This window comes from Saimiri boliviensis, chromosome 13, assembly GCF_048565385.1.
Source record: "Saimiri boliviensis isolate mSaiBol1 chromosome 13, mSaiBol1.pri, whole genome shotgun sequence".
In the NCBI taxonomy this organism is placed as follows: Eukaryota; Metazoa; Chordata; class Mammalia; order Primates; family Cebidae; genus Saimiri; species Saimiri boliviensis.
The window spans coordinates 26496240-26640418 of NC_133461.1; positions in this window are offsets into that span (position 1 = coordinate 26496240).

Sequence of the window (144179 nt, forward strand, 5' to 3'; positions counted from 1 at the left end):
ATGTTCACTCACTGTCAATAGACACTGAGTAGTATCCTGGAGCTGGATCAGGAATCCAGCTAGTGGAGGCAGTGCAGCTGAGTTGCTCTGCTACTTTCTTAATTTGGGCTGAGTCACTTCCACTCCATCTAGATACATGAGATTCATAGCGTTCCTGCCAGCACACACAGTCTTCTCACCTGTAGGCTAGCAGTGTATGCCAGATGCTGACTCATTCTCTCTCCAATAGACTAATCAGCATTGACAATTAGCAATTATACTGCATTAAGCTCCCAACTTTGTTCTTCAAAGCTGTGGGTAGCTCTAATCTCATTTGCAGTTATGAAGTGGGGCTTTACTATAGGCATCACTCTTGACTTTGACAGAATATTTGTCAGTGACACCTACACACCAAGAACAGGACAAGGTCACCAGAAAGTATCCCTGGACAAGCTTAGTCTACAGAGGGAGAAGAAGTCATGCTCATAAATTGAAACAAGGTAAACATATGTTATCTGGTGAAAGGAAAGAATTCTGTTTCTCAGCTTCCTCTCTTTGGATTTTATAATTAACCACTTCTAGGGCCACCTGACTTTGTCATTTCCAAAGAATAAATGCAAACCAAGTCTCCAAATTATGCTGGCTGCACAATCTCTAAAAAAAAAAGCAATTTCATGCATCTCTATAGAGAATGTTCTGTAGAATAAAATAAAGACAGCAAGAAAATTTCCCCATTTTTTTCAAGACAACAGGTGTTTAAGGAGTGCATTTAAGGAATAGGAAGGATCTTTTTCCACATACGCTAAAAATGGGCTCAAGAGGTTCTGAGGAGCTTAAATACTTCTAGTGATGCTTTTTCACATGTTTAATGTCCTTAGGGACCAGGAGTTTATCAAGTTCAAAGCTGTACTCCCAAGACCAACATAATGTCAAGAACATAGTAACATTCAATGTTTTTATTATATGATTGAGCAAAACTTTAAAATAAGTTGTAAGATGCTTTCACAGACATTTGAAGAGCTAAGAGAAAGCTCCGAAGCCAGATGAAATCCCAGATCTAAAGATACCTGCAAAGGCAAGTGCCAGAGTCCCCTTACAGGGAAGAACAAGAGGAGAAAGATCTACAACCTCTTTCTAGCAGCTGTGGATGCTTAAGAACAATACTTGTTAGAGTGTGACCAGAAATCACATGAGCACTTCAGATGTGGAGGTTCATAATGTCCCTCTTCTTTTCAGGGTTTTCTATGGTGTTTTGTAGTATGCAATGCTGTGCAGCATACTAGGGTGGCTAGACTTTGCCTGATGAAGAGGCTGGAGCCAAGTGAAATTTGATGTTCTTTCCTAAAAGGAAACATGGGATCTTCATGATCTGGACATCTCTATGGCAGCTTAGAACACTGTATAGCTTGCAAATAACTTTCAAGGACAAATCTCACTAGCTCATCATAAAAACCCTAAATAGTAGGGAAGGTATTATTCTCACTTTACAGTTAAGGAAACCGAAATCAAAAGAGATTAAGATACTCTCCCAGAAGTAGCCAAAGCCAGAAATTTAATCCAGATCTGCTTAAAGACAGCGTAAATTTTTTCTTATAATATACCCTAATGGGAGACACACAGCAGCTGGCTTTCCAGATGAGGCCACTTCCAACAAAGTGGGCTGACTTCTTTTTCTTCTTTTCTTCGCTTGGCTGAAGTTATTTTACCTCAGCCAAAGAAGCAGACTCATAGAGTGCCACAAGCTATTTGTGGTAAAGTCATCTACATCAGAGACTGATAAGGACTCTGAATATAAGAGCAACAAGAAACATAAAGTTCTCTGGGGCCAGGCTCCATATTTTACAGGTGAGAAAACTGTAGCCTAATGAACCCATGGGAGATAAGGATAAAGACTGCACCAACGTCAGAGGTCAACTGAGATGGTGACTGACAGCCCAGTGTACGTTCTATAGCCCAACACAATCTTCTAATCTAAAAGCAAACAGCACATGCTACCAGGAGGGAAATAAGGTAGAGCATTTTATTATAGACTCTAGATTATGATTCTCTATTATTTTTACTAGGATTGTCAGTCTGAGTTGCCATAACTGCATTATAATCTCTTTTAGGACAGAGCCTAAGTAGAATGCCTCATTCACTTACCCCAGAAATTGCTGGTGTAAATGCAAATTCCTAGTGAGACCTTCACAAGTAAATCAAAACCTTCTTCACACATGGCTAGGGTTAAGGAGAATGCTAACAAAATATTCATTCATTAAAAATTCAAGTACAGCAAAGCAATATTAATCTTTAAATGTATTTTTCAAAGTGCTGCCAAAAGTAATATTGAAAATAAAGTCACCGTTGAGCAAAATTAGAGCTTGCAAAGCCATTTTTCTAATCTTGAAAATTCTAATTGATGTAAACCCAAAAGAACTGCAGCTCAGCAAGGTTTAACTATACTTAAACTCTCAGAAATTACACTGCGCCATAGAGTTTGACTTCCTTAAACTCTTTCCAGGTTTCACAGGCAGTAAGTAATGGGCAGGTCTTTTGTTTGGTTGTTTTCATTTTCTGTGACTCTTCCATTTTCTATTGAACCAAACTTTTTCTTTCTTGAAAACACCTATGTATATTTGGTACCACCAATTAGCAGCTTCAAGAATGGAATGGAATTGAGGAGGAATGGCCTGAGAAGAAGGAAAGCATTTCATGTATCAACACTCATTACAAACCTAAGGGATAAATATTTCCTCATTGGTAAAATAAGGGGGGTGGCCCTGCATACTCTAAGGCATCATACAGTTCTCAGGTTTCAAAGGCTATGATTGAAAGTAAACATTGACTCAATCAAGTGATATCATTCATTAGGCTTAATAAGAAATACTAAGCAGAATCAGCAGCTGAGCTCACTACAGAATTTGTTTTTAAGGCGCATAAACCTCCACACTGTCAGATAATCTTAATTTGTTTCAGGGCTGCCTGGCTACCAAGCTCCAAAATGAAATCTTATTTCATTTATAGCAGCAGATACAATTGTCTGCATTCACTCATTTGCTGTCAGAGCTTGATAATTTCTTGTTCTTAGGCTGCAGCAACAGTTCTTTTTGATATTTTGCACACACCTCACTAGATGCGAAATCTTCAGAGAAAAGAGGAAAAAGACAATAGACTAAAGAAAAGGAAATGGAGCACATACTCTCTCCAAAAAGATATAGAATTAGTATAAAATTTAGTGATTTTTATATCACCATGTAAAGAATGACTTATATATTGATCTTACTCTGTTGTTGCATTGATTAGGATCAAAGCCTGCCTTGCTGCAGTGGAACCAAGTTCTGTAAACACAGGTTTCAGTCATCAGCTATATTAATTTACAGGAAAATACAATGGCTAGGGGAAAAATGCACATACCTATTTTTAATAGAACCAAGCTTAACAGAATTCCTGATCCTATCAAAGTTCTCATAGAAATTAGTCATGTAATGAAAATAACTAGCACTTGAATAACATTTGCTCTGTGCTGAGCCCTGTTCTAAGTCCTCCATACATATTAAATCTCACAACAACCCAATGACATAAATGTAATTTTTATCTCCATTTTACTTATGGCAAAAATTTAGACACAGAATTGTAGGGGCCAGGCGTAGTAGCTCATGCCCATAATCCCAATACTTTGGGAGGCCGAGGCGGGTGGTGGCACAGGCCTGTAATCTCAGGGATGCTGAAGCAGGAGAATTGCTTGAACGTAGGAGAGGCTGGTGGAGGTTGCAGTGAGCCAAGATTGCATCACTGCACTGTAGCCTGGGTGACAGAGGGAGATTCCGTCTCAAAAAAAAAAAAATTTTTTTTTAGAAACTGTGTTGGGTTGAATAGTACCCCTCTTCAAATTCCCAAATTCATATCTACCCAGAACCTGTGAAAGTAACTTTATTTGGAAGTAGGGTATTTGCAGGCGTAATCAAGTTAAGATGAAGTCATACTTGACTGTCGTGGGCCCTAAATCCAGTAGGACTACTGTCTTTATAAAAAGGGGAAAATTTTGAAACAGACACAGAGCACCAGGTAAAGACAGAGACAGCGGTTGAAGTGATGTGTCTACAAACCAAGCAACACTAGAGATTGTGGGCAATCAGCTGCAGTTGGAAGAAAGGCCTGGAACAGATCCTTCTCGAGCACCTTCAGACAGGGGAACATGGCCCTGCTGTCTTCTTACTTTTAACTTCAGGCCTCCAGAATGATGAGAGGATAAATTTCTATTGTTTTAAGCTACTCAGTTTATGATAATTTGTTAAGGCAACCACAGAAAACGAATAAAAGGATGTTTTCTAGCATTTATTCGGCTCTCATCAGAACTCAAGACAGTCTGGCTCCACAGTTCACGAGCCTAATCAGCATTCTTCACCATGTCCTGTAAGTCACAGTACTGGCAGTGGATGGAAAAATGGGTAGAGACTATTGTAATTCTGTAAGATCTCCTTATTTGATGTCCTCAGAGGTGGTTAAGATTAATTAAAGTAAACCCAAGTGATATAACAACTACCACTACTACCTTAGCCTCTCTTAGTATGCACGAAGTTCTTCATCTATGATATGGTGTGTTAGCACTCACTCCCTTGATTTGTTGAGGATTATTGAGTTAATAGTGCTTATGAGACAGGATGCCATGTATTAAATGCTTAATAACTGTTATTGATTGTCATTATAATTGCTATCATTTTCATAATCACCACTATTAAAAATAATAAATCCCACCTGCTTCAATAGATAGTAGAGATTTTTCTCAGAGCTGGGATCACATCTTGTTTCTGCTACCTTTTTTTTCTTTTTCATCTGTGTAGCCTTGAACAAGCTACTCAACTTTTCTGAGTCTTTTTACTGGACATTGGAATATTAATGTATGTCCAATTTAGGAGTCACTATGAAAGTTAGAAATTATTTGTATAAGCCAGACACGGTGGCTCACACCTGTAATCCTAGCACTTTGGGACGCTGAGGCAGGCTTGAATTCAGGAGTTCGAAAGTAGTGTGGGCAACATGGTGAAACCTGTCTCTACAAAAAATACAAACATTATCCTGAAGTGGTGGTGTGCACCTATAGTCCCAGCTATTCAGGAGTTTGACGTGGAAGAAGCCCTTGAGCCTGGAAGGACGAGGCTGCAATAAGCCTAGATCACACCACCGCACTCCACCCTGGGCAACAGAAATAGACACTGTCTCAAACAAACAAAAATTTTAAAAATAAATAATGCGTACAAGTATTCAACTTAGTGTTAAGAATAGAGTAAGCAGAAGCTCACAATGAATGGGAGTTATTTTACTGTTATTATAAGATACTTCATTGCACAGCAATGTTTTCAGTCAAGAAATGCGTTCATTTCTCTAACCTGGATCATTCTAACTGCAGCTTAGGCATTTTCCCTTCTTTTCTACCTTCAGTGATACTGAAGGAGATTACATCTCTGGTTTTTGAAGAGAAAAATTTTCCTAATCCCTACCTTGAATCAACATCACAGGTAAAGGTGAACATTTCTACAAAACATGCATTTTTCTCTGCATATTTGAACCTGCCTTTAAGCAAGACAAAACTGAACTTTTAAAAACCATCTTCGTGAAGGTGAACATTGAAATATCTTCTGAGAGATAATGAGATGGATGGACTAATGAGAAATCTCTTTCCGGTGCCTCATGAAATATGGGTTTAATATTATTTTTTCATTTTGTATAGCATTTCCACCATTCCATCCACTTACCTTCCTATTCCAGTTTGTCTTTATGGATTAGTTCTTTTATTTATTTTTAATTTTACATATACATTTGGATAAATGGCTATGTAGGTGGTGAGATGAACAGTTAATGAGAGGAGTTGTTGCTGATAACCAAGAGTAATAAAACCTTTAATCTCTGTCAGGGATATAAGGTAATTTTTCTGTAGGAGTGACATTATAATGAACACCAAACTAGGATTTCCATTATACCTTTTTCTCCCCACAACACTCTCTCTCCCCACATTCTGTGCTGCTATGCAAATGCCTAAGTCAATTCTGCAGGAAAACAGTCTTCTCTAACTCTATCTTGTATTGTAAAGAATGTCCTACACACAAAACTGTGTCATAGGCAGTGAGGGAAGTCTTGATGATCCTCAATCTCTGGAAATTCTTAAAGGCCCTCCCCAGTGGGTATGCTGGCAGGCTTCCAGCTCAGGCAGCCAAGTGGAAAATAACAGAAATAGGATATTAAAGAAACAGAAAGAGAAAATGAAACTTTTAGTTATTTGTGGTCTTCACCAAATATTTCTAGGCCATTCCTTTTCTGGGCTCATAATAGAACTGTACTTTCTTTTTCTTTTCTTTTTTTTTTTTTTTTTTCTGAGATGGAGTCTTGCTCTGTCACCCAGCTTGGAGTGCAGTGGCACAATTTTAGCTCACTGCAACCTCCACCTTCCAGGTGCAAGCAGTTCTCCTGCCTCAGTCTCCCAAGTAGCTGGGATTACAGGCACCCGCCACCATACCCAGCTAATTTTTGTACTTTCAGTAGAGACGAGGTTTCACCATGTTCACCAGGCTGGTCTCAAACCCCTGACCTTGTGATCTGCATGCCTCAGCCTCCCAAAGTACGTAATTACAGGCGTGAGCCACCACTCCCAACCAGAGCTATACTTTCTAAGCAGTTGTGTGAGGCCATCTGAGGACCTCCGACTGGCAGGAGGTCATGAGTTCCATTTCCAGGTTAAAACATTTAATTTGAATGTGAGACCTTCAGGAACTCTCTTTTTTCCCTCCTTCATGGCCACCAGCATGGGAGACAGCACAGGGAATAACTAGGTAAAGAAGCCATTAGTACTATAAATTTTCTGTACAAGATTCTAGGTCCCAGAGCACGGCCAAAATAGAGTCCCAAAGGACACCTACTATGAGCCTGTGCTATAGGACACAAGTAAATCTCCATCAATCTTAATCACTGAGATTTGGGAATTGTTTGATATGAAGCATAATAATCCAGTCCATCCTTTTTCTACAGGGAATAATAACAAAATTAAATGTTGATTCCTCTAAGAACTAAGATTGAAACTACCACTCCATCCAGTAATACCATTACTGGGTATATACTCAAAGGAAAACAAATTGTACTACATGACAAAACTAAAAGTTTAAAAACCAAATAAATTTTACCACATGTACAACTTATTTTCCTTTGAGTACATACCCAGTAATGTTCAAAGGACATATGCACTTATATGTTCATTGCAGCACTATTGACAGTATCAAAAACATGGAATCAACCTGGTGTCCAACTACAATGGATTGGATAAAGAAAATGAGGTACATACACACCCATGGAATACTATGCAGCCATAAAAAGAGTGAAAGCATGTCCTTGGCTGAAACACGGATAGAGTTAGAGGCCATTATCCTAACTGAACTAATGCAGAAGCAGAAAAGCAAATACTTTATGTTCTCATGCATAAGTGAGAGCTAAACATGGGTACACACGAACATAAATATGAGAACAGTAGACATTAGGAACTGATAGGGGAGAGAGGGAGGCGAGAAAAGGCTGAAAAACTACCTATTGAGTACAATGCTGACTATGTGCATGCCAGGTGCAGTCATTTTCTACTCTCAGGATCATGTGATATATATTTGTAACAAACCTGCAAATATACTCCCTGATTATACAATAAAAGTTGGGGGGGGGAAAGTAAATGCTGGCATTTTGAAAAACAGAAAAGAAGTTCTCTCAGCAGGACTTAGAGTTTGGAGAAGGCTTTAATACACCCCTCTCTCATTTTCTTACATTTATAAGCATGGTCTGTCACCCGCCCCCACTTCTTTGATGTGGAAAGTATTGTTTTATAATTTTATAAAAGGGCTAGAGAAGAGCAGAAATAATTCCTTTAACTCTCTTTCTTATCATCTTGCTAACCCCAAGCACCTCCCAATTAGAAAGCAGGAGAATATGTGCCTTCATATCACACACACAGCTGTGGGCTGCCTTCTGATCTTTATTCTCGCCTTCCCTCCTGTTGGAAGTTGAGGTCTCTGGAAACAGACACCATAATGGAATTTTGCAGCAGATATTTGTTAAAGATCAACAGCTAGGGATGGAAGGGGATAAAATCAGAATTGAACAAAAGGAAAAGGTGAAGCTTAAGGCAGGTTCCACAAAGTATCAACACTGGCATCTGGGAGCCCTGGAGCATGTATTGTTCACAAGAATGATTGGCATCAGGCAGAGATTGCCAGGCCTTATACCCTGTCTCACTTCCTCACAAGAAGTTGTGCCCTGAGGCAAAATGGCTCTCAGATTCTAAGGCCAGTCCTGACCGTGCTGAGATTTGGAGGACTTCCCAAGGTAAGCAATGAGTCCCTCCTGGAAGCAGACATCTGGGCAAAGCATCTCCATGTCTACTACCTCCCCCATAAAAAACTCTCTTTCCATTTCCCAGAAAAAAAGGTGTGGATGAAAAATTAAATCCTGTTTCTCTGAGTCATGAGATAATCAATGATTTCATTATTACATATGGGAACTCTGAGGTAATCTGGCTCTAAAATGTCTCTCAAGTAGCCTCTAAACTGGTTGTCCTGGTTCCAGTTTCTGCCCACTTAAGCCCAGCTTACAAACTACAATTAGATTAATTTTCACAAAATGCCTCTGTCATATCACTTTCATGCTCAAAAACCTTCATCACTTCCATTTGCCAAGTTCCTTAAGCTTGCTCTCCAGATGCATGGGTCTCCGCCACAGGGAGTTTCTCTTCTCACTATCCCCAGAGGTTCTCCTCCCCAGCCAAATATTCTCATAGCTCCTAAGGGTGGTTTTGGGTTCATCATATATACTGCTTCTACCTGGAAACCTGGTCCATCATTGCCCTTATTCAAAATCTTTTACGACTCTTAATTTCCAACTCAGTTTTATCTTTTAAAATTATTATCGTTTTCTTAGAGACAGAGTCTCTCTATGTTGCCCAGGCTGGTGTCCAATTCCTGGCCTCAAACAATCCTCCCACCTCAGCCTCCCAAAGTGCTGGGATTACAGGCATGAGCCATCATGACCAGCCTCTCAATAATATCTTTTTCTAAGAAGTTTTTTCTGACCATCCTACTGAGGGTCTTCTGCCTTCTCTTAACGCACATAAGAGTTTCCCTATGACCCTGCTTTGTTGATTTTGTTTTGCATAGGATTCTACATTTGGGGGTCAGAGGATAAGCCCCTCTCAATATCCCTCCTGGTCTTTCACAGTGATTCGAGAATGATGCAGAAGAAGGAGCCAGGGACCAATTATAGGGAAATGTGGTTGCTGCTTTGACTAACTAATCTCAGTTTCTTTGTCTGTAAAAAAAAGGGAGGATGAATTCAATTTTCCCATCAGTCATTTTCGGCTAAGTATTCTAAGATGGATTTCAGGCAAGATATGGACAGTCATATATATATATATATATATATATATATATATATATATCAGCCTCAAGGCAGACTGAAACTCTTTTCTACAGTGTTTGTGAGAAATGGATAAAGAAACAGGCATTATCTAGCTTAGCCATGAAGCCACTAAGAGAAAGCACTGTCTCATGTTGGGTTTTGGTAGATCAAGCACTCATTTCTGCTCGTAAAGAAACTGCTTCAAGAGAATCCCAAGTACAGAAAGAGAAGGAGAAGAGAAACAAGATGTCATAGTTATCCTTCCTCTGAGACTCTGAAAAACAAAACAGTCTCAGACCACAGTGTCAATTCAGTCAACTATTTACTAAAATCCACTTGGTGATCATCAAAACTTTTGATCATCAAAAGCTTTGAGCAGTATATCAAAGAAATCATCAGTCTCCTGCCTTAAAATGCTTTACAATCTAGTTTGGCAGGCAAAAGTGACCATATGGGACAATGACTACAAGCACACATTGTTTTACTATGCTTCTCTGTTGCACTTCCAAGATACTGTGTTTTTTATAAATTGAAGCTTTGTGGTAACCCTATGCTGAGCAAGTTTACCGACGTCATTTTTCCAGCAGCATGTGCTCACTTCATGTCTCTGGGTCACATTTTGGTCATGTTTTAACTATTTCAAATTTTGTCATTATTACCATGTCTGGTCATCTGTGATCAGTGATCTTTGATATTACTATTGTAACTGCTTCGAGGCACTACAAACTTCACCCATACAGGATGGTGAACTTAATTGATACAAGTATATACTGTATATATTCTGAATGCTCCTCCAACCAGTCCTTCCCCATCCCTCTCCCTGATCTTTGGCCTCCCAATCAATTAATAGACGATATTGAAACCAAGCCAATCAATAATCCTTCAATGGCCTTTAAGTGTTCAAGTGAAAGGGGGAGTCAAACATCTCTCATTTTAAATCAAAAGCTAAAAATGATTATGCTTCGTGAGAAAGGCACATCACAAGCCAAAGTAGGCTGAAAACTTAGCCTCCTGTCCCAATCAGTTAATCAAGTTGTGAATACAAAAGAAAAGTTTTCGAAGGAAATTAAATGTGCTACTCCAATCAACACACAAATGATAAGGAATCGAGATAGCCTTATCGCTGACAAGGACAAAGTTTTAGTGGTCTATACAGATCAAACCAGCCACAACATTCCCTTAATCCAAAGCCTAATCCAGATCTAGGCTCTAGCACTCTTTAATTCTATGAAGGTGGTAGAGAGGTGGTAAAGTGGCAGAAGAAAAGGCTGAAGCTAGCAGAGGCTGATTTATGAGGTTTCAGAATTGAAGCTATCTCCATAATATAAACGTGCAAGGTGAAGCAGCAAGCACTGATGTAGAAGCTACAGTAAGTTATCCAGAAGATCTAGCTACAATAATTAATAAAGATGGCTACACTAAACAACACATTTTCAACATACATGAAACAGATGGCGTCTAGAGCTTTCAAAGCAAGAGAAGAGAAGTCAATGCCTGTCTTCAAAGCTTCCATAAACAAGCTAATTCTCTTTTAAGGGCTAGTGCTGCTACTGACTTTAAGTTAAAACCAATACTCATTTACCATTCCAAAGATCCTAGGGCCCTCTGCCTGTGCTCTATAAATGGAACAAAAAGTCTAGATGGCAGCACATTGGTTTACAGCATGGTTTACTGAATATTTAAGCCTACTGTTGAGACCTACTACTCATAAAAAAAAAGATTCCTTTCAAAATATCACTGTCCATTGAAAATGTACCTAGTCACCTAAGAGCTGTGATGTAGCTGTACATAGAGATTAATGTTCCCATGCCTGCTAAAACAATATCCATTCTGTAGCCTATGGACTGGGGACTAATTTTGACTTCCTAGTTTTATTATTTAAGAAGTACATCTCATATAGCTATAGCTGCCATAGATAGTAATTGCTTCGATGGATCTGGAAAAAGTAAATTGAAAACCTTCTGGAAAGAATTCAGCATTCTAAACGCCATTAAAAACATTTGAAATTCATGGGAGGAGGTCAAAATATCAACATTATCAGGACTCGATTTCAACCTTAATGGATGATTTTGAGAGATTCAAGACTTAAGTGCCAAAACAATCCTAAGCAAAAAGAACAAAGCTGGAGGCATCAAGCTCTCTCATGTCAAACTATACTACAAGGCTACAGTAACCAAAACAGCATGGTACTGGTATCAAAACCAATATATAGACCAATGGAACAGAACAGATGCCTCAGAAATAAAGCTACATATCTACAACCATCTGATCTTTGACAAACCTGACAAAAACAAGTAATGGTGAAAGGATTCCCTATTTGTAAACAGTGTTGGGAAAACTGGCTAGCTGTATGCAGAAAACTGAAACTGGACCCCTTCCTTACACCTTATACAAAAATTAACATAAGATGGGTTAAAGACTTAAGCATAAGACCTAACATCATAAAAACCCTAGAAGAAAACCTAGGCAATACCACTCAGGACATAGGCATGGGCAAAGACTTCATGACTAAAACACCAAAAGCAATGGCAACAAAAGCCAAAATAGACAAATGGGATCTAATTAAACTAAAGAGCTTCTGCACAGCAAAAGAAACCATCATTAGAGTGACAAGCAACCTGCAGAATGGGAGAAAATTTTTGCCATCTATTCATCTGGCAAAGGTCTAATATCCAGAATCTACAAAGAACTTTAAACAAATTTACAAGAAAAAAAAATCAAAAAGTGCACAAAGGTTATGAACAGACACTTCTCAAGAATAGACAATTATGCAGCCAACAAACATTTTTAAAAAATCATCACTGGTCATTAGAGAAATGCAAATCAAAATCACAATGACATATCATGTAATGCCAGTTAGTATGGTGATCATTAAAAAGTCAGGACAAAACAGATGCTGAAAAGGATATGGAGAAACAGAAACACTTTTACGCAGTGGGTGGGAGTGTAAATTAGTCCAACCATTGTGGAAGACAGTATGGTGATTCCTCAAGGATCTAGAATGAGAAATATCATTTGACCCAGCAATACCGTTACTGGGTATATACCCAAATGATTATCAATCATTCTACTATAAAGATAGATGCACATGTCTGTTTATAGCAGCACTGTTCACAATAACAAAGGCTTGGAACCAACCCAAATGCCCATCAATGATAGACAGAATAAAGAAAATGTGGACCTATACATCATGGAATACTGTGCAGCCATAAAAAGGATGAGTTCATGTCCTTTGCAGGGACATGGATGAAGCTGGAAACCATCATTCTCAGCCAACTAACACAGGTACAGAAAACCAAACACCACATGTTCTCACTCATAAGTGGGAGTTGAACCATGAGAACACATGGAGACAGGGATCACACACTGGGGCCTGTCAGGGGTGGGGGACTAGGGAAGGGATACATTAGGAGAAAAACCTAACATAATGATGGGTTGATAGGTGCAACAAACCACTGTGGCATTTGTATACCTATATAACAAACCTGCGTGTTCTGCACATGTATCTCAGAACTTAAAATATAATAATAAAAAAAAAAGTTGAGGAAGTAATGTGGATATGGCAGAAATAGCAAGACTACAATTAGAAGTATTACCTACAGATGTGACTGAAATGTTGCAATCTCATGATAAAACTTGAAAGGATGAGGAGTAGCTTCTTATGGATGAGCAAAAGATGTGGCCTCTTGAGATAGAATTTACTCCTGGTAAAGCTGCTGTGAACATTGTTGAAAAGACTACAAAGGATTTAGAATATCATATAAACTTAGGTGATAAAGCAGGGCTTGAAAGAATTGATTCCAATTTCAAAAGAAGTTCTACTGTGGATAAAATGCTATCAAACAGCCCTTGTATGCTACAGGCAAATTTTTTTTTGCGAAAGAAAGAGCCAATCAATGTGGAGCGCTTCATTGTTGTCTTATTTTAAGAAGTCACTTCAGCCAACCCTGTCTTAGCAACCACTGCCCTGATCAGTCACCAGCTGTTAACAATAAGGCAAAAGCCAGCAAAAGATTATGACTTGCTGAAGGCTCAAACAAAACTTTTTAGTAACAAAGTGTTTTTTTTTTTTAATTAGGATACATACATCAGTTTTTTAAGACACAATGCTATTGCACACATATACTAGGAAACCAAAAAAAAATTGTGTGACTTACTGTATTAGTCCAGTTTCATTCGGCTGATAAAAAAATACCCAAGACTGGGCAATTTGCAAAAGAAAGAGGTTTAACTGGGCTCAGAGTTACACGTGGCTGGGGAGGCCTCACAATCACGGTGGAAGGCAAGGAGGAAGAAGTCACATCTTACACGGATGACAGCAGGCAAAGAGAGCTTGTGCAGGGAGGCTCCCATTTTTAAAACCATCAGATCTCGTGAGACTTATTCACTATCAGGAGAACAGCATGGTAAAAACCTTCCCTCATGATTCAATAACCTCCCACCCAGTCCTTCCCACAACACGTGGGAATTCAAGATGAGATTTGGGTAGACACAGCCAAACCATATCACTTATTTTATTCCAATATTTGCTATTTTATGGTAGTCTGGAACCAAACAATATCTCTGAGGTATGCCTGTGTAAGGCAGCATGGAATTAAGTTCTGCATTATGAGAATTTCCTAAATTTGACCATAATCTTCAGCTGTATCTAATGAATGTCTTTCAGTGTTAACAAATACTTCCAAGCTTCATTTGCAAAAGTGTGAATAATGATAGTATCTACCAGATATGGTATGGGAGGGTCAAGTAAAATAATGTAATTAAACTGCAGTGTGGCACATTGCGAGAGTCTAATAAGTGTTTATTGTTATCATCACCATCATCATTATCATCATAATCACCATTACAGTTTTATATGCCAGTTAGGGTTCTGACCCATCAGCTAAAGTAGTCAGATAGGGTTTCCTAAGAGAGGCTGAACTAAGTTTGATCTTAAAAATGGGAATTGGAGCTAGGCACAGTGGCTCATGCCTGTAGTCCCAGCTACTCTAGAAGTTGAGGCGAGACCATCACTTGAGCCCAGGAGTTGGAGATCAGCCTGGATAACATAACGTGATCTTATCTCTTTTAAATAAAAAGGAAAAAAAGGGAGGTGGAGACAGATAGGTTGGAGATTGGAAGAGATATGAGAACTGTGGCAATAATTTTACAACTGAAATCAAAAAATACATAAGGGATATAAATAGACATGACCAACTGAGAAGTCTGTGCAGAAACAGCCTTTGATAATGGCCTTTTGAAAGGTGGGTGACCCATGTTCTATATAATCTATATACTCTCTTTTGATAGTGGTATCTGGTGGACAGTTTAAATATTTACCTCACTTTGCACTTCACCATAGAATAGATAAAAATCCTGAAAAGGTATGGAATATCCTGGGAGCCACTGTCCTACTGGACTTTAGAATTCTATGCCAAAATTTTGGCAAAGTGAAATGTTGCCTCTTCTACTGGAGACTTGTAAGGAATTGTTCTATAAAGCCTGGTAGTTCTGCAAAGGAGTATATTGTTGAATATGTATGTTTGATAGCATTAGCAATAACTAAGCATTATTAGGCTAACCTAACCTGTCTTTTTCATAATGACCTTCTTCCCTGAAAGTGTTGTCATATGGCTAGTGGCTAAACTTTAAAGAAAAATAATAGAACAATTAATTTTAGAGTCTGCAGATTTCAAGCAATAAACATGAATTAGGCTTCATTTGGGCCACTGGGTAAATTTTTTTTTCATTATATAGTCAATTTACTTACTTTGAGGAAGCCATGTTTGTTTGTTAAAAAAAAAAAAAAAAAAAAAAAACCCGGCCAGGTGCAGTGGCTTACGCCTGCAATCCCAACACTTTGAGAGGCTGAGGTGGGCAGATCACGAGGTCAGGAGTTCAAGACCAGCCTGACCAATATGGTGAAACCCCATCTCTACTAAAAATACAAAAATTAGTCAGGTGTGGTGGTATGCACCTGTGATCCCAACTACTCAGGAGTTTGAGGCAGGAGAATCGCTTGAACCTGGGAGGTGGAGGTTGCAGTGAGCTGAGATCACACTGCTGTACTCCAGCCTGGGTGACAGAGCTATACTCCAACTCAAAAAAAAAAAAAAAGAAAAAAGAAAAAGAAAAAGAAAAACCTTTCATTAGGGTTTTGGCTTTCACCAACTTGTCTTAATCAAAATGCTTATTATTTGTGTCTTGCCATTAAGGATAATCTAGTTATTCCATAGACAGTAATTGCATGTTAAAAAAAAAAGTGGGGGGAGAGAAAACATTTAGTTACTACTGCATAATTCTACTGTTTCTTCAAAGTAAAAGCAGAAATATTTGCAATTCAAATCCTTGAAGTCATTCCAGGACAAGGGCTAATGGCAGTTAAATGAAATATTCTCTGCCAACGACATTCTACAAATTTAAGTTCTTTACTTTGAATGTTGAATGATATTAACTACGTTTTCCCCATTGTCACTGGAGAGAGGAAAAGTAACTTCGTAAACATTTAATTTCCTTTTCTTTTATCAAATATGTATTGAAACCCTACCGTGTGCCAGGAATTGTTCTAGGCTGTAAGGATGTCTCCAAGAGCAAGACAAAGTTCTTGCTGTCATTGACCTTAAATTCTAAGTGAAGGAGTCAGCTAACCAGCATATAAGTATGTATTGGATGGTAATACATTCTATGAAAGTACATAAACATGATATAAAAGGGAAATGAGAGAGAGTTGCATGGATGAGAACAATTTCTATTTTATACTGTGTGGTCAGGGAATATCCGTCAGATGAAGAAATATTTGACCAGATATAATAAGCTATGTAGATACCAGGAGAGACAGACAAAAAAAAAAAAAAACACCCTCCAACAATCACATATGCTTACACATGCCTGTAAATCAACAGCTTGGGTAAAAAGATTTAGAAGGGTTTTTCACTCATGAAAATTCTCCAAACTTGTAGTGCTAACCAGAACATGGGTCTCTGTCTTTGAAATGTTAATAAATGGTTGCCTGCTTAATTTCGACTAGAAGGAGAGACTGTAAATCTGAGAGGTTGCTGTACATCATGCATATTGCAGAAATTAGCAGGCTCGAACTGCCCAGAAGGCTGAACAAAAGTGGGATTTATACTCCTCCCTCACTGATCTTTCACACATGAATCAAATGATATATTCCCAAAGAAGAATTAAAAACTGACACGCTCTGTGCCAGCATGCAGATAAGGTTGGGACCTGTGTATATTGAGGGCTACACTCGGATCTCTTGTGTCCCTCTGCCATATGGAGATTAATCTGGCTCAAGCCCTGCTGATAGTTGGAATTAATAATCATCCTTACACAATACCAGCCGGTCACCACAGAAACGTGCTCCTGAATGGAGCTAGAGTCATCAAGCACAACACAACCATCACCTGCTCCCATTCTCCCTTTTGTTAACCTTAAAATTAAACACAGTCACAAACCACTTATGGAGAGAACAGATTTCCACAGCTCTTAGGAATCCCAGAGGCAGCTACCACAAGGCTCCAAGACCCAACCCAGGCCCTACTCTTTCTTGTTGACGGCAATTTAAAGCAAAAAGTTCAAAGTACACATCTACCTAGATATTCTGCCTCCAGCAAATTTGAATTTGCTAACTAATAGGAAATGGAGACCCATAAAAGAAGTAAATAATAAAAATCAACTACTTGGTAGAGACAGAATATGGGGAAATTTTAAAGATACAGCAGAACCCAGCAATAAATTATAGCACAAAACAAAAGCAAATCCTGAACTAGGACTGATATTTCCTCCCTTTGAGAGTCCGAGTAAATTCTCCACCCTCTCTGTGCCTCTGTTATCTCGGCTGAAAATGGGGTTAATGGTAACCCCTTACTATGAGGCCTATAATTTATAATGCATACTAGCTCAGTGAATATACATGTCTGTACAGAGAATTACTGTACATACTACAAGCAGTCTTTTACCCTAATTAAGAGTACATTTACTAGCATTTAATAGGAAAGGACTGTCACAACGCTTTTGTTTTTTAACTATTCTGATTCACACTGGAGGTTTTTCAGTTAGCATACTAATTGATAGAAATAGTTTTTTCATTGGAGAAATTAGTGGATTGTATTTAGCATAATGGGTGTTATTCATGGATTTTCATTGATTACAATTAGTGTTAAAATATAGATTGGCTGACATACTGAAAATACACTTTCCACCACTCCATGAACAAGGTATAAAGTCCTAGAATTCTTTTGCTCGTAGAAGTAGTGTCCTGAGCTTGATTCCTAGATAATTGTGTATCCAATTGTTGGCTCTGAGGATTTAATCAGCCATGTCTGACTAGATGGTGAGCCAATTCCTGCTGTAGAGCATTGTCACATTTGCTCTAAGGAACCTTTTATGCAACTACCAGTATAATGTCCCCAGAGCACAGTGATCTCACAGAACAAGTTATGACTATTATTTTATGCCTGCACATTAATAAATGTCTGTAGTGTTTCCATTATGTGTTTAACATGACACAAGAATTTGTTATATATTTTTGACATTTCATCACAAATATCTTTTCAACTTTTCACATTTGTTAGTATACGGTTCAGTTATATAAAAATTTCACGTATATAAAACACTTTTTCTAAGGACATACCCATTTCTAGGCGTTCCTTTCTGCTAGGTTGTTACTGTAACTTTGAACCTAAGTGATTCACATTGTTGGGAGGCAATTTTCCATTGGTGTGTTACATGTATGTATATGTTGCATGTATAAGCACTACTGAGTAGCTTCGTTCTGGACTATCTTTTTAAGGATGTTTGTATAGCAAACAACTTGAGTAGACAGAGATAGAATCTCCCTCTGTAGCAAAGAGCAGGTTCATTTACTGAGCAGTTTATAATGTCTCTCTCTAGTGCAGTTTAGGCAGAATTATTGTGCATTATAAAAGACTTGGCTCCCAAAACCCTGGGGTTCCTCTCCTATAATGCAACCTATTGGTATGTAAGAGTCACCTGGCCTTCATGGTGTTTCCCTGTGGGAACTGGGGCTCAGAGAAACAGAGCAAAATGATAATAATCTGGCTCTGGCTATTGCTGTGAATAGTAAGATGTTCTCTATCTTTCATCTGAGTCTTGTGTCTTCTGCCAGTATGTATGAAACTTTGGCACACTAACTTGTTAACTTGCAAATAGGGTAAAATCTCAGGATGTTCACAGTTTTGACACATATCAATTCTGAATTAATGTTATTTCAAGTAAACAGTCATGATGAATACCATGATGTCCAAAAATGAGCAGGAAAACTCTGGAGAACTCAAGAATTCTCAATCTAGATAGAATGGAGACTATAACTTACATTCTTCCTTAGACAGGGGCAAGACCCAAAGCTGACAAGTCTCGGTATAAGATTTGATTGCAAAGGAAGAGTGAGAATATTTAACAGAACCAATTCTTTTATATGTCTTTAAGAGGATTCGATGCATCTGTTTGTATGAAAATAATTGGAATTTCAAACACAAAAAATTCTTTCTAGTCATTAAAGAAATAACCTCTGAAAATCTATTCAACATTACTTTCTCCTATTTTTGGAAAACTAATTTTTGCCTGAAATATTTGACCTTTCTTTTTTATTACATCTTATAATGCAAGTAATACATGGTCATGATAAAAATTATAGAAAATTATGTGAAATTGTGAAATATTAAAAAGAAACTCATTGGAATTCCACTTATGGAATAGCAGTGTAAAGAGCCCTCGCATCTCTCCCCCAATTAAAATAACCGTAACAGGTGAAAATTATTTTAAAAGCTCTTGAAATCATTCTAAATTGGTTATGACAATTGAACTGTAAATTAGGATAATAAGTAAACATTTACAGACAAAATCTATTAAATCTGGCTAATAATAGCTGCAGTCTGCAGTATTTGTGCCACAAACTCTCTCTCTCTCTCTCTCCCTCTTCAGCTCAACATAACAGAAGCTCCATTCCGGTTGAGTGTGACCCAGAAGATGAGGCTCCAGATCACTTCAGCTCTTAACCAAGGGGTACAATACCTCCCAGAAGAAGCACACCATCAACATTTCTCACCACCCCTCCAACTCCAACTACCTCCAGGTTTCAGAGGCTAAGTTCCTGGCAAGTGTGGCTGAGAGGTTGGGGATCCCTTCTTCCACCCAGCCACCATTCATTCATACAGTAGAAGGTTTACAACAGGCTCAGAAGACAATCCTCAAAATGAGGCCCTGATTGCCTCATTTTAGCTCATTCATAGAGTTGAAGTTTAATTCATTAGAGGCAAACAAAACAGACTAGAGGCTAGTGGCCTCACCCAACACCCTCCTTCTAAAACAGGGTGTCCCAAGAAGCAAGTCACAGTCCTTACCTCTATCTAAGGAGTGGCTCAGAGATTTCAATCAGGGAACAGTCCATAAGAATAAAGAGGTTTAAATATCTCCCCGCTAAAAAAATGGAGTTTATTTAGAAAAGGGTATAGGGAAGTTAAAACCTAAGGATGCTTTCAAGAAAAAACTGGATTTTGGTGGTATAAAATTAAGAAGTTGACAGCTTCATGAGAACAATAACCTAATGCATAGACCAGTTTAACAGAGAGAATCAGGGAAAGAGACAGCTAAGAAGAGAACTCCTGGGATAGGAACAAATCTCAAAGACTGGCATTTTTTAAAAACCAAGACCTAAAAAGGTGCCTGAATTTAGCTGGATAAGACTGTGGAGCAGTTTACGACACAGAGCATTGTGGAAGATAATAGAGAAAATTTTCAAAAATTAGCAGAACCCAATAGCCAGGTGTCACACTGATAGAGGTAGAGGAATTAAGAGAATTATCAGGGAAAGTGTCAGTTAAAGAGAGACCTGTTAAAACAACTATCATCCAAAGGTCACTGAATGCTCATGGCTATGCCTTCCAAAAGGTGACATCAGAGGTTTCACAGAATGAAGGAAATATACTTCACTAAAATATTCCAGCCAACCCACTAAAATATAAGTGAACAAAAACAAAAAGAAGCTCCAAGTAGAAAGAGATCAGTATTACAATATACTACCTAAAATGTCCAGTTTTCAACAAAAATGAGTTTTCAACACCATGGAGTGGTGTTGACTCTAGAGAACTATTAAGGTGTTACCCATACTTAGGAAAAAAATAGGCAATAAAAACAGACTTTAAGAGGGCCCAGATGATGAACTTAGCAAACATAGACTTTAAAGCATTTACAATCAATATGTTCAATGAACTAAAAGAAACCATATTTAAAGAAGTATGATGATAATTCTTCACTAAATAGAAAAGAAAGCACTACAAAGATAAAAATTACATAAGAAAAATACAGCCAAATGGAAATGCTAGAGTTTAAAAGTACAGCAACTGAATAAAAATACTTGTTAAATGGACTCAGAAGTAGATCTGAATTAGAAGAAGAAAATAACTGAGAACATGAAGATAGACTGATAGATATTATGCAATCTGAAGAACAGATTAGAATAAAGGAAAATAAATGGAGCTTAAGAAAAAGGTGGAACACCATTGTGTGCACTAACATAGAAGCACTGGCAGTACTAGAAGGAGATGGTGGAGAGAAAGGAGTAGAAAACATTTTCAAAGAAATAATGCCTACGATTAATCCATGCATCCAAAAGTTCAACTCCAAGCAAGCAAAATGCCAACAGATCCACTCTGTGACGCATCATGATAAAATGCTGAAAGCCAGAGAGAAAAATTTTGAAAGTTGCAGTAAAAAGCTATTCCTACCATACAAAGCATCTCAGTACATTTAACAATTAATTTGTCATTGAAGACAATGGAGGCTAGAAGCACTGGGATGACAACTTAGGTGCTGAAGGAAACAAAATAATACCCTCTTATCCAAGAATAATCCAGCAAAATGATCTTTCAAAAATAAAAGTGAAATGAAGATATGTCAGTTAAACACAGAGGAAAGGTATTTTTTTGTTGTTTTATTGTTTCGTTTTTATCAGACTTTCCTTATGAGAAACACTGGGCCAGGCATAGTGGCTCACTCCTATAATCCCAGCACTTTGGGAGGCTGAAACGGGCAGATCGCTTGAGGTCAGGAGTGCAAGACCAGCCTTGCCAACATGACGAAACTCTGTCTCTACTAAAAAAAATACAAAAATTAGCAGGATGTGGTGGCAGTCACCTGTAATCCCAGCTACTCAGGAGGCTGAAGCAGGAGAATCGCTTGAACTCAAAGGAAGCGGAAACTGCAGTGAGCCAAGATCACACCACTGCACTCCAGCCTGGGCGACAGAGTGAGACTCTAAATATATATATACTGAGCGAGTTTTTCAGGTTGCAAATAAGTAACCATTGGTAGTAATTCAAATATACACACAAAACAAGAGGATGGGTAAAGATAATAAGGTAACTATAAAAGATATTTAGGAACACAGTATACATACTTCCTTGTAATCTGAGTTAGTATTATTATTATTATTATTCATTTAGTAGTGCGTTTCCAAAAAATAGTAATTGTTGGCCTGGTGTAGTGGCTCATGTCTGTAATCCCAGCACTTTGGGAAGTTGAAGCAAGTGGATCACTTGAGGCCAGGAGTTCAAGATCAGCTTGGCCAACATGGTGAAACCCTGTATCTACTAAAACTACAAAAATTATCCAGGTGTGATCCTCTGTGTGTGTGTGTAGCTCCATCTACTCAGGAGTCTGAGGCAAAAGAATCACTTGAACCCAGGGGCCAGAGGTTCAAGTGAGCCAAGATCATGCCACTGCACTCCAGCCTGGGCAACAGAGACTTTGTCTCAATAATAATAATAAACAATGGTGATCAGAGGTTTAAATAATTTATAGATTAAAAAAACATATTCAGCAGCTTAGCAGAGTAACAAAATGCAGTACTGCTCCTAAGAAGATTTGAAACTAGTAAAAATTATCCTAATGTTTGAGGAAATTAGTGTCTGGACACTATCCCCTTTTACATCATTTAAACCCTCTATGAGTTTGTGTTGTTTTGGGGGCGTTGTTTTTTGTACTTTTGTGTGTGTGCTTTTTGAGATTTTTAATTCTGTTGCAATATTAAGTCTACTAAATACTAGGAAACAACCAAACAAGACCTTGGATAAAGGGATATTAGCCAACAGGCACTGTGGTTGGTCAATGGGATGCCATGGGTAAAATATTGGCCTGGAGTGTAGGAAGCCTTGTTGAAGTTTTAAGTTCTAACTCTGTTCCTAATTCACTGTGCCTTTTTCTAAGCATGTAGTCAGGTTGCAAGGAGAATAACCTAATCAGACTAGCAAAAGCAAAGTCATGGGATATGTTATTGAAAACAAGTGAGTGACAGCATTGCCCCAAATTTAAGCATAGCCAGGCTGCATGTGACCTGAAACTGAAAACAAGAAAGTTAGGAACTGAGTCATGGGTGTTCTCCTTTTATGTTACTCTTGCTCTTTGTTACTAACTAGTTTATATGCCCCTCCCTATATATGCTAAGCTCCCGTCTCTGCAGCCCCGCATCATCTACTTCTGTGTTCGCTTGCATGTATCTCACACGGAATGGCGTTGACTCCAGCCCTGACTCTAATTGTCCTTTTGGTCTAAGAAATAACTGACCACCTTTTCTACGTTTTTAAATTCAAATTCAGGACAGAAAGAATTGCAATGGTTTGGTCCAACTTATAGACTTACTCTTCTTGAAAGTATCTCTTATGGAAAAAAATCACATAAAGTTGCTCTGCTGAGGGTTGCAAGTAGGACCAGCTAAATTCAGAGAGGATAAGGGTGTATCTCAAAGTCAGTTACACTGCTCTTAGGTCAGTCACTACTCTCTCGTGCCTGTAATACTCATCTATAAAATCTGTCTTTGTGGCTCCTCCAGTTCTGAAACTGTCTTTGCAAAAATTATGACAGGAGGAGAAGCTGAGCCTAGCTGACTCTATCCTGCTTCTCGCCTCACAGGCTGGCTGTCTTCCTTCATTCGTGGGTGTAGGCCCACCATGCTATGGGTGGAATTTAGTTATAGTTTAACTTTGAAGCAAGGATGATACTAGCCCCTCCCTAAACCTGACCCCCTCCTTCTTTGGGTACTGAATCCACCCTTGAAAGACTCATGAAAGGCCAAGAGGCTAGCATTATGGGAGGTACGTGAATTCTTTTTTTTTTTTTTTTTTTTTTTTTTTAATTTATTTATTTTTTTTTTTCTGTGTGTTTTTGCCTCCACATGATCCTATTCCTGAAATGCTCCTTCCAAGTCTCTACTTTTCCAAGAATTTGGAATGCTATTTCTTTTTTTTTTTTTTTTTTTTCTTCTTTTTTTTTTATTGCATTTTAGGTTTTGGGGTACATGTGATGAACATGCAAGATTGTTGCATAGGTACACACATGGCAGTGTGCTTTGCTGCCTTCCGTCCCCTCACCTGTATCTGTCATTTCTCCCCATGCTATCTCTTCCCACCTCCCCACCCCCGCCCCTCCCCCATTTCCCCCCAACAGACCCCAGTGTGTAGTGCTCCCCTCCCTGTGTCCATGTGTTCTCATTGTTCAACACCCGCCTATGAGCGAGAATATACGGTGTTTGATTTTCTGCTCTTGTGTCAGTTTGCTGAGAATGATGGTTTCCAGGTTCATCCATGTCCCTATAAAGGACGTGAACTCATCGTTTTTGATGGCTGCATAATATTGGATCTGGGAAGAATTAGTCTCTAGAATGCAAAGGTCAGATAATCATCTCAAAAGACCAATCTTAGATTTTACAATAGTGGTATTATCTATAGGAGCAACTGAGGAAGTCACAAATGTTGTGATCTCTGACCACTTGATTCCTGAGCAGTAAGGGATTCACTACCCAGAAGATGGGTAGTGAATTCTGCTAAGATGTTAAACAATAACCAGTCATTGTTCCTTAGCTTGCTTTTCTAGAATCCCTTACTGCTCAGGAATCAAGTGGTCAGAGATCACAACATTTGTGACTTCCTCAGTTGCTCCTATAGATAATACCACTATTGTAAAATCTAAGATTGGTCTTTTGAGATGATTATCTGACCTTTGCATTCTAGAGACTAATTCTTCCCAGATCCATAACTCATGATTGAACCAGTCAGTCCTGTGGCCCTGCACCCAGAGGCTGACTGAGCATGTGAGGACTGTTTTCATACCCCTATGATTTTAACCCCAAACAATCAATTAGCACCCATTTCCTAGCTCCCTGTCTGGCAAATTATCGATAGAAACCGTAGCCTCTGATTCTCAGGGAGGCTGATTTGAGTAGTTTATTCCAACCTTCTCCTTGGCTAGCCCTGTGATTATTAGTATCTTTCTCTACTTCAATGCTACTGTCTCTGTGAATTGGTTTTTTCTGTGCAGCAGGCAAGAAGAATTACTGGGCAATTCCAGTTCAACTAGAATAGGCTATTTCCTAAGGGATGTGTTAATTGCTACGTTTGCAAAACCTTTCTTAATTCATGGGTGTTCTACACACACACTGGTATTTTTATTGCATGGCATAGGACAGTATTATTTTATAGGAGATTGACAGAAGTAGGTTATCATATGCATTTATTCCCTCTCACCCCCAACCCTCACCAGCATACCTGATACTTTCAGTGTGTCAGGAAAAAAGAGAATTTTACATTATCTTTGGTTCATTTTCTAAGAACCAGGATTTAGCCTTAGCATCTGACTTGAGGATTTCACCAATTACATTCTGAAAGAGATTTCCACAATTTTTTTCCACATGGAGATGCTTATGCATATCTGACATTAATTAAAGGACTAATTCAATTGCAATTCTAGGAAAAATAAGCCACTCTTTAAAAATTCAACCGCATTCTCTCTACTTTGCAATTTGTGTATTGCAAATAGTACCATTTCTATAAATAACATGAAAACAACGGTGTGAGCAATTTGAGCCCTTAATTGGATGAATATATCTGAGGCTAAATGACAGAACTTCTGTTATCAAGTTGCTACTTATGTTTTAATGCAGAATTTCTAGCAGATGTCCTCACCTGGGGCTGAGGTGGAAGAGGCAGATATAGAGTCAAGGATGAATCAAAAAAGAAAGTTAAAGTGGGTTTAAGCAATAAGATAAATACATGTATTGGCTGTATTCACAAGAACTTTAGGTACTGTGGGAAACCCAATCTTGCACACCCATGACCCACTGCAATCCTTGATTTCAAGTTTTAGAACTCTTGACTCACTAAATAAATGGTGGTCAAGAAACACCTTTACTATAAATCTAAGGGATAGCCAATGAACTTCTAAAGAGATTTCTAGTGGGTGAACTTATAGCTTGATTACATAATATTTAATTCAGAATCTTATTAGAAACTCACTCTTCAATTTTTTTTGTTGTTTTACCACAATTACATTGTTAGTTCTTCATCAAAACAGATTGGGCTATATTTTTCTTCTGAATCCTCTTAGAGTCCTTAATATACTACTAGCCAGATGTATAGTAGAAACTCAGTAAGTGCTTATTCTTTTGGATTAAGTGGAACATATGGTCCTTTAGGATCTAAAGCAGCCATTTCATTTTTACCTGGAGGTTACTTTCATTTTACTTAGCAAATGGAGCAGGAAAAAATTATATATATGCAAACTCAGCATGCTCATAAAACATAGATAGTAAGATGTCAGAATGTTACCTTCTTAGAGATCATCTGCTATACAACTGAGAACTGAGGGGTGTGGCTATCTGGTCAAGACACACAACTAATCAGGATCTTAGACCTTTCTCTGTTCTCATCATTCCAACAGCTACATAATTTTTTTAAAAGACCTTGACCATGCTCTATAATCATTTTCCATCAATGTGTCTACTTCCTTTAGTACTGGTGAGTACTCCTTTTTTCAAAGGGTATACTTTCAGCAGATGCTCAGAAGGACTTGAATGTCTCCATTCTTAGGCCTCAGAAGTGGACCTCAGGAAACAGAATCTCTCTGATATTTTCCTTCCCTCCTCTTACCTGCTCCAAGGCAGGATTCTATACTTCCTCAGGTTTCTGATTGCGGATCTTAGATCCTCATTCCAGAAAGGATTCTGCCCCACACCCTAGGGGAAGGAATGCTGATGTCAGGAAGCTTCTGTAAAACCCAGGACTGGGTTCAGAGAGCTTCTGCATAGCTGAACACGTGGAGGTTTCTGAAGGGTGACGCACCCAGTGAGGGCATGGAAGCCCTGTACTTCTTTTCCAGTACCTTACCTTGCACAGCTCTTCATCTGTATCATTTGCAATATCCTTTATAATAAACCCAGTAAACATTAGTAAGTATTTCCCTGAATTCTTTTAACTGCTCCAGCAAATTAGTCAAACCCCAAGTGGGAATCACAAGAACCCCAACTTGAGGCCCATCAGTCAGAAGTTTTGGAGGTTGAGATTTGGAACTGATACGGGACAGGGGCAGTTTCGAAGGACTGAACCTTCACCTTGTGGGATCTGATGCTATCTCTGGCTAGATAGTGATGAAATTGAATTAGAGGACACCCAGCTGGTGTCTGCTGCTTGTTGTTGGGGAAAATCCCCCACATTTGGTCACAGGCGTCTTCTGTGTTGATTGTCACTGTGGTGTAAGAGTAGAGAAGAAACAGTTTTTTCCTGAAATGCCATTTATACCAAACCATTCTACTACTTCTAATACAATGGCTCCTCCTTTATATTTGAATCAGTAGTTCTCATTGCCTTTTTTCTAACTGAACAAGCCTAATAATTTTGAAATATAGCCATTATTAATATTCACTAGAATGAATTATCAGTGGTAGTGAAGGAATGAGTAAACCTAGAGAATCACTGCTTTAATAAAGTTTCCATTACATGGAGTTAAGGATCTATCCAGGATCATATAACAGTCATAGAAATTTCAATCCCACATCAACCAAATAAATACTAATAGGCAAGGGCAGGAGGCTTCCATCAACAAGAAAATGCATTTATAGAGGAAGCCAGAGAGGCTGGAAATGACAAAGCCATTAGGTAAAAGCTTGGCAACCTTAGTCTTTCCAGAGGTTAGGGATTTCTAAAATGGTTCATTTTTCATCACAGGTTTTATGAAGCCTTTAGAGAGGAAAAGATGCCTAGTCATGGCAGTTTTTGTAGCTCTGAGGGGATGAGGCTTTTTTTAAATAGAAACTGGTCCCTTTTTGCCCCTCTGATGCATTATAAAATTCGTACGCTGTGTGACACCCCTCTCTGTCCAGGTTTGACACTGTGTTCTTAAGAGGCATTAATTTCATTCTGCTTTCAGGCTTCAATTAGTGGATCATACTGTTGACTCATCAGAGGAACATGTCTTTACACAGAGTTAAAAATAGTGGAAAGCTGAGCACACATCTTGATTACACATTGTCTAGGGATCCCAGTTTGCCATCCTGCCATTAAGAGACCCTCTCCCAAGTAAAGGTAAATGGACTGTGGAGTTTGGGAGCAAGCAAATGGGTTAGGACAGGATTACAGACACTAAACGGAATGGAAACTACAGAACAAAATTTGCACATATTTCAGCTGAAGGTCAAAGAGAAAGAAAACACGTCCTCTTTGTGTGATATGTAACTTAATTTGGTCTCACAATGCCGGCATTTGTCTCGTGTTGTGATTAGCGTTTTTTCCCTCGAACTCATGCAAAAGCAAGAGTAACACTTTTATTTAATATGTTCTTAAAATTGAATTTTACAACCAGCTCTTAAAGTAGAATATGTTATAAATGTGGGGAATAATTGTCCCTAAACAACAATAAACATTTTAGCACCAGGTCATCAGGGTGTGGTGCTCTGTATTCCAGTTGAATTACCAATATGGAAAAGCTGTTCAATAATCTGCATGTAGGCTCATTGACTTGATTCACTAAATCTGAACATTGTCACTGTCATTATTGACATGTAATTCTCGGAAAGAAGGGCTCCAAGAACCTTCACAAACGAAACTGATGCGCTTTGCAGCTTTAATGTAGAAATAAACACAGGTCATTCCCAAGTCAATGGCCTATCTAAATATGTGCAAGAAAAAACTTTCTGAGAGCTCTGTTTGCAACCGCATCTGAAAGATGCGGTCCTCTGAGAAAGTATTTCCACTCACCGCTGGCTCTAGATCAGCTCTGTTCCCCAGATGGTCCAGATCCTTGTATTGAGTGCTGCCCCCATACAAAGATCTGTATCCAAGCTGTACATACAGACTGGACTCAGGAATTGTATCCAGAATATGTGTTGGACGTATCCCTATTCATTTTTCTTTACCTCACTTTTTCCCTGAAATGATTTCCCTTGGACTAAGCCTTCCCTACTCATGAACTTAGAATTATGCTATTAACAGTATTCATTTCCCAGCCTGCTCTTTCCCATCACTAGCTTCAGGTACCCCCAGATATCATTGCTGATCTCAACCTGGTATGCCATTTTTAGAGCTACTACATTCCTTTACTCCTCTGTGTGTACTCTATCTTGTGCTTGGAAATGTAAGAATCCAGAAAAATGTACTACTTGATAAATACTCACTGAAGGAAAGAACAAAAGAATGTATGGATGAATACCAAGAACACTGGCTTTGAAGTCAGGAGACCTAGATTTAAGTCTTAGCTTAACCACACTCTAGTTTCACGAACTTGGACTATGCTCAATTCTGTGAACCTGTTTCCTTACTACAAAATTGAGGATGAGGACCTCCTCTGCCTACCTCAACAGTTTTATGAATCTAATAATAGTCTTTGTAAACTATAAAGTGCTACAGAAATACTTCACTGTTATTCTTGGAAAGATTTCACATTTAGACATTCATTTAATTAATATTCATTGGGTGCTTCTTTGAGTAAGATTCTATAAAACCAAAGGTAAATGACAGCTGATCTCAACCTCTTAAAAGATTTAGTCTACTTAAGAGGCCAATATGAAAACAAGAAATCACAGTAAGGTATTTTGCTTAGGGGTGTCTGAAAATGTAAGAATATTTTAAAACAGAGAAAAGTTTTGTCATTCTGAGCCTGGAATAATGTGCTGTTCTATTTGGTACATGACTCCCTCTTTTTCCTCCCATACTTTCTCCTTCAATCCGTCTACACTCACACCTGGAAAATGTAGACCTATCTTTTTAACACTCAGCCCAGACACTACCTCTGAGGGTTTAAAGTCCCAGTAACACATGATATGGAATGGTGGCAGTGAAGGCTAAAAATGTGATTACACAATGCCAGAGGTGCCTACCAGCATGGGGCATAATATAACCAAGACATTGTCAGTGTGCAGATGATAGAGTTAACATATTCATTCAATCAACAAAAAAAGTTAAGGCATTTGCTACATGCCAGGTTCTGTGCTAAACTCATAGAAGCTTCCATTTTGTTGAAAGATGTCAGATTATTAAGTGAACAAACTAGAATATATTTTTGTTCAGAATTACACCAAATGAGATATGAAAGAGTTATGTTTAAAATTTATAACATGTGTACCTACTGTTTAGGAACTTTCTGTCAATGTGGAATGCATAACCTGAAGAGTTATTCCATGGGATTAGAATCCAATCGAATTCAGAAATACAAACAGTTACAATGTAGCTGAATTACCATAGTCAGAGAATCAACAGATACTGATTTACATTCTGTTATGTGCTAGATACAGTGCTAGGCACAGGGATGTGAGAGTAGGAGGTAAAGACCAAAACACACTCCTTACCATCATGGAGCTTACAGTATAACACAGTAAAGCCCAGATTTAGAGTTTAAGGACTTAACAAGTCTTTCATGAATACTTGCATCTTCTATCATTATCACTCCATAACGTAAAGAATGCTTTAACATAAAAATTAGAGAGGAGATCATATCAAAAAATATTTAAATGACTGAACAGTTTTATGTAAAACTGTTCACACTGTTCTTATTTTTCTAATTTTCCCAATGGTCTGAAGAACTTTGTCACCAACTGATATTAGCTTCTGTACTTTGGGGTGAAAAACCTTTAGCAAATATGAGGTTTTCTGGATTCCTGCTCTCAAGAATCAAGTCAGTCTGGATGAAAGAGGAAAAGGCAAAATTATTTTGTCCTATTATTATTAATGTATTGGTATCAGAAAAAAAATTGACAATGTTAAATTTATTTCAGACCTAGCATACTCCCTCCACCTCCCTTTCTGCATCTTTGTTCACCTCCCATCAAACCTCTGGTGCTCTCCAGCTGCTGTAATCCCCATCCCAAAAGTAGTCCTTGTTATCAAATGACTTATTTTACCCTTCCCAAGTCAAAACTCATTCCCTCTGTGCAACAGAACTCAATTCTTTCAAGAAAAGCAATAAGGTTGAAACAACCCTCCCAGATGTGTTTGCATTTGCAAAATAACTTTTATTGCTTTTTTCTAATTATAAAAGTAATTCATGTTTAATGTAGAAAATATAAAAAATATAAGGCAGTATTAAGAAAAAAAAATTTCAAAGCCTGTAGGGCATTTGCATTTCTAAGAGAAAATGTTTGTTGACAGATGTATTTAGTCAGTGTAGCTCTAAGGAAGGCCTGCAATATTAGCAAGGGATTCTGATAGGAAGTTTGAGAAAAGCAAAGTGAGGCAGAACCAGACCTTATCCACAAGTAACTTGTAGTGTAGTATCCAAATTATTCCATTTTTAATGAATTAAAGGTCACAAATGCTGTACACTTTAAATGGAGACTGAAACCCTACCTTTGTTGAATTCTATTTTAAAGCATTAGAAATGAAAGTTCAGCTTTAAAGCTGAGCTTATTGGAGGATGCTTTTAACACGGGTGCTGAGCTTCCTCTACAGTATCTGTCTTCCTTACAACAAATGAAATAGGTAGAGAAAGAAAAGGGGTAATTACAAATTGTATTTTCCTGGGAGAAATAGCTTATTTTTGTCTTATATTAACCTTCATTCTGGATCTTTCAAAAGAATGTGAAGTCATCTAATGAGGTCCAATTTTCCCTCTTTCGATTCCTTCTGTCTCCTATTGTTTTATAACAGTAAATATCATTCTTTCTGAGCTTCAGTTCTATGAGTTTTGACAACTGCATAGAGTTGTATAAGTGCCAAAACAATCAGAATACAAAACAGTTCCATCAATGAGATGGGATATCTCCCTTGACCTTGACCCCCTTTGTGGCAGGAACTAGAGTGGCTCATTTCACTCAGCCTTCAGTCTGTGGATGGCTAAGTGTTTAACAGCTCAGTGAAGGGTCAGGATGACAGCCTCCTGAACCTACCCTTTTTAACACCTGAGTTCTTGTTTGGATTCACGGAAGAATAGGTCACATGAACTGCTGTAAAGATGATGAATTCAAAATCGATTGAGTAGTGAAAGTGGCTCTCTCCGTGGAAGGGGAGCTGGAAAGGGAATGGTGTAGGAAGAAGGTTATATTTCTCTGAAACCCAGCCACCTATAGCTGGGCTCCCCTCCGAAACCACAAGGTCCCTGATGTTCAGTTGCTTCTCTGTTTACTGCTTAGCCCCAGGCTCAGCAGATGGTGCTGCTCTTTTTTCTTTCTTATTTTTTTCTGCCAGCTGATCTTGGTTTTTTGGGGGGACAGGATACAGGGTGGAGCAGGCCAAAAAGACAATCATTTGGGTGGAAAAATGGGGTCAGTTGCTTTCACTTAGGGCCAAGGTTGCAAGTTTGAGGGTGAAATTTAGCCTTGAAACCAGCTGTTATATATATATATATATATATATATATATATATATATATATATATATATATTTTAATTGCACTCTAGGTTCTGGGGTACATGTGCAGATCATGCAGGATTGTTGCATAGGTACATACATGGCAATGTGGTTTGCTGCCTCCATTCCCCCTGTCACCTATATCTGGCATTTCTCCCCATGTTATCCCTTTCCAACCTCCCCAATATCCACTGTCCCTCCCCATTCCCCCCCAACAGACCCGTGTGTGATGCTCCCCTCCCCATGTCCATGTGTTCTCATTGTCAAACACCCACCTATGAGTGAGGACAGGCAGTGTTTGATTTTCTGTTCCTGTGTCAGTTTGCTGAGAATGATGGTTTCCAGATTCATCCATGTCCCTACAAAGGACATGAATTCATCCTTTTTTATGGCTGCATAGTATTCCATTGTGTATATGTGCCATATTTCCGTTATCCAGTCTATCATCAATGGCCAGTTGGTTGGTTCCAGGTCTTCGCTATTGTAAACAGTGCCACAATGAACATATGCATGCATGTATCTTTATAACAGAATAATTTATAATCCTTTGGAAATATATACCCAGTAATGGGATTGCTGGGTCAAATGGAATTTCTACTTCTAGGTCCTTGAGGAATCCCACACTGTCTTCCACAATGGTTGAACTAATTTACACTCCCACCAACAGTGTAAAAGTGTTCCTTTTCTTCCACATCCTCTCCAGCATCTGTTGTCTCCAGATTTTTTAATGATTGCCATTCTAACTGGCATGAGATGGTATCTCAATGTGGTTTTGATTTGCATTTCTCTATAATAACCAGTGATAATGAGCAATTTTTCATATGCTTGTTGGCCTTATAAATGTCTTCTTTTGAAAAGTGTCTGTTCATATCCTTTGCCCACTTTTGAATGGGTTCATTTGTTTTTTTCTTGTCAATCTGTTTTAGTTCTTTGTAGATTCTGGATATTAGCCCTTTGTCAGATGGGTAGATTGCAAAAATTTTTTGCCCATTTTGCTGTTTGCCAGTTCACTCTAATGATGGTTACTTTTGCTGTACAGAAGCTCTGGAGTTTAATTAGCTCCCATTTGTCTATTTTTGGATTTTGTTGCCAATGCTTTTAGTGTTTTAGTCATGAAGTCCTTGCCTATGCCCAAGTCCTGAATGGTTTTGCCTAGGTTTTCTTCTAGAGTTTTTATGGTGTTATGCCTTATGCTTAAGTCTTTAATCCATCTGGAGTTAATTTTAGTGTTAGATGTCAGGAAGGGGTCCAGTTTCTGCTTTCTGCACAAGGCTTGCCAGTTTTCTCAACATCATTTATTAAATAAGGAATCCTTTCCACATTGCTTGTTTATGTCAGGCTTGCCAAAGATCAGATGGTTGTAGATGTGTGGCATTACTTCCAAGGCCTCTGTTCTGTTCCATTGGTCTATATCTCTGTTTTGGTACCAGTACCATGCTGTTTTGATTACTGTAGCCTTGTACTTGTAGTATAGTTTGATACCTTTTGCCTCCAGCTTTGTTCTTTTTGCTTAGGATTGTCTTGGCTATGCAAGGTCTCTCTTGGTTCCATATGAAGTTTAAGGTGGTTTTTTCCATTTCTGTGAAGAGGGTCATAGGTAGCTTGATGGGGATAGCTTTGAATCTATACATTACTTTGGGCAGTATGGCCATTTTCACGATATTGATTCTTCCTAACCATGAGCATGGAATGTTTTTCCATCTGCTTGTGTCCTCTCTTATTTCCTTGAGCAGTGGTTTGTAGTTCTCCTTGAAGAGGTCCTTTACATCCTTTGTTAGTTGTATTCCTATGCATTTTATTCTCTTTGTAGCAATTGTGAATGGCAGTTCATTCTTGATTTGGCTCTCTTTTAGTCTGTTATTGGTGTATAGGAATGCTTGTGATTTTGGCACATTGATTTTGTATCCTGAGACTTTGCTAAAGTTGCTTATCAGTTTAAGGAGATTTAGAGCTAAGACGATGGGGTCTTCTAAATATACAATCACGTCATCTGTAAATAGAGACAGTTTGACTTCCTCCTTTCCTAATTGAATACCCTTTATTTCTTTTTCTTGCCCGATTGCTCTGGCTAGAACTTCCAATACTATATTGTTCTTTATCATCAACACCATTCCCTTTCACCTGCTACCTTTTTCAAGCAAACTTCCCCACCCCCACCCCACTGCAACCTTTCACAACCTCTAATCTGTTCTCCATTCCTGTAGTTTTGCCTTTATAGGGTGTTATATAAATGACCCTGGCTTCTTTCACCCAACATAACACATTCAAGATTCATCCATGTTGTTGAATATATATACAGGCTTGTTACTCACAGAAACTTTCAATCAACTCAGCAAAAACCACGATACAGGTGAGATTGTCTAGGATACATCTATGGCAACCACAAACCACAATACAGGAGAAATTGTCTAGGATACATCTATGGAGGAGCCTCTCATCTAATTGAGTGAATCCCTGTGACATACTTGAAAGACAAGGTACTTGAGAATTTTATACCAACAGAATACTGCCAGTTTGAATCAAAAGGGACAGAGAGAGGACAAAATTTTTTTAAAAAAGGTTGTCAACTACCTTCTTGGAATTGCAACATTCAGGAAACAAGCTGACAAAACAACTCAGTGGAAAATACATGCTGCCCTTCATATAAAATAAAGAATGACTCTAAGGGTGCGGCTTTGAGCCCAAGGGGCAGAGTGTTAAACCACAGAGGCTTAATTAAAGGCCTTGAAACCTAATGGAGTTTGCCCAGTGTTATTTCAAAATACCTAAGAACAACGTCTCCTTATTCCCTTCAGTTTTCTACCTTTTTGAAAGGAAATGTCTGGAACTGCTACTCTATGCCTGCCTTCCTCTGCCATTGTATTTTGGAAGCAGATAACTTCTTTTTTTAATATTATATAAGTCCATGTCTCACCATTTCCTGATTTAGATCATGAGATTTGGGACTCTGAGATGATGAGATTTAAATGAAAGTATGAACTTTGAGTTCATGCTGTAATGGGACTTTTGGGAACCTTGAAATGGGATGAATGTATTTGATATGTGGGATGGCTGTGAATCTTTGAGAGTCAGAGAAAAGACTATACAGGCAGAATAGTAGTCTCCTAAAGATACCACATCTCAGAATCTGTGAGTTAGTTATTTTACCCAGCAAAAAGGACTTTGCAGATATTAATAAGTTAAGGGGAGATTATTGAAATGGGGAGATTATCCTGGTGAACTCAATTTAATCACAAAGGTCCTTATAAGAGGAAGGCAGGAAAGGCAGAGCCAGGGGAGATGTTAACATGGAAATAGAAGTCAGAGGCGTGTAGCATGAACCAAGAAACATAGCAGCTTCTAAAAAGCTGGAGAAGACAGGAAACAGAGCCTGCAGAAGAAATGTAGCTCTCACAGGCATGGTTAGGCTTTTTCTCCCATCTTCTTGTTTCCTAACTTATAAAAGTATTTGCCTGTATTTTCTTCTGGTGGCATGTATGGTTTTATTCTTTTTAATACTACTACCACTGTATCATTTGGAACTTCTCTGTATGGATGAAGTAAGAAAAAGATCTTTCTCAAATGTCTTACTAATTATCCCAACATTTTGTATTAGAGGGTCTACATTTTCTCCATTGGTTTGAGATGTCACATTTATTAAACATAAAAAAATTATATGCATTTTGTCTGTTTCTAGAATGTTGATTCTGTACCCTTTGCTTTTCATCTGTTCATGAACTAAAATCATGTCATTTTAATTATAGAGGTTTTATAATAGGTTTTAATATTTGATATGGCTAGCACCTACATATTATTTTTCTATTTCATTGTTTCTATAACTACTCTTGGATGCTTATTATTCCATTTTAACTTTATAAATAACTTATCTCCATTAAAAAAAAACCTGACTGTGTTAACATTTTACTTTAACTTGACATTATTATAATGTTTATTCTTCCAGTCCCAGGACATTTTTATTCATATATTATTCTTCATTTTGTATCAATTTGTACTAATTTAAACTATCTATGAATATTCAAAGAATACTGACACCTACAAGAATGGCTAACCCTATGATAAAGGGAAAAAGCATCTTTCTCCTTGGCATAGTGTGGCAGGCTCACCAAGTTATAGGAAAATCCTTTTTTTCTTCCTACTTTCATCTGTGTCTTCAAGGGATAAATGCCTTAACATTTATGTTATTCAATTAGTGCTAGGGTCTGTCTACTTTCAAAATATCAATGCTCATCCAATAGTAGTCCAAGAATGGCAAAATGTCTTTGTTAAATAAGAGACCTCATCAAGTCTCCATTAATTCACATGTTTCCAAGTGTAAGCAAACTGTTCTCTCTTTCCCAACAGTGAGAGGCTCTCTGTTTTTCCTAAGGCCGTTTTTTCTATATCTTCTCAGCACCTCCCTTTTCTGGTTTCTCTCCAAAGACACCAAAGTAGTGTTTGTCAGACAATCTGCACCACTACTCCATGTAATAACAGTTCTTGAGATTCTGGGATTGACATTTTGGCATACAGTGTTATAGGGCCATGTCAACATACTAAGATTTTACTAACTACAAACCCCAACATCTATGCTTTGTTTTCTGCCTCATTGGAGACACCCCCACCTACAGTTTTCATCACTATAGTAATCAAGGCTCAGACTCATGCTTCCTCCTTTTTCCTTATGCCTCCTGACTAAGCCTGTGGCTCCTCATGTGGCCCTGTGTGGCAGGGTACACGTTCTAATCTTGAGAACTGTGAGTAATAAGCTCTTCTTCTAAAGGCAGTTGTCTCTGGTCTGCCATCTTACTGTACCTGATTAAAACAAATCTTTTTTAAAAATGAGAATCTATGCTTCCCCTCTGCTCTGGGAGCTCTCTGCCGTTCATCTCAGATATCGTCCACCATTGCCTTTGCTTGAAGATTTAACGGCAGTGGAATTATTTGTTCTCATAATGATGTTGATATATCTTTAGTTGTTGTTCTGTTTTTGATTTTGCTCTTGCTATTTATAGTCCCTGTGTATTGCCACTAACTCTTGATCTCAGGTGCTGCCACAGTCATCCAAAAGGGAAATCCCCTTTTGTAAACAACTACAGAATTTGTATGCCCCATAATAATAAGGTTATTTTAGTATTATCTTAGAGTCCCAATCTTTCCTGTGTAGATAAGTGCCTCTAAGAAAACTGAGCTAATCAATTCCGTTCTACCTAGTGTTTTATGACTACCTTCTGTTCTGTTCCCACAGTCAAGCCTAGTTGCTTAGTCTGAACTGTCATGCCTAATAACTTAGTTCAGGTGGCTTTTTTCTTCATGGAGGATCAGTTGTACACAGCATCCACCTGCAGTCTAGCTTTTATGACCACTACTCTACTCTCCCTTGCCCACTAAACTTAGTTGTCACTATATGAAGCCTAATTATTAATAAGGCTCAAGTTATCTTTCAATGAGTTATGGAAGTTTACATGTAAGTGGACTAGGTTAAGCACTACTAGAAATAGAAGTTTACTGATTCCATGAAGCAGCCTATCCTAGCCTCAGCCCTTAGCCAACTGGAACCTACAACTCACAGCCATTCATTGTGTACAATGCTTTTTATATATTCATGTTATAATTCCTTTGAACTAATCATAACAGATATCTGTATCGTGGAAATTATGTGGGATCAAATTATTCTACTAAAAATGGGCAAAAGTGTCTCTAGGTTTCATAAATTATTATGCTAAAACCAAAATTGCTTAAGGCTAAAGGTGAACTTTTCATTTCTGTTTCCAGTTAAAGGTCATGACTTTAGAATCAGCTAGAGGTTATGAAACATGAACAGCTGGCTGTAGAGATTGTGTCAAAGAAAATAATATGCTTTTTTCTAGATCCCGACTTATGACACCAGAATGAAATGCTCCTGGCAGGAACAGAGTTTATCTCATGGGACCTGAGAAGAATATGTTTTCTAGGAGTGCCAACAGGATAAAGAGAGATTTCAACTGAAACTTGAGAAAGGAGGGGGGAAATGCCCAGCTTGCACTATAGAACACTGCCCTTGGAGGTTATTAGTTATAAATTAGTGGGAGGGGGAGAAAGAAGCAATGGAGAAGATGCCAAGTAATTTATAAAAGGAAATAACAGAGAACAGAATCATAGGGTAAATCTGACATCCTCAGAGTGACTATAGCAATGAAAGAATGAACTTGAGACATTTAACCCAATGAAATCCATACAACATCATAAATATCATTGAGACTTGGCAGGATTGTTGACAAATGATGGTAGAAGGAGAAAATATCCAGCTTGAAGGGAAAAGATACTGCATAGAGAAGAAGTATTGGGGAAAAGGGCAACTCTGTATTTCAAGAATGTCTACACCTAAATGGAAGCTCAGGAAGCTAGATCAGAATATCACATTGTCAAACATTTGGATGAGGATGCAGGATGCTAAATAGACATGGTACTGTAACAGTGCTAATCAGAGACAGGAGTTGTCCATAGCATAAGAAGAAGAATGCCATCATGGGTTCAAGAAACATGACTGTCACCTACTAGCAACTTATTCTTTCAGGAGGTCAAACATATCACGAGATGTTTCAATCAGGATAAACAGAGGCAGGAGGAATAGTGAGAAAAAAGGTTAGGGGGTTGTGGGGATGTGAAAATTAAAGAGAAAAGGCAAACTTACAGAGTGATTCTTCCTTCATTATATTCTACCCAAAGCCATATCTCTGAATCCACCCAATACCTCAGCTCGGCTGTCCACGTTGCCAGTCTGCTAGCCTTGATTCTGGGCCATATTCTAAACACTGCTTTCAGTTTGGCACTTCATCAATATCAATCTACCCCTATTCTCTCCAGCCTAATAAAATAGAGTTTATTTTTCAATAAAATCACACTCTCAGCTTCAAATAGTGACTCAAGAACCCAAGTCACTTCAGTCTGTATTTTGCAGTCTAGCATCTTCAAGGTCACACTGGTATCATCGAGTCCAATCTTGTCTAACCCACGTCCCACAGGGCCACATGTGGCCCAGGATGGCTTTGAATAAAGCCCAACACAAATTCATAAACGTTCTTAAAACATTTTGAGACTTTTTGTGTGTACACGTGTATGTTTTTTAAGTTCATTGGCTATTGTTAGTGTATTTTATGTATTTTAAAGAAGAAGACAATTCTACTTCTTTCAATATGGCCCAGGGAAGTCAGAAGACTAGGGACTTCTGAATTCTAGTCAGTAAATGATGAAAACAGAGTTTGGGGTAGCCCAGACTTACTTCACCATCTAGGCTTGAAATAACATGCAACTCTTTTGCTTATAATCCATTGGCAAAATCTAGTGACACAGCCTCGTCTAGATGCAAAGGATAGAGGGATTGTAGATTCTGACTTGGCAACTTCTTCCCAGCAACAGTTCTATCAATGGAAGGGGAACAAATATTTGATGGTCAGCAACTTACTCTGTATCACTAGAGAAGTCCACATGGAGCCATGAATTATTGACATCACTTTGGCCTCTATACTTTTGAGTGAAGAAGGAGTCAGTGACGGATGCCAACTGTGTATAAAATGAAGGATCCTTTTAAAAAGAAAAAAACATTTAAATAAATATTGAACTCTAATAAAGATACACATGGTAATATAATTGAGAAGAAGTGTAGTAAATTGTATTTTACTTCAAAATACATCAAAATCAAGATAAACGGATGTATAAAGACAGGAATTGGCAGATGGTTAGATATGCAGTTAATATAATAAAATGTTGATGATACAGGTAGTGAATTTATGGGCATTTACTCTAAAATTCTATAAACTTTTCAGTAGACTGGACATTTTTTACCATATGTTGAAAGAGAAAGAATATGGTCTGACCAGACACTACCAAAATACAACCTGAGGTTTAGAGGTGTATTTATACATGTACAATTATTTAGAGATATATTTACATATATAAATTACCTGTGTATAATTTACATATGTACAGATAATTCCCCTTATAAGTTTTATCACCCCCCAAAACTTTGTGGGGGTGCCCTTCTTTAGAGTAACTCATTTTTTTCTTCATAGAGGTTTTATGTTTTGCTTTTCTCCAAAATCAAATTGGTGGTAAGGGAGAGAGAACAGAAATGTTATATACACAGGGATGTATATAAGCCCAGAAACCTTTAATGATTTTTCATGAACTGCCTCAGAATGTGTGAAGCGAGGCATGCTTACACATGAATGCAAGACCAGGGTTTCATGTCCCTTGGTCTTCCACAGAGAAACTCACACTTTTCAAGCACAGGCTAGAAATGAGCAAAATGTAATTCTCCTGCTTTAACAACTACTTTCTTCTTACCATTTCTTAATATTATTATGCTAAGTCAATAGCCCCTCATGGCCACAAATAGTGGCTCCCACCAATAATCCCAGCACACTGGGATGCTAAAGGAAGAGAATCACTTGAGGCCAGGAGTCCAAGCCCAACCAGGAACATAATGAGAGTCTGTCTCTATGAAAAAAAAAACTGTTTTAAATATCAGCTGGGCTTGGTGGCACATGCCTGTGATCCCAACTATTCAGGATGATTGAGGATCCTCCCTACAGGAGGATTGGTTGAGTCCAGGAGTCGGAGGTTGCCATGAGCTATGATCAGGCCACTGCACTCCTTCCTGGGAAACAGAGCAATACCTCATCTCTAAATAATAATAATAATAATACTCCATTACACCACACACACACACACACACACACACACACACACACACACACGTGCACATTTCTGTAGGCACTTGTTCTAGGAAAAGGATTCCTCATCTTCATTAGATCATCAAAAAGCATTCATAATATAAAGTTTGCAAATTCCTATTATGAATGAACCTTTGTATGGTAACACTTGGCTCTATATAAATAATGTATCAGAGATTAGTTGTGATGGGACCACAGAGGGTACTGAGAGGCCAGAATCATGAAGGCCAGCAGCCTAAGTATGTAGAGGAATGAAAAGAGTTTAAGAGGAGAGATAAAAGTGCTGTCCTTAGCCTGGCCAAGATGGTGAAACCCCGTCACTATTAAAAATACAAAATATAATTAGCTGGGTGTCACGGTGGGCACCTGTAATCCCAGCTACTTAGGAGACTGACGCGGGAGAATTGCTTGAACCCATAGGGTGGAGGTTGCAGTGAGCTGAGATTGCACCACTGCACTCTAGCCTGGGCGATAAAGCAAGACTCCATCTCAAAAGAAAGTGCTGGCCTTACTCCTCAGTTTTGCCTGGAGTTAGTCCTATATCCATACAAAGGCAATCTAACTTGACTCAGATCCTCTACTTTGGAGCAAAATTACCAACAATTCCTTGTGTACCAGGACAAAAAGGAGAAAGAAGAGCTACTTTAAAACTGCAGCTGTTTCGTCTTCCTCAGTATATGTGTGTGCCTGAGGCAGGTGGTTGCAGGTTCTGGTGAGAGAGGCAGCAGCAGCTGTGAAGAGAACTGCTGTTTTTGGAGAAAACCCCCTATGGGGTCTGGTCCAGGTAAACCAGTAGGCAGACTTCCTTTTCTGGTTCAGTTAACCACTGAGAAGTTTGAAAGCTGGTGGCTGAGAAAGTAAAGTGAAAACTGCTTCAAGTAATAATAGAAAAAGTTCTTTCTTCATTTGGAAAGTGAAATCTTTACAGACTATGTTAATTTAGGAAGTCACTTTTTTCCTTTATTATTATGGATTTAGACTGCAGTTTCTTAGAATTACTGCTTGGAGTGTTCTTGGTGCATATATTATGCGTGTGGGTGTTATTCAAAGACTTCTTTCTGAAGACTTGGTCTTGAGGCTGGAAGATGGAAGAAAGAAGCTGTGATGTATTAAACTCACACTGGGAGAAGTACTTACCCAAACACAATTGGACTTTTAATTTCAAAGCCCATAAAAGGTATCATTAGAGGTCTTCGGTGACCTCTATGTGAAGATATTAGACCCTAGAAAATGTTCTGCCATGAATTGCTATCATCAAAAAATAGTGGAAGAAATGACTGAGCAGAAGACCAATCTAAAGCATAAAAATGCTTTCTTGAAGGATATGAGATTAACAGTGAAACATTAAAAACAAACAAACAAACAAACAAAACAAGGTGGGGGCTATCACTTTGAGGATGAATTGCAACTGACCTGAGTCTACCCATGAAGAAAAGTGGTCAGATTTAGAAAGGAAAAGAAAGAAAGGATACTTGGTTGAGTTTGAATTTTTTTTTTTATGATCTGAACTTTCATTTAATTTCTTATATCTTAAAAAAAAAATCAGGTCTTTGTTCGTGTGCTCTAGAAAGAAGGAAAACTTCAATTTCAACCTCTGCTCTAAAGTTTGCTGAGTTCATTGGAATCCTGTGGAGTTTTGCATTTCTTCACATGCAGGGACTTCTATCTTGCAACAAGTTGACAGTCACCCACTCAGCCAGTCCTCTCCTCACACTCAAGGCTGTGTCAGCATCCTCACTTGTGAAGCAAGCTGACTTTTGGAGTTCTTCCTGATAAGAAGAAGCTGCTGTACTGAGATTAGGAGCATCAGAAAATGAAGATGAGAGACACAGGGCTGTGTACAATGGCTCACATCTGTAATCCCATCACTGTAGGAGGCCAAGGTGAGCAGCTGCTTGGGAGGCTGAGGTAGGAGGATCACTTGAGTGCAGGAGGCAGAGGTTGCAATGAGCCTAGACTGTTCTACTTCACTCCATCCTGGGCAACAGAGCAAGACCCTCCATGCTCTCTCTCTGCTTTCCCTCTTATTTTTCTCTTATTTTTTTAGTGTAAGTATATCCCATGCAATGTTTGGGGCATGCTTACACTAAAAAGCATTTGTTTTTTTATCTGAAATTCACACGCTTAACTGGGCATTCTGCACTTTATCTGGAAGCCCTAACATGAGAAAACTCCTATTTTTTTTTGCTTTTTGACTTTGAAATCAGTCCTATGCATCATCTAACTTCAACTTCCCACCATAATGTTTAATATGTTCAAAATATGTTTACACTATTAATGACATGTAATGCACACACACAGCAGCCAAATGTTGGTGTTGCTAAGGATAAGTTAAGAATAAAAGAATGAACAGCAGAGATCCCTGAGGTGAGGCCAAGGTGGGAAGGTCGGCACCTGCTGCACACTCCTCCGCTGAGGCCACGCAATCTTTTAGGACAGTAGTGACCATAGTCTGAGTGAGTACCCACAGAAAAGCAAACAGAACTCTACAGCAAATCCCAAGCCACAGCCAGGGATCAGGTAACAGCAGATGAGCAAAAGAGAACCTCAAAAGGGAATAAATTCTAGCTCCTGCTATTGTGTGGCTGAAGCCACCAGGCACCAAGCAACTCAGCCAAACTCATCATTTTAATTGATAATGTTGCTTCTTTTCTACTTTAAGAGAAAAGTTTTCATACGTCCCAAATGTTGCTGACAAAGTGTTCTTTCCATTCAATGGAAGTTTTTCTCTAGCTTAATACTGTAGACCTGAGTTGTTCAATACAATAGCTACTAGCCACAGGTGATTATTGAGTACTCAAAAGGCAGCCAGTCAGAACTGAGATATGCTGTAAGTGTAAAATATACATTAGGATTTCAAAGACTTAGCGTGATAAAACAAAGGTAAAATAACTCCATAATTTTATATTGATCAAATGCTGAAAAAATAGAATTTTAGATATGTTGCTTTAAGTAATGTATTATTAAAATTAATTTCACCTATTCTTACATTTTTCACATGGCTACGTGTACATTTATAATTTAAAATTATATTTGTGGCTCACAAATGTCTTTCCATTGGACAAAGCTATTGTAGGCTCTATCTGTAGACTGTCAGAATGGGATAGAAATAATCTCAAAAATGATCTAGTTTAATTCTGTAATTTAGCTGGTAAGAAAAGTGAGACCCAGAAAGGTGATGTGCCTGGTCAAGCACCCAGCTAGTTAATGACACAAGACTAGAACTGGAGTCACGACATTTCAGTGTGTTCTGAGTTTCTACACTACTTCTCCAGTATTTAGCGCAGTCACAAGTGGCAAAACGACATTTCAGTCAATGAAGGACCACATATATGATGGTGGCTACATAAGATTATAATGGAGCCATAACATTCCTATCACCTAGTGATGCTGTAGCCATTGTAATGTTCTAGCACAATTACTTAATAAGTTTAATGTAGCCTAAATGTACAGTGTTTATAGTCTACAGTACTATTCAGTAATGTCCTAGGTTTGCACAGTCACTCACCACTCACTTATTTACCCAGAACAACTTCCGGTCCTGCAAGCTCCATTATGGCAAATGCACCATACAGGTATATAATTTTTAAAAATTTGTATACTGTATTATTACTGTACCTTTTCTTTGTTTAGATATGTTTATATATCTAAGGGTAGGAACCCACAGAAAAGCAAACAGAACTCTACAGCAGAGCTCAGGCCACAGCTGTGGGGGGATGAGGTGACAGCAGAAAAGCAAAAGAGACCCTCAGAAGGGAGTAAATTCTAGTTCCTGCTATTGCATGGCTGAAGCCACCAGGCGCCAGGCAGCTCAGACAAACTCATCATTTTAATTGATAATGTAGCTTCTTTTCTACTGTTTAGATACATAAATACTCACCAATATGTTACAATTGTCTGCAGTATTCAGTACAGTGACTTGCTGTACACTTTTGTATATAGCCTAGGTGTGAAGTAGGCTCTGTCATCTATATGCTCTATGATGTGCACACAATGCCAAAATCACCTAAGGATGCATTTCTCAGAACATATCTCTGTCGTTAAGCAAAGCATGACTATATTTCAATTTGTTAAAATTATACATGTGCAAGAAAAATTCTAAAGTTTGGAAGGATCTTGAAACATCAAAGCAATTATCCTGCATTATCTAAGTTTAACATAATAAGAGATTTACTTTGTCTCGTCCAAAAGAAAGTACTATAAGTGACAGAGTTTAAAATAAAACAAATTGTGCTTAAGAATGTACTTAGTGGCCGGGCGCGGTGGCTCAAGCCTGTAATCCCAGCACTTTGGGAGGCCGAGGCGGGTGGATCACGAGGTCAAGATATCGAGACCATCCTGGTCAACATGGTGAAACCCCGTCTCCACTAAAAATACAAAAAATTAGCTGGACATGGTGGTGCGTGCCTGTAATCCCAGCTACTCAGGAGGCTGAGGCAGGAGAATTGCCTGAACCCGGGAGGCGGAGGTTGCGGTGAGCCGAGATCGCGCCATTGCACTCCAGCCTGGGTAACAAGAGCGAAACTCCATCTCAAAAAAAAAAAAAAAAAAAAAAAAAAAGAATGTACTTAGTGGCAAGGCACAGCGGCTCATGCCTATAATCCCAGCACTTTGGGAGGCCAAGGTGGGAGGATTGCTTGAGCCCAGGAGTTTGAGACTACCCTGAGCAATATAGCAAGACCTCATCTCTACAAATAATAAATTTAAAAAGTTGCCTGGTATGGTGGTGTGTGCCTGTGGTCCCAGCTACCTAGAAGGCTGAGATGGGAGAATCGCTTAGGCCCAGGTGGTCAAGCCTGCAGTGAGCTATGATAAAGTCACTGCACTCCAGCATTGGCAACAGAGAAAAATTTCATCTCAAAAAAAAAAAAAAAAGTAATCACTTTATTGTGAATAAAACTGCCTTATAAAAATACAAAAACATCACAAGTAGTGCTTGAACTACATGTTAAAATAGCTTTCATATGTGGCCTTACGTTAAAGGTAAATAAAGCTGGAACTAAATACAAATATACAAAGTCTGGTAGAGTCTGAGACAGCATTTCTCCTTAATTCATAGCCCACACCCTGTAATTGTGATCATTTCAAAACCGCCAAGCTCTCCTCCTCTCTCAATCTATACATTTCCCTCACCCTTCATGTACTATTAAACTAAGAAATTATCAGATATCATATCATATGTAATAGCATCATAGGTGTCCTAAATCTTTTCTCACGGAATTTCATGAAATTATCCAGGTAGAAATCAAGCCATGTTTTCCTTTAAGGCAGATTCTAAGCAGTAAAAAAATAAATAATGAATAATTATGGAAGTCCAAAAACAAGCCACATTAAATGTTTCATTGTCTGTATACTCACTTGGATACCCTCCTCTGTCCACCCTCCATGTCCAATTTTTTCAGTGGGGTCTTCAGCCATGTGAATTAACACATGGACTTACAATACATCAAGCACTGTTCTATGTGCCGGGAATACTGAACCATTCTGGTACCGTCCATCCCCTCAGGAAATAACCTTCTTTCTTGTTTTTTGGGATGGAGTCTTGCTCCATCGCCCAGGATGGAGTGCAGTGGAGCAACCTCAGCTCACTGCAACCTTTATCTCCTGGGTTCAAGCAATTCTCCTGCCTCAGCCTCCCAAGTGGCTGGGATTACAGGCACTTGCCACCACGCCCAGCTAATTTTTGTATTTTTAGTAGCGATGGGGATTTCACCATGTTGGCTTAGCTAGTCTTGAACTCCTGACCTCTAGCAATCTGCCCGCCTCGGCCTCTCAAAGGGCTGGGATTACAGGAGTGAGCCACTGCACCTGGACCAGAAGTTAACCTGCTATGGCTGCTCACCTGATTTCCTTAACACTGAAATGCAGTGCTGGAGCTTCCTTCCTTTCTTGCTTTGGCTTCATGCCCCTGACACTCATTCTTTGATTGACCCTACTCTCTGGGTCTTGCATGTGTTTCTTCCAAATGAATGGGTTCTGATCTACTTGGCCCATAGTCCGGTCACCATTCTGTGATCACCTTAGGGTCACTGGCACTCATAAATTACAGGAGGATGAAGGACGTTCTTCCATGTCCCACATTAGAAGACCTCTAAAATCGAGGCCTAGTCTTCTCCTTGTTGCTGAGTTAGAGGGGCCTCTGTCCACTGTTACAAACCAAGCCTTCCAACATCTGTGATCTCTACCCGGGCACAGGGACACCAGCTTTCTTTTTCTGCAGGCCTCTTCAACATCCCCTTCCTCCTTCTTTGAGTACTAGGACTTTTCTTACCTTCTCTGCTTTTATCTTAGCCAATCCCCATCTTCCTAGAAACCACAATGCAGATTTCGTGTTCACTGCTGCCGTGGACATGATTTTAGCTGGTACTTAATAATTTCTTTGCACCGTAGTGCATTCTTCCACAGCTGGCATTTAAGCACAGATTCTCATACCTTCTGTGTCAAGGAGTGAGATTTTGGAGAAATATGAATGTAATCAGAGTACATCATTTTTGATAACACAGGTATTACCCAATTACAAACTCAGGGTTTTTAGAGGTTTCATTTCAAATCAATATCTTCTCCTTAATTAAAATGATCCCATAAGCATTTTCCCATTTAAAAGAGTAACATGAAATATTAATTACTTATATTGGAAGTAAACAACTGAAAGCTAATAAATTTACAAATTCAATTACCACAAAAACTATCAAATGTCTTTTTGTTTAATTGCAATGGATTTCCCTTTAGACATCATACTGAAATTAATAGAACATTCTGGTAATCAATAAACATTGATTAATTGATCAATCAGCAGAACATGGTTAGATTCTTCAACCTCCAGATGTTATTATTTATGCCCAAGCAGTGCCAGAGGAAGTACCTAGCAAACAGATATGAGAGACACAAGACCAGGATAGATGGAGGACATTGGACATTATCCAAAGTTCAGTGTGGGGTGATGTGGCTTTTGCATATATATAGAGCATGTCACCCTTGAAGAGTAAGCATTATGCCACTCATTAATATATTATCAAGGTCTCTTCATAAGGGAAAGAAACACAGTCATCCTTCATGGATGAGCTATTACATTTATTCCTGAGGATTTATTAAAAATTAATGTTCTATCACTTTACGTTTTTGGTACCTGTCAGCACCTAAAAATGCGGTGATATAATTTGGCCCAAAATATTTTTAAAAAGGTACTGTATATGTAAATATATCAAAATAAACATGACCCTCCCCCTCTCCCACGGTAAAGCCTCCTTTTTTGGTCCATCCTTCTGCGTTCCCTCCAACTTTCTGTTTACCATTGGAACATGTTTTATGTCACATGTGAGATCCACAAGCCCTTCGAAAGCAAGATCTATTGTTTGAGGCTGGAAGGTATTAATGTCATCAAACAAATAGTCTACACCGTAAGTTTACAAAATATTTATTATTTAAAAGGAAATATGGGCATAATTACTTATTTAATATTGTCTCTTCCCTGGGATTATAAACTTGGCGAGAGCAGGGATCGGACCTCTACTGCCTAGTACCATTCCTGAGCATGCACTTGTGCAGACCAATATTTATAAGAATATATATTTTTGTTTTATTGAGGTATAAGTAACAAATACAATTTGTATATATTTAAGGTGCAAAATTTGCTATTTTGATATAGGTATGTATTGTAAAATAATCGCCAAGTGAATTAATGTATCCATCACCTCACATTGTTATCATTTTCTCTTTTTATGGTAAGAATACCTAAGATTTACTCTTACAGCAAATTTCAAGTATACATTATAATTCTGTTAGCTATAGTCACATTACTGTATATTACATCCCCAGCATTTATTTATCCTGTATAACTGAAACTTTGTGCCTTTTCAGCAACATTTTTCCCTTCTTATAGACCCTGGCAACCACCATTCTACTCTCTACTTTAGTAAATTTAGCTTATTTAGATTCCACATATAAGTGAGATTATACAAAATTTGTCATCCTGTTTCTTACTTATTTCACTAAGAATAATGTCCTCCAAGTTTATCCATGTTGTCATAAATGGCAAGATTTCCTTCTTCTATTATTGCTAACAAATATTTCACTGTGTGTGTATATATATCTGTGTGTACAGATGATACGGTTTAAATATGTGTTCCTTCAATATCGCATATTGAAATATGGTCTCCAGTGTTGGAGGTGGGGCCTGGTGGTAAGAGTTTATATTATAGAGGCAGATCCCTCATGAATGTCTTGGGCTGTCTCTTTGGTGATAAGTGAGCTCTTTGCTCTGAGTTCACATGATATCTTGTTGTTTAAAAATATTTGGTACCAGCCGGGCACGGTGGCTCATGCCTGTAATCTCAGCACTTTGGGAGGCTGAGGCAGGCAGATCGCCTGAGGTCAAGAGTCCAAGACCAGCCTGGCCAACATGGTGAAACCCCATCTCTATTAAAAATACAAAAATTAGTGGTGGTGCATGCCTGTAATCCCAGCTACTTGGGAGGCTGAGGCAGGAAATTCACTTGAACCTGGGAGATGGAGGTTGCAGTAAGCTGAGATTGTGCCACTGCACTCCAGCTTGGGCAAAAAGAGTGAGACTTTGCCTTGAAAAAAAAAAAAAAAAAATATATATATATATATATATATATATATATATATATATATATATATTTCTATATATATATATAGATTTTACTCCTAAGGGAGTAAAATCTCCCTGAGGCCTCCCCAGAAGCCCAGCAGATGCTAGCACCATGCTTGTACGGCTGCAAAAATGTAAGCTAAACTTCTTTTCTTTATAAATTACCTGACCGCAGGTATCCCTTTTTAGCAACACAAAAACAACCTAACATAATATGTGTGTGTGTGTGCGTGTGTGTGTGCATGCACGCACGCATGTGTGGAAACATATACCAACACATACCACATTTTCTATATCTATTTATCCATCATCAAATTCCATCAGATTCTCATGAGAACCCTTTGCAGTAGGTAAATTTAGAAGCTCTTATAAGCAACCTTCACTTAAGCAATTGCATAAGTGATGCTTTCAGCTTCAAGTCATAGGAAATCTCAATTCAAAATAGTATAAGCAATGTAAAATTGCTTTTCTCACCTGTCAAGCAGTCCAGAGGTATGGTAAGCTCCAAGACTGGCTGACTGCAATGCACAATGCCATCAAATTATCTCATTTTTTAGGACATTATCTCATGCTGCCATGCTCTATGTGTCAGCTTTGCCATCAGGCTGGCTCTAATCAGGGTCTTGCAGTGGCTGCGCCCAGTCTCAGGTCTCATATCTAGACAGGACAGTTTAGGAGACCATTGTTGAAATAGAAAGGCCAAGATGAGCAGAAGCAGCAGGGGTGACTTTATCAGTAGAGAGTAAATAATTAATACATCACCGAACTCATCAGTTCCTATACCTAAAGGGGTCTCAGAGAGTAATGCAGCCTGCCTCCGTTAGTTTGGGCTGCTATAACAAAAATACTATAAACTAGTTTAAATTATGAAATTCATTTCTCACAGTTATGGAGGCTAGGAAGGCCAAGATTAAGGTGCTGGCTGATTCATTTCCTGGCGAAAGCCCTCATCCTGGTTTGTAGATAGCCTCCTTCTTGCTGTACCTTCACATGGATGAGAGAAAGAGCTCCCTTTCCTTCGTCTTTTCATAAGGACACTAATCCCATAATGGGGGCTCTACCCCTATGATTTCCTTCCTCAGAAGCCTGACCCCTGAAGGCCCACCACATTGAGAATTAAGGCTCCAACTTCTCAATTTTAGAAGGGACCCAAACATTTAGTCCACGGCACCATCCAACATGGCTACCTGCCATCATTAGGATTCTCAAATAAGACTAAAGCCTTTACATCACCTCTTACATCAAATACCATGAGACTTCAGGGAACTCATAAGCATCACTCCCTCGAGAAAAGTGAGAGACCTCTGAACTATCTCAGAGGGTAAGACAAACTGATTACAGGGCTGTGCCAGCTTTATGAGACTATAGCCCAGGAAGGAGAAAGCCACCTCCAGGGAAAGCAACACTGGACAGGGGCTGCTGCAGAGGATGGAATTGCAAAAGCCATAGTTACATGGCTGCTGGATGACAAGGTTGAGCAAGAGGAAGAGGCAGGAGGGGCAGGCTGTACCTAAAGACTTATGCTTGTCAGGGGTTTGCCAAGACCATCTGCTGATACTTGATTACCAGCAAGACCATCTTAGACAGATCTCTGCTGTCTTTATTGCATTGGGGAAGTCAATGCTGGTCAGCTGAGGAAAGCAGCTATTAGATATGTTGATTCTATGGAAGAGAAGAAATTATTGGACCTTCCACAGTTGCTTTTATTTCCTTTAAAACTAGGCAAAACCAATATGGTCAGAGGAAGTACACTATTTCATGGAGTCAAAAGTGGCAGTTATGTTCTATTTTACACAACTGTGAAAATGCTATAGGTCAAAAGGACAGATCCCATGGCCAAGCACAAAAAAAATATTTATTTTCTAATGATGAGAAATTAAAATTTTTAGCATCTACTACCATCTGTGTTTGTGCCAATGCTGGAAAATTGACAAGCCATTTTCAGGAGCCAGCAACCTAAGTATTTACTGGGCAGCCACTGAAGGCTTACACTGTAATAGGGTCTGTGGGAGACACACAAAAAAGTGAGCAGTCTATCCTCAGCCCTCATAAAAGAAACCCAAATTTGAGTCATTGAAAGCAATTTCAAAACAGCCACTATAAAGCAATGGAAGAGAGTATCAAATTACAGGGTACTAACCATTAGTCGTGTGAGATTTTAATATAGGCTGGTGTGATCAGGAATGGCTTCCTATAAAGGCAGGAATTAAAGAATGAGTATGGATAGAATCAGGAAACATCTTATGTTCTGGCTACTTCTCTTTCTCTAACATTCTTTCTTTTTATCTAATGGAAGCCTTAGTGAGTTCAGAGCCATGTCCATTTCTGAAACAGGAATATCTTAAAATTCCAAAAACTAAGGTTCTCATGATGAGTAAAAAAAAAATGTTACAAGAAGAAGTTAACAGAAACAGGCCTATCATCAGCTCACAAATGAATGCACAACTTTATTCTCTAAACCTTGTAAAGAATAAGGCACTTAAGAATGCAGACAAAGGGAAACAATGCTATATACTTCCTTCAGCTTGCAAAGACTCAGCCAACTCTGCTGCAAATTATTTGGTCTGTTTAATAAGCACACCACGTGCAAATGTACTAAACACATAAATACAGCAAAGTCATAATCACTAGGTTCAATGTCAAGCACCATTTAAATCCACTGATTAAATCAATTTGATGATAGTAAACCTTTTTTTATTAGGAGTGCTGTCTGAAGGAGAAAGCAAAACTTAGAGGGAAACTGCACTGTTACTCTTCCCTTGAAGGAAATGAGTAATTCCATTAATGGTTTGACACACTTCTTTGAAAAGGACTCAATGCATTCTAACATTTTCTCATTTAGAGTAAAACAGGCTTTCCCTTTTTGTTGTTTTCATTCTGTAGAGTCAGAGTACTGAGTTTTCCTGTGGATGAACTGAGGTTCCTGAACAAAGTCTGGATGTTTAGAGCAGTAGTCATTCTTCCATGGTGCGAGCGCCCCTGCTGGATACCCATTCTATACTAATGAAGAAACTTCAGAGGCCTGGGTGCTGCCTAGGAAGTTCCTGATGCCATCCTGTGAGATTCTGGGACAACATGGGGCTACCTCAATTTTTTCCTCTTATGTACGCAACCCCTTGGCTTCAGCAAAGCCACATTCCCTGCCAACTTGCAAGTGAGGCATGAGTACCTTTGCAGAGTGTCAGCTCTGAGGCAACATCACTCATGCCCTCCAGAGGCATTAGTAACATGTAGGTACTGAGAAGAATTCAGAAAAAAACATGACAACATATTCAATTAGATTTTTATTATTCCTGGGTTTTCAATCATTGAAGAGAGGTAAGACATAGGTACATGAGAAAGTATGCTGTACAAGGGGCTACATGGTTACTTTCAAAGTCAGAATGCAAGCTAGTATTCAAATAAGAGAATAATCAAAGTGAGTTGAAGACAGTATGGAAGATTTTATGAAGAAATAAAATCTGATCTGAACCTTAAGCAATAAGTAGGATTTTGACTCAGAAAAGAGAATTAGAAAAATAAAAGGCAGGAGATTTGATGTTTCTTTGTTTGATCTTGTTATATGGGTACATGTTATTTAAGCAAATTCTGTATGCTCTGCATTGTGATTTTGGTTTTTCCACTTCTCCCACTGTCAGTAGGTCTGTGTTGACATTGTCACTTACTGAGTGATGTTATAAAGAGCATTTATTAAGAACTTACTGTTTGTGGGCTCTATGCTAGTCCCTATAAGTGGCAAAACAGGCAAAGCTCACTCCTATCTGAAGTTTAAAATGCAGAGAATTTTATTAAGCAATACAAACTCATTTTTGTACCTGGATGTCTTGTTCTTAGCTTGAAGTATTGTCAAAGTAATTGTCTTTTTTTTAAAAAAAAAAATAACTTATTGTGTTACATTGTTTTATTACAAAAGCAATAAAAACAAGACTTAATGCCACAGAAAGGATTTCCTTGATGCTGATCTTGTCTCACTACTGAAAATGCATAGAAAAGCTGAACAAAATTTTTAGATTTTCATACAGTAACATTTACTTCCTTGGATGTACATTTCTATGAATATTACTACGTGGATATATTTTTGTAGTAAATATAACTATAATAAGGAAATGGAATGGTTTCATCACACAAAGGGAGAGGAAACATATTCATTCTGTCCTTTTGTGTGATGGTTAATATTGTCAACTTGACTGGATTGAAGGATGTAAAGTGTTGTTCCCAGGTGTGTCTGTGAGGGTGTTGCCAAAGGAGATTAACATTTGACTCAGTAGACTGGGAGAGGTAGACACACCTTCAATGGGGTGGGCACCATCTAATCAGCTGCCAGTGCAGCTAGAATAAAGTGGGCAGAAGAACATGGAAGGACTAGACTTGCTGTCTTCATCTTTATCTCCTGTTGGATGCTTCCTGCACTCAAACATCAGACTCCAAGTTCTTCAGCTTTTGGACTCTTGGACTTAACACCAGTTATCTGCCAGGGGCTCTCGTGCTTTTGGCCACAGACTGAAGTTAACTTCCCTCGTTTTGAGGTTTGGGGACTAGGACTGGCTTCCATCCTCCTCAGCTTGAAGATCAGCCTATGGTAGGACTTCACCTTGTGATCGTGTGAGCCAATACTCCTTCATAAACTCCCCTTCATATATACATCTATCCTATTAATTCTGTCCCTCTAGAGAACCCTAATATACCTTGCAGTAAATACTTCCTCATCCCAACCCCTGGGGAACAATGATCTTTTCTATGCCTCTGTAATTTTTTCTTTTCCAGAATGTCATATAAGTAGAAACATATAATATACAACCTTTTGGGACTGCTTATTTTGCTCAGGATAATGCATTTGAGATTATCCATGTTGTATATATTTATAGCTCATTACTTTTTATGGTAAAGAGTATTCTATTATATAGCTGAGCCACACCCGGTTAATCCTTCACTCACTGTGGGACATTTGGGTTGTTCCTCATTTTTGAGGATTGTGAATGATGCTGCTCAAAGCTTTGTGTATCCTTTCTGACTAAACATAGATTTTCCATTCCTCTAGAGTGAATAAGAATGGGATTGTAAGATCACTGGTTAAATGTATGCTTAATTTTATAAGAAATTATTAAGTCATTTTGCAAAATAGCTGTACTATTTTGCATTCCTAAAAGCAGCAATATATGAAAGTTCCAGTTGTTCTACATCCTTGTAAGCACTTGGTATTGTCTTTTAAAAAAATCCATTTGCATAGATGCACCACAGCATTAATGACACAGACCATGTTTTCTTGTATTTATTTGCCTTCTGAATATCTTCTTTGGTGAAATTTCTCTTCATATCTCTTGCTCAACTTTGTATTGGGTTGTTTGGTTTCTTACTGTTGGGTTTTGAAAGTTCTGTATACATACTAGATAGAAATTCTTGATCAGGTATATAATTGCAAATATTTTCTCCCAGTCTGTAGGCTGTCTTTTCATTCTCCTAACCATGTCTTTTTCAGAGCACAAGTTTTTCATTTTGGTAAATTCTAATTCATCTGTTTTTCAATGGACCATGCTTTTGGTCTTATTTCTAAGGACTTTTTGCTTAACTCAACGCTGCAAGTCTTTCTCTTAGTTTTATTCTAAGAAATTGATAGTGTTCAAGAACAGAAAACCAAACACTGCATGTTCTCACTCATAAGTGGGTTTTGAACAATGAGAATGCACGGACACAGAGAAGTGAACATCACATACTGGGGCCTGGGGGATGGGGGGCTAGGGGAGGAATAGCAGTGGGTGGGGAGATTGGGGAGGGGTAGCATTACGAGAAATACCTAATATAGATGATGGGTGATGGATGCAGCTAACCACCACAATGGCACGTGTATACCTATGTAACTAACCTGCGTGATCTGCACCTGTACCCCAGAACTTAAAGCGTAATAAGTAAATTAATTAATTTTAAGAAAAGAACTTGATAGTGTTAAATTTTACATTTCAGTCTATGATCCATTTTCAGTTGATTTTTGTGTAACATGGAAATTTCCTATTTAGTTTTTGCTTGTAGATGTCCAATAGTTCCAGTACTGCTTATTTAAAAGATGACTGTCTCCATTTAATTACTGTTTTTCATTTATCAAAAGTTAATTGAACTTGCATGCATAGGTTTATTTCTGGACTTTCTCTTCTGTTCTATTTCTCTGTGTGCTTGTACTTTCACCACTATCATCCTGTATTATTACTATAACTTTATAATGAATCTCAATATCTGAGCATGTGTATTTTCCAATCTTATTCTTTGTAAAATTCCTTTTGACTATTCTAGCTTATTTGACTTTCCATATAAAGTTTAGAACCATCTTTATTTGTCTATGAAATGTATACTCCTGGGAGTTTGATTTAACATTTGTTACAGTTATAAATCAATTTGGGGCAAAAAAAAAAAAAAAACCAAAACCAAAAAAACCCCTCATTACTATATTGAGACTTCCAATGTGTGAACATGAAATATCTCTCCATTTATCTAGGCCATTATTTATTTATTTCAGCATTATTTAGTTATTTTCAGCATGAAAATTCTGTGCATATTTTGTTAAATTATTGCCCCAATATTTCACATTTTAAAGCTATTATTAATTGTACCATTGTTTTTGTTTTAGTTTCCAACTTTTTATTGCTATAATATAGACATATAGTTCATATTTGTATGTTGATCTTATATCCTGAAGCATTGCTATAATCACTTATCCCATAATTATTTGTAGCTTCCAAAGTATTTTTTATACAGGCAATCATGTTGTATATGAATAGGAATAGTTTTACTTATTTCATTTAAATCTATATAACTTGTATTACTTTTCTTGATTTATTGCATTGACTAGGATTTTAAACATAGTAAGAGTGATGGGAGCAGACACTTTTGCCTTTTTCCCATCTTAAGGGGAAAGTAGCATTTTTTTCCTATTAAGTAGGACAGTAGCTGTAAACTTTTGTAAAGGATCTTTTTTACATTGAGGAAAGTTATAGTAAACAAAAGTAAAAGTGAGTCCCATAGAGGAATAAGATATTTACAATGTATACAGCCAACAAATAATTAATATTGAAAAGTATAAAGCATTCATGCAATTCAAATAGGAAGAAAAGCTGACAACTTAGGTAAAGGCCATTCAAAAATCTTACATAGGAGGGACAGTCAATGAAGATATGAAAAGATGTTAAGTCTCATTAGTTTCAAAGTTAGGCAAGATTTTATGTTATGTTTAAGTTTTTATGTTGTTGAAAGTATCTTCTTTATAATTAGTTTTGTAAAAGAAAGACAGCTTATTAAAGAAGTCATCTAAAAATAAAGGCATTGTTTTGATGTTTCATAGTTTTGAAGACATTATGTTTGAGTTTTATAATTTTAGTTGTGCGTAAATTTTTAAAGAAGCCCCATTCATGAAATTGTATTAGCTCCTATACCAGTTATGATTTATTATTTCATAATTTTTAAGCATATTTCATGAAACATGAAAAACTTTTCAAAAAAAATGTTTCATAGCACATGAGGAGTAAAACATGAACACCAAGAGACTCTTGGTCTCTTTACATTGGTTGAAAGTAAAATCTTGACACAAGAAATCTGTCTACTATAATTATACCAAATCAACTTTCTGTTTTACTTTGTCTCAATCTTACTATTTATCAGGCACATCCTCTGTTTAGCTCTCTGAGTCATAGTCTGTAACCTTGACATTTCTTATCAACCAAGAGAAGCAATTTACAACATAGATTTTTCACCAGCAAAATATACTTAAGTCTAACTAATTTACTTCAGAGTTTCCTTTTAATTAACATGGATTCATTTAAACAGAGTCATTTTTTTCTTACTTCACTTAATGCATGAAAGAGGGGGGCTCATTTCACATTACTTATCAAGTTAGAATGAATTGTAGCAATAGGTATTGTTTTATGCCCGAAGGCAAACAAACAGAAAAATTTAAGTTTGATATTCTCAAGTATTGGCAATTATATGGGGGAAATGAGTACTTTTCATGTGTCAGTATAAAAGTACTACTCCACGTGGAAATAATTCCTTCACTTTCCATTCTTACTATCTTAGAAAATTGTAGGCAGCTACAGAAGAGAGGAAAGACCCTGGACTAGCAGGCCTAAATTCCCACTCTGGACTCTTGATTCTTAGAAATTGTATGAACATAGGCATGAAAAAGTCCAATTCAGAATTAGAAAGGTAAATACATCGGTGGAAAAATAATGTAATGTTTTTTACATTATTAACTACTTGAATTAGTTATATTGTTGTCTCCATATTAAAAATAACACATGCTACTTTTTGGAGACTTTACCAATTGTTAGTCATTATTCTTCATGTCTTTCATGCTTTTAGAAATGTAATTCTTCCAAATATTTATGGACTAGACACTACATTACCCATGGTACAGCTAACGACTGAGGCTCATAGAAGAACCTGGTCACAATAGTGACCAAGCCACGACTGAACCAGGGGCACTTCAATCCCAAAGCTGTTGTTGTCTTCAATACGTCATCCTGTTTCCGTTACTATGACAATTGAAATTTGGTCTAACCATACACTCAAGACTCAGTGAAGCCAATTTCTCTAGGGCAGCAAGGATGAACATGATAATTCCAAAGCTAAGTTCAAATCTTTCACATCCATTTTCTCTTTCAGATCCAAGTTGTCAGTAGCAACAGCAGGTTGTGCAGTAAAAGAAATGTGGAACAAAGCCTCAACTGTCTCTCTTTCCTTGCTTCTTGATTGCTAGTTAACTAACTAGCTAGGAAATGACTTCTTTGTAGCTTCAAAGAGAACTCTGTAATTGCCCTTTGACCTCCCATGGCATATTCCCAATGAAAGCTCTGATCATTTCATTCCTATTTGCAAATATAATCATCCACTGTTTAATGTAAATTCATTTTACCCTTTTTCAGGATTACCTTCCACTAGCTTTAGATTAATTTAAACCATTTTCTTCAAGCAAGAAGCAAACATTAATATCCAACATACACCACAGCACTCATTCCTTCACTTGACCAGTATGCATCCTTTTGAGGAGTTTTGGGAAATCAAGGCTCAGAAAGGTGCCAGAAGATCTTGTGTGGTTTTCCTTAGCATCCAGCTCAGAGACTGTCCTCAGAAAATGGTCATGACACAGAAATGCACTTTGGCCAATACTTGCTTTGTAACCCACGAATTTGAAATTCAAATCTAAAAATTGAAAACAGCCCCTGGTGGGTTGGGTAGAGAAATAAGGAAGGCTTCTTTGCAGTAGTTACGTTTCCAGGCAGGTTTTAGTTTATTTGTTTTAATTTCCAGAGAGCTCCTGCCACTGATGGGCCAGGGCCTGCTGCTGGATCCAGGGTCCCCTGGCTGCCGATTCACACAAGTGCAGTTTCCTGCCACCTGACCCTTCAGGCAGCAAACTGATGTCCAGTTGATTTAACACCAAAAGCTGCAGGAATTTTTTCTTAGGAGATCAGTTAGGATTGTTAACCTGTGTTGATGCATCTGCTCAAGTTGCCCTGGCTCATTCTACTTGAAGCAAAGGAATCCTCTTTTATGTATACATTTAGGTGTGAAGCGCAGTCCCAGTGGAGTGTTACAGCCGGTGGTTATAAGGACAAAAGTGCTTTCATCACTTTAAAATATAAAGAGTATTTTTTCCTTTAATTACTTCAAACAATTAAATTACCCTTTAAACAGCCAACTTAATGGTATAAGGTGATAGGTTGGAGGGAGTGAAGGTGTAGGTACAGCTCTTACAGCATTTAAAAAGAATATATAATTAATATTTTATTGACCTCAATATACGAAACTTATCTAATCACTTTCAAACATATGAAATTTAAAACAACATACTTCAAAATAACTTACAATGTTAGACCAGGCTACCCAAATCATCACCAGAGGATGTATTATAGTGTTTTCCTTCAAGGACTTAGGGTAGAGGAGCAGCTCCCAAAATTGCATCTGGACAAAAGATGTGGCTTATGCTCTTTTACCTTTAAGCTTGTACCTGACAGACTTTTGGAAGAGGAATATTTATGCCTGTTGAACATAGGTTTCTTGTCGTGTGCTATGGTTTTTGTTTGTTTCTTGTGGAATGAATCACATTGGCTTAAATGAATGCCCAGGAGAAAATCATGTATCTGTTCCTCCCTGTCTCTAGCCCTGATGCTAACATCGGCCTGAGGTTGGGATTGCATAAAAGTCAAAATACTTAGCTCACAGTGAGCTTTCAATAAATAGCAAATGAATGATAAAGTGAAGGATTGGTAGAGCGATGAAGAGTGGTTAAAATCAGCACATTTCTTCCAGATAGAAATTTATCTTCTTTAGCCATAAGAATAGATACTGTTTCTCTTGGAAGACAGAGAAAATGTACTCATTTTGCTTAGTCTTAGCAAGATTCTATTTTCAATTATTTATATATATCAGAACAATGCCATACCTTTATTTGATAGTCAATGAATACGTGAATGACTAAAGCTTTCACAAAGCCTTAAGGCAAAGCAATGAAAGATGCCTAACTTACAGCCACCACTATCACAGGGAGGCATGAAATGAGGCAAAATGTACAAGTCTACCAAATTCAGCTTACCATGTAGTCATTGTTAATTCAACAAAGGCTTATTAAATCCTATTTACTGAGTAATATTCAAAGTGCCTGGGATACATCGGTGAAGATGATAGCTACTAGCATAGAGTTTGCATTTTAGTTAGCAAGAGATAAAAATATATGATAAACATAATAAATAAGTTATGTAGCATATTAGACAGTGATGTGTGCTATTAAAAAAAAAAAGGAATGCAGCAAAACAAGGAAGAATTGAGCAATTGGAGGTGGTGACGGCAATTTTAAAAAGAGTGGCTTGGTAGGCTACATTGAAATGTGACATTTGAGCAATGAATTACAGAAAGTGGGGATCGGTGTGGTGGCTCACACCTGTAATCCCAGCACTTTGGGAAGCCAAGGCAGGCGGACCACCAGAGGCCAGGAGTTTGAGACTAGCCTGGCCAACATGGTGAAACCCTGTCTCTATTAAAAACATACAAATTAGCCAGTCGTGATGGCAGGTAACTATAATCCCAGCTACTTGGGAGGCTGAGGCAGGAGAATCACTTGAACCCGGGAGATAGAGGTTGCAGTGAGCTGATATCACACCACTGCACTCCAGCCTGGGCTGGAGTTATTTCCATACCAACAACTGAGTGCAGGAGGGATATTAAGGTGGATTTATTTCTGGAAGACGCAGGAGTTTTCAATGGGCAACTTTGGCTAAAGGACCCACAATCAGATCTGCGAAAACTTTCTTAAAAGTTCATTGCAATCAAACACTTTTCCTCTTTAAACTTTTGTCCTTCCCTTTCTCCTTCACAGGCCCTGCACTGCAATCTGAAGGTTCTCCCAACATCAACAATCTTCCTTCCCATTGTTCTTCATTGACATTTTCCCAAGTAAATCTTCTGTACTTCTAATCACATCTCTATCGGTGCTTCTCAGAGGGCCAGAACTGATTCAGTGAAGCTGAACGAATGGATTGGAAAGATTAGAGAGAACAAGCAGCATGGAATTAAACTCAAGGAGTGAAGACTTGTCGGTATTAGTAGTTACAAGGTCTAGGATATGACCATGGAGAGAGAGGCTGCTGTATAGTGTAGGACACAATTATTGGAGGAAAGGAATCCAAGAAACTGAGGGCCAGGGTGTTGGAAGAATCATTTTTATGTGTTCTAACATTGAAAATAATATAGAAAGCCAGGAGCTAAAAAAAAAAAAAAATCAAAAAATTGATGGGAGAATCATATAAAATCAGAAGATAAAACCAATATGAAAAGTAGAGGAATGACGTAATCTCATGACATAATATTTCAAGCTAAAGTGTGTGGGAAGTAGGGAGAGAAGAAAAGAGAGCGGTCTTGAGGCACTATGATGACTTATCTTCTCGGGTCCACAAGCGGTTGGTTTCAAAGGCAAGAATTTTCCAGCGCCTTGCCTCCATCCACCTCCCCACCCAAGAAACTAGAGTTGTTTATCTAACTTTCCCATGTGCGGGCTAGGTTAAATTTCAGGTATGCTTCTTTGTTTAAAAAGGACGGCCAAAAGCCCTGGAAGGAGGGGCTCTGCTGTGGGCCAGACAGCCAATCCAGCAACAGAGTCAAAGATCCGTCACTCCAGAGGAACTTTGAAAGACCTCCTCTTGCTGGACAAGAACTTGAATGGGGCGGTAATAACTTCAAAGTTAAAACTCCACTGCACCTTACCTGTCCATGGATTTTCCTTCTCTCGGATCCCCTCCCACATTAGTGTGGGAGCTCTCTCTACTTCTCTCTCTCTCTCTCTCTCTCTCTCTCTCTCTCTCTCTCTCTCTCTCTCTCTCTCTCCCTCTGCCTAATAAATCGCTCTCTGCAAAACTCTTTGGGTCTGATACTTACTTGAATGAGCTCACAGTGCCATCAGGGCCCTCTCCCAATTCTTGGGTGAGTGAGACCCCAAGAACCTCAGGCACATCCCACTGGGGAAGGGAGCTGAGCCCCGTCCCATCCCGCAACCCAGTTACAGTCTGATGTGGCAGTATCAGTCTGTAGCAAAGAGGTCGCCTACCCATTTCGGTCCTAATTGTAGGAGGGTGGGGAGAAGAAACAAAACCAGCCACATCTTGAGAAGGTTTTAAGAAAAAATGTGTCCTTGGGCACAGGCCAGTGCTATTAGCATAGTGGTATTCAGTAGGGGGTAATTTTTAAACCACTCGGCCTTCCCTCCACCAGGACATCTGGCAAAATAGGGTGAAAGAGCTACTGGCATCTAGTGGATATAGGTCCAGGATACTGTGGAATATCTCACAAAGCACAGGACAGCCTCCTACAACAAAGAATTATCTGACCCAAAATATCAATAGTATCGAGGTTGAGAAACCTCTGTAGAAAAATAAGGTAAAAGAAATTTCAGAGTGGAAGCTGAGGGGATGGGATTTTTGCCAGTCATGATTTTGAGTTCCAGAAGGCACAGTGGAAGCACCCTTCACGCCCTACCGGTCAACCCCATGTCCTTATATTTGCTCATAAGTCCTAAGAGAAGTTAGTAACATCCTGGATGAAGAATCCATCACCTTTTCTTTCCTGAGTGATAACTCTCCCCGCAACACCAACCACCCACATACACATCATGACCAACACATGCCTGCTAGCCATTTCTTCACCTCAGGGCTCTGATAAATTAGTGGTTGGGTTAACTACTATTTCTAGATGGATATGTTAAACCTACTGGATAATAATGAATCTGAACAAAGGCTTTCAATGTTTTAAGAAGGCATTACCACTGAGATTTCAGATGCAGAGGCAGAACTACTGTTAGACTTTCAAAATCATACCACCCAGGTGGCCAATTCTGTTTCAGAGTCTTTAAAAATGATAGAAATTTTTATTAATGTGGTTACTTCCTCATGGTTGAAAGATTCCGCAAAGACAAATCCCAGAAGACAATACTGAGATACACAATGAGAAGTGTTGTAACATCTATATCACTCTCCCCTTTTATTCCTATTCGCTATTTACTCAGATTAGAAGCTGTTGCTACCATGGTTTGGCTTGAGCTTTCCCTTTGCCACCTTTGAACTAATTGTGTTCCTTACCTCACAACATACTCTGCTACCAATTTCCCTGCCTACCTCCCTTCCCCCTTCTCCACCAGCTGGGTTAGATTCACCAGTGCCTTCATCACACTACATTCTTCTTACACTTAACTATTTTTTCCTTGTTGGCAATTTTTGGTTTACTTACTTTTTGCCCCACAATAGACTCTGAGCGCCATAGAAGCAGGAATTATAGGTTTGCCCATCTTCATATATGCAGAATTGTTATAGTGCCTGGCACTTAAATACTTGCTAAAATAGTGAACATATGAGTGGACACATGAGTGAGGGTATAACTTTAGCTCCCTAAAAGATATTTGGGGCTCAAACAGCACTGCCCTTTTGTGAATAATTCTGAACCATGGGAGTTACAAATTTATATTGTTTTTTCTCCTATTCTTTACTATTATATAATCAATTCTCGCCGCTAACCACCATGCCTATTTCTACCCATGCTTCCTACAGTTTTGCTATCCTGCTTATTTCTATGCTACTGTGGGATAGGAAACTCTAGGTAATGAAAGATGTGGCAAAGCTAAATATTAGTAAGCCAGCATTGAGAGCATAAAAATACTGTGTGTGTGTGTGTGTGTGTGTGTGTGTGTGTGTAGGATCTTTAGGGTCAGTAATTTTTACAAGTTATTTTTTGTCTCTCAGAAGTCTTTTTCTCCTCCCACATGTTACTGAACTATATGCTAAATAGTGCAGTCCTGAGATAAAGGAAAGGTTATCACATTCACATCATGTTGGTTGTAGGTTGAAGTGCTATTGTCCTGTACCAGTAATGTCACCTTAAAGGTGAGGATGGTCTCTAAATTCTGCTTCATACTCATAGTGCTTCATACATTCCTTTTGTATGATTTAAGTCTCCAATGAAAACCCTTGTCTGCAAGTATTTTATAGCATCACTTCTAGTTAGTCACAAAAATGTAATATATGGGGGGAAAAATCCTTGATGTCTTATATCTTACTTTTTTTTCTTGTCTTTGTTATTATTTTTTTTACCATAAAGCAAGATAAATAATAAGAATACAACTTTAAAGGGAAAGAATCTAGTTCTACCTCCAGTTCCAGCTCTATCATTTAGCTAGGTAAACAGAAGTAAAGGGGAAAAAAAACTCTCAACTTTTGAGATTCAGCTTCCTCATTTACAAAAAAAAAAAAAGATAATTTAATGCTTAATTCCCAGGAGTTAGATGAGAATGAAATGTCTAATACGGGAGAAAATGTTTTGTAAGCTATGAAGAGCTCTAAACATTGCTCTGGTAAATCTAGAGGAAAGAACAAAGAGATCAGGCAGTTATCTAGGTGCAGAGGAAAAGGGGGAAAGGAATAACAGATGTGTAGGGAATAGGAAGAAACAGAAGATATGTTTCCTAAACTCAAAGACTGTACAGTCTATTTACAGTGGTAAGATTTTTATACAAGCGACAATTAGTGAACATTACCAAACAATATATGTCACCAACTGAGAAATTATGGGGTATGGAATATTAACTGCTTTAGGACTTAAAGAAGACATGTGTGAACTGAGTAAGTTAAGAAAGTCACCTTAGAAATCAACTCTTTATTTTTTAAATCTTGCAACTGTAAAAAAATTTCTACTTCCAACTCCATCATTTTAGAGATGAAGAATCAAAGAGTCCATCTTATTCCCTTCAAGAAGAATCCTATCCTCAAGAGTTAAAGGATTTGATCAATATCTGGCAGCTAGCTAGGCATGCCCCTTATAATCTAGGACCCTTTCCACCACCCTCCCCTTGGAGGAGAGAAGGAACACAATATACCTTTAAGAAGATGTCATGATAAGCCAGCGTCTTAACCCAGGAGGTCCACCTAAGGTACCAAGACAAACTGGAAGGCTAAGGCTGGAATCCCACAGGTGGGGGAATAATTCCAAAGGCTAAGGAGCTTTCTGGTTAAGAGTATTATACTTCTCACAGAGACTTCTGGGGTCACCAAGTGTCCCTAACCTCTTAGAAAAACACAAGAGAGAAAATCCGCTGCAGCTTTCTGATACGGTAAGAACAACATATTTAGTAGTTCTTCCTGGTGAGCAGCACGTAATATCAAACATATGAAATACAGATATCACATCAAATATGATGATCAGTCAGATTTTAGACACATAAGTTAAAGAGGAATTGTGGGGTTTTTTGTTTTTGTTTTTGTTTCTGAGACGGAGTCTCACTCTGTTGCCCAGGCTGGAGTGCAGTGGTACAAACTCTGCTCACTGCAACATCCACCTCCCTGGTTCAAGCAGTTCCCCTGCCTCAGCCTCCTGAGAAGCTGAAACTACAAGTATGTGGCACCATGCTCAGCTAATTTTTGTATTTTTAGTAGAGACGGGGTTTCACTATGTTGGCCAGGCTGGTCTTGAACTCCTGACCTCAAGTGATCCACCTGTCTCGGCCTCCCAAACTGCTGAGATTACAGGCACGAGCCACTGCACCAGGCCTTGGAAATTCATTTTGATTCAGTAAGTTCTCTCTGAAGGCCAAGCACTATATTAAAAACTGAAAATACAAATAGGCAAACTTGTCTCTGTTGGAAAGAAATTCACTCTCTAGGAGGGGTGACAAATAAAAAAAGTAAACAGTTTTAATAACATGCACTAAGTGCTGCAGTAGAGAGAAGCAGAGGAAGCAAGAGGAACCTCAGACCTAATCCAAGTTTTTCCCTCAGTTTAGGTTTTAACCCCTTACCCCAACGTAGTGAGGTGTGGGGTCCAGAATATACTTCACAGAGAGCAGGGTGTCTGAGCTGTGAAATCAAAGAATGGTCTGTAAAACTAAATTGCGAGGTGCACAGTGATGTAATGAGAACACTAGGCTGATCAGTATTATTTCTCTAGACCTCAGTACTGGGAACTTAAGGTATCCTTTTTCCCTTTCCCAGGGTTGGAATCCCTGAAGAAATAAGGCACAGATAAGTGGATGAATTAAAACACCATCATTATTGATAAAGCTGATGTAACAACTTGGCTTTGGATTTGTGGTTAAAGGTGACTTGCTACTCGAAAGGCTCCTCACTTTCTATGGGAAAAAGTAATAATAATAAGGGCAAAGAGGGAGGCTGAGAGTGATCTTTCCTTACTTTTCTCTCCTGGAGCATGCAGAATCAGTGCACATTTCAAAAGTGTTCATTCAGTGAACGGAAACCACGCGAACATTTTGTCTAGTTATTGAGCTTTCTGATAAGAAAGAATGGCCATATGTTCTAGTAATGCATGTATTAACTGCCTTGCTGCAAGGAATCAAAAGCAAGATATGGTTCCATAGGAGCTGCCACAGGTCATTTCCTTTGAAAACTCAAATTTGGCCTAATAATGGTTCTTTATGAAATGACCAGAAGTCTTGGTCTTGTTTACATTTGGCAGTCCCAGCACTTTTGGCTCAGACTCTATTTCTTATTTTTTTTTTTTGGTACTGTAACTTCAAAGGTGGTTTTTCTTCCTCCTTCCCTGCTTCTCTCCCTCCTTTCCTCCCTCCCTTTCTTTCTATGTATCTTTCAGACCACACTGTTCCGTTCCTGCTCAATGTGTCAGAAAAAGAGCTGTCACTCATTCACAAAAACCATAGGTTTGACATGACCCTACCCATAGTCTCACATAGTGTGTAGGTTGAAAGGAACTTGTGATGAATTTTAATGTAGAACCAATGCCATTGTTTTACTCAATGAGATGGTCCCCTGCACTGAATCTCTTACACCTCAGGAAAAGGTGATCTTTCCTCATCCTCCTCTACCTAAGTCTTCAAATGTGTGATGCACTACATGGGGCAAGACATTTCCCCCTGATTTCTTCACAGCAATCACTTTGTGCTCTGAAGCATGAGATTCAATTATCCATATCATTGTCTTTGCCTGAACGGCTACAACCATTATTAATGATTATAAAATTACCTACTTCTTAACATAAATTCAGTCACAGTTATGCAGTTTCAATCATGAATCACCAGATACATTAAAATATATACATTTTTCTAAGTTTCTAGGGAATAAATGCCTCTTAACAAAATTTTCATTCTATTTAAGACAAATTTCAAAAAAAATGTGAAAATGAAGTGACTCTAAATAGCCTAACAATTATTCCAATTAGGAAAATGTTTCCAGGAGAAAATAAGATGACTCTAAATGAACCATACATTTATTTTCTCAAATGTATATTTGATCTATGTCTCTAGGGTGATATGTGTGTATTTTTAAATTATGCTTTTTTGAACTTGAAATGGATCTTTGCATTTACCAGGTGGAAATAGTTCCTTCAGGCAGAGGTCATGAGACATCACAACTGAGCCAGCATACCAAGAACTGCATATTCCTACTGGAGTGTTAGTGAAATTGCAGGCAAAAATCTGAGTATCTCTGCGAAGTCTTCCTATTAAGCCCCAGAAAAGAAACTTTCCTGCTGAAAGCTCTTACAGATCAATGCCACTTTGTACCTTCTCTCCACAGTATTCTGGAACTGCAAAACACAGTTACATAGACTTTAAATTTTGGAAATAGAATTTTTAGTTTTCATTTTGTTTTTCAGTATACATCTCTACAAAATAAAGGGTCTTTGTTTTTTTTTAACTTGACCACAATATTATTATCACATAGAATAAAATTAGTAAGAATTCCTTAATACCATCAAATATCTTGTAATTGTTTACATTTCTAATTGTATCCTAAATATCAATTTTGGCTAATAGTTGCTTGATTTGATCAAGATAAAAATAAGATCAAGTCATTGATTAGTATAATTTTTAAGTATCTCTCTAAAAAAAAAAAACCACAGGTACAATTAACACATTTACTGATTGTAAATACACAGGTCAATAAGTTTAGTAACTTTACATTATCTCTTTTAATCTATAGGTATCCCCCATCTCTCTTTTTTCTTAATATGCTGAAGAAACTGACTCAGTCATTTGTTCCACAGAGATTTCTAGACTCTTTATTTTACTGAGTTCTTCCTCCATATATTTTTTATGTTTTTAAATCACTATTTACTAGTTTTCAAAATAAGTTTTTAATTTATAAATTCATATAAATTTACTTCTACAGATTTTATAAAAATAACTGCAGTTTTAATTCACTTACTAATTATTTCCTCTTTATTGGTAGTTGGTACAAAGTAGTATGAATTACCTTTAGCTAGAACATTTTATTGATGTTCGTGTGTATTTCAAGATGCATTCTTTTGTAATGTTAGCAGCTGTTAACCATGAATGCCTTTTTATTAATTCATTAGGGATTGAAAAGAGTAATATTCTAAATCTATTAATTTTTCCTCATTTCTTAGCAAAAAAACTGTCATAAAGAATTATTCTTCCATTCTGTGATTTAGTTAGCCAACAGTACAGTCTATATAAGAATGCCAGGTAAAAATGTTGAACCAATTTCCTTTTTTTTTTTTTTTTTGTAATGGATGAGAGACTGCTAAGTTGCCCAGGCTGGCCTCGAACACCTGGTCTTCCCTTCTCATGCACCAGGACAACTGGCCTGAGCTACCACAGCTCCCAAACATTTTCCCTTTATACAAGTTTTCAAAGTAATTAGTTGGTTTCCTAGCATCTTCCAATAGTGAACAATTATCTTGTTGTTGTGTGTATTACCATGTACTTGTGAATTTAAATATATTCACATGTCTTAATCTATTGAGATTGTCATCATTATTGTTTCTCAAGTGTCCTATTAGTAGCTAATGGTATCTTCTTCCTGCTCTGAGTCCTTCTGACTCAACAGGGAATGATGAAGATATTCTTTTTCCAGACCTACAATTGGCCCTGAGAATCTAAACATTCCTAAGTTTCACTTCCATGTGCACATTTATGTACTGAATGGCCCTTCATTCTGACTAACCACTGTGGTGTCTGATTGACACCTTTATTCTCTTTCTCTAGTACATTTCTTGTGTTTTCATTTTCTGGATAGAATATAACAGGTGTTATCTTCAAAGTCAGGTTAAAAGTTCTTCAGTCGCATTTTATTGATTCATTCACTAAACATTGACAAAAATGTGGCAATCAGGGTTTGATTTAGAGAAGCAGAAACTCTATGACTAATATAAGGGACTTATGAAAACTATGTTTTATGCTACCATGGGAGTTAGTGTGAAGTCTATGCAAGGCTGTCACCTCTTAGTTTAGTTTTGAATTAAAGTCACCATAGACTAACCAGGTCAGTAATCAGAAAGAAAGTTGGGGAGAATAAACTTAAACTAGAGCTCATGAGTTCAGTCAAACTGGTATCCATGCGGATCACCTGGAACTTATATCATATCTCTCTGCCCCTCACTGTAGTAATGTGGATGATTGGATGATTTTCAGAACATCTTGATGCCTTTCAGTTGGGTTCTCATATGCACCTAGCCCAGAACTCTGAGGAGCTTAAGGATATGTGCCAGGAGCTGGACAAGTTGCAAGCCTGGGTGATACGCCAAATGCATAAGGTGAGCCAGCAGATGAGCAGCAAAACTCATGAGCTGCCAAACTCACGAGCTGCCATCATTTCCAGTGTCTTATACCAACCTTCAAGGCCCAAAAGTGGGTGCTGCTTCATGTCCACTTTCCAAATATTGAACACATTTCTCTTGTGACCAAATCTAAACTAGTAATGGACAAGGAAGGGAATTGTCGATGAAGTTTCAGCTCAGCTAGCTTGAAAGCATGCATAGCCACGAGAAAGAATCCACTCCTTACTAGTTTGGCATCCACACGCTCCTCTTTCATCGCACTTAACTTCCAAATAAAAAAACTAGGAAAATCATGCTTTACCTAATTTTTTGTAACCATCCCTCAGAAAACTGAAAATATGTCATTACTTTCCCCAAAAGAGGATACCAAGTCCTTTGTTCATTTGTGAGTAATGTTCATTCCTTGTCTGATTCTGACATATTACCTACCCAACTTTGATGTGCTATAACTAAAATAGGGAGATTGCAAAATATAGAATATAGGATATATGGAATATAGAAATATAAAAATATATTTATATCAAAACAAGAAAGATATATTCATAGCTATTTTCATCCTCATTGCTGTAACTGCTCACAAGGTTAAGTATGGTTTTTAGGATCTTCTTCTACTTCTCATTTCATATTCCCTCTGTCCTCAGCAGCCCTGAGTCACTTGTAATTTCTTGCTTGGTAGGGTGATTGAAACTCTCATTCCTTAAGGGCCTGGGTTGTTAGGAGTCCTGCCCATACTGGATTGTAGTAATTTTTAATTGATTTTGATTAGAGGATATGAGAGAACTAAGAGACATTGCAGAGAATTTCCTGCATTTGGACATGTTCCTTATTATCAGCATTGTGTAGTAATTACAACATTTGTCCTTATGTTCAGATAAATCACCACAGCTAGTATGGCAACCTGCTTTGTTATCGATTCACTGGCATATGGAGACCAAGGTGTTTAGGTGATATTCTTAGCCTCCAGTTTATTGGAGACATTATGTGTCTTTTGCTGCAAGCATTTCTCCCTTGGGAATTAAGACTTCAACACTAATAGAGCCCAATGCAGTGGGGAAGAGAAAAAAATATGCTTGTTGATTCAAAGATATGAGAGTGAGAGGAGCCACTGCTATCGCTTTCCCTTAGTTCCAGATCAATTAATTTTGGCTACGGGAGAAACAGGACCATATATTAACGCTGATTTAGAGCCAAATTATATACTGGAGGATGTTAACTTCATCCCTGGATGGTGTTTTCACCAACTTGCACCATAACTGAGTTTTCAGAAGGCCCTTCTACCATTCTGTTAGGCCTGCTGCTTCAGGGAGATGGAGAATATGGTAAGTGATGAATTCTGCAAGCATGAGTTCTTTGTGGACTTTATATGATGTGAAATGAGTTCCTGTACTAGAAGCAATACTCTGGAATACAATTTTATGAATGGGATATTCTGTAAATCTGTGGATTGTTTGAGCAGAAACATTGAGGGCACAGAAGAAAAATTTGTATGTAAAGTGCATTTTCCAGTAAGAACAAATTACTGCCTATTGGTTTTGGAAATTGCATAATGTAATCTATCTCCCTCCAGGAGAAGGGTACCATATTAGGGGCTTAGCGTGGGTCTCTGCTGTTGGCAGGTTGAGCACTCAGCAAAGACTGTAACCAAATCAGCTTAGACTAATGAAAGCGCATGCATAACCTTCCCCTCTGCCATGCTGGCCAGTTTATTCATCAGCCCATTAGGTAATAACAGAGAGAGTTAGGGAGATAGAGTAACTGATGTCCATAGAATAGTTTATCTTGTCTACTCAATTAGTACTAACAACTTGCTCTGCTAAAGCTGCTCTTTTGTGAACATTTACACAAGACACACATATCTTTATAAATTCTGCTAATTTGGAAACATGCATCAACATAACTGTTACTCAGGCTTTCGTGTCACCAATTCCAATTCCAATCCCAATTTCCAATTTCTTTTAAATCTCTGATCATCTAACCAACCACAATTTGATACGTTGTATGAATCAGTGTAGATTCATACCTCTGGCAATATCTCCTTCTAGGCAAAATCTAGGTGCACCGGTTGATGTTATGCCCACTGGAAGAATTTTGTCTCACCAGTATCCTTCTTTCCTCTTTAATCAATTCATCGTAGAGAAATTCCCATGAGGTCATGGGTGCATGTTCAGAGAAGGAGGAATTGCAGCATAAATATGGAATGTGGACATCTGTGCCACTTGACTCATGCAGCTTACCCGTCCCTTCGGCATCTACTTAAGCCAAAGATTGTATATCCCCCTTCCGTTTTATGGTAAAGTGTCTCTGTGTATGCCTACAATTATGCATGGTGGTATAGAAAATATCCATTTTAAAATGGATATCTTAAGTCACATGGAAATTATATGGTCTATGGCCATGTGTTCAGTCATCCCAAAAGCCCAGTTGAAAGCTAAAAGGAATTTCTTAAAATGATAACCGTTATCTGTAGAGATTAGAATAATTGTGTTCCAAAATCTTGGGAGTTTGCAACACGATTTGCATATGAAAGCCTTCCAAAGGCTTCCCTTCTCTATCTGACATTTCCAGTGCCATTGTATCTGCTGGGTCATATAGTCCAAGAAGCAGAGACACTTTTGTGGCAGGAGGGACCTGTTACAGAGCTTTCTTCTTCTTGTCTGGACCCAATTCAAAGCTGGTGGCTTTTCAGATTTCTCAGTAAATGGTTGCAGTAGAATAGACAAACGAGATATACGTTTCCTCCAAAATACAAAGAGGCCCATCACTTATGCATATTTCTTATTGGTAGAAAAGGGCAGATGCAGTAACTTGCCTTTCACTTTGAAAAGGAGACTGCCTCAGATCAAAGGATCCTGGAAATTTGTATTGAAGCGCGTGGTAGACAAACTAATGCTCCCCAACAAGGATGCCCACATTCCAATCCTCCAAACCTGTGAATATGTTACCTTACCTCTCAAAAAGAATGTTGCAGATGTGATTAAGTTATTATCTTGAGATAGGGACATTATACTATATTATCTAGGTGTTCCCCATACAATCATAAGGGAGGCAGAAGGATCCTAGTCTGAGAAGGAGATATGATAATGGAAGAGAATGTCAAAAAGAGATAGAGACAGAGATATTTGAAGATGCTGTACTGTGGGCTTTGAAGCTGGAGGAATGAACCATGAGATAACAAAGAGTTTCCTGAAGCTGGGAAAGGCAAAGAAACATATTTTCCCCTAGAACCTCCAAAGGAAATGCAGCCCTGACAATACTTTAATTATAGCACTCCTGACTTCCAGAACAATGAGATAACATACTTAGGTTTTGAGGCCCCAAGTTTGTCATAATTTGTTACAACAATAGGAAATGAATATTAGGTGACAGTAAATTTTTGTGAAATCTATTTCCCTTTCTCTAAGTGTCTAAATCAGAAAACTAGAGATTTTGTTATACTTGTGATATAATCAATGTCAGAGAAGAGTGTGATATCTTGTGGTCTGCAGAGGTGAGGAAGGTCCTTGTAGACTCTATTACAACATAGGATAAGAGAGTTGATCTAGCCAGAAGGAAGACAGTAAAGGCTCTGACGGTGAAAAGAAAATTGCTTCTGATGGCCTTGACTAATAGGTACAGAGGATAAAAGCATTTGCCAGATAAATATCTACATACCAGAGGCCAGGGGATATGTTCATTTGCCACAGCAATAAAACCACATCTGGAAGAACTGGTACAATTGGAGCTATCTCATTAATAATAGCCTACTTTCATTCTTCAATATTCATCTGCTCTCATCACAGACCAAAAGAGTTAATTGAATAAAGTTGTTTTAGGAATCATCACCATTGCAATGTTCAAGTTCTTGATGGTGACAATAATTCTACAATTCCTTTAGGAATATATTATTATTACTATTATTATTATTTTACAATTCTGATATAGAGAGAAAATTATAGTGGCCTCCATTTGAACTTTTCTACTTGTATTAGTTTTTTGTCCTGCTTAACAAATGACCATGAGCTTAGTGGCTAAAACAGCACCCAGTTATTAGCTCATAGTTCTTTCATCTGCCATGGCATGCGTGGAGTCTCTGCTCAGGGTGAAATCGTGTGTTGGCCAGCTGCATTCTCATCTTGAGCTCAGGGTCCTCTTCCTGGCTAACTCTTATAACTGACAGGATTCCGTTATAAGCATTTTCATAGCTATAAAATATAAGAATTGTATTAAGAAAATTAAATTAAGAAAATTGTAAGAATTCTTATAGCTATCGGACTGATGTCCTTATTGCCTTGTTGGCTATTAGCTGGGGGCTGCTTTCACCTCTTAGAACCTGCCTGCTTTATGCGACATGTGTCCCCCTCAGTCTTCGAACCAGCAATGGTGTGTCCAGTCGCTTCCTTGCTTTAGATCTCTCTAACTTGACCTTCTGCCTTCACCTGGAGGAAACTCTCAACTTCGAAGGGAGCATGAGATTAAATGAGGCCCACATAGATAAACTCTCTGTATCTTGAAGTCAATTAATTGGGGTGGTTATTTCTTCTGAAAACCTTCCTTCATGGCAGTGCCAATATTAGCATTTTATTGAATAACCAGGTGGTAGTTGTCTTGGGGAAAATTCTTCCATGTCTGCTTAAACACTACCATAATTGTCCTCATTTCATGGGTCAGGGAAACACTATAGATTCTACCACTTACTGAGTATATTTATGTCAACTATGCATTCCGAAAATAGGGATACGAATACAGGTGTTTGAGGTAACAACTGGACTCACTGTGAAATGAAATCAGGTCACAACTCCATTTCCTGGACTCCATAATTTTTTTTCTCTAATTGATGGACCACAGTAAAACTTTGAGACTTCAAGAAAGTGTCAATTATAAAACTGTATATTGGTAAGCCTAAAAAGGCTATTTTCCCTTCATCAATGCAAATTCCACTGATAAATGGCCTCAAGCTCCTTTGAGGAAGTCTACTTATATTTGAATATTAACCTTTGACTGTCAGCAGGGTTGTTCCTTAAGGAAACCTTACCTTTCCATCGTTCAATGGGTTTCAACTATTTGAACTGGCTTAAACCAGAATTTTTTTTTTTTTTTTTTTTTGAGATTGAGTCTCACTCTGTTGCCCAGGATAGAGTGCAGTGGTGTGACCTCGGCTCACTGCAACCTCTGCCTCCTGAGTTCAAGCAATTATCCTGCTTCAGCCTCCCAAGTAGCTAGAATTACAGGTTCCTGCCAGCACACCAGATAATTTTTGTATTTTTAGTAGAGACGAGTTTTCACCATGTTGGCCAGGCTGGTCTCAAACTCCTGACCTCAGGTGATTATCCGCCTCAGCCTCCCAAAGTGCTGGGATTACAAGCAGAAGCCACCACACCCGGTTTAAATCCAAAAATTTTTTTTCTGAAAGCCCAGAATTCACTGTTGAGATGATACAAATTAGACATGCATTCTCCAGGATTAGAGGTTTTTATTTGTATAAATCAAGTAAAACTTTTATAGACTGCCCATCTATTTCAGTTTTAGAAACACTATGATCAACTCAGCAATGACAATGATCTCTGTAGGCAGACAATTCTGGTTACTTCTTGGTTCTGCTAGCTGTTACCATTACTAAATCTACCTTGTCTTTGACGATTAAATCCTGACATTTGGCCGCTACCAGCCCCCAACCTATCATCCCCATTTAATTTAGGGAGCCAGTTTGATGCCAGCAGGTCCCACTATCATTCCTGGCCTACACAAAACAGCCATCAAGTAATTCTTAAAAGATGCTCTCCTTACAAATGTTTCTATCACTGCTTTGTTAAAAATTGTCTACTGAAAAAATAAAATAAAATAAGATTTCATGACAACCTGAAAAAAAAAAAATTGTCTTCTGGGCCTCCAGAAACGTAATTATGGATGAATAACTAAGTCTTTCTTTTTTTTTTTTTTCTTTGAATTGATTTTATTCTTGGTTTCCTGCTAGAAGATACCCCTGGCATTTACTTCTTTTAAAATGTCCAATTTAGCTTTACTTTCAGGACATTAACCATTTAAGTAATTAATTTATACAGTTTTATTAAAACTTTATTAAAAGTAGTACTAATTTTATTTGACATTATTGTTATTTAGTAGATTTTTCTTTTTCTTTTTTTCAAATTGCATTTTAGGTTTTGGGGTACATGTGAAGAACATGCAAGATTGTTGCATAGGTACACACACGGCAGTGTGATTTGCTGCCTTCCTCCCCATCACCTATATCTGGCATTTCTCCCCATGCTATCTCTCCCCAGCTCCCCACCCCCGGCTGTCCCTCCCCTATTCCCCCGCAACAGACCCCAGTGTGTGATGTTCCCCTCCCTGTGTCTATGTGTTCTCATTGTTCAACGCCCGCCTATGAGTGAGAACATGCAGTGTTTGATTTTCTGTTCTTGTGTCAGTTTGCTGAGAATGATGGTTTCCAAGTTCATCCATGTCCCTACAAAGAACATAAACTCATCGTTTATTAAGGCTGCATAGTATTCCATGGTGTATATGTGCCACATTTTCCCTGTCCAGACTATCATCAATGGGCATTTGGGTTGGTTCCAAGTCTTTCTTGGAAAATGTATCCTAGCATTCAGAGCTCCCTGAGCTTTTGAATGTCTTTCTTTAAAATATGCCAAGAAAATTTCGGCATTTTAACTTCATTTTGCATAGATAGCTTTGGGATACAGGTTTCAATCAAATCACCAAGAAAATTGTTAGAGAGACTCCTAATCACTCAACTAACATTGAATTTAGAATTACTGCTTAGTTAAGCCATATTAACAAATTCTTTCCAACACAGTATTTTCCTCTTTCTACCCTTCTCTAACACACTTAGAATCCATTCCTGTACTTGCTCCCCAGGTTGCTGTCAACACACATTGGCAATACCTTGCAACTCCTTACTTTCACTAAGTTATTCCGTGCCATATTCTTGGCTCCTCAAAGCCTTGCTTCCATCAGCACCTGATTACCACAAACAGCCCCATGCTGCAAGGTGGGCTAGCAGATTGTTAACAGGTGTGTGCTGCCACTGTTCATGTGCCAATCTTCAAGGAATAAAAAATATCTGCTGCTTCACTTCCACCATCAAAACATCATGCCAATCTCTCCTGTGCCAACCCTAACCCGAAGCCATACAGAGAAGAAAATTCCAACCTAACCATCATGACAAAGCCACCGTTGAACATCATCCTGTGCCAGCCAGTTCCAGCCAGTGAGCTAAACCTTGCATATAAAAAGCTGAATGCACCATTTGCTCTAGAGAAAGTATTTCTGAATAAAAGTTAGTTAACAATACTTTGAAAATTACATAATAATACATGTTCTGTGGGAGGAGAAAGAAGAAACTCTAGCATTTTCTACCTTACCCAACATAAATTAAGATTATTCACTGATTCACAGAACCCAAAGAACTCTAAGTCACATTTCAGGTTTGGAAAAGTTACTGTACCATGAGGATTCTTCTTTTGCAATACTTCTTTGATCCGCATTTTCCTTTGGATTCTCACTGCTGTCACTTTGGAATAAACATCTATTACTTAATTTATAGATGATTACGTGTCTTCCTGGCTGGTTTTGCTATTCTCAGTCTCTCACTGTGGTCTCGCCTACATTTACTGAGAAATCCAATTTACTTTCATCTTGTCATTTTTCTTCTTAAAATCCATAAATAACCCTCTCTCTGACCCCCATGCTCTGGCTACAGAAAATGTGCTTACTCAGTGCAGGACCCACTCCAACTCTTGTTTGGTAACTCTACTACAGATGAAAGATCATCACATTGATAGGTGGTGAAGAGCCAGATCTAACAAGAGTAGCTAGGATTCTACAAAAGATAGGATTTGGCTCTGCAGGAAGAGTCTTGACAAGTTCAATCAGTTAAACAGACTATATGTCAGGTTTTGCAGTCGTTGACATACCCCAAATGACGAAGTGGATTGCATAAGTTCAAGCAGGTCAGTTTGTGTCCATATAAGTCCATTAATACAAGAAGAGTGAAGGAAGACAACAGCTCTCAGAGGGCAAAATCCAAAATCCAGCAGCTTATCGTGTCAGAAATAACTGCACTGGAGTGAAAACGTTAAGCCCAATCCTGAGTATAGAGCTCAAGTTTATTTTTCTCTCCTGCATTTTATACAGCCTGATATGGGGAAGCTAGCCCTGATCATATAATCTCCAGTGTCAGAACTAATTTATAAGTGTCCCTCTACTGACTGAGGGACATGATGAGAGTGACCATCGGTCTCATTTGCATGGAACAGTCACACATGTGCCTGTTGTCCAAGAATCACAGCCCCTTCCTTTCACTCTTACAAGTGGCCCAGGTTGGAAAAGAAATTATACATTCACCTGATATACTATCTGAGCTCATGCAAAACTGAACTAGTTCTGGATATTCCTCTGGCCCAGGGTGTATCTAAACATAGGAGGTAGGGCCTGGAACAGGTCATGACTTTGACCAGTGCCCTGTCCTACTGTGGCTGAGCTGGTATCCTAGATGCAAGACAAAGTCCTCCGACCTCTTCCCTCACTTCTTCTCACCTGGAAGGAAGGGGTCTGGGGTCTCTTTTGGAGCTGCAAGCTGTGCAGCCTGGGATTAGGGGATCAGCTAGAGCTCCCTTGGCTGTTGGAGCTGGTGTTTCAATATGTTGCACGCCCACGCAGTGGACTGTCTCTGGGCCTAGTTCAGCCCTAGGACTCACTTTCGGGTTGCGGTCCTCATGGCCTAGATTGCCTTTCAAGTTTACTTGGAGACACAGCGCACTCTGGTCCTCAGTGGCATGGTTTGTGTGCACTCAAGTTCCAACCCCTGGAATAAGCAATTCCCCTCTGGCTAGCACTGTTGAAATGCTCCCTCCATAGGCTGGCATAATCTGAGTTTGGTCTGGTTTTCCTTCCTGCTCTAACAGGAGAGATCTGAGTTCAGGGCTTCACAGTTGCTGTGTTCTTCCTTCCCCAGTGCCCGGGGATGCTCTTTGCCCCACACTGTCACTGCTGGAGGTGTGGAGAGGTGGCCTCCACAATTCTAGACTGTTTTGTCTATCTCTTCCATGCCTCCTTCAGCAATATGAAGCTAAAACCAGGTACCATACGTGCTCACCTGACTTTTGGTTCTTACAAAGGTGTTTTTTCTGTATAGGTAGTTGTCAACTTGGTATCGTCACAAGGGAAGGATTGACGGAGTTTTCTATTCTGCCATGTTGCTCCCGCCCCCTCCTAGTTTTGCATGTTTACTTTCAAACTTTGATTCACATAAATTTTAGCATCTCGTCCCAATTTTATTTATCTTTCTGGTGATTAACATGCTTCATGTTCCAATTCACTTTACTCTGTGAATGCCCTTCTCTGATGTTCCACAATGTTGCTATTCTGTTTTTCATTTTAAGCTATATTATCAGCTGTGTGACCTCGTGTAAGTTACTGAACCTCTCCACAACCTCTCCACATACCCATTTCCTCAGCTACTAAATGAACGTAATAGGTACCTACCTTGTGAGTTTACTGTGAAAATGAATATGGATTAATACATGTAAAGTGTTTGGAATAGTGCCTAAATATAATATATGTTATATAAATATTTGTTAACTTTATTAGTAGCAGTGTCATTAATAATCTTTTTATCTGAACTCACATAGTGTCCTCATTTGGCACTTTGTTAGTTAAATCATAATCTGTGGCTATTTTGTTTCTCAATTAAATGTGAATCCTTAATGACATGGACTGTGCCTTATTTTTTTTTCTTCAAGCACCTACAACAAAACCTTGTAAAGAGTAAGAGCGCAGTAAGTAAAGATGACATACTTTAAAGCAAAAATTTCTCAAAACTAATTTTCCATTTTTAAGGAGAGCCCATGATGAGCAACATTAGCATATTATTTCACATGTGACACAGCACTTCAAGGTCTGCAGCTTGAGTAAAAATTTCTTATTGGCTGGGATACTGGGTAAAGATCAGAAGGAAATTGTTGAGCTCTCAGCTAACTCTCAGAAAAGCAAATGAAAGTAAGTGGTTTTGGATTTATAAAAGATTTATTTAACTATGCATTGTTTTATTTATTTTTGTCTGTTTCACTTAGATGTGTTTTTTCTCTTTGCATAACTAGTGTTTTACCTAGTCTTTGTGTAGCATTCAGGTAATTAAAATTTAGCCATAACTTTATTAAATGTATAAGAATTGGTCCCACTCTTAGGACTGTATTAGAATAGGCATAGAATTATTTAAGAAAATAAAAGGCCAGGCATGGTGGCTCAAGCCTGTAATCCCAGCACTTTGAGAGGCAGAGGCAGGTGGATCACGAGGTCAAGAGATCAAGACCATCCTAGTCAACATGGTGAAACCCCGTCTCTACCAAAAATACAAAAAATTAGCTGGGCATGGTGGCGCGTGCCTGTAAACCCAGCTACTCAGGAGGCTGAGGCAGGAGAATTGCCTGAACCCAGGAGGCGGAGGTTGCGGTGACCCGAGATCGCGCCATTGCACTCCAGCCCGGGTAACAAGAGTGAAACTCCGTCTCAAAAAAAAAAAAAAAAAAGAAAAGAAAAGAAAAGAAAAGAAAGAAAGAAAGAAAGAAAGAAAACAAAAATATGCCAAAAAGATATTGCTGATTCAAAAGGATTTACAATCTAAAGGAAATGTTTAACAAATACAATTTGTATACTTTTAAGCTTAAGTAATTAAACCATGGAAACATGGACATAAAAAATATGAGTGAGTGAATGTATACATTAACTTAGTTCTGTAGATATTACAGCTGTATGAAAAGCTATTATTCTGATTTGTTGCATATCCAATTAATTCCCAATTACATGTAAACTTTATAATTTTATCTCTCAAATTAGAATGCAAATTTGTCAAGAAAAAAATCAATATTTTCCTTCCCTTTCATCTTCCAGAGAAGAACAAACTGTAATCCATCAGTATTGGAGGTTAGAAGATGAATTACTACATTAAGGACAAAGTCGATCTTGACCTAGTCAAAATTCCTTACAGTGTTTTAAAATGTTATTGCTAGAAATGATACCTACAGTAAATTTGATTATACTTGAAAGTGGGAAAACAAGTGTTATTTCCTCAGTTTGAGAGAATATGATTCGTTTTTACATTTGTTGAGTTAATAGAAATGAATTTAATTTGCAAGTTTGATGTAAACTCAAATTTGATTTCCTATAACATGCAGATGACAAGTAAATATATTTCCTACAAGACTTAGGAAAACGAGCACCATTGTCTCCAGTTTAAAGGTTATATAACCATGTGTCAATCACAAATAAACTAGAATCTAGGGAACTTCTGTGAGAACGAGGCTGTTTGAATCCACATATGTAATATTTCCTCCTCATTAAACACTGCTGCAACTATACTATAGAAATATGTATTTAAGACCAACCCCAGAAAGCCAAATTCTAGGCCATAATGGAAAAAGCCAATCAATAACCAATCTGATTTACTTCATGCAGTGATGATGGCATCAGCTACTCTAAAAGTCAGCATGAATTTAAAGGGTAAACACCAACCAAGCATAGGAGATTTAATTGCTGAACAAGATTAACAAAGGAACTTTGTGTAGAGGGATGCTAGACTCAGTTGAGAGGCTGTAATGAAGAGAGGAGGAGAGAGAGAGGAGAGGTAAGTGACCTTCTGCATACCTAAATTTCAAAAACTTCATTGAGAATGGAAATCAAGGTGGATGTTGAAAAAATATTGTTACCTATTTCATAATGTTTCCTCTTAGCATTTTGAAACTGATACATAAAATTAGCCACTCATCTTCACTGTGGAAACGTAGAAGTTAGAAGGTTATTTTATTGGAAGTATAAGTTCAGATATTTGCAACATCATTGATAGCACAGGATTATATTGGAGTTCTCTCCTGCTTTCTCCAACACATCTCTGAGCAACCAACACTCACACACACATACTCTTGTGTTCCAAGGGTGAAAAAGTTGATAAGAGGTGGGAACAAAGTTTTACTGTGCTGAAGGAAAAAAAATCATTTACAAAAGTATATATGAGGTCCTCAGTAGCAGAAATTTTCTGAACCAAAATGTAATGAAGTTACAGCTTCCTTAATAGCTCATCCTTTTGTGCTTTTCTTCAGAGAATCTAAATACACAGTGTAAAAGAATATTTTAATATAAGTTTGCAAATTATTTTTTCTGCTTTTACATATATTGAGTCTTTGCCCCAAATATTCAAGATCTATGGGAAATATAAGGAGGCTGGCAAGCACAGGTGGAAATATATTCTGGGAACGCATTTGATTGGCCAGGCTTGCTCTGTACTCAAGTCACTTGGTAGCATGGAGAATAAAGAAACCACCAACGTGAGGCAGTGCATAGGCTCAAAGCTTGCTCTACTCCCTTCACCAACTTCTTCTTCTTCCTTATTTATTTATTTAAATTTATTTATTTTACTTTAGGTGCATACTATATTTGGCATTTCTCCCCATGTTATCCCTCCCCATCCTCCCCTCCCACCCCACCGCCCACTGTCTCTCCCCTACCCCACAACTGCCCCCAGTGTGTGAGGCTCCTCTCTCTGAGTCCACGTATTCTCATTGTTCAACACCCACCTATAAGTGCAGAAAGCAGAAACTGGACCCCTACCTGTCACCTTACACTAAAATTAACTCCAGATGGATCAAAGATTTAAACATAAAATCTAACACCATAAAAACACTAGAAGAAAACGTAGGCAAAACCATCCAGGACACAGGCATAGGCAAGGACTTCATGACTAAAATACCAAAAGCAATGGCAATAAAAGCCAGGATAGACAAATGGGATCTAATTAAACTCCAGAGCTTCTGTACAGCAAAAGAAACCATCATTAGAGCAAATTGGCAACCAACAGAATGGGAAAAAGTTTTTGCCATCTACCCTTTTTTTTGTTGTAGTTTTGAGACAGAGTCTCACTCTGTTGCCCAGGCTGGTGTGCAATGGCATGATCTCAGCTCACTGCAACCATTGCTGCCTGGGTTCAAGCAACTCTCCTGCCTCAGCCTCTGAAGTAGCTAGGATTGCAGGCGCCTGCCACCACTAACTTTTGTTGTTTTTAGTAGAGATGAGGTTTCACTAGAATTACCTTGGTCAAAACAGGTGAGAATACTGCTCCCTCTAATTAATGTTGTTTTAAGAATCATTCCTCTGCATGGATCCTGCAGGATTCCACCTCATTTCTGTCTTTACTTATTAGCTTGCTGTATAGAACAACTAATCAACAACAAAAAAATACATAGACTCAATAGGAAACATGTTCAAGTTACCTAAAAAAGTATTACTTTTTATTTTGTACTATTTGGGCCAAATTACATCATTGAAGAGATGCTGAAAAGCATAGAACTTTAATATACACAGAGATTTAATTAATATACATGAAAATTTACATCTATTGTACAAATTGGGCATGGTTTTATCTACATATTTTTCATTGATTGTTTGAAAAAAAGATGGGAGAATCTTTTTCCCAGATTCCTCCTTGTCTGCAAATACTGAAGTACCTGGCAAGTTCCTCTGAGAGTGGTAACTATGTTTTACAATTAATATATAAACAGCTAGAAGGAAACTTAAAGGTCAACTACTCTGATTATACATATGTTACTACACAGCATCCCTGACATACAGTCATAACTTCTGATTAAAAACATTCATATACAGATAATTCACGACCTCAAAAGGCTATTCCGCAGCCCATGTTTGGGCACACCAATGGTCAGAACAGTCTTTCGGGACTTTCTCAGCATAATGTCAAAAGCAGGACTTCTAGGGGAAAGTTGGCGAAATGTGACTACATTAAAAAATAATAACAAACCAAATAAAAATATCTTTGTACAGTGAAGATATGGTACATTATGCTACAGTAATAACAATCCTCATATTTTAGTAGTTCAATACAATGAAGGTTTATTTTGTTTATCTGGTTTTGGGGTAGGAAGCCTCCACTCATGAGTCACTAGGGTAACTACACTTCTGCAGTCTCTAAACATGCTATCATGATCAGTACAGAAGAGGATAGGATATGTGTACTGGCTGTTAAAGCATTTACTCCGAAGTGACACAATCACTATTGCTCACAGGTTGTTGGCCAAAGCAAGTCATACAACTATGTTTAACTTTAAAGGGGGAAGGAAAGGAAAGAGAGCTGGAAATGCTTGGAGAACAAGACTGACTTCTACCTTTCCAGGTATAAAAGCAAAATAATATAGACAACATTAAGTGGCAGAGGACAAAATAGGTTAAAAACACTCAAAATACAGGTGTCAGAAAGATTTACTAAAGTAACTAAAATTAAAATGGTAAACTTCACAATGCAATAAGAAAGAAAAAATTAAAGCAGAGTTACAAGTTTTTAAATAGACATAGTCACATGCTCAATCTTACTGGTAATAAAAGACTAATACTTGTAATAACGAAAGCTAATAGTTACTTGAAAATATATTTTGCCAGGTATAATGCTTATAACTTACATACATTATTTGAATGTTTCCCCAATCCTACTACAAGACAAGTCTATTCATCCTGCTTTAGAGATAAGGCTCAGAGCTTCTCAGCCATATTTCTAAAATATAAATAAAATGATTTTACAATTTTTACCCATTAAAAATACAATTCCAACATTTATAAGGAAAATGAAGTTGGTTGAAGGAGGTACAGATTCTTAAAATCTTTGTAGAGGGTATTTAAATTGTGCATATATAAAAGAAATCCAATATGCATACTCTATGATTCATCAGTTTTACTTGCAGTAATCTATTTTAGGGAAATAATCAAGTATAGGAGGAAAGATGTGAGAGTACCATTGTGGTTACCAGAGGTTAGGGAGGGAGTGAAGGAGGGGATAGGGAGATGTTGATCAAAAGGTACAAAGTTTCAGTTACACAGGAAGAATAAGTTTTTGATATCTTAGTGAAAAATAATATATATTTCAAAACAGTTAAGAGAACAAATTTAAAATGTCTCACTGCAAAAATCAGTGAGGTCCTGAATATGTTAGTTCATTTTATTTAATTATTTTACACTGTATGTATATGTGAGTGAGTGTGTGTGTGTGTGTGTGTGTGTGTATGTGTGTATGTGTAAATATAAATTGTACTGTAGGAATGTATACAACTATAATTTTTCAATCAAAAAGAATATTAATTTTCAAAAAATAAATAAGATTATTAAAGTCTACATTAAAAAGAAAACTTTTACCTATACTTCTGGTAAAAATACTCTTTAAGCATGAAGGAGGAATAAGATGCCCTGTAAAAATAAAAGCTGAAGGATTTTATCAATACCAGGCCTGTTCTACAAGAAATAATAGAGGAAGCACTTCAATCTGACAGAAAAGGATATTAAAGAACAATAAGAAGTCATCTGAAGGTACAAAACTCACTGGTAATAGAATATCATTATACTTAACTGTGTAATGCACAGTTGTAATATACAGAATATCATAACAATGCAACTGCGGTATGTAAACTACTCATCTTCAGTAGAAAGACTAAACAGTGAACCAATCAAAAATAACTACAGCTTTTCAAGACATAGACAGGACAATAAGATATAAATACAATAAAAACTTTTAAAAGCAAGAAGACAAAATTAAAGTGTAGAGTTTTTATTTATTTATTTTTTGACTTGTTGGTTTATGCAAACTGTGTTATCAGCTTAAAATAATAGATTATAAGATAGTATTTGCAAGACTCGTGGTAATCTCAAATGAAAAAACATACAATAGATACACAAAAAATGAAAAGACAAAACCTGTAAGAAGATACAAAGAAAGTCACTATATAATGATAAAAGGGGTCAATTCAGCAAAAGGATATAACAATTGTATATATGCACTTTTTTGAAAAGTTAAATATATATACACTGTACTACCCATATATATAAAGCAAAAATTAAAGCTAAAGAGAGAGATGGGCCCCAACACAGCAACAACTGTAGACTTCAACATCCCACTCTCAGTATTGTGTGTATCTTCCACATAGAAAATCAACAAAGAAACATCAGGCTTAATCTGTACTATAGAACAAATGGACCTAATACATATTTTCAGAATATTTCATCCAACAGTTGAAGAATACACATTCTTCTCCTCAGCACATGGATCATTCTCAAGGACAGACCATATGTTAGGTAACAAAGCAAGTCTTAAAACATTCTAAAATATTTAACTAATATCAAGTGTTTCTTCTTACCAAAATGGAATAAAACTAGAAATCAGTAACAAGAGGAATTTTACAAATATATAAAAATTAAACAACATGCTCCTGAATGACCAGTGAGTTAATAAAGAAATTAAAAAGGAAATTGAAAAATTTCTTGAAACAAATGATAATGGAAACACAACATATCAAATTCTATGGGATATAGCAAAAGCAGTACTAACAGGGAATTTTATAGTTCTAAGTGCCTACACCAAAGGAGAAGAAATACTTCAAATATACAACCCAATGATGCATATTAAAGAACCAGAAAAGCAGAATCAAACAAAATCCAACATTAGTAGAAGAAAAGAAATAATAAAGATCAGAGCAGAAATAAATAAAATTAAAATGAAGAAAATACTACAAAAGATCAATGAAACAAAAAGTTGGTTTTCTGAAAAGTTAAAGTTGGAAAACCTCTAGCCAGACTATGAAAAAAGAGAGAAGACAAAAATTAATAAAATCAGAGATGAGAAATTATAACTGATTTTGCAGAAATTTGAAAGCCCAGTAGTGGCTACTATGAGCAACTACATATTAATAAGTTGGAAAATTAAGAAAAAATAGACAAGTTTCTATTTTGTATATGTACAACCTACTAAGATTAAACCGTGAATAAATCCAAAACCTAAACAGACCAATAACAAATAACAAGATAAAAGCTATAATTAAAAGCCTCTCAGTAAATAAAAGTCCAGGACCTGATGGCTTCAGTACTGAATTCTACAAAACATTTAAAGAACTAAGACCAATCCTAGTCAAAGTATTTCAAAATATAGAGGTGGAGGAAATACTGCCAAACTCATTCTACAAAGACAGTATTACTCTGATACAAAAACCAGAAAAAGACACAACAAAAAAAACTAAACTATAGGCCAATATCACAAATGAATAATAATGCAAAAGTTCTTAATAAAATAGTAGCAAACCAAATTCAACAACTCATTAAAAAGATCATTCATCATGACCAAGTGGGATTTATCCCAGGGCTACAAGAGTGGCCCAGTGTATGCAAAATCAATCAATGTAATGCATTATATCAACAGAATAATGGAAAAAAACATATAAACATTTTAATTGCTGCTGAAAAAGCATTCGATCAAATTCAACATTGCTTCATGAAAAAAAAAAAAAAAAACTTGAGAAACTTGGTATAGAAGTAACATACCTCACCATAATAAAAGTCATACATGACAGACCCATAGCTAGTATCATACTGAATAGGGAAAAATGGAAAGCTGAATTCTCTAAGATCTACAACATGACAAGGAAGGCCACTTTCCTCACTGTTATTCAAGTTACTATTGTAAGTCATAACTAGAGCAACCAGATAAGAAAAAGAAATAAAGGGCATCCAAATTGGAAAGGAAAAAGTAAATTATCTTTGGTGGCAGATGATAAGATATTAGGCTTGGAAAAAACTAAAGACTCCACCAAAAAGCTGTTCGAACTGATTAACAAATTCAGTGAAGTTACAGGATACAATATCAACATACAAAAATCCATAGCATTTTTACATGCCAACAATGAACAACCCAAAAAAGAAATCAAGAAAGTAATCACATTTACAATAGCTACAAATAAAATAAAATATCTAGGAATTAACCAAATAAGGGAAAGATCTCTACAATGAAAATTATAAAACACTGATGTAAAGAATTGAAGGAGACCAAACAATGGAAAGATATTCCATGTTCACAGAAGAATCAATATTGTTAAAATGGCCATCCTTGCCAAAGCAATTTACAGATTTCATGTAATTCCTATCAAAATGCCAATTACATTCTTCACAGAAGTAAAAAAAAATAATAATAATAAATAAAATAACATGTACATGGAACCACAAAAGACCCAGAGTAGCCAGTCATCCTATGCAAAAGGAACAAAACTGGGCAATCACATTACCTGACTTCAAATTACACTACAGAGCTATAGTACAGCATGGTCCTGGCATAAAAATAGACACACAGAAGAGTGAAACAGAATAGATAACCCATCAATAAATGCATATATCTACAGTGAACTCATTTTTGACAAAGCTTCCAAGAACATACACGGGGGAAGAGGCAGTCTCTTCAATAAATGGTGCTGGAAAAACTGGATGTACATATGCAGAAGAATGAAACCAGACCCCTATCTCTTGCCATACACAAAAACAAAATCAAAATGGATTAAAGACTTAAAGTTAAGACCTCAAACTATGAAACCACTAAAAGAAAACGTTGAGGAAGCTCTCTAGGAGACTGGCCTGGGCAAAAGCTTCTTGAGCAATACCCCACAGACATAGGCAACCAAAGCGAAAATGGACAAATGGGATCACACCACTGAAAACACTTCTGCACAGCATAGGAAATAATCAACAAAGTGAAAAGACAACCAACAGAATGGGAGAAAGCTAAACAACTCTATAGGAAGATATATCTAATAATTGGATTTTTAAAATGGGCAAAAGATCTGAAGAGACATTTCTCAAAAGAAGATGTACAAACGGAAAGCAGGTATATAAAAAGGCACTCAACATTACTGATCATCAGAGAAATGTAAATCAAAACTACAATAAAATATCATCCCACCCAGTTAAAATAGCTGTTATCCAACAGACAGGCAGTAACAAATGCTGGCAAGGATGTGGATAAAAGGGGACCCTCATACGCTTTTGGTGGGAATGTAAATTAGTACAACCACTACGGAAAACAGTTTGAAGGTTCCTCAAAAAACTAAAAATAGAGTTACCATATGATCGACTTTTCCACTACTAGATGTATACCCAAAAGACAGGAAATCAGAATATCAAAGTGATATCTACATTCCCATGTTTGTTATAACACTATTGAGGATAGACAAAATTTGGAAGCAACCTAAGTGTTTCTCAACAGATAAATAGATAAAGAAAATGGAGAACTATTCAGCCATAAAAAGGAATGAAATTCTGTCATTTGCAACAGTATGGAGGGAACTGAAGGTCATCATGTTAAGTGAAATAAGCCAGGCACAGAAAGATAAACACTCACTTATCTGTGGAAGTTAAAAATTAAAATAATTACATTCATAGAGATGGAGAGTAGTAGGATGGTTACCAGAGGCCGGGCAGGGTAGGTAGGTGGAGGGAAGGGAATGGCTAATGGGTACAATAAAACAGGATAAATAAGGCCTAGTATTTGCTAGTAGAACAGGGTAACTATAGTAAAAAAAAAATTAATTGGTCATATTTAAATAACTAAAAGATAACAACTGTATTGTTTGAAACATAAAGGATAAATATTTGAGGTAATGGATACACTATTTATTCTGATGTGATTATTTTGCATTTCAGGCCTGTGTCAAAATATCTCATTAATGTATTCCATAAATATATATACCTACCATGTACTCACAAAAATTAAAAATTAAGAAAATCTACATTAGTTATAATTGAGAATAAACAGAACCGAGAGAGATCCAAGATGGCTGATCACTAACAGCTCGGGATTGTATCTCCCACTGAAAGCGCAAAGAATGAGAGGGCACCACACCTTCACATGAATTCTTGTTGCTCACGCACCAGGAGATTCCCAGCGGAGGAGCCCCACGGGTCGCCAGCGCGACTCTTGTGACTGACGAGGCGGTTTTGCCGGCGCCTTGGAGCATCGGTTCTTGGTGCAGAGTCGGAAAAGCACCATCAATCTTAACGCCGCTGATTTGGTTGGTGCAGTGGGTTGCTCAGATTTCGGCGCTGAGAATCAGTAAGTTGGACGTCCACTCAGAAACCCAATTACAAAGACGGTGAATTCAAAGACCACAGATGGATAAATTTATAACGAAGGGAGGAAAACGGCCAAAAAAGGCTGAGAATGCCCAAGATCAGAACGCCTCTCCCTCAGCGGGGGATCACAGTTCCTCATCAGCAACGAAACAAGGCTTGATGGAGAACGAGTGTGTTCCAATTACAGAAGCAGGCTTCAAAATGTGGATAACGAGAAACTTCTGTGAATTAAAAGAACTTGTTTTAACCCAATCTAAAGCAACTAAGAACTTTGAAAAAAGATTCAACGAAATGTTAACAAGAATACACAATTTAGAGAGGAATATAAGTGAATTGATGGAGCTGAAAAACACAGTAGGAGAACTTCGTGAAGTATGCACAAGTTTTAACAGCCGAATTGATCAAGCAGAAGAAAGGGTATCAGAGGTCGAAGACCAACTCAATGAAGTAAAACAAGAAGAAAAGATTAGAGAAAAAAGGATAAAAAGGAACGAGCAAAGTCTCCAAGAAATATGGGACTATGTGAAAAGACCTAATCTACGCTTGATAGGTGTACCTGAATGTGACGAAGAGAATGAATCCAAGGAAAATACGCTTCAGGACATTATTCAGGAAAATTTTCCCAGCCTAGTAAGGCAGGATAATATTCAACTCCAGGTAATACAGAGAACACCACAGAGATATTCCTCAAGAAGAGCAACTCCAAGGCACATAATCGTCAGATTCACCAGGGTTGAAATGAAGGAGAAAATACTAAGGGCAGCCAGAGAGAAAGGTCAGGTTACCCACAAAGGGAAGCCTATCAGACTTAGAGCAGATGTCTCAGCAGAAACCCTACAAGCCAGGAGAGAGTGGGGGCCAATATTCAACATCCTTAAAGAAAAGAACTTTCAACCCAGAATTTCACATCCAGCCAAACTAAGCTTCACAAGTGAAGGAAAAATAAAGTTTTTTGTGAATAAGCAAGCACTCAGAGATTTCATCACCACCAGGCCTGCTTTACAAGAGCTTCTGAAAGAACCACTACACATATGAAAGGAACAAACAGTATCAGCCTTTCTAAAAAAATTATCAAAAAGAGCATCAATATAATGAAGAATTTACATCAACTAATGGACAAAATAGCCAGCTAATGGCAGTATTAAACTCACATATATTATTATTAATTCTAAATTTAAATTGACTAAATCCCCCAATCCAAAGACAGGCAATTTGAATAAAAAACTAAAACCCATCAGTATGCTGCATCCAGATCCATCTCACATTCAAGGATACACAAAGACTCCAAACAAGGGATGGAGAAAGATTTACCAACCAAACAGAGAGCTAAAATAAATAAATAAAAAGCAGAAGTTACAATTAAGCAACAAAGATCAAAAGAAGCAAAGAAGGACATTATATAATGATAAAAGGATCAATGCAAGAACAAGAAGAGCTAAAGATCCTAAATATATACGCAGCCAGTACAGGAATACGCAGACATACAAGACTTATAAAGAGACTTAGACTCCCACATAATAATAGTGGGAGACTTCAACATTAATATTAGACAGATCAATGAGACAGAAAATTAACAACGATATTCAGGACTTGAACTCAGATCTGGAACAAGTAAATGTAATTAACATTTATAGAACTCTCCATTTTAAATATACAAAATATACACTGTTATCAGTACCACATCATATCAACTTAGAAGTTTAAAAGAAATCTTGGTTGGCTCCTTGTTTGCTATTCTCTTCCCTCATTTTCTTTCATGTCTCCATTATTAAGGACAATTATAGGCATACCCATATTTAGACTGCATTCTAGCCCGGGCAATAAAGCAATACCCCCATCTTCTCTCCCTCTTCCTCTTTCTCTTTCTTCCTCTTCTTAAAAAAAAAAAAAAGAAAAGAAAGAGAGAGAATAAACAGAACCAAAGCTTTCAATAACAGGGAATTGATTAACTAAATATGTCTGTGTGATAAAATACTGTGTAGGCACATTATATTGTAGATGAATATTTAAAATATTTTTCAATGAGTTGCAAAATAGAAAAAGCAGGAAAAAAAAGGTCTGTGATTCTATTTCTCTTATCAACTCTTTACACATACATGCACCATAAGCACACATATGCACCCACAAACACATATAAAAGATATTTTGTAACATTAATAGTGGTTTTATCAATGTAATAGGATTAAAAGTCATTTCTTCTTGACCCATTCTCTATTTTACAAGTATTCTTCATTGAATTAATTTATTTTTGTGATTAATGAAAAAGAACAAAACAGCTGGGTTTTTGTTTTTTGCTTGTTGGTTTCTAAGAAAGCAAATGGCTTTAATACTGGCTTATCACCTTGTGCCTGAAGGATTGGTAACTTAACTTGCCATTTTGATCATCTACTTTTCAAATTTAGTGTCACTATTAAGTCATAACACTAAGAAATGGTGTTTGCAACTTCTTGTGTAGCCTCAGTAGTGCAACATATGGTGTTTCACTCACGATTTGAAGAATAAATGACTGAATGAATGGAAGCTGTCCCTTTGTCAAGAACTGCAAAGGGTCTGTGATTTACCTACCCTATTTACAAACGACCAAGTTAGCCTGGCAATTTCATAGACAACAGGCTGAAAATTTCCCTTTTTCTCTGTTATTCCTGCTCATTTCTGTCCCATTGGCTGGAACTCCAGTGGAGCTGATACAGTGACTCCAGTTTTCTTTTTACATAACATTTAATAGCACTGACAGTGGAATGAGGCTGCTGAGTTCAAAGTCTGGCTCTGCCCTCGCAGGTTCCTTGACTTTGAACTCATTTACTAACCTTTTGGTGTGTTAGTTTCACCACCTTTAAAATAGTACCTATCTCACAGAATTATTTGGGAATTCAATGCTTTCATATACATGAAGTAGTTTACAGAGTTCCTGAGCCACAGAGCACACAACAGAGGATGGGATAGAACAGAAGTGATTAGAGAGTGGCCTTTGCACTCACTGGGAGTCACCTTTCAGTAGTGTTTTCTGGGCCTTGTAAGTAGTTTATTCTAGACACATTGTTTGAGGGCTTATTCCATGGGGAGGAACCGTGGTGCTTCTGTTCCTATGGCAGCTGCAATCTTATAATAATACACACATTAAAGTTACTTTCCCTGTTAGGAAGTTTCAAGCATAGAAAAGCATCCAGTGACCCACATCTGTTGCTATTAAATTCAACATAAATTCCCCATACTAGCATTCTAATAAACTTACTTACTTTTCTTGTGTAAGCTGCTCTCACTTTTCTGAAAACTATACTATAGAAATGTTTCGCTATTGCCCTGATTCTACAAGATTTACTGAGCACACTGTAGAAAGCACTTGGGCGGTGGAGGGGAATGGATAAAGAACAGTTCCTCTTTGTAAGGGGCTTAGCCTATTGGAGGTATTTTTCACTAAATATGATAAAATGCTCCAAAATATGTATGCAGGAGTAGCAAGAGAAAGAGACTGCATCTACTTCTTAAGGAGTCAAAGGAGACTTCCTAGAGGAAAGGTGAATTATTAGGTTAAGTTTGAGGTAGACAGATTCAGACTAACAAACCAAAATAAACAATGTCATTGAGGCATGAAATGAATGGTATCAGAGGTGCAAACTGTGCTGAAAGTTTCTGGTCTTGTCTGTTTGTGTGACTTTGAAACTCTTGGTGCTAAGCTTTGAAGGGGAAAGAAGACAGGAACCCTTGTACTTTGTTATCTCTAGACTTTTAGTATGATTGTCATTCAATGAAAGATTATAAAATTGCATTTCATGACATTTTTTCCTTTTGCCACTCGCTTCAAATTTACTACGCCACTGTGCACATCGATTTGGGATTTGAACTTGCTATATATTTAAAGAAAGAGGAAGGCTGAAAATGTGAGGTGATAAATCAAAAGCTGCCAGAATCTCTTGTGTGCAGTAATGGGCAATAAACAGATCCCTTTTAAATGCAAATGTTGTTTACTTATATGATTAATCGGTTTTAAGTTCCATCGCTTTGAACTTTCTTTTTATTAGCAGTGTTAAATGATGGTTTCAAAAGAACCTCATTACTTCCTAGTGAGAGTCATACCAGGTATGAAGGTTGTCCAGTCTGTGGGAACTTTACTGGCTTTTTTCCCCAAATATGTAGTATTCCATGGAAGCATTGTACTCATCAAGAACATATTATGTGTATGAGAAAGACAGCATTGACTTTAAGGTGCCAAAAGAAAATTTTAAAAACTTAACCAAAAAACTATAAGTGGCTTGTAAAAAAAAATCTCATGCCTAGAAAATAACATGATGAAGATCCTTTTGCAGTTTTCACATCAGTATTTTTGGATTCTCATATTAGTTTATGGAAAAATTATAGGTCAAACTGGGAGGACACAGTCAGATATTCATAATTATCTTAAACTCTTAATTTTGAGATAGTCATATATTTATATGCAGTTGGAAGAAATAGCATAGAAAGATTTCAAGTCCCCTTTACTCTGATGCCCCTAATGATAATCATCTTCCAAAACTGTAGTGCAATATCACATTCAGGATGTCCACATTAATGTAGTCCAGATACAAAACATGTCTATCAGAAGAAAGATCCTTTATCTTGCCCCTTTACGGCCACATCCACTCTTCTTATATGCCATTCTATACTGTACTCCCTTCCACCGTCTTTAATCCTTGGTGATCACTGATACCTTCTCCATTTCAATAACTTTGTCAATTCAAAAATGGAATTACACCTTAATCATTTGAGACTGACTTTTCTTACTTATTATTTTCTGGAGATTCATCCAAGTTGTGTTTATCAATAACGTGTTGCTTTTTATTGTTGAGTAGAATTTTATGGTATGAATATGCCATAGCTTGTTTAACCATTCACTCATTGACAGACAACTGGGTTGTTTCCAGTTTCTGGCTATTACAAAAAAAAAAAAAAAAAAAAAAAAAAAAAAAAAAAAGCTAGTATATGTGTGTGTGTGTGTGTTTGTGTAAACATACATTTTGCTTTCTCTGGAATAAATATACCGGGGTACATTTACTGGGTCACATGGTAATTTCATGTTTAGTTTATGAAGAAACTGCAAAAGAGTGGTTATATCATTTTACATTTCCACTAGCAATGTATTAGTGGGTCATACAGTTTCTCTGCATTCTCACCAACATTTAGGGTTGTCACTATTTTTTATTTTCATAATTCTGATAAGTATGTATACATGTTTCATTCTGGTTTTAATTTGCATTTCCCTAATGGCTACATATACAAAGTATCTTTTCTTGTGCTTGTCATGTGTATTTCCTCTTTGATGACACGTTTTTTCATATCTTTTGCCCATTTTCTAGTTGAATTATTTGTGGGCTTTTCTGTTTGTTTGTTTGTTTGTTTGTTATTGCTGTTGTTTTTTACTAGCAACATTTAAGACTTCTTCATATAGTCCACATACTACTTATTTTTTTGGATAGTGGTTTGCAGAATATTTTCTTCCAGCTTGGAACTTCTTTGCATCTTTTGCATAGCACGTTTTCAGAGAAAAATTATTAATTTGATGAAGTCCCATATATCAATTTTTATTTTTATGGGTGGTCCCTTCAGTGTCAAGTCTAAGAACTTTTTGTCTAGCTTTGAATTTGGAAGATTTTTCTCCCCACCCCCTGCCCCCACCTTTTTTTGTTTTCCAAAGAATGTATAGTTTTGAAATTTTATAGTGTCATTTCAGTTAATGATATATTTTGTGTGTTTGGTTAGGGGGATGTTAAGGTCATTTTTCATTTGTTTATGGGTATTTAATTGTTTCAGTGCCATTTATTGAAAATGCTATCCTTCCTTCACTGAATTGCTTTTGCAACTTTGGCAAAAATCAGTTGGACATATTTGTGTGGGTCTATTTCTAAGTTCTGTATTCTGTTTCAATTATTTTCCTAGCCCGCCAAATAGTCTTAGTTGTATCTTAAGTCTTGAAATCATGTAGACTGATTACATGATTCTTCTTTTTCAAAATAATTTTAGCTAATTTAGTTCCTTGCCTTTTCATATACATTTGAGTATTTTTCTCTATGTAACTCAATAATCTTGCTGGGATTTTGAAAGCAATTATGTAAAACCTACATGCTAATTTGGGCAGAATTGGCAGCTACCTATCGTTGCATTTTCCATTCTGGAAACATAGTATGTCTCTCCACTTATTTACTCTTCTTTGACTTCTTTCTTCGTCAGTTTGTAGTTTTAAGTTTACATGTCCATATATATTTTGCTAAAACACCTGGGTATTTCTTTTCTTTCTTCTTTTCTTAGTGATTATAAATTATATATAATTCCAGTATGTAGTGCTCATTGCTGTTATATAAAAATACAATTAATTTTTGTACATTTATCTTGTATACTGTAACCTTGCTGAACTTACCTAGTTGTCTTGTTACATAGATTCCTTAGAACAGGGGTGGCCAATCTTTTGGTTTCCCTGGGCCACATTAGAAGCAAAAGAATTGTCTTGGGCCATACATAAAATACAGTGACACCAACAATAGCTGATGTGCTAAAAAAAACACACACAAAAAATCACACACACAAAAAAATCTCACAATGTTTTAACAAAGTTTACAAACTTGTGTTGGGCTACATTCAAAGGCATTCTGGGCTACATTCAAAGGCATTCTGGGCTACACCCAGCAAATTTTTGTATTTTTAGTAGAGATGGGGTTTCTCCATGTTGGCCAGGCTGGTCTTGAATTCCTGACCTCAGGTGATCCGCCCACCTCAGCCTCCCAAAGTGTTGGGAATACAGGTGTGAGCCACTGCACCTTGGTGGTTGCTCAGGAAGCTCAGTGGCCAGTGCTGGGCTCTGCTATGTTGCAGCATCAGAAGTCGGTTCCAAGGAAGGCATGTGTGAGAACACTGCCGTTGTTCTAAAGGGAGCTGCGCGTGCTCTGGAGGGACGGTTTGCCCAGGGTTGCTTCTGCCCTTGCCCTTCGGACGCTGCTGGAGTCAGCTTCTTCGGCTCTGTATTAGCCCATTCTTGCACTGCTCTAAAGACTGACCTGAGACTGTGTAAATCATGGCAGAAGGCGGAGGGGAAGCAGGCACGTCTTACCATGGCAGAGCAGGAGAGGGAGGGAGCGAAGGGACCTGAGGGCAATGGGTTGAACAAGCTTACCTTAGTATTTGCTGTATAGGACATCATGTTACTTGCCAATAAGGATAGTTGTTTTTTATTTCTTTCAAACTATGACTTTGATTTTCTTTTCTTGCCTTATTGCAATGGCTATAACTTCCGGTACGAATTTGAATGAAAGTAATGAGAGCAGACATCTTTGCCTTGTTCCTGATTTTAGAGAAAAGCATTCAGTTTTTTACTCTTAAATTTACTCTTAATGTTTTATACTCAATATTAGCTTTAGGATTTTTTGTAGATGTTTTCTTTCAGGTTGAAGAAGTTACCCTCTGTTTCTTTTTTTTTTTTTTTTTTTTTTTTAATGAGAGGGAGTTTCGCTCTTGTTACCCAGGCTGGAGTGCAATGGCGTGATCTCGGCTCACCGCAACCTCTGCCTCCTGGGTTCAGGCAATTCTCCTGCCTCAGCCTCCTGAGTAGCTGGGATTACAGGCACGCGCTACCATGCCCAGCTAATTTTTTGTATTTTTGGTAGAGACGGGGTTTCACCATGTTGAGCAGGATGGTCTCGATCTCTTGACCTCGTGATCCACCCGCCTCGGCCTCCCAAAGTGCTGGGATTACAGGCTTGAGCCACCGCGCCCGGCCTGTTACCCTCTGTTTCTAGCTTAGCGATAGTTTTTAACAAAATGGGTATTGAGTTTTGTGAAATGTCATTTTTTTGGTATGGATTAACCAAATTTCCTTTTTTAGTTTGTTAATTTAGTGAATTATGTTATGAATTTGTAAACACTAAAACAATCTTGCATCTTGGAATAAATCCTATTTGGTCATGGGGTATAATTCTTTTTCTATATTGTTGGATTAAGTTTGCTAAAATGTAGTTGAGAGTCTTTCTATCTAAGTCGATGAGAAATATTGGTCTCTAGTTTTATTTTCACTGTCTTTGTGTAGTTTAGTATCAGCTTATTAAATTAATTGGAACGTATACTCTCCTCTTCCATTTTCGGGTAGATATTGTGTAGAACTGCTATTGATTTTTTAAATGTTTTGTACAATTTTCTTAGTGGAAACATCTGGGACTACAGAATTTTTTTTTTTTTTAAATGTATTAGTTAGGAATATAATTTCCTTAGTAGGTGTAGTGCTATTCAAATTTTCTGTGTAACATTAAATGAGTTGTGGTAGTTTGTGCTTGCCTTTCAAGAACTGACCTATTTTATTTAAATTGTCAAAATATGTGTGTAGTGTTGTTTTAAATATTTCCTTATTATCCTTTGGATGTCTGCAAGGTATATAGAAAATATCCTCAGTTTCATTTCTAATACTGATAATTGGTTACTTCTCTGTTCTTATTTTTGTCAGTCTTATATAGGCTTGCCAATTTTATTAATCTTTTCAAAGAATGAGTTTTTATTCTGGTGAATTTCTCTATTGGCGTTTTGCTTTTTATTGCATTGATTTCTGCTCTTATCCTATTTTTTTCCTTCCTTCTGCTTACTTTGGATTTATCTCATTCATCTTATTTTAGGTTTGAAGGGTATAAGCTCAGATTATTTCACTAGAAACCTTTCCTTTTTCCTATGTAGACATTTAGTGCTACATATTTTTCTCTCAGCATTTATCTATGCATTCACAATGTTGATGTTGCATTTTCATTCAGTTAAATATATATTTTCTATTTTTAAAACATCCTTTTGATGCATGGACCATTTAGATATGAGTTGCTTAGTTTCTAAATCTTTGAAGTTTTTCTTTTTATATTGTTGTTGTTTTGATTTCTACTTTAATTCCATTATTCATGTTCTGCAGCTGAGGAGAATGGGAAATTAGTCTCACATCCACCCATCTCAGCCTCCCTAAGTGCTGAGATTACAGGTATGAGCCACCACACCCGACCTGCCAAGCCTTTTTATTTCTCATTTGTTTCCAGCATGTTCAGTATTGCTTAATGGTGCATTCTATGATGGCTCCTATAAAAATTTTTGCCAACCTCTTGTCATCTCAGTGATGATATCTATTGATTGTCATTTTTTCATTAAAGTTGATATTTTCCTGTTTTTTAAAATAATTTTTAAAAATTGAAACCTGAACTCTGCAAATAAGAACCTACTTCATATGTAAACCTTCGGTTTTAGAAGTTTACTCTGATATCACTGCAGCATGCAAGAAATGCTGCTTCCTCATTCATGGCAGATGTGAGTAGAAGTCTGGGTTCCCCTCTGGGCCTCCATTGGCCACCCAGGGTGGAAGTAGTTTCTTGTCCTCGTGGGGAGGTTTGCAATTCTGCCTCTCCTCTAGGTCTCCACTGCCACCCACCCTAGCTGGAAGAGGAGATTTCCCTAGTTACTGCTGGATGGGGGTGGGTGAAGTCCAGGGTCACCACATGGTCTTCCCTAACACTGAAAAAAGAGAGGCGGCTTATTATCATCCAGCAGGAATGATAGTCCCAGTGCCTCACTTGGCCTTCTCTGCCCTCACTCTGGTAGGCAAGATGGTGTACCTCATTACAACCCAATGAGAATGGAAGTCTAGGCTCTCAACTCAGAGTTTACTGCTACGTGTGTGGGTGGTGCCACTGTCTTTCCTGTGGCATTTGGCTATAACTATTGTCTACATTTTGTTTCCTCTTACTGGGCTGCCCCTTTTCTGGTCCTTTGACTAGAAAGAAAAGGCTATGTTTAGACCTTTTTGGTCAACATCCATTGCATTTCCAAGTTGCTGGCTTCCTCAGCTCTAAGTCTGAGTTATATGAGGCAGAAAAACAAAACAAAACAGGAAACTTACCATATCTTTCCTTGACTCCAAACTTCCCTACATGGCCTTTTTTTTTCCCTCTTTCCACCTTTCAGAACATATATGCTTTGCCTGCCTACTATTCACCCTTTGGACCCTAAGTTTTTGGATGGCTGAAAACTTGACACCTAACTGTTGAGACCAACAACCATTCCTAAGTCACATATACTCACTCACAGCCCTAAGCAGGAGGGTATCACATGGCATGCAGGGCCACACTGGAGTTGTACTTGGGAACCAAGTGAACAAGTAGAGGTTGTGAAAGGCAGGCTTTGTAGTAGCAAGAAGTTAAGGTGCCCCGTGGTCCCCATGGGAAGATGTGATTAGCTTGTCAGAATAAGTTTGCAGGCAGCAGGAGAGTGAAGGCCATTAGTTTGAGGACTGGGTACAGTAGAGATGATCTTCCTCATAAGGAAACTACCTGGTTGAGGAGCCTTTCTCATGAGGGGATGGGGGCATGATATGAGGGCAGATAATACAGAATCTTAATTTCAGCCTTACACTATAAAAATGTCCACAATTTTTCATCGGACTTAGCATGAGGAAATAGGGAAAAGAACATTTATTCCATATTCTTGGAAATGAAAGTGATCTTTATAATTTAACCATATATTTTCTGAAGAAGTTTTGTCTTCTGGAAAAATATGCCAGAAAACTTATTGTCACCTTTCTCTAAGCAAAGATCATATTCTCTATAGATACCAGATATTTAACACTTACTCATAGCAAAATTCGTTACTTTATGCCAGCGCTGAGTCACCACCTATTCACTCCTCTAACTTTTTTTCATTTCTCTTCCAAATCACTGGCAACTTTAACATTACAGAGAAGCACAATAGTTTGTCTTCTGTTGCAGATTGCCCACTGAAGGGTTACAGGTGCTTGGGGGACGAGAAGCTGTGGAAGATCACTTGTAATCCACAGAGAAATGTCCTTTAATTGATCAACACCAATTTAAAAAGTATTTCTACATTCTTATACAATCCCTAATTTTGTGCATAAAGTGAAGTCTGATTAACAATGGTACTCTGCAGTAGACTATTTGCTATAAAAATAGCATAAAGAAAATATATAAACAGAGAACTTTTGGCCCAAGATGGTTATTATAATGTCAAAATTATTTTAAAGGATATTTAAGAAAGTAATGGATTTTCCCTTTTCTTATGTGTTTATTTCTCTATTTACTTACTAAAATTGAAGTTAATAAGAGAACAATTTTATTTCCACATGCAAAATCACATATTCATCCCTCAAGTAGATGATGATAACATAAAACCCCAAGGTATGAATAGCTCAAGCCTAAACGACATCAACGAGAGTATTATTATTAAAATCTTGATGTACAAACAGTAGGTAGCCAAATTTAATGCTTATAATTTTATAGATGTTCTTGAAAATGTCAAACTGTTCACTAAGAAAAAACCTGGAAGAAATAGGAAGAAGAAAAAAAGAACAGAAAGAAAAAAGAAGAGGAAATACTTGATATACAGATTATCTATTCTGCAGTGAAATTTAACATGCAGCTATTTATTAGCTTGTCAGAGTAAGTTTGCAGGCAGCAGGAGAGTGCTATACCCAGCAAAAAGCATCTACATAATATACGTATTTTGAATATTGGCAAATTGAAAAAAAAAATGTTTTGACTTCTCTTGTTCAGATTGTCTTTATTGTAAAGCCGGATTAATTTTGGGGAAAAAATAACATTCGAACCACTAAGGCATTTTGAGATTTCATCCACTTCCTGATTTTAATGTTGTATTTTCTTTTTTTTTTTTTAAAGAATTGCAAAGTTTTTCTTAGCTAATTAAATATGAGAATATACAGAGTATCTTATCCTCTGTCAAAGTTTAAAATGTATAGTCCTAATTAAGTAGATACAGCATGCTGCAGAACAGTTTTATATTTTCCAAGTATATATTTAGCTCTCATTACTGAATATCATTTCCACTACAACCTATGCAGTAAATACAGAAGGTATAAGTCAGCCTTATTTTACAATAGAGAACAAGTGTGGAGAGGCTGAATAGAATGACAAGAGGGCACAAACGACTGAAAGCAGACAAAACCCCAGCCTGCTGACTTCTTACATGGAGTTTTATCCCACTAGATTCTTAGTTCCTTTTCAGAAGAGGGAGAGGACTGCTAAAAAGGTCATAAAGATTTTGAGAGGCATCCTGAAATCCATACATTTGTGTACCAAACACTATCTGGAGACCTAATAAACATCTTGCACATATATGTACAATCATTTCCAAATATATATAAAGATGAAATTGCAATTAACTAAATATATGTTCACTTTAAGATGTTACTGAATTTCTATTAACCATCTGTAAATTAGAAAACAAGGGAACCAAAACGGCATCTGAAATTTGAGTGAATACATTTTTTTAAGTCTAGAGTCTCTAAATTTAAAAAGCATGGAAATTACTTCTTTAAACCACAGCATTCTTAAAACAAAGGATCTGATAAGGGAGCTTAGTTAATACTCTGCCTCACTGATAGCCTATATACCATATCACACGAAAAGAAATGATGGACATAAAAGATTTTACAGCTCATCTCTAAATTAGTTCCAAAAAAAGAGGATGAAGGAAGGAGTCCTCCTGGCTTCTATTAGCTTACTATAATCTGGAATACGCTGGTGAACTAAGCAGCTTTTCACTTACAAGTTTCTTTTATAAAAACAGGATGAACGGGCTGCACACTATGCCCTGTAATAATAGAAAAGCAGTCAGGAGACTAGCAATCATAATGATAATGCTACATTTCAACTGGGTACCCCCCATAAAACCAAGGAAACAGCTAAGGACAATTCCAAATGATCCATTAATATTTGTTACAATACCAGGCAGTACTTTCCTCCTGTGCTTAAAACATATTTGAATATTAACAATGATGACTACATCTTAAATGTAGTGGCATTGTTTAATTTTAGGTGTGGCCATTTAAGTCACCCCATCTCATGTGAATTACAAAAAGTAAAGGGAGGGGACACTCCTGCCTGGGCTTTGTGTTCATGGCAATTAGTTTTCACTGTCTGGAAGCAGATTTTAAATAATTTTATAGCTTGTTGTAGATCTCTGTTATTTACCATGTGTGCCCTCCTATTTTTATGGAAACCAGGATCTCATTCTGAAGGCTCCTGCCTGTCAGGGCTGCAGGTGAAGGCCAGCTGGGGCCAATGCACTTTGTGTGAATATTAGCATCTGAAGAAGATCTCAGGGGGCCTTGCCTCTCTGGGGACTTAAAGCTATGTCAGATGCAATATCCCTGCCTCTAAGTTCCCTTGCCAGCAAATCCAAATCTTTAAGAAAGGAGCGGTCTCTATCTGGTGGCTGTCTTCTGAGCATTCTGAGGGTAGGGGAAACAAACAGAAAAAAAAAAAAGGTAGAGAAGAGAGAAAGCTGCAGAGTATTTGGGGGGTTTGATATTAGGAAAATGAAGGAAACAATGGGGCAGGCTAGATGTCCAAAGCTGTGTGCTCTGTCAGAGACAAAGTTCATTAGCAATTATTTCCAGGTCCCCACGGCTATGTCTTTATGATTTCATATAACACAGGCTGCCCTGGATTAGTGGGTCTTATGGTATTAATACTTCCAGGATGGCAAATGCTAGTTTGTAGGAAATCATAGAAAAACACTACCGTGTCAATTATTAATGTTAACCACACAGAGAGAAATCGAAGTGCAATTAATTCCTGAATTGAAGGAGAAAAGAGAGTTAATCCAGTTTCCAGTATCCTGAACACTGTAATCTTTATGAAAGCAAATCTTCCATGAAGAATATCAAAAATTATATACACACCAAATATTCAGATCCAGGCAAAGCTTTTTATTAGAAGAAAAGGTTAGCATACTCATATTTACACCTACCTACTTAAACGAGGAGGTGTTTCTTGACCTTTATTTCTACCCTCTACCTGAAAACTATATCAAATTTATTTAAGATTGTACTTAATTGAAGTCTGAGAAGCACAAATAAGTAATTAGAACACAGCAATTAATTGACACCAAGGAGTATGCATTCAAAAGGTTCAAATAAAAATCAAAGGATGTTATTTCTGTAAGAAACCTTAGTGATCATAACATTATCTTCTTATCTTGCAGAGATAAAACTGAGGGCTGGAGTATAGCGGCAATTTGAAAATGCCCAGATTTCCTGATGACTGAATGTCAGCTGATGCTTCATTAGAAAAGGAAGGAAGGTGACAGATTATGTTTTGGGAACTACACAAGTTGAGCATTTCTGCCTTCTTAATGTGTTTTGAAAAATCAGAAGTATATTAATATGTATTGAATTTAAACACATATAAATAGAAGAACCAAGAATAGTTTACTGATCTTAATAAACGGACAACAATACTGAAGCTTCCAAGGTAACACTCCCTGTTCATACCTTTCTCCTTTCCAGGTGAAAGAAGGGACAAGGAACTCTTCTGGATTTTGCTTTCCACATTTCCCTGTTTTCATTTCTACTTTTACCACTTAGGCTTTCTTAAATGAATGATTTCATACTGGATACACTCATTTACAACTCACTCATTCGCTGTTTTCCACATTCATCATTTTCATGTTAATTCATATTACTATATTAATGTTTGCTACTGTATAATATTCAAGTATATAATAATGCTATACTTTACTTCTTTTCCTACTCTGTTGATAGGAAATACTTAGTTATTGAGGCTGAAAACTAAGATGACCTATGTCAACATAATGCAATTATTTGTTTGCTCTAGGAAAACCTCAAGCAGAAAGATATGATTGCAAGCTAATAAGTAACTTCACTGTTATCTTCTGAAAATTCTTTCACTTTATCCAGGCAAATCGTTGAGAAATTTGGAAAAACAACTGTTTTATAAGGACAAGAGTTTGCTCATCTGTATACACAGTGAGCTTATCAGAACAACAGCACTTTAAAAAAATTGATTCACAAGAGTCAGAAAAAAGAAGAAAAAGGATCCAAGAACACATAGGACAAGTATAAAACAGCTAGCAAGATGTAGATTAAAATACAATCATACTAATAAAAACATTAAATGTAACTTGTTTAAACACTGCAAGTAAGAGACATTGTCAAGCAGGGTAAAAATCATAACTATTTTTAATCTATAAAATACCAACCTTTACTATAAAAAATAGATATGTTAATGGTAAAAAACATGACAACAGACATAATATGAAAACATCAATCAAAAGAGAAACAGCTAAATTAATGTGAGACAAAGTAGACTTTGGAACAAGAAATATTAATTACCAGAGAGTAGGATGATTATAAAATCATAAAGGAATTAATTTACCAAGAAGACACAAAAATACTAACTCTGTCGGCATCTAACAGAACTTTAAAAATACATGAAGGAAAACTCATAAAAGTAAAAAATTAAATAATTGTATAAAATAATTTATAATCAAAATAAGACATTTTCATTGCAATCTAATTATATTATCATGGCTGGGCAGGGTGGCTCACATCTGTAATTCCAGCACTTCGGAAAGCAAAGGTGGGTGGATCACTTGAGCTCAGAAGTTCAAGACCAGCCTGGGCAACATGGCAAAACCCTGTCTCTACAAAATATACAAAAATTAGCCAGGCATGGTGGCATATGCCTGTGGTCCCACCTACTTGCAGGGCTAAGGTGGAAGGATACTTAAGCCTGTGTCGAGGAGGTTGCAGTGAGCCAAGATCATGCCACTGCACTTTAGCTTGGACAACAGAGTAAGACCCTGTCTCAAAAAAATAAAATAATAAAATAAAATAAAATAAAATATATTACCACAATCATAACAAAATTTCAATATTTCTCTGTCAATAATTGGCAGAACCAATAGACAGAATATCAATAAAGAGACAGAAAAATCTGAACAGCACTATAAACCAATTTAATTTCATTTATATGTTAAGACTATTCTATCCAACAACAGCAGAATAAACAATCTTTGCAATTACACATGGAACATGCCGATAGACCATAACATTAACCTGGACAAATTTAAAAGAACTGAAGTCCTATAAATTCTGTCATAAATCACAAATAAATCAATCTAGAAATTGATAACAGATAGATAATCTGGAAAAATCCCAAAATATTTAGCAATTAAATAATGTACTTTTAATTCTGTTCCCAGTAATGATGGGTTTCTGCCACTGAAAATAACTAGAAAGTAATAAGCATAATAGAAAAACAAGTACCTAAAAGCTCAGGATGGAGATGACTACAGAGAGCGGGAACAAGGTGACTCAACCTGAGACCTCCCAGCATAACTGGTAGACTAAAAGATGAGATGGCTTGGGCCAACATAGTTTTACTGTTAGCATCAGGAATTTCTTGCTGGGTTAGTCCATTTTGTGTTGTATAAAGGAATATCTGAGGCTAGGTAATTAATTTGGAAAAGAGGTTTATTTTGGCTCACAGTTCCACAGGCTGTACAAGATGCATGATATCAGCATCTGCTCCTGGTGATGCCTCAGGGCACGTCCAATCATGGCAGAAGGTGAAGGGAGAACCAACATATCACATGGTGAAGGAGAGTGAAGGAGAGTACAAGAGAGAGAGAAAGGGAGTTCCATGCTCTTAAGCAACCAGATCTCTTGTGAACTAACTGAGAACTCACCACCAAGGAGATGGCACTGAGCTACTTGTGAGATATCAGCCCCCATGATCCAATACTTCCCATCAGGCACCACCTCCAGCATCTATCAGGGATCACATTTCAATATGAGATTTGTAAGGGACATATATGCAAATCATATTACTTGCATACCAATTTACCTGAGCAAATAGTTTGCTTACATGGAGAAAACAGCTCTCATTAGGGAAATGGTTTACTCAAAAGAACTTGTCTTAAGAATCTTGCCCATCATGTTCAGCAGTTCCATGTTACTATGTATCAAACTTTGCCTGATCCCAGCTACTTTCTTTCTTTGAAAGACCTACCCAAGCCGTTAAGCCCAGATATCAAAGTCCTATAATCATCCTTTCCTAACTTTCTTCTTTTGAACTATCACTAAGACTTTAAAAAGGGGACATTCTTCCTTGCAGCTTTAAGTTTAATGCATTGAGATTTGCTTAATAAACAGGTTTTCCTGGAGGAATCTAAAATGCATACTTTTGGGTAGGGAGATATTATCTTTTCCCAATTGATTTATAATTCCTTATATACCCCGGATAGCAACAGGTTTCAAACTTCTCCTAATTTGTAACTTGTCCATTATTTTGAAAATGGTTTCCCTTGATGATCTAATATTTTCATTTCAAATGGAGATAATGATACTCATAGGATTATTTTAAGTGTTCTTAGACAAAAACCGCAATTACTTCAATTATTTTTGCACCAATCTAATATATAAGAAATGTATGTAAATTACTGTTACAGTATACTCCTATTGTGTAAGTTCTCAAAATTCCCTATACAAATTTGGGAAGAAGGTAATGTTTGTTTTTGACCATTAATAAATACTTAGGAGTCTTGTGCTGTCTCAGCAAGACCTTAGATTTTAAAGCCTTCTGAGCTTTCGTATTTATAAAGATGCTCCTGTGCCCAATCCAAGCAGCTTTACTGGGCCACCCACCACAAGCCTGCAGCTCCTCTGATGAGGAGATTCATGTGTTCATATTAATGTGTCATGATCTCTTAATGAGCCCTATTTCCTTTCTCCAGGTAGCATTGTTCGTCTGAAATGAGTTTCCTCATCCGTAAAATAGGAATAATATCTCATCTACTTCTTTCACACAGGTTGTTGTAAGGAGTCAAGTGACATCAGTAAAGAGATATTACAATCATGTTTGCTTTTAAACCAGGCCTTCAGGAAATGATGGTAATGCCCTACTCAATAAGGATAGAAATTTCTGAAGTTAATATTTTTGGAAACAAATCAAGATTTACATGAACAAAATGAATACATGTGGCTATTTCAAGCATTTTGACCAGATACTGAGAGATATTCTTAAGGAAGACAAAGCTTTCAATTGTTCCTCAAATGATGAATCTTGTGTTTGGAAGGGGCCATAAAGGGCCACCTCACCAGCCTCACTCTCACCCCCATTATACATGACAATGGAGGAATCTCTTCTGTAGAATTTCAGATTCACTCCTATAATTTTCTGGAGTCTTTCTGATAATTCCAGAAACAGGAAATTCACCATTATAAGGGAAGACCATTCAAGTATTAGGTAGCTATAATCATTGGCCCCTGGTCCACATTTTGCCTTCTTGAACACTCCATGGCAATCTGTAAGTTCCAGACCCCACAGTATACTCTAGTTTTTCAACCATGCATCCACCTCTTTCTCTCTTAACTTGTCTGAGCTAAACATTCTTAGCACTCCCTCTTGTTATACAAAGTGGGTCCAAATATCTCACCATCTTCCCACTATTTCAGAAGATTTTGGTACCTCAATATTCCCCTTTTTTATCTAACACTTAGTAACTTTCTGCAGTGAGAATCCTGCCACAGTCATAGGAAAATCAACTCCATTTACTAATAACCACTCAAAATATCCTTCTCAGCTAGGAAAGTGATGTGAAGACTAAAAGGACTGAACAAACAATCTAATCATTTAAAGCTTCTCTGATGCACATACTCTTTCTCAAGGCCTTTCTATCTAGGAACCAGGAAATAAAAGTGGCAGAAAGTTGGAGCATCCTGATAATTCAGTTAAACGTCTACAATATGTGCACACCATATGGATCACTAACTGCAGAGGAGGAGCTCAGTAGCACAGTCCTGTTAACTAACTTGGAACAAAAGGGAGAGGGAAAAGGCAACTTAATCCTTCACATCCTGCTATTTGATCATTTTCAAATAAGTGTGCTTGGGTAGGCTTCAGCTCACTTGAAGTTTTCCTTAATGTAGCCATTGTTCAAGGGAGAGTAATTAGAAACAAGTAATTTGGTTTAATGTAAACGTTTTAAAAATCTCTTCCAGCTCCCTGACTCAGTGATTTCCGTGGTAAGCTCTCTCAAAGCGTATTTTCAAATTCGTTTCACTTCCCACTCCCTTACCCTGATTACTTTTGAGATTTGGAGGAGCAAACTATTCCTGACTCTGTTTCTCAAGCCTGAGACACAATGACGTTCCTCTACATCACTTTATAATACTGCATTGTAATAGTAGCTTTGCTTGCCAGTCTGTTCGATTAAAATAAAATTCTCAAAGTCTAGAACATCACCCTATTCAACGTTGCATCTTTCATACCCAACACACTGTCTGATACCTATTGGACCTAATAGACATTTCACAAATGACTGCTAAATGATTGAATACATAAAGAATTCAGGAAAAAAAAACCCACTGGTGTTCTACTTTCTTTGGTATTTCTTCTGTCATTTCAGAACATCTTGTTTCACATTCAATCAATGTATAGTTAACGTCTCGTGCTTGAGAGGGACTATATTAGATTCTATAAACATACAAATAGCTTTATAACAGCATAGGACATGGTGATCTTAATGCCTGCCATAGCTAAGCCTTTCTTTGGTGGAACTCATACAGATGGTCTATTACCCACAAATCACCATGGTATGGTATTACATGACTGCACTTCTTCGGTCATCATGGATTGTATAGGAATCAGTGCCTGACACAAATATGGCTAGCTAATCTCTGGCCGATGATCTCTGAGGTATCCTTGCACATGAATGATAGTCAACAATGGTTCATTGTTCTGGGTGGTGACTGATTTAAATCTCTTGGGAACATTGCATGTGAAATGCATTTTAAAAATGGGAGTCAGTATCAGAAAAAGCAGGTGTAAAAGAGAGAGACAGAGTTGAATCATCCGACTGGTAAAGCACTATCATCAGGGAGGAGGCACTGGCTGAGTGTAAAATGGCCAATAGGAAGTTCCTAGCAGTATATTCTATCTTCTTACTGCTCTGTGTGTTGTTTTAATTAGCCCCTTATCTGAGCCAGGCTTAGTATGGTGCTGCTTCTCACCATGGGAAAGAACCTGATTAACTCACTAGTATACTCTCCTGCCTTCAAGGAGCTCAGATAGTGGAGCCCAGGGGGGAAGATAGACTCAGCAGTGAACGAATGCACTGTTTGTCAATCACAGGCTGGAAGTATGCTGGAAATACAATGGGGCTTGGATAATTGTCTCTAAAGGAAGAGGCAAAGTAAGAAAACGTTATTGACAAAGCAGGTCCCCCAAAATGAGGTCTTTTCCTGTTTGGTGCCATGAAGACAGTATGCAAAACGGAAGCGTCAGGCAGTACAGACTTTAATCAATGGCCATGGAATTGTGGAGCAAGAGGTTGGCTCACAAATCAACTTCTCAGCTTGTGACAGCCAGGAAGTCACAGATACAAGGCTTCAATGTTGGACTTTAAAAGCAAAAGGAGGAATATTCATGCCTGTTCTTGTAATGGGCATAGAACTCCTTGAAACTGGAGTGCAGCTTTCCTTTTGGTCCCTTTATGGTTTCTTCTGGTCATTGCCATGGTGACTGTCAATTGTCATGATGCTGGTGGGAGTGTCATTTATCATAGAAATTAGATTATAACGAAGTTAGAGGTTCTTTAGAGGTTGAGCTACCATCTTGGATCCCACTAGTCTTAGCCAGTTTGCTCACAAGGAGGAAATCTTGTACTCAAGCATCCTGTTTTCTAAAGATAAGTAGAGGTAAGGTGAGGCAGAAATGCATCTATGTCATGTAGACATTACACTGGGTAACAAAAGGGCTTCATACAGAAAAAATATTCTAATTGAATTTCAGAAAGTGGGGGCGTGTATTTGCAAGGAGGAAGAACGAGCATCAGCAAAAGTCCTGAAGGCTGAAATGATGTAGGATATTTAGGGAATCACAAGTGACTATCCTTATCCTCTGAGAGGCATTTTATTTTTTACCCCCACACAACAGCATACAACCTTAGTGGAAAGACACTGAAAGATTCCATTAACACCACATCTAAGTTTCCTGACTTTTGCATTTCCATCGGTGGCTACAAGCAGATGCTTTGGAGCCAGCATGTATGGGTTCAAGTCCTTCTGTTACATACTTTTTAAAGTGATATTACTTCCCTCTCTTCATTTGTAAAATGGGATTATATAAACAGGGTTTCTGTCAAAGGACTTTTGTGAGGATTAAATGAAATAATACAAGTGAAGTGATCAGATCGGCGTCTGACTGAGAGTCATTGCTATACAGGTGTTGCCTGTTTTTACCCAGGTCCTTATTGTCTTTATGCCTTATGAGACCTGAAAAATTACCCTTCTCCATAACTACACCCCTCAACTATTTTTCATCTAGTTACTCTGTGTGTGTCTGACAGTTAAAATTTTCACTGCTTAGCTTAGTTAGAAAGAACCTCTCTTAAACTGTTCCCTGTTCCCCATAGGTTCTGACCTTGTGTTCCTCATCCCCAATCAGGACTAACCTTTCCAAGTACCAGAGTGTTTACTGCCTGGGGATATGTTTTCAGGGTTATCAAGAAGGGTGCGCCTTCATCCTCCCGCTAACTTCATCTCCACACTTGAATGCTAATTTCTAAAATTCTACTACTACAGCACATACCTTTCTTATCCCTTCTTGTTACAATAAAAAGTTCCCAAGGAGGAATGTTATGAAGCATTTACAACTGTGTAAGCCTTGACTTAGTGGAGATAAAGATGAATTTGAAGGCAAGAAAGGTAAAGAGAATATTAAAGATTCATTATGTACACATCACAATTTTCCTTTTCTAGATAAAGCATGCAATTTTAACAACAACCCAGCGTACTTTGATATTATTCATTATATAGCACATACCCACTTTCTTATACTATGCATATTTTTTTGTGATTTGCTTTTTTCAATACATTTGCCTTTATATGTACCTTTTTCTACTGGTGGGTATTAGGTCATTTCAGTTTTTCCTTATTACAAATGATGAAGTAATGACTGTCCTAGTATCAATGGGAAAGAGTTTGCTTCTGCAGTATAGATTAAATCCTTAGAATTTGATATAGCTAGGTCTGAAAGCATACATACTCTAAATGATAGATACTGTAAAATTCCTTTCTAAAATGTATTCTTTATTTCTACTCCAACCATCTGTAGATGAGAGTGCCAGTAACTTCACATCATCATAAACATTGAATATTATCAAAATTATACATTTTGCCAACTCTGATGGGTAGAAAGTAACAAATCCCTTTTTCATTTGTTATATTTATGCTTTTGGGTGAAGTTAAGCATGTATTTTTTTCTTCTTAAGTGAATTTTTAGTTTTTAACTCCTTTCAATTTCTTAAGAAGAAAAAAAAACACAAAATTTTGATAATGCTCAATTACTCTGCATATATAGGTGGGCCTCATCTAATCAGATGAAGGTCTTAATGGAAAAAGACTGACCTCCTCTAAGGAAGAGAGAATTCTTCCAGTAGACTATCTTCAGACTTGAGCTGCAACATAAGCTCTTTTATGGGTCTCTAGTCTGCCATACTACCTTGCAGATTCTGGACTTACCAGCTTCCACAATCATGTGAGCCACTTCCTTAAAATGAGAGAAAGAGAGAGAATCCTATTAACTCTGTTTCTATGGAGAATCCCAATTAATATAGCACCTCTGTTCTTTATTTGCTTATATTTTAGTTTCCTGTCACATGTCAATTCCTATAATTTCCCCTTAATTAAAATTGTTTTTCTAATCAAGTAGATAGGTTGACACATAGATTATTTCTGGCTATCTCCACTGTATTATTCCATTTCATTTTCTTATTTTGTAACTTGGGTGAAGATCTTTAGCATGTTTCACAGGAATGACAGTGGACATTGTTACCATCTTAATAATTTTTGTAGAATTATTGTTTCATCCCAAAGTATGTTTAATATGTTTTATTGGTAGTTGCTTTATCAGCCTTAAAAAGTTTCCTTCTATTCTTACAATGTTAAGCCATTTTAAAAATCTATATATATATATGTCAAATTTTATAATTTGGGATGTTATCGAGATTTGTTGTTTAACCCATTTGTGAGCAACTTTATTATTGATGTGAGTCAAATTTGCATTTCTACTTAAGCCCTATTTGATTATAATTCTCTTTTAACACAATCCTAGTATTCATTTGCTAATATTTTTCTTTAGATTTTTTCTTTCTTTTTTCTTTTTTTTGAGACAGGATCTTGCTGTATTGCTCAAGCTGGTTTCCAATTTGGGGGCTCAAGTGATTCTCCCATCTCAGCCTCCTCAGTGACTGAGACTTCAGGCATGAGCTATTGTTCCTGGCTTCACATTTTTTAATAAATGAGATTTGGTTTTAGGTTTCTCTTCTCTCTGTGGATGTACATGCTCCTCATGTGGCTTATGGAAAATTAATAGCTTTAAGTCATTTTTTATGCTCTGAAATAGTACATAGACCAATGATACTTTCTTCATTATGGAAATTTGGTAGAACTTATCTACAAAATTAATTTGACTTTGTGACTTTGTTTAGGTGGTTGTGACAGCTTTTTCATTTTTTACCATAGTTGTTTATCCCATTAGTGTTTCTACCTTTTCCAGATTAATTTAATAATATTTTTTAGGCATGGAGTTGTACATATTCTCTAATAGCTTTAAATTTGCTCAATATCTGTATTTATGACTATGTGTATACTTATTCTCATATCTAATATTGTATGTTATGTGGTTCCTTTCAAACGTGATTCAATTTACCAATAGTTTTTCTATTTTATTGATGATTAAATGAGCCAGATTTTTTAAACAGATCAAATTTACTGATTTAATATTTTCTATTTCATTATTACTAATGTAAACATATTTACTAATATTTTCCTTCAGGCTCTTAGTGTATTTTATAATTGCTTACTTCTTTAGTTGAAAGCCTATCTCATTTAATTTTAAACCATTTTGTTTCCAGTATAGATATTTATGTTAAGAATTTTCTTTTCTCCTACATTATTTACCTGCATTTCCATTTTAATTAGATACCAGTTAAATAACTAGTTCTTGAGCCAGTTTAATTTGTAAAGAGTTCACTTACAACAAGTGATTCAGGGCCAGGCGCAGTGGCTCTAGCCTGTAATTCCAGCACTTTGGGAATCTGAGAGGGGTGAATCACTTGAAGTCAGGAGTTCGAGACCAGTCTGAACAACATGGTGAAACCCCATTTCTATATAAATTATCTGGGCATGGTGGTGGATGCCTGTAGTTCTAGCTATGCAGGAGGTTGAGGCATGAAAATTGCTTGAACCTGGGAGGCGGAGGTTGTAGTTAGCCAAGATTGGACCACTACACTCTAGCCTGAGTGACAGAGTGAGACTCCATCTCAAAAAGAAAAAAAAAGTGATTTAGCGGGTGCTATAGTTGTCATTATTTCAGTTCAGTAACTATTTTCTCTGCTTTGTGCTTTCTTCATACTGTCTTTTGGATTTAAGCCTGACCATATGATGTGCTGGGCTAATAAAATGTGAGCAGAAGTTACTTGTGTCAGTAGGACATAAACTTTAAGAGCCATGATTTACCTTCCCTGTATTGTAAAGATTATAGAAGTAGGAATCAAGATGCAGTATCTATCAGCCTAGGCCTCTTATTACTAAAGTGAGCAGAATCATCTGCTCACCTTAAATAACATGTAACATAAGCGGAAATAAACTTTTGTCATGTTTAGCTTCTGAGAGTTCAGAGTGTTTGCTACCACAGAATATTCTATTCAATTTTAACTCACTATCATCATCAATACTCAAGTAATTCACTATCATCATCAGAGAGCTAGAATTTCCCTTCACCAGAGATGTTACTTTCACAGTAAATAAGCAGGCGTTTTTCACCTCCACAGAATCACAAAAGGCAAGATATAGTTATGCTCCCCAGAAATGATTGGCTAGTTGTATCTCTGGGTTATGAGATGGCAGCAGAAAAAAGTATATATATATATATATATATACACACACACATATGTTAAAATATATGTTATATATGTTTATAATATACACACATATGTTAAAATATGTTATAATTATATATGTTATAATCATATAATCTTATATATTATATTTAGATATATAACATATATAGCATGTATAAATATGTGTTATAAAAATGTATATGTCTTTGTGTGTGTGTATATAATTTTTTGAGATGGAGTTTTGCTCTTGTTAACCAGGCTGGAGTGCAATAGCACAGTCTTGACTCACTACAACTTCCACCTCTGGGGTTCAAAAGATTCTCCTACCTCAGCCTCCCAAGTAGCTGGGATGACAGGTGCCTGCCACCATGCCTGGCTAACATAGATAGATAGATAAAGAGAGAAAGAGAGATGGGGAGAATCACTTGAACCTGGGAGGTGGAGGTTGTAGTGAGTCAAGATTGTGCTATTGCACCATATAATATAGTATTTTTAGTAGAGATGGGGTGTCCCCATTGTGTCCAGGCTGGTCATGAACACCTGACCTCAGGTGACCCACCTGCCTCAGCCTCCCAAAGTGCCGGGATTACAGATGTGAGCCACCATGCCCAGCCAAAAATATATTTTATTAGAAGAAAAGGAAAGAGCACTAGTATTAGTGGCTACCTAATTGTATCTAATTCCAGTCCTTCCTCTGGCAGCACTGCAAGCACAGTAGATGTTCAGTAGATAATTGTTGAAATGTAACTGAATGCTAATTCACACAACTGTTGCAGCTTCAAAGTATCTATTGCCAAGGTCACCCTGGAGGGATCTCTTTTCTGGGCACAATACTTACAGATCTGGGTAGGAAGGCAATATATTTGCTTTCTACCTATAAATTAGAAAATCTTATACCTTTGTGCAAGATAAAAGCCACTAATTACTGTCCTTAAAATCCTCATAATTATTTTCTGAAAACCACCTTCTCCCATACATGGAAGAATTGCAAGAAGAAAGAATACTTTGACTGAATGTACTCAGAGACAAACTTCAGTTCCCTCAATCATCCAATAGTGTATCTACACTCATACTAGGCCATCATGTTGATCTGCACATAGACACATTTATGAGGTCATCTGTCTTTCTTAATAGACCACTCTCTCCCTACAGAGAATGGGTAAATATATCTTCATCCAACAATGGTAGCAGAGGCTACTTCTCTAAAGAAACATGTTTTCACATTTTATGAATTTACAAGCAGTGTGAGGATGTAGAATATAAGAAAAGTAAAATGCCTACCAGGTATTTCAACATTATTATATAGCAACACCAATCATAACACTTTCCAAAATACTCATGGGCTGTATTAGACTTGGAAAACTAAAATAGACAAGTCAATTCCTCGTAAATTGTCAGAGTAAATAATCTACTACATTGTTATTATTTGAAAATGAAATATTAGTTGTTTAATGGTTGGTAACTATTAAATGCAAACTTCTTTATAAAGTATGAACATCAAAAAAAAGTATTCAGTATTTTTAAAGAAGCAGAGATTGCAAAATTCAGATTTGCTTTGCTAAGAAGAGTATTTAAATCATATTTAGTAAAATATCACACCATAATGAACCCACATAAGATTCCTCATCAAACACACATTTTAGCAACTGAAGATATCCAAATATTAGATAAATCAAATACTATTAAATGAGAGAAAAATTTTAAGGTATATTCTGAACCAAACTTGCTACTGTATTATGAGCATAAAATTATCAAAGAAGTGTCACAGGTAATAAAATTGAAATACTTGATGAATTAACAACTCTCTAATGAGTAGTAGCCAGATTTAATATCTGTGATAAAGTTCTAATCTTCCATTCTGTAAAGTTATGTTGCATTGCTAAAACGTAGCATTAACCAAAAATAGTTATGGAATCGCTAAAGTATCTCAAATTGTTGTATGACTATCAAGGAAAATATTATTAGAAAACAGATTTCCATGACTGGATGAAGTCAAAGGGAGACACCAAATATGATTACCTGTAATGAGGAACTCAGAGTAACATTAAAAACTCTGCTGAACAGAAGGCCTACAGTGGCCTCTTTTATTATTTAAATGAAAGACACTATAAACAACTCTTTGATAGTCCCATGCTGGGCTGTTGTTCTAGCCCAATCAGACTTGATTAGGAGTGCACGTTCAGCCTTTTATGAACACCTGTGTCTAAAGCCCACAAATAATTAGCTTAGCCATACCATTTCACTCTAATAATGGTGTAATTTGCCACGCCTTTCAGGCTCTGGACAGCTGGTGCTATTGAAAAGCACCTCAGGATTAGGCCCTGACTCCCAGGCCTGAGTCTTTGGGGTGGGTGTTGGGGGGTTCTTAGGTATCCATAGCAACACACTTAGACTGCAAATTATCACCTCTAATAATAACTGGAACAGTCTATATTTTATGCCAACTATCCACAGGAAAAGATAAGACACAGAAAAACTGAAAATCTCTAAAATAAAAAATACACATATATAGTATTACCTTGCCAATAAACACATAAGATTTTTAAAAATCACACCTATTTAAAGTTTATTTGATGATTTAATATAAATCTATCAAAAGATAACCGAGGGAAATGAGGTCCACTGCCGAATTCATCAGTGCTAATTGACAAAGTTACCTACAGCTGCATGGAAATCTAAAGGTGAATTATGATCTTGAAAAGCTCTGGCTGAGAGCAACTTTGTGAGCGCTGTACTTTCATCTTACTCCCTAGAAGGTTATAAATTGGACAGCATACAAATGCTGATGGGCACATTCTGGCTTCCTACAGCTTCTCAGTACTTCAATCTGTGTGTTCCATTAACACAAACATGGTAGGCGGGTAAGGCTAGTTCAGGACTCACCTCAAATGTCGGCCCAGTGACATGTCAGTCGATGAAATATGCCCAAGACCAAAAAGGAAAGTCTCCTTATTTCAGGATATACCACACTGCCTCAAACAAACAAAAAGTATCTGCTTAATAAAATATGTCCACATATGTTTAGAATAGAAGGCAAATAGACATTCTTTTTCTATTTTAATAGAAAACTCTTCGCTGCTTGTGGATTATCAACTTTCAAGGAGTTGCAGTCATGTACAATGTAGATCTCACAGGATACCATTGTGGTTAAATGGTATTTAGCTTTGGAGTAAGACTGCCTGGGTTAAAATCTAAAACAACTAAATCCACATTTGGTAAATTCAATTCGACAAATCATGATATTATTAGGTCCTAGGAAGTACAAAGAAACATAAGACACAGTTCTTATTTCTTGAGAAACTACTCATATTCAAGCAAAAGAGCATTCCTTCCAAAGCAGATTTCTATACCACAACTGGCTGATTACTAATTATTTAGTACAGTCCCACAGAAAGTGACTTCACAACAAAGCAAGGAAAAAATAAATCTGTTTAACAGCATTGGGCAATGATATAGAGAAATATTGAAAGTTGACTTGATTTGAATTTTGAAAGATAAAGTGGAGTTCCATAAAGTAGAACGTGAGGAGAGATGTTCAAAACAAGGGAACAGCATAATAATTAAACACACTGGTGCATACAAGCATGAAATCACTTGAGAAGTTTTAAACAGCAAAAAGGTAAGAGAAACGGCTTCTCATTTTGGGCTCCTTGCTGTGATCACATCTACATCTCTCTCTCTCTCTCTCTCTCTCTCTCTCTCTCTGTCTCTCCCTCCCTCCCTCCCTCCCTCCCTCCCTCTCTCCCTCTCTCCCCTGCTTCCTCTCTCCCTCCCTCTCTTTTTCTTTTTGCTTATCCTCTGATGTTGTCAGCTGGACCCTGTTCAATCTGAGTAGACATATGCCTACCGTAGCTGCACTTTTTAGCTAGGTCGTGAGTTGGAAAACACTGGGTGTGGGTGGCCTTGCTCCATCAGGTGAGGGGAGGCAAGATCCCCTGGGTTGTGTTCTTTTTGTGGACCTGAGGTCTCAAAACACTTTCTCTTTTTTAACCACCTTTTTTTAATGTCTTGTGCCATTCATAGGATTAATATGTATGTACAGCAGGAAGGAATAGGACTCTACTCTCTCGTAAGGACTGAAGTAGTATGAGTGAACACTTTGCATAGATGGAAATATTCTGTTACCCTGATTTCTGGTGGCAATTACAAGACTGAATGCATTTGTCAGAATTCATTGCACGTAGAATGGAAGAATTACATTTTCGATACCTTATAAATTACACTTGAATAAACCTGAATTTTGTATATATATGAAACTTATCCAAAGGCCATGTAGCCTGTGAGTGGAGAACAGGAACTGTATTCCAAAGTAGAAGTTATCATCCTGGGTGAAATTAGCAGTGTGGCACTGGAAGACATAATTGAAGACAGGCAAATCTGCACCCTATATTCTGCTCTGCAACATATATCTGCTTGACCTTGGACATGAACTGTTTCTTCAGGCTTCTGCTTCCTCATCCTGCTTATAAAGGGCATGGCCATGTAAATTACTCTACAATTGTCATTCACCTTCTTTTTCCTCAATATCATGTTGATTACTTCTATGGTTATTTCAACTTCAAGATTTTACAATTTGTCAAGACAAGCACTCTGATTTAATGTTTGCTTACTTACTTTCATTCCTTGGTGGTATCGAAATAAAGGTTTCATTAAATTTCCTTTCAGATTAAAGAGATACTTAATTGCAAGGAACTATTTTGCCAGAAATTTATATTTCACTAAGGTTTGGTATTTCTATAAAACTGACATCCCACAACAAGAGGTTGCCCTAACTTAAAATGGGAATAATCACGCATGAAAAATGACAACACTGGGAGGGGCTTTGACCTGAAAATCACGTGCATTTCAACAATATCTTTAAATCTAATTTTACCGTCAAAAGAAATGTGGAAATTTTAGAGTAGTGCATGCTGATATTTAAATGATATCTCTCTTCTGTCAAAGAATGATGCAATCCCATTTTTGGACATGGTAGCCCTATTCAGCAAGTATGTAACCTGAGAGAGAATTTGCATGAAGTCCTGAAGGAAAACAAGGACAATGCCTGCCTAGGTAGATCGCCTCTTTCATCTCTGTTCAGGATTAAACTTGCCATAGCAAGTTCTTTCCCATACGGTGCCTTTAGAGAGTGCTGTACTATTCATGATCATGAATTAACAGCCATTGCCAAACTCACAAGCAGGCATCTCATTACATGTTTACAGGGTATAAGTTAAAGGGAACCCCAAAGTTCTAGTTTCTCTCCCTCAGTTAGCTCCTTCTAGGTTCAAATATTACCATTGCAGATGGATTTTTTTTTTTGGTGGGTGGGTTCATATTATTGTTTTGTTCGTTTTGTTTTGTCCTTAAGTGTCCCACACAAGAACGTCATAGCAAAGGTGGGATTTTGCATGAACGCTCTGAAGGCTAAAGCCATATCTTAGGTAAATCTCTGTGCTCCTACATGCAAGACATAAAATGATTTCCAGTGAAATTCAGGAAATTATTCCATTTACAATTTTCACTCTCTCTCTCTATCTTCCTATAACATCAAAGAGAAAAATCTGTTTAGTGCTAGTTTTTACCACTCTCACATATGGTAATATATTTTTTAATAACTGAGAATAGACAGGAAGCGGAAAGTCAAGAGCAGGCCACAGTACCCATTTAAAATATAATGTTAAAAATATTTAGTTTTTCACCGTTCTTCCCTTTATGCCAAGTGACGCTGGGTTTACATTTATGAGAGCAAATGCTACTTACTTATGTGTAGATTGCATCAATAAAGCAAAATGAGCGAAGCTCAATCAGACTGGGGGTGGGCTTCGGCGTTCTAAGGGATAAGAAAGAATTTGAAAGATGATGGGAAGATTGAAACAGGTATTTCAGGGAAAAGGAAAATTATGGGAAAAGACATGGAAAGGTGGAAAAGCATGATCTAGTCAAGAGCTATATTCAAAACAACCGGAGCAAACAGTAAATCAAATATTATGAATTTTTCCATTAATCTGGAGGAAGTCAGTTCACAGCTAATGAGCAAGCGGGTCACAGTCACATTTGCTCTTTAAAAAGAGCAGTCAAACAGCAATCTGCAATGGACTGGAGGGGAAGAACTGGTAGCCAAAAATTGAGCCAGAAAATGTATGACGGATGAAGAGGAAGTGTGTGTATGTCAGGGGTGCTTTTCTTCTTTATTACCATCTCAATTTTTTGGTCATTGTTCTTTCATGTTTTATCTTCTTATGCTAATTTTGACACTTAGTGTTTTGCTATAAATGTATTTCTTTAATTAGATTTCCAAATCTGTTAACATATAATTGTTCACTATATTTTGTGTCTTTGTGCAATTTTGCTAAATTTTATATACAGATTTTCACATTTAAATTTGCTTATTATATGTTTTTTTCTTTTGATCTGCTTGGCCATAAGTTTATTTATTTGTTTTGTTAAAGAGTAAACTTCTTTTTAATTATCATGTATTTCTGTTCTCTACTTCATTGATTTCTGGCCTCATTAATACTACTTTATTTCTTTTTTTTTTAATGTGGTCTATTTCTATTTTTCTGGAGTAATGAGCTGGACATTTACTTCATGTGTGTTCAGCCTTTCTTGTTTTCTGATAATTACAGTAAAAACAGTAAAAGCTATATATGTGTTTTCTTCTTAGTACCCTCTAGGCGTATATCATACATTTCAAAATACACAGCTTTTATTGTTTAGCTGTAATAGTTTATAATTCCACCTTTGATTTTCTCTTAAACCTATGGGATATTTAGAAGCATGGAAATGTTCATTTGTTCTATTGTTATTAATTTCTAATTTTGTGTCATTATGTCGAAGACCATAATGTTTGTGGTGTTCATTCTTTGAGTTTCTTGAAATTCCTTTGTAGCCTGATACATGATTAGTTTTGAAGAATGGTTAATATGAGCCAAAGAAGAAATGTGTTCTCTGTTTACACAAACATGATGGTTGTGGTCTTCAATTTTTGAAATGCTTCCTCTAAAAAGCTAAATAAATAATGGGCTTGATTGAGATATAATTATATACTGTAATTTTATGCTTTCAAGTATACAGTTCTGTGGTTTTTAATTTATTCATAAAGTTGTGCAAACCTCAGCACTCTGTAACTTAGAATATTTTCTTTACCCCAGAAGGCAACTCATACCCCTTAACAGCAACTTTCCAATCCCTCCTAATTCTAGTCTTTGGTCACCACTACTTCACTTTCAGAATCTGTGGATTTGCCAATTCTTGACAACTCATATAAGTGGAATTATGCAATATGAGGTCTTTTGTGCGTAGCTTATTCCACTTAGGATAATGTTTCCAAAGTTCATCCACGTTGTAGCATGAATTGATATTTCATTTTTTATTGGCAAACAACATTCCATTCTATGTAATGGCCATATTTTGTTTATCCACCATTCATCAGTTGGTAGACATTGGGTTATTTCTGTATTTTAGGTCCTACTAGTAGGAACATGTGTGTATACTTTTTGAATTATTATTTTAGACAGAGTCTCACTCAGTTACCCAGGCTGGAGTGCACTGGCATGATCTTGGCCACTGCAACTTCCACCTCCCAGATTCAATGGATTCTCCTGCCTCAGTAGCTGGATTCTTCTCCCCAGTAGCTGGAATTACAGGAGCACACCACTATGCCTGGCTAATTTTTTTATTTTTAGTAGAGATGGGGTTTCACCATGTTGGCCAGGCTGGTCTCAAATTTCTGAACTCAGGTCAGATCTGCCCACCTCAGCCTCCCAAATTGCTGGGATTACAGGCGTGAGCCACTGCTTCCAGCCTGTGTACACATTTTTGTGTGATCATGCATTTTCATTTCTCTTGAACATGCATCTAAGAATGGAATAGCTGGATCATACGATAACTCTATGTTTAAGCTTTTGAGGAACGGCCAGACTGGTTTCCAAAGCAGTTGTACCATTTACAATCCCATCAACAATATACAGGCTCTCTTTTTCATTTCTCCACATCCTAGAGAACATTTTATTTTAGCCACCCAGTGGTCGTGAAGAGTTATTAAATTATGGTTCTGGTAAGTGTTTTCCTAACAACTAATGATACAAATGTTGGACATTTGTATATCCTCTTTAAAGAGATATCTAAACAGATCCTTGGCCTACTTTTTGATTGGGTTGTCTTTTTATTATTGAGATACATAAGTTTTTTATATATATATTCTGGATGTAATTCTCTTTTCAGGTGTAAAATTTGCCAATATTTTCTCCCATTCTATAAGTTGTATTTTCCCTTCTTGACGTTTTGGTTGTAATACAAGTTTTAATTTTGGTGCAGTTAATCCATTTTTGTTTTCTCTTATGACTAGCACTTTCAACATTGCATCTGGAAATCACTGTGTAATCCAAGGTGATGAGATTTACTCATATGTTTTCTAAGTTTTATAGATTTAGCTCATACATTTAGAGCTATGACTCAAAAAAAACTGCTAACTAGCATTTTTTAAATAAACTTAAAAATTAGGAATAGTTTTAGATCTATGGGCACATTGTGAAGATAATACAGAGTTCCAATATACCCCACAACCAATATGCCTTTTGTTAACTTCTTACATTGCTATGGCACATTTGCTACAATTAATAAACTACTATTGACACGTTATTAACTAGAGTGTATACATTATTCAGATATCCTTGGCTTTTTGTTGTTGTTGTTTTGTCTTGTTTTGTTTTTTACCTAATGTCCCTTTTTCTGTTCCAGAATTCTCTCTGGAATACCACATACACTTGGCCACCATGTTCCCCCAGGTTCCTCTTGGCTGTGACTGTTTCTCAGACTTCCGTTATTTTTGATTACCTTGACAGTTTTGAAAGGTGCTTATCAGGTATTTTGCAGAATGTTCCTCAACTGGGAGTTGTTTGATGTTTTTCTCATGACTGGACTGGGATTATGGATTTGGGGGAGAAAGACCAAAGTGCTATTTTCATCTTTTGATAGGAATCTGGATCACCTGGTTGAGAGTGTTTATCAGGGTTCTCCACTGTAAAGCTACAATTTTTTCTTCTTTTCCATCCTCTACTCTGAAAAAAAGCATCATGAGTGGGCAGTACATAAAGGGAGGGAATTTTGCTCCACCTCTTTGAGAGCAGAATGTTTAAATAAATCATTTGAAATTATACAGTAGACTGCTATGCACCTAAGAAATTTGTCTGTAATTTCTTTTAATATTAAATAAAATGTTGATGATAATTACAAATAGCTCTTTTATAGCACATCTAATGTACTAAGTTCTGTTCTGTGACATTTGACACGTATGTACACATGCATATACATCTGTTTGTATGTTTTTTATTTGATTTTTGATATTAAAACTGTAACTATCCCAACTTTATTTTCTTCCTAGTTCTCTCTCCAACTCTTTGTTTTCAACCTTTCTCTGTCTTTAAAGTAAAAAATAGATTTTTAAATCTCATAAGTCTTTTTAAAAATCTGTGACTTTAGCACATTTTTATTTCTTATAATAAACATAAACTTGGATTTATTTCTACTACCTTTTTTGTTTGTTTCTAAGAATAATTCTTACAGATCGGATCAATCTTCTTTCTTTTTTTCCTTCCCTCCTTCCTCTTTCTCACTCTCTTTTATTTCCATTGCTTGTATAAAATTATGTATTTCATTGCATTTCTCTGATGGCTATAATTCACTTATTAAAGCATATCTTATTAAAGAAATAATTCTTTTCTTGGGCAACTCCTCACTTTATTTAGTACCTCTGTCTCCCTCTCTTACATATTAAGAACCTTGGCTTTTATCTCTCTTTGGTCTTTACTACAATTCATCATACCAGTGTTCATGTGGCATTAAGTTGTAGATTAAGAGTTGTGGATATATATTTCTTTTTAATCATTGTTTATTTAAACAAATGATCGTTACTAGTGTCCTTATTTATTCCTATTTTTTTAAATAATTATTGCCTCCTTGTGGCCTAATTTATATTCTTTTTAAAGAATATACTCTAAAAAATAATTCAGATGAGGTGTATGGGTGTTAAGGTTAAAAAAAAATTATTTCACTATATGATTTAAGTGACATATTTTTTGAGTTATCTAGAATCAATTCCTTCCCCTTCCCCTCAACAGCACATGACCTCATTGTCTTGCTGCTTTTGAGAAATTTGATGTCATTTCTTATACCCATGAGAAATGACTTTTATTTATTTCTTTTATTTGCTTTTTCTTTCTGGAAGTTCTTTTTTTTTTGAGACGGAGTTTCACTATTGTTACCCAGGCTGGAGTGCAATGGCACGATCTCGGCTCACTGCAACCTCCGCCTCCTGGGTTCAGGCAATTCTCCTGCCTCAGCCTCCTGAGTAGCTGGGATTACAGGCACGCGCCACCATGCCCAGCTAATTTTTTGTATTTTTTTTAGTAGAGATGGGTTTCACTATGTTGACCAGGATGGTCTTGATCTCTTGACCTCATGATCCACCCACCTCGGCCTCCCAAAGTGCTGGGATTACAGGCTTGAGCCACTGCACCCGGCCTCTGGAAGTTCTTTATTGGTAAATTTTACTCTGATGTATCTGAATTTGTGTTTTTATTTATTTGTTTGTTTATTGTGAGCTGATTTACACTCTGAAGCTATTTTCAATCTAAGGTCATGTGCTTTCTTTAGTTCTGGAAAATAGTCATTACTTCTTCAAAGATTATCTTCCTATACTGTCTTTTAAATATTCCCTTCTAGAGTTCCTACAAGATGAAAGTGTTTATTCTAATTTGATTTCCTATACATCTTACATTAAACAAAATTCTGCCTATTTATGACACCTTTTTAATTGGGAAAACCTCAATATGATTTTCCAGCCCATAAATTAACTCTTTGCATCTATTCTGTTATTCCTCTATTGAAATCTTTATTTAAATAATTATATTTTCCCCATCTAATACTCCAACTGGTTTTCTTTTTATAAACATCTGTTCTTTGTTCACGTTTGCAATGTGTTTCCCTAAAGATATGCTATACTTATTCAAAGTTTCAATTCTTTCTGCTCTGTTAGCTCTGCTTTCACTAGCATATTTGTTGTTGCTGTTGTGGCCTTGTATTGTTGTCATGCTCATTAAATACTTTGTGACCTAAAAAAAAAAGTGTACTGTTACCTTATCAGTATTCCTTTTCCAGGGTTAGCCCCTTTAAATTATCACCTCTAATCTGCAAAGTGGGAAGTCTAACCCTAGGCTTGTTACACCTCTGATTCTGAGGAAGGGATGCTATATCTCTAGGTGAAATCGCCTATTGATATAATCTGCTTTGCCACTTCCACTTCTTTCTGGTCACGTGCTGACCCCTAGGATATCATTTGTCCTATCATCCCAGGATCTCCTTCATCCAGAGACACTTACTCTCTATGGCAGTTATCTTGCCCATGTTGGAGAATATGGGGAACAACACTCACGGAAAGTTGTCCAATTACTACGTATTTACTGGTTATTTTTCTGCTTTAGCTTGTCCTGTGAGTGGAAACTTTGTATTGTTTACTACTATTTTCAGCACTCAGAACAATGCCTGGCATAGAGCAACCATTCTGTAAATATCTGTTGGATGAATAAACATAGCAGTCAGCTATCTATTCCAGCAGGGCTCTGGCTGGATTTGATGTGACTCATTTATGTCTAGCTTTTATTATAGCCTCCCTGATAATACTACAGATGGGGCCAATCTAATAATCCAGAGTAGGTTTTCAAGGCAGTGTGTCATTGTTTATTTTAATCGCTTTCTTTTTAGAGGTCTGGAAAGTTCAACTTCTGGTGAGTGCCAGCCAAATTTTACACTACTGTACTGGATTTACACTTGGGTCACGTATTATGGTCTGGGCTGCTTAGAACAACTTGAGAGAAGGAGGTGAGTCTGTGTGTGTTAGTCCATTCTCACGATGCTAATAAAGACATACCTGAGATTGGATAATTTCTAAGAGAAAGAGGTTTAATGGACTCACAGTTCCACATGGCTGAGAAGGCCTTCTCACCACAATCATAGTGGAAGGCAAATGAGAAACAAAGGCACATCTTATATGGTGGAAGGCAAGAGAGAGAACATGTGCAGGGGAACTCCTCCTTACAAAACCATCAGATCTCATGAGACTATTTGCTATAATGAGACAGCATGGGAAAGACCCACCCCATGATTCAATTACCTCCTGCAGGGTCCCTCCAATGAGATATGGGAATTATGGGAGTTACAATTCGAGATTTGGGTGGAGTCACTGCCAAACCATATCAGTGTGCCTAGAAACTTCCACTGCAACCCTTTCCCTTTCAGTTGCTTCAGTTTGCTATTTCCTTCCCCTAAAAAGACATGCAGAGACTTTAAGCCTCCTAAGGGATTTTCACAGTTTTGTACCATTTGTTAGGAGAAACTCCACATTCACCCAAGCTATATATTTTTAGCACTTCCTGGGTTTGATGTGGAAGACAGAGTCAAGAGTCAGTGCTTACTTTGTCTTCTTGATGAGAATCACAAATTCTAAAATCTACTTTTGATATTAAGTAAACAGTAAATTCATTTCAATGAAAAATATTAAGTTGTTTTTTTTCTTTTTAGATGACTTGGCAAAAATTGTGGAAATTGTGTAAGGGAATATGACCTATGCCAGAATTATGAATTTGTTAGACAAATAACTAATATTTCAAACAGTGTTCAACAAACACTTGTTGGGTGTGAAGGGAATGCACAAATGATGCTTTGTCCACTGATATGAACTCCTATCTCAGTGGCGATCTCATTCCTGCAGAGATGTGACAGGGGAAGCCAGACATGAGAAAGAACACAGAACAGGGAGATACGGGTGAGAAGCAAGTTGTCCAACATTATAGTTTTGTTAAAACCAAGCCCTGCCCACGGCAATTTAGAAAAAGAACAATGTTAGAAGCTCTGACAGGCTGAAGCAATGCCAAGGGGAACTGGGATATTGGATCAATTTTTTAATAGACCAGGGACAGCACAAAACAAATATAAAGATCCCAGCACTGACAGGTGCAAGCTACTCAGAGGACTGAGCAGCCTGCTTAGGAAGATCCATAGCCAACACTGACTCCTGCGCCTTTTCTATGCCTGCCACATCCGGCATCTATGATATCATTACCCATCTCCTGCAAGAAACACAGATCCAAATGAGGAGGAAAACTCAAAATCCCAAAACTACACAATATACGTCACTTAAAATCCAGAGATTTATCAAACATGGGATGAGATAAATGGATACCAAATCAGAAGCAAGCAGAAAGAAAACATCTTAGTGCTTACCTGTGAACTATCATGCTGGCTTCTGAATGTATAGAACCTGATCTTTACTCCACTATATTAGTTTTCTCATTTTTAGGTGTCATATGTTCTATCAAACAAAAATCTGCTCATAAAATTACATTGTAAAAGCTCCTAAATAGCCAATGTAAGTATATCGGAATTTGTGGTGTATGTTTTGTTTGTTTTGTATTTTCCTTTTGAGACAGCGTCTTGCTGTGTCACCCAGGCTGGAGTGCAGTGGTAAGATCATAGCTCACTGCAGCGTCTACCTCCTGGCCTCAAGATCCTCCTGCCTCAGCTTTCCAAAATGCTTGGATTACAGGTATGAGCCACCATGCCCAGCCATATTGGAAGTTTAAAAGAAAAGAGAGCATGCTACCTCTAGGATACTATGTTACCTTGCAGAATCTTTTATTTTACTAAGTGAAATAAATTCATACCTCTCACTGCCTCTATGCTTGAGTGTAGTTTCAAACTTCTGTGGCCATAGAAGTGAATAACAGCATACTAATCGATAGCATATGTAGACAACTACCAATGAGTAGGGCACGTAGTTTCTGGTGGGAGAGAAGCAGACTAAAGGTTAGAGAGATGGTTTTCTGCCTGCCTCTATGACTCCGGGCAATTCACTTACCTGCATCTAAGTAAATTCATCAATAAAGGTAGGCAGGTGGATATGGCCCCTTTTAGTTCTGAAATTTTTCTTTTAAACTATGTCAGTGATCCCACCAAGAGTTTCAACATTAGGAAGACTAATTCAGGGAGGAGGCAAAGGATTTCACAGCTATTACTTGCCGAGATTGGGAGCTTTACACTGGTTCTGAAGCTGACTTCTCATTATTATTACTTTTTTAACTTCAACTTTCATTCTAGATACAGGGGGTACATGTGGAGGTTTGTTATATGGGAATGCTGCATGATGCTGAGGTTTTCAGTATGGATCCCATCACCCAGACAATAAGCACGGTACCGGAGAGGTAGTTTTGCAACCCACACTCCTTTTATTTCCTCCCCCGTCTAGTAGTCTGCAGTGTCTATTGTTCCCGTATTTATGTCCATATGTGCTCAATATTTTGCTCTCACTTATAAATGAGAGCATGCAGTATTTGCTGTTAATCTGTTTAGGATTACAGCCTCCAACCGCATCCACGTTTCTGCAAAGGACATGATTTCATTCTTTCTCATGGCCACATAGTATTCTGTGATCTATATTTATCACATTTTCTTTATCCAATGGTCGCTATTGTAAATATCACGGTCTTGAACATGCAAGTGCTTGTGCCTTTTTGGTAGAATGATTTATTTTCCTTTGTGGAATATACCCAGTCATGAGATTGTTGGGTCAAATGGTAGCTCTGCTTTAAGTTCTTGAGAAATCTCCAAAGTGCTTTCGTAGTGGCTGAACTAACTTGCATTCCCACCAACAGCATATAAGCGGTCCCTTTTCTCTGCAGCCTCCATTATTCTCCTTATCCCTCTCTAGAAAACTTGTGTTGCTGAGGTGCAAACAGACCCCTAGGCTGAGACCAAATAAATTACAGATATATGCAGGCACGCGCGCACGCGCGCGCACACACACACACACACACACACACACACACACACACACAGCTTTTCTGTAGTTTGCCTCTAAAAGGAAACACGTAATCTGTTAATTAAACTTGCCAGACAGGATCCACCTCTAGGTAATCTGTGGAGTAATTCCACCTTAGTTGGACAGGCTGAGAATAGCTTGATCTAAAATACGTGATATGACTGGACAAGATTTTGAGAATTTACTTTTTGGGGTAGTAGTTAAGGTAATTCTTTGTAGAATAGATTCAAGGCAAAGATTCAGCAACATCAACCATAAAGAAAAAGAAGGCCAGGTGTGGTGGCTCATGCCTGTAATCCCAGCACTTTGAGAGGCCGAGGAGGGCAGATCACGAAGTTGGGAGCTCGAGACCAGCCTGGCCAACACGGCGAAACCCCATCTCTACTAAAAATACAAAGTATTAGCTGGGCATGGTCGTGGGCACCTGTAATCCCAGCTACTCAGGAGGCTGAGGCAGGAGAATCACTTGAACCCGGGAGGCAGAGAGGCCTGGGCGACAAAGCGAGACTCTATCTCAAAAAAAAAAAAAAAAAAAAAAAGAAAAGAAAAGAAAAAGAAGAAAGGAGAGGAGGAAGGAAGGAAGGAAGGAAGGGAGAGTGAGAGAGAGAGAGAGAGAGAGAGAGAGAAAGAAAGAAAGGAAAGAAAGAAAGAAAGAAAGAAAAATAAATTATTGCAATTAACCTAAGAATGGCTAAATTTGATTCCCAAAAGTGATCTCAAAAACTGAAAGTATCGTGGAAAACTTGTAGTTTATACTTCAGGGATTTTTCTTTCTTGCTAATGTAGAAATAAGTATAGTCCTATGTAACCTCATCAGAGAAAGCATTCTCCCTGCCTATTTCCTTGGACAACCAATTAAGTTGTCAGTTCCAAATTTAGACAGTGGCATGAAATAGGCTTAATTAGAGTTAAAGGAGTTGGGTTATTGAGTAAACTTTTCACTCACTGGCTTACATCAAGCTGGTATTTTGTTAAGTGAGGTGGAAAGCTGAATTAGGTAAGAGCAGGAAGCTAAACTGGTGGTTTTATGTTGCAACCAAAGCTAAGGAGAGAACCAAAAGTCGCAAGGCAGCTTTGGCAAAAACAAATCAGAACCTGAAAACCTCCTCTGATTTAATGACCTGCAGGGTTTCATTTTTTTTTTAACGGAGAGATTAGGAAAGTGAATAAATGATGAATCCTACTAGAGAATGTTTCAGTCTCTGTGTTTGAACATTGTTTCATGCAGGGAAGAGCACAGGCATTGGAACCTAGTCTTTCATCAAGGCTCCTTCGTGTACTGGTTTTGTAAACTAAGGCAACTTTCTCAACTTCTCTGAGTCTCAATTTCTTTAACTTAAAACGTGGATAATAATAGATACATCACACAGTCTACAGTTGTAAGAAATAATGTTACTCAGTGCCACATAGTTGAGTATCTCAAATTTTACATACAGCTTATGTCTTTTCAGTGCAATGGAAGGTACAAATGGAGATGTTATGAATTGATATTCAAGGAGGATTTGTTAGTTTAAAAAAGAAACTTGCTAGAAATCATTTCATACAGTAAATAGTTCTGCTAAAATGTGGCCAGTGGTTTATTGTTCAAGTTTAGATTTTTATAAATAACATATTTTTTTAACGAGAACACACACCAACTTTCCAGACATGATTTACTGTACACAAATGTTGTCCTGAGGCCTGCTGCATTAGAGACAGCTTGACCAGGTTACTGCTTCTACAGGACCCAATCATCTTTCAAGAAAGTTGCAATAAATGGCTCCTCCAAAAACAGAATGATTTGCTCTAATGTTGGAGTGGGAGAATATAGCATTATCTTTGTTTTTTCTTCAAAAAGACTTGGAAAATCCCAAATCTGTGATACTTTTTCTGAACACCTTTCTACCCTCAATAAATTGCTCCTTTCTCTATATTCCTATAGTACTTTGTTCATATCACAATCTCTAGCTGTGAGAACACATCTAGTGTTTTTAAGTACTTGTTACATGCCAGATACTGTTCACATGCTTGATACATAATGCTTGATACATGCTTATCTTTTTATACCTAAGACATAGGTGCTATTATTATCCTCATTTTATAGATGATAAAACTAAGGCACAAAGGAGCTAAGCCACTTGCATAAGGTTCTACTCTGGATAGAGTTATAGCCTGAACATCTGGTTTGTTTCTGCACTCTGTGTTTCCTCCTTGGATTATGTATTTGGGAATCAATCCATTGCAACCATTCAGGTTATTTTGTGAGATCTTATGGTTAGAGCAAAATTTGGAAGTAGTGATCCTAACACTGCAGAAATAATCATTAAGAGAAACAGACTGTGGCCAGAGAAAATGTTTTTCCCTTTCAAGAGTTTTCTGAAGGCTACACTGGAATGAGAACAGAAGTCTAGAATGCCAATATGCTGATAAATTGCTTACCAATGCTGAACAAATTTGTCAACAATTGCATCTCCATATGTTAGACAAAAAAGAAAGCAAAATCATCTAACATTGCCTATTTATGATTTAAAAAAAAAAAAAAAAAACTGGAAAGGGAGTAGGTGCTCCCATCCCACTTTGTTACAGTAACATAAGGTCCCTTGGGGTTCAGTTCCTGCATACTTTTCCAGTTTTGCATGTTTCCTCCTTCCTTTCACATTCCACACTCCTGTCATACTGAAATGGACTTATTTGCCTGAAAATGCTCCAGTCTCTATCCCCTGCAGTTCACAGTACCTTCTGTTTCCTCTGTAGAAGCCCACCACATCACTGAGTAATTCTTGTTTGTCTTTCAGATGATTTGTTAAACAGTACTGTAGAGGAACCCTTCCCTGACTCCCTTGCCCAGGGTTGAGGCTTTGCCTCTTGCTCCCATTACATCTCCTGCTGCCCTCATCAAAAAAGTTACCACCTGAACTGGGTTCGCCTGGATAGTCAGTTGCTTGTCTTTGTTGCTCAACAGTGAGCTCCATGAAGACCGGGAGTGTAGCTGTTCAGTTCCCATAAATTTCCTAATGCCCAGTCTTCTGCCTGCAGGCTGTAGGTTTAAGAACACAAACTTGGGAGCTGGAATCTCAGCTCCACCACTTACTAGCCACAAAACTTTGGGCAATATATTTATATTCCCTGAGCTTCACCTTTTTGTTTATATGTTAGAAATAACATATACCTTATAAGCTTGTGGTTAGGATCAAATAACACAACTAACCTAGACAATACAATTTAAAGTGCAACAATGGTGCCTGGCACAGGGTAAACTGTACATTGCTGCTTTTATTAGTAATAGATGCTGTGACTGTAGGCTTCCCATGAAAGCCTATCAACTCACTTCAGATAGTTGGAAACAAGGAATAGAACAGATGGTCACTTTGGGCTATTTAATCATTTTAGGAAGATTTGGAAATTGTCATTCTCAGATGTCAGTTTTAATTACTGACCTCAGTTTGATGCTAGAACATAGTGCCCTTCCTGGGTGACATTAAAAGGGATCCACTTGAAACACTGCTACTTCTATTTTTTTTTTTTTTTTTTTTTCTGGCCTGATTGCTTTCTCCCCTGAACTCTGGTTTCAAACATCACATCAGCATTTTCTCTGCTGACAGCATTGCGAGCTCAGGGATACTGCTCCTTGGGGCATTGTTGACTGCTTCTGGTAAACAGTGCTCAGTATGTTTGCTTTAGTTCTGCAAAGAAGCCAGGAAAGAATTGGGATTGAGGCACTGGAGAGTTTCACAGACAGAGGCAGGGGTCGGGTGGGGGGGGGGTGGCTTTTTTTTTTTTTAACCTGTTTGTTTGTTTTTCGAGAACAAGTTGTTTGCCACCCCGTATTAATGTTGTAGAAAGTTTAGTTTTCTTCTCTCTACTTTTCTGGATGACTCTCTTCTCGGCATTACTCTTTTTTATCATCATAGTCACTGATACCCAGGATTCCTTGGAATACCTCCCCTCTGACAATTCTGGCCCCCCTAGCTGCTGACAGAGGTTGGCAGAGGTAGGGCAGGATCTCTCACTGGGACATTGCCACATGTTCCATGCTCACTCCTCCAAACTGACATTATATAATTCCATGCTAATGACGCTGATCTCAACCTCTCTATGCTTTGGTTGTTAGTGTATCTGGTGTTTTTCTCCTAGATTCTCTAATTGCTTTTTTCAGACAGGCTGTCAAATAAAGAAAGAGGAAATAGCATGCACCAGGGATAAGAAATGAAGACCCACTCAGATTCTATTTTAATATTTTCACATGCCCTGGAGCAAATCACTCTATGTCTTAGATCAGGTGTCCCCAGACTGCGGCCCCCTGAGGCCATTTATCCGGCCCCCCGCATCACTTCATGAAGGGGCACCTCTTTCATTGGTGGTCAGTGAGAGGAACACAGTATGTGGCGGCCCTCCAACGGTCTGAGGGACAGTGAACTGGCCCCCTGTGTAAAAAGTTTGGGGACGCCTGTCTTAGATTCTTAGCTTCCTAATCTATAAAATCAGCAAATTGAAATAAATTGTTCCTGGAAAATTGCTTTGAAAATGTAAAATTAATGGTAAAAATTTAAGGCTTTTTAAAGACTTGAGGTAGATATTCAAAGACAGGAGAACTTCTTGAATTACCTTCATTATCCTATCAGCATCTCTCAGGAACTGGGTCAATGTCATGGTGCCTAATATGGCCAGCCGAGTCAGACGATGCCAGTCACTGCTTAACTGAGTCCTCCAGGGCCTGGAATAAGATGGCAGAACACCTACAGTGGGTTTTTTTCAATTTTTTCTGCTAAAGTGACTCCAACAGATAGCTTACTTCAGAGTCAGGGTATAGATCAAATTAGCATGCTGCAAGGCTGGAAATCTGTTCATGTCTCATATTTTATCTTTAAGTCATAAAAATCTTAGGTTTTACTATAAGCTATTTTTTGAATGAAAATAGTTCATTCAAACATGCAATGAAATTGATAATCCAAGAACATGCACTGAGTTGGGTGTCCTGAGTACCCACCTAGGTTGTGTGCTCCCCAATTTAAGAAACATAGATTTATCAACGATATGAATTCATGGAGTGCACTCTCTGTCAGGCACTGTTCCAAGTGCTTTGCAAAAAGGAATGTGCATAGATCATAGGAAGTTCTAAAGCTGATGAAGTAGAAAAGCAGCGAATATTGTTTCAACAATGTCTCCCTTATAATCTGTGAAGTAGGAAGGAGAAAAATACTGTAACTTACAAGTTTAATGTAAGAACTGGACAAGATGCTATGCAGGAAAATATGCACTGGCAACACTATACATGATAGCTATTCATGTTACTAATGCTAACCTCAACCAGGACATCTAGAACCTCAGAACAGACAGAGGCTATGATTGAATTCTGACAGTTTGCTAAGGGATTTGGCGTTGGAAATATCCTCATGAACTCAAACATTTCTTCGAACAGTTCAGGAAGCTTATGGAAATGCTATAGTCCTGGGAGAAAAAGGCCCATATTGGACAAAAATTAAAACATATCTGTGCTGAACTGTCCATATTTTTTTCCAAATTAAGGTTGGATAGAACAGGCAGTAGGACTATATCATTGAATCCATTAACTTTCAAGTGTGTTCTTTATGTCCATTATCAAAGGTTTTTTGAAAGCAAATACATGCCACTATCCAAGAAGAGAATTCCACCCCAAAATGATGACTTAATGAGGATTTTTATTCTTCCCCTCTCTGAATATGACCTTTTCCTCTGTCACCAAAACCACAATCATTAGTCTCACTTTTTAATGATTATCTTTATCTATAACGCTGATTTTGAATTCAGACATGAAACTTGCATATTTAATATAAAAATGTAATATAATATAACCATTTAAAAGACAGACAGTGAGAGAAGAAACTATTGATAAATGTGTATTAAAAGAAAGATTACTTCCAAAGACATAATTTGATTTCCTCTCAAGGAGATCCAATTTCTGAAATCTGAAAAGACTAGGAAGCACTCAGTTGTGTTTCATTCATCTTTATGTTTGTAGTCACATTATTGGCCAGAGAACTGGCATAGTAATAAAGACCACCTGGGTTGAATTTGTACTTTTGATCTTGTGCCATTTGAATTTATTTTCTTTATTATTTGGAATAGATCTGATTCAGGGACAGGATTTGTTTAAAGGAATATAAGTGTAGCAAATGGAGGGGCGGATAATCTCAGACCGCCAGAGCCCCAAAGCCTTCCCTTACCCTGGAAGTAATAAATTTCCATCCTTTATAGACTATTAAAATTTCCATCTTAATAGTCTCTGTAAGTGTATATTGTGACTAATGAATATCATTTAATTATTTTTTAAATCACTCTACTATATTTTATAAATATATATACACACACATAGTTTTACAGTTTTAATTGCAGTTTAAGTTATATCTAAAATTGTCATTCTGTTAAAATACTACAGCTATCCCAATAACTCAAGTATTGTCCATATATTTTTGTTTTTCTTCTTTGAGAACAGACTTAATAGTCTACCTGAAAATCATACAATTAATTAACCCTGCAAATCTAATTTAGTTTGGTACATTTTCAAACATGCTTGTAGGCAAACAAACAGATAAGTATGGAAAGCCAATGAATCCCTTGCTTATTCTCCCCCTTGGCTTCTTTGGGTGACTCTGTGGCACTCTCAGGTCATAGGGGGCAGCTTGAAGTCCCTATAGAAAAAACAGGCCATAAATTTTGAAATGGTAGAATTCGTTTGAGAAAACTTACAATTTCTCCTTGATTACTTACTTTGCTCCCTAAACTCTATTGTGTATTATCATCCCCCAATTTTCTTTGATAAAATATTTTCATACAAATATTGTACAACAAACACCTATATAGCCTCCACCTACATTCAATGAGAATTAAATATTTTGTTCCTTTGAGTCATTTAAAAGTAAATTACAAATATCACACTTCTCCTTAAATATATCTCCCTGAATTACCTGTGACTAAAGGTATTATTCAAAATATATTACCATTATCACACATAAGACAATAATTTCATGGTAAAATTTAACATTCAGTTTATGTGTAAACATTGCCAATTGTTTTAGGAATGTCTGTCATGGCTTGTTCTCTCTCCCTCTCGCTCTCACCTTTTCTTAGTGAACCAAAATCCTATCAGTGTTAAGGCATCTCACTTGCTTATAGCTCTTTAATACTTTCAGTATATTAAACAACAGCCCTCACCTGTTTTTCAATATTGACTTGAATAATCCAGGCCAGTTTTGTTATTGATGTCCCACATTCAGGATATGTCTATTTCTTCTTGCTTTTTTTTTTTTTTAATGTTTTTCTAATGTCTTCCTTTTCTGTAAACCAGACATTAAAACTAGAGTCCTGATTTAATTTGGATTAATCACTGAAAACAAGAATACATCATGGGAGATGCTTGCTACATTATATGGTATCACAATAGGAGGCTTAAAAGGTTGTAGGTCAAGGTGTCCCTCCATTGCCAATATCAAATGTGATAACCTAGTTATAATAGTAGCTATCAGATCTCTATGGTAAGGTGTATTTTTCCCTTTGCAATTAGTAAATAATATTTGGGGTCATTTTTTGGCACAATGTGAAAATACTGCTTCTCAAGAAACTTTCAACTAATAGCTCAGCATCCATGTTTGTCTCCTGCTTGAACCAGTCTTAACATTGGAATTTCCAAAATTGTGACATTTAGTTTCTTTCTCAGTGTATTAGTCATCATTCATCTAAAAGGATACTTTTTGCTACATCTCCCCTATCTTTTGAATCACACTGACTCAAATGTTTATTATTCCTGTGTTACTTTTTTTTTTTTTTGAGACAGTGTCTCACTCTGTCACCCAGGCTGGAGTGCAGTGGTACATTCTGGGCTCACTGCAACCTCCGCCTCCTGGGCTCAAACCATCCTCCTACCTCAGCCCCTGCAAGTAGCTGGGACTACAAGCACATGCCACCATGCCTGGCTAATTTTTGTATTTTTAGTAGAGATGGGGTCTCATCATGCCCATGCAAGTGCCAAACTCCTGAGCTCAAGTCATCCACCCACCCTGGCCTCGGAAAGTGCTAGGATTACATGCATGAGCCACCATGTCAGCCCCATCTGTTACAATTGATTATACTGATTATTCACTATGATGCTTAAGTTGTCCCAAATTTGATCAATAGGAGCATGCTTAAGCAAGTTCTTGGGTCTTTTTTTTTACATATCTACATTAATCTTTGAACACTTTCTTGATTTTCAGTATAATTAGAGGTCTCAACTCACATTGTGTTTTTCTATAAACCTGTGGCTTCAAAACGTGTCCACAAATTCTTTGACATTACTGCCATCAAAATGAGGATTCTACTGCCCTTCCTGTAGAATATGAGTTGGTCTTAGTGACTCACTTCTGACAAAGAGAATGCCACAGAAGTGATGCTGTATAACTTCCAAAACTTGATCACAAAATGAGATACAACTGTGAGAGTTATGTCTTGTGAGAGTTATGTCTTGAGAGTTCTGAGCCAACATATAAGAAGCCTTCTTTCTTATCCTGAAACCACCAAGGTGCAGAGACCATATGAAGATAAGGAAAACCCCAGCTCTTGCCACCCCCAGCTATTTGGGTATTCCTAGAATCACTTGCCAGACATACGAATGAGCCTTCGAGTGAGTCCCATTTCCAGGCTATGAGCATTCCCCAATGACATTGAGTGGAGTGGAAATGAATTGATCCTGCCAAGTCCAAACCAAATTACAGATGCATGAGCAATATGAATGCTCTTGTTTTGTAAACCACTCAGTGTTAGAGTGGTTTATTTTCTCTAGTTATCTATAGCAGTAGATAACTAGAATATTTGAAATCAGTCAATTTTCCCAAAAGCTCTTTTTTTTTTTTTTAAGTGGGCAACAGTATTAGAAATAGATCTGGATGCTGATTCATTCATTGATCCTGGGTATTTTGCTTCCAAGCTTTTTCAGTGGGTAGAGTGGGGAAATATATATTTGAAAAATTATGAGCTTATGTTTATATTTTCAATTAAATTTACCATTAAAGGGGCAATTACTTATATTTTATTATCATACATTTTTACAATAAAAATCTTGGTTCATAATAACATTAATGTATTTACCTATTTCCTTCATCCTACAGTGATACAGCCTAATTTTTAAAACTAGTACTACTATTACTAAATCACAACTATTAACATTACTATTAATAATAAATCTGTGTGACTTTAAGATTTCTATGCAATTCTTAATATGTGCTGTTCAAATATTCCCCATTATGTACAGTCATAGTGCGGGGTTCAAAATCAGTTAAACCCTTTCTTTTCTCTTTTTCATTTTTATTTTAGGTTTGTGGGTAGATGGGTTTGTTACATAGGTAAACACGTGTTACAGTGATTTGTTGTACATATTATTTAATATCCAAGTACTAAGCCCAGTACCCAATAGTTATCTTTTCTACTCTTCTCCGTTCTCCAATACTCCACCCTCAAGTAGACCCCAGCTGTTGTTTCCTTCTTCGTACTCATAAGTTCTTATCATTTAGCTCCCACTTGTAAGTGAGGACATGTGGTATTTGTTTTTTTCTTCTTGCATTAGTTTGCAAAGAATAGTAGCTTCTAGCTCCATCCATGTTCCTACAAAAATATGATCTCATTCATTTTTATGGCTGCATAGTATTCCACGGTGTATATGTACCACATTTTCTTTTTCCAATCTGTCACTGATAGGCATTTAGGTTGATGCCACGTCTTTGGTATTGTAGATAACACATGCTTTGCTCTAAGTGATTATATTATCAATTTTATATAAACTGAAGTCCTTTGGTTTAATTTTAGGGTTCGTTTTTCTTTCTTTTAGTTTGAAGTTTATAAACATTTACATGGTTCAAAACCCATAAGTACATAAAATGGTAAATTCAACTCACTGGTCCTTCTGGTCTCTTTTTAGTAAATGTGTTTATTAGTTTCTCATTTGTCTTTCCTATAAATATGTATGATTATTTCCTCTTCTTTCTTATACAAAATAACAATAATATTGTTTCCTTCACTTTATAAAATAAGTAAGAATCCTCTTTATATCAGCTCCTGGAGTAGCTGTTTCTCATTCTTGTTAAAGGTTGTATAGTATGCAATCACACTTTGAGCTACATTTTTTTAAATTTAATCAATTATCTTGATGCATATTTATTACCAATTTCTTTACATTACAAAGAATTCACCAATAAAAAACCTTGTCATGTTTTCTGTGGTAATTGTTTTGTCTTGTTTTTATGCAGGTTTATCTACAAGGTTTATCTGAAGAAGTGGAATTTAGTCATTTAAGAGTAAAGGCATGTGCAACTGCATAAAAGAGGGCCACATTTCCCTCTTTAGTAATTGTACTGTTTTGAATTTCTACAAGCAAAGTATGAGAGTACCTGTTTCTCCACAGCTGTACCAATGGAGTGTTTGCTTTATGAGTAAAGGCATAAGCAATTGTGTAAGATAGAGCCACATTTGCCTCTTTAGTGATTATACTATTTTGGATTTCTACAAGCAAAGTGTGAGAGTATCTGTTTCTCCACAGCCGTGCCAATGGAGTGTTGGTTTTATCAATCTTATTTTTGACTTTTGTCAATCTGATGATATCTCATTGTGTAGTTTTAATTTTTCTTTTAAGAAATGTTTGATTTTTAAATATATTTTAAAGCTATTTGCCTTTCTTACTTTCTGTGAACTATTGATTTATATCTTCTATCCATTCTTCTGTCAGGTTTAGTCTCTTCCTTCTCTTCCTTCTTAACTTTTAACAGTTCTTTTTGAGAGTTATGGACACTGTGCAATATAAATTGAATACATTTTCTTTTAATTTATGTTTTTTGGCCATGAAATTTTATTTAATAAAGTTTACCATTCTTCTTGTTGCGTCTGGATTTTGAATCATTATTGGAAATATTCACAAGTTTATACATTCACTTATGTTTTCGTCTAGTAGTTTTAATCGTCATTTTTTAACTTTCAGATCTCTGATCCACTTGGAGTTTGATATATAGTGTGATGTTTTTACTCAGATGGTGACCCTGTTGTCCTAGTACCATTTATTCAAGGTCCAACCTTTTCTCCAATGATATTTGGTACTACATTTATCATAGAGCAAATTTTTACAGGTAGTTGTTACTCTTTCTGGAACTTGTGTTCTAGTCCATTGGTTCATTTTTCTAATCATTGACAAATAAATATCACACTAGTTTTTATAGACTAGACTTTCTAGTGTGTGGTACTAGTTCACTGGAACTCTTTGTTCAAGGTTATATCCCTAGCTATTCTGACACACTTATTTTTCCAAATAAACTTTAGAATCAGTTTGTCTAGAAAGAAAAAAGAACAGTGCTTTACTGGGTTCATGCTAAATTTATATATCAGTTTAAGATGAATGTATATTTTTATAATCCTGAGTAAGTCCTAAGAATAATAATTTTCTAAGTTTCTAATTCTACTTTTGTGCCTCTCAGGAGTAGCTAAAGTTTTACTCCCATAAACTTTGCATACACATATTGTTGAGTTTATTCCTAAGTGTTTTACCTTTGTTGACTATACTATTATACTAAACTATAGTACAATATTACTATATATTACCATTATTAATGTGGGCATATATATATATTCTTAATACATAGTTATTAAAACAGTATCAGTATTAAAAATACCAATAACCTAAGAGAAAAATGACCAAAATACATAATTATATGAGTCATATGTAGAAAAAACTGAACTGTGTCTAAGCATACAACAAAGTAACAATAATAATTATTGTAAGCAGTCATGATCCTCCAAGTTGCATACGTTGTGGCAGGTACTGGCTTAAATGCTTTACTTGTATTAATTTATTTAACTTTAAAGAAATGTTTTGGGCTTCATATTATCATCATCCTCATTTACCTATAAATCCCATTCACCCTAAATCTAATGATTATAGATAAAATAAGATTATTCAAACTGCCTAATCAATTTTAAAGCTAAAATACTATTTTCATCAATCATATTGGCAAACATAGAAAGTCTAATAGTACACAATGTTGCCATGAGGAATTATAGTTTCATAAATTTGGGGGAAAAGTATTCATTGCTGCAATCTCTTAACAGCATCTAGCAACTTAATAAATGCATTTATAATTTTAAATCATGGGAATTTCTGATATTAATTTCTTATATAGTATTACATGTGCACAAATATGAAAATATAAAGATTTGGGCTGGGCGCGGTGGCTCACGCCTGTAATTCAGCACTTTGGGAGGCCGAGGCGGGTGGATCACGAGGTCAAGAGATCGAGACCATCCTGGTCAACATGGTGAATCCCCGTCTCTACTAAAAATATAAAAATTAGCTAGGCATGGTGGCACATGCCTGTAGTCCCAGCTACTCAGGAGGCTGAGGCAGGAGAATTGCTTGAACCAGGAGGCAGAGGTTGCAGTGAGCCGAGATCGCACCATTGCACTCCAGCCTGGCTAACAAGAGTGAAACTCCATCCCAAAAAAAAAAAAAAAAGATTTGTAAATTTATTCCTTATTTATTTTATAGAGACAGGTCTTACTATATTGCCCAGGGTGGTCTCAAACTGTCAAACTCCTCAAGCAATCCTCTCACCTTGGTCTCTCAAACTGCTGGGATTACAAACATGAGCTACTGGGCCTGGCCAGCCCTCTTATCCAGCTTTGACTCCAAACACTGTCTATCCTAATCCCATTCTAGCCTTCTTACATTAATTCCTTTAAAAAGAGGGTTTTCCTCTGTCATCCAGGTTAAAGTACAATGGTGCAATCACTGCTCACTGCAGCCTCAAACTCCTGGAATCAGTTTCAAGTGATCGTCCCACCTCAGCATCTTAAGTAGCTAGGACTACAGTTGTGTACCACCATGACTGGCTAAATTTTAATTTTTTTGTAGAGATAGGGTCTTGTTTTGTTGTCCAGGATGGTCTGGCACTCCTGGCCTCAATGATACTCCCACCTCCGCCTCCCAAAGTGTTGGAATTAGAGGTGTGAGCCAACACACATGGGCTGATTCCTTTAATAGCTTTTTTTTTCTTAGAGGCAAAAACTAGAATAATATACACGCCCATCAGTAGGAGCTTGGCTAAATAAAATATGTTACATGCAGCCAGTGAAACAACTTGGTAGCCAGTATTGAGCATGAAGTTTATGCCTATATTCTAATTATGGAAATAATGTCAAGATATTGAAGGATAAAGGCAAGGTTCAGAATTGTGGGAATAGTTTTCTCTTCTTTGGATGGTTAAAATAGTTAATGTGTTTGAATATTCATGTAGAGTTTCTGGAAGGTATGTAAGAAACTCAACAGCATTTTTCTCTGGAGAAGGAACTGAAGGTTGGAGGTGAGAGAGACATTTGCTTTTCATTATGCAGTGAAATTTTTGCCATATGCAAGTATTACCTTTGAAATTTATAAAGAAAATACTAGAGAGAAAGAGATTTAAAATAAAACCAATCTCAGGACAGGCATCAAGTCTGCCATGGTGGCTGTGCTGAAGGGAACTATGCCCTCTGCAATGTTGTTCTGTTTGTGAATTAAAGTTTGACAGATAATGATACCCTCGCACCTTAAATTCAGGGGCTTTCTACTAACCTCTGACTCATGGGAATTTTTCTTAAACTGATCAAGAGTATAACAAGTATATCTAATGTATGGTTTCACTTGGTAGAGAAATTTCATGTTGTGACAAGTCTGAGAGTGAACCCTTACAATTGAAGCTGCAGGAGTACTGTCTATAAATTGGAGAAATGCCTTGAAGTTAAGGTTTCTTTTGCAAACTGGGAAGCCTCTCAGTAGGTGGATTTCCACTAGCATTAGGTTCACCTGCAAAAGCTCTCTGCCCAATGTAAAATCCACATATCAAGCAGTTTTCAAACAGCATCCTTAGGGACCAAGCTTGTTAAAATTGTTCTTCCCTAAACAAATGTGTATTTGAAGAACTAGGAAGATATTCATTCCACAGTTACCTTTTGGCCCCAGGGAAGAATCATAGCATCTCCAGTTAAATTATGACCAACCTGAGGGACATATTAGCCAATGCTGGCAGGGGCCAGTCCTGGGCCCAGTGCTGCTGCCTAATGTCCCCTGCAAGAGGACAGGCTCATCAAAAGTACAGATGGTATCAAGCAGTCAGGGAGGAAACAATGTTTTGGAAACAAGAACAGAATTCGAATTGTTAGTAAATTGGAAAGGTGAAGAAGAAAACAAATGGAAGTAAAATCTGAGAAGAACTTAAAATGTGGAAAATTAATAGCCAAACTCTAGCTAAATAACTGTTTATGATGGTCAGTGGTTAGCCAGAAATTCCATTCTGTGAATCACACACAGTAGATGAAAATCATTCATTTATTCTAAGCTTGTCAGGCATTATTTTGAGGTCTCTTTTTATTTGGGGGTCCTAATGTCTGCTTGGAAGAATATTTAAAAATCAGATACGGTGATGTGACTGACAAATATGACCTAAAAGGAACTGTATGAGCAGAAAATACCATGTACATAGATTTGAAAGTAGCATTATGCAGATAATTTCAGGAAAGGGTCCTTAACCTTACAATAATTGAAAAGTCTGCAATGAAGGTTCATGCCAGGGCACCACTGTGTTTTAATGGGAATAAGTTAAGCCTCCTAGCAACCTCCATGCTTTTTTTTTTTTTTTTGAGATGGAGCCTTTCTTTGTCTTCCAGACTGGAGTACAGTGACACAATTTCAGTTCACTGCAACCTCCACCTCCCATGTTCAAATGATTCTCAAGCCTCAGCTTCCCAAGTAGCTGGAACTACAGGTGCACACCACCATGCCCCGGGCAATTTATTTATTTATTTATTTATTTATTATTATTTTTTTTAGTAGAGAGGGGGTTTCACTATGTTGGCCAGGCTGGTCTCAAAATCCTGACCTCAAGTGATCCACATGGCTCAGCCTCCCAAAGTACTGGGATTACAGGTGTGAGCCACCACAGCTGGCCCTCCACACTAATTTACATTAGGAGTGGTTTGAGGAGATGATTGATTTTGTCCTATAGACTGTCATGAAGCCCTTTATTTCTTGCTTATAATACACACTGAAATTTTACGTAAATAATTGATTTCTTCCACAAATATTTACTGAGCACTGACTGAGTGGCAAGCACTATCCTAGGCACTTGGTGTTCATATTCCCTGTGAATTCTGCTTTCAAACTTGACAGTTCTTGTAGAATTCATCTCTTCCTTAGAGCAATGTGTCTTACATAGCTAGTAAAAAGCCACCTTGCACTCTCAAGTTTGCCTGGAGATCTCTTTGTCCAAATCCAAAAGACTATTAGTTTTATTTTCCATCTTCCAAGTTAC